The sequence below is a fragment of the Coturnix japonica genome, chromosome 1 (assembly GCF_054131305.1).
Source record: "Coturnix japonica strain WE chromosome 1, WE-NBRP24, whole genome shotgun sequence".
Lineage (NCBI taxonomy): Eukaryota > Metazoa > Chordata > Aves > Galliformes > Phasianidae > Coturnix > Coturnix japonica.
The window spans coordinates 26,328,085-26,466,762 of NC_140663.1; the positions used below are offsets into that span (position 1 = coordinate 26,328,085).

At 39.9% G+C, this 138,678-nt stretch overlaps 2 protein-coding genes and 1 long non-coding RNA gene across 6 annotated transcripts; all 3 read right to left on the bottom strand.

Annotated features, from left to right (window-relative positions):
- Window positions 1-59,291: 59,291 nt before the first annotated feature.
- On the bottom strand, window positions 59,292-85,053 carry GXYLT1 (glucoside xylosyltransferase 1). 2 transcript variants are annotated; one of them, XM_015854593.3, is made up of 8 exons: window positions 84,729-85,053; window positions 78,144-78,236; window positions 71,434-71,608; window positions 70,421-70,546; window positions 69,380-69,631; window positions 63,084-63,207; window positions 62,594-62,766; window positions 59,292-61,145 (listed from the first exon to the last, which is right to left on the bottom strand). In XM_015854593.3, the coding sequence occupies exons 1-8, from the start codon at window positions 84,923-84,925 to the stop codon at window positions 60,984-60,986; spliced, it is 1,302 nt and encodes a 433-aa protein (XP_015710079.2). In that variant the 5' UTR covers window positions 84,926-85,053; the 3' UTR covers window positions 59,292-60,983. The 2 variants fall into 2 exon arrangements, with proteins under 2 accessions (XP_015710079.2, XP_015710084.2); XM_015854598.3 differs by lacking the exon at window positions 78,144-78,236.
- A 1,746-nt stretch (window positions 85,054-86,799) lies between these two features.
- On the bottom strand, window positions 86,800-93,311 carry LOC146762333 (uncharacterized). Its single transcript, XR_014942177.1, has 3 exons — window positions 93,202-93,311; window positions 87,765-87,878; window positions 86,800-86,975 (listed from the first exon to the last, which is right to left on the bottom strand). It is a non-coding gene; the product is annotated as an uncharacterized LOC146762333 (long non-coding RNA).
- Window positions 93,312-94,541: 1,230 nt separating this feature from the next.
- Window positions 94,542-119,897, bottom strand: YAF2 (YY1 associated factor 2). Of its 3 annotated transcripts, XM_015854612.2 has the most exons (4): window positions 119,716-119,897; window positions 119,460-119,585; window positions 99,065-99,217; window positions 94,542-96,409 (listed from the first exon to the last, which is right to left on the bottom strand). In XM_015854612.2, exons 1-4 carry the CDS (start codon window positions 119,739-119,741, stop codon window positions 96,172-96,174), a joined length of 543 nt encoding a protein of 180 aa, XP_015710098.1. In that variant the 5' UTR covers window positions 119,742-119,897; the 3' UTR covers window positions 94,542-96,171. The 3 variants fall into 3 exon arrangements, with proteins under 3 accessions (XP_015710098.1, XP_085392445.1, XP_085392450.1); XM_085536319.1 differs by lacking the exons at window positions 119,460-119,585; window positions 119,716-119,897 and adding an exon at window positions 113,745-114,030; XM_085536324.1 differs by lacking the exons at window positions 119,460-119,585; window positions 119,716-119,897 and adding an exon at window positions 102,578-102,650.
- Between the last annotated feature and the right edge of the window lie 18,781 nt (window positions 119,898-138,678).

Sequence of the window (138,678 nt, forward strand, 5' to 3'; positions counted from 1 at the left end):
CTGTATGTTGAAGTGTGAGGAAGCTAGTGTGAAAGGTGACATATTCCTCTAGGCTGTAGAGAAGCAGCAGCTATTCTGGGAGAAATGCAGTATTTTTCACAGCTGATGTGCACCTCTTGACAGCATGAAGAGCAGCTAGATCAGCATTGCCAAGGATGCCATTGATGTGATACCCAGCCCCTGCCCTGACACTGTCTTTACTTTTAGTTTATAAAAAAACAACATTATTGTGTGAAGACCCTGCATATTCCATGTGTGTATTCCTGGTGTCCAACGTGCTCCTTAGCCTCCAGAGTTGCACTGCCCTCATTCTGAAGACAGATTCCCCCTTGTGGGGCCCTGGGACAGGGATGAGACCTAGATCAATGAATTCAGGTAATAGCAAGGTTACTGCTGATGTGCTAATAAGAATGGTTTATGTTGCTGACACACTGGACTACATGTGGAAAAATTGAAGACACAAGATGGAACAAAAAACTTTATAGGACATTTACACCCAAAGGCAGACACCTTAGGCTTGATTCAGAGGCCATATAAAGGAAACTCAACCCAAGCAAGAAAAAAGGATTAAGGGCTAGGGTTAGGGTTCCTTGTGGTGACCAGGACTCTGAGATGACTCACCTAGTCTCCAGAGGTGTGGACTCCAGCAGGAACAATAATCATCAGTGCTATCCTGTGCAGATGTCCCAAGGATATCTTAAACAGGTATCTGTGGCTAGGCAACTGAACAGAAGCTTAATTTACTATTGATCTTAAACATGCACTGGAAAAGCCCCTTGTACAGCTAATGTTATCTTTGTAGACGAGTAAGCACTGGAAAGAGCACAAGCTCAGCACGTTTACAAAAGCCAACACAATGAAATCCCTTTGGATTACACCTCACTGTTGGATGGAATGGAGAAAAGCTGAAAACCAGACTGCTTCCAGACCAAGGCAACCTCAAGTTCTTGACCTTACCCTGCCATAGGTGCTATCTATCTTCCAGTCAAGCATCTGATAGAGGGCAAAAAGGTTCCCTGACCATTTGCTCCATAGAAAAAAATTAGGACAAGGCTAACATACCATAGGTTCCTTTGGAGGGGTGAGGGATTGTAAAGGCAAAGTTTGAAGTTAATGATCTTTTAAATTATATTCACCTGTCTTTTTTGGTAGGTTTGAGCTCTCTGGAAGATTTGTACAAGTCTGATTACTCTTGTCATCTCTGATTAGTTTCCCCTGTTTCAAATCAACCTGTTGTATCAAGGGCTCAGAAGCTTATAAGAAAACAGTAAAATGAGACTAATTTTTACCTTGATGTAAAGAGTTGTAAGTCTAATAGAACTACGATGACTCATTAGCCTAATTCATTAAGTATTTATTAGTTATTAACATTTGTAACTGCAGGATGTAACATACATACATACACAATCTCCAGTGGTCGATATATGGTATGTGAGTAATTACAATGCAAACTCAAATTATGCAGCAGGCTTCCCAGCTCCCCCTTGATATATTAAGAAAAATATTTTTAAGTATCTATCTACTGCTCTGTAACTTTATTATCCTTGAACATTACGGTTGGACAAAAATCAAAACAGAATTAAAATACATGTTTTTAAAAAATATGTGTATTTCAAAGGTTTTAGTCTTTGTTCTGAAATATTTTCTCTTTTCCATGGTCATTAAAACACCTCCCGGAGCTCATTTCACACAGCTCACAGTTCTGTAGATTATGTTCTGGTTTTGTTAAAATATAAATTCCTAGTCTACAGAGTGAAATCTTATAATCTATCTCAGTAAAATCTCTTGTTTTAGCTTGAGTATTCATGAGTCAATCAAGAAGGATTTGGTAATTCATTATTTTAAGGGAAATCTACTTGTATGAAATTTGTTTCTAACACAATATTATATCTATTTCTGATATGTCTGCTGTTCAATGAAGATTTCTTAGATTACTCTTGTTATTCTCTGTTATAATGTATTTTTATTATACTAATGCTTGAAGACTTCTACAAGGTTTGCAGTCCCATTCCAATAGGTGATGAATACATATGGGGGGGGGGGGGGGTGGAAGAAAAAAGTTCCTAGCAGATTTGCAGTTGTTAAATATTTGTTTAGTTGCTTGGACAAAGAGTTTTCTGCATAGGAGTTGTTCAAAGCTACCCTTCTCAGTTGTCCACAGCAGGAGTTTCTCTGTATCCTGCATCACAAACTACTGTGTTCCCTAATCGTATGACAAACTTCTAAAGCAATAAGAAGACTGATGATGAACTACAAGCAGTACATTTCCTAGAGGAATTTTTTGGTCAAGTGATCACCAGTGCTAAAAATGCTGAAACTCTGAGGACTCATAAATACTCACACAAACATTTGACAGTTTTCCAAATGTTTGTTAGAGTGTATAGGCACAGTGTCCAGCTGAGCATGTTTACAAGTGCTTTCTGTTTACAAGATATCCAACCTTTTGATTTATTTATTTTTATCTTTCTTCTTAAAACAAGGAAATATTGTCACATATACTACTATCATACAGCTTTCTGAAACCAGCAGAAACACACTGGGCTCAAGATAGAGTTTTCCAGTGATACTACACGTTTCAAATGGAATACCAAGCAGGAGAGATATGTCAGGGTAGCATCTTTATGGGGATCTCCCACAAAGATGGTCTGGAATTGAAGTTCTTCTCAGGAGGGATATAATTCCACGAATGTTATCATAAACCTGCTGACAGCCAGTGCCACTAAGGAGAAATGTGCAGTAAAATTCCAGCCCCTTCTAGAGAGATCAATACACAGATACCCACTTTTCCTGAACATGTCCAGAAAACAACTGTAGCCATTGCAGACCCTTGTGTATCCAAGTAATTAAACCCACTGCAATTAGAAATAGGCCATTTAAGATAACAGCAATTTTCAGAGATGAAGAAAAGCCACAGGTGGTAAATTGTGCACTGAAAAGATCTCCTAAATACACCAGAAGACCAAAGATTCCTAATTGCATACTTTGTTGATTGAACAATGGGGCTATAAACACATCTTCTTCAAAACAGCCTGACAACAGAAAAGGTAAAGAACAATTTTAAACGCCAGTGTAACACAATCCCATCTCTGAATAGAATGAATCAGCTGGCTATTAACAGTACAAGTAAAAGAGGAAATAACTTCTGAGCCTTCAACAATGCATTACTAATTATATCAAAATAGAATTGGTTTGGTGAAAAATTATCCCCTGGATTGTTTCTAAAAACAGAGTAAAATTTTGAAAAGCAAAAGACTAGTCCTTCCTAATTTTACTTCCAGCTCTGATGCAGAATGACTGCCTACTATTTATATGGTACCACAAATCTGTATGGCTTCTTTGCTGTGATATACAAGCAATTTCCCACCTTAAAGAGCATACAATCTAAGCGTCAGCTCTGTCAAATACTGCCATCAGTCAGAGTTTACTGAGTACTCCCTTTTTCAAATTCACCCTTAACTCACCAACTGCTGTTGTCCTGACAATGTTGATGAAAAAATGACGCACAGATCATTCTTCAAATGATACTCTGATTTTACAACAGTCATCATTCTGTGTGAGAATTTAAGTAATTAATACTATTTAGAGGGTTGGAAGCTACATTGTCCCACCAGGCTGCTGGAACACACGGTGAACATATTTTTTATTCAGTGAAACTTTCAATAACATTTGTTGTTAAATGCAATAGCAGAGCCTTTTTCTCCTCTTACATATCAGTGTTAAGCAGAGTGACAAAACATCTATTGTATTTCTGAAATAAAATCCTAATCTAACCCTAAAATGCTCTTCTGTGCTTTACACAAAAGGAAAATGGAATTTTCCAAAGCAACACTGAAGACCCAGGTTTGGTCCACTGGCTGCACCACCAGTTGCTGGAATCTTGTAAAGTAGGGAGGATAAATAAACAGAGAAATGAGTAGAAATTCTTAAAAGTGAAAAAAAAATCACAAGAACAAGAACTGAATGTTCCTGTCAATAAGATATTATTTAAATATTGTAGATGAACACAACACTGGAAGCTAATTTACTGCATAGAACAGTGGAGTCACATCCATAGATTTGACTGATTGTTATCACTCTTCTCAAAGCTCTTTGGAGTTATATCCAGTGCTATTCATTCCTTCTTTATCTGCATTTCATTTTTATGCCTTTTTTTTTTTTTGTTGCTGTTGTTCTTTTCAAATGAAGCTTCAGATAATTTTGTCTTTGAAAATGCCTGGTAACTGACATCGTAAAGAGAGACTTCTCATGGACATCTGGATGTAAACCCCAGGGGAGCTAGAGAAAAAGCTACCTGAACCAGGTTTTAAATTCAATTCACTTATGGAGAAATGTTGATATTATCTACTCCTTGAAAAGAGTTTTCTGTGCTGACCAGAAATTGGAGGACGTAGAAAACCTTCTGACTACTAAATGTTTCCCGTTTATAGTGGTTTCTGCGATATGCTGGCAGAGATTGATTTATAAAGCCAGTGGTCCTTAGTAGTTGCTAGGAAACAGTGCTCTGCACTCGATCCACACATGAGGGGATGTGCAGCCAGAAAGTGCAGTTTCTAATGGAGTAATTTTTCTGATTTTAAACACATACAGAGAAATTTCAGTGTATGCCTTCCCCAAAATGGCACAAGTAAGCCTCATTCTTGTGTGCAAACGCTGTTGCTTAAACTAGTACCAGCTATCCTGAGCTAATAACTCTTTTTTTCCAGGTCCAATAACCATGTTCCAAGTGCAGCATTATTTTATTTTAGAAATGTAAAAAGTCACAGATAAGCTGGGAGGAACTTTTGGGGTCATGTATCCTGTCCTTTGATGCTTCTGGCAACCTGCAAAATCTCCTTCACCATTTATCAAGCTGCATCTTAAAAGTAGACATTTTGTCCATGTAGGACAAAAAATAGGATTTTGTACACAGCAAACTGCACAGGTAAATAGTAACCTCCTTATAATTTCTACAGCAAAATTATTCCTGAGCTTCTGTGTGTGTGTTGATTGTGTCCTTTCAGATAAACTGCTTTCTCCTTTGTTTTTGCACCTCAGTACGCACATAGGCAGGAATCCTATCCCCTCTGTTTTTTGTTAGTCCTGTATGATAAGTCCTAAGTCCTATATAATCTCTCCCTGTCTTATTGTTATGTAGCACTTTCCTGCACTTCTTTGTTTGAATTCCTTCTTTCTCAAATGCAGGCAACCAAAAGCATTGTGGTTCCAGGTGACATATTTCAGTGCATCAGTGCTTCCACCTTGGTACTGGAATTACCTCTTTTTCTATTGCCTGGAATCTTTTCTTCTAAGATACATCATATCTCACCAATGGCTCAAAGACATCCTGTGACTGACAAATACAAATCCATCTTCTTTTCCTTTTTACTTCCCATTTTCCGTGGGTAGTAACCATTCTTGTTATTGGTTCTTAAATGTTTCACCTTGGACTTTGTCCTAGTTCAGCCAGTCCCGCCCTTTTGCTGCAAGCCTGAAGCTAATCAGAATTTGCCCTGTTGATATGGGTGGGTGCTTCCCAATTGTGTGCCTTCAACAAACTTAATTAGTGCACGTACAGTTCCTGGTCATTAATGACAGTATCTAAGGCACTTCATTTGGAATCTCACTCTAGAGTGTTGGTGCAGCATAATCCATCACTGTCTGACCTTTGGACACTTCCTTGCACTAATTCTCATCTCACAGAACACCTAGCAATTATGTGAAAAATTTTACTGGAGAACAGGAAGCATACAGATACTGTGCTACTGCGCTGCCCTTGGCAAAACAGATCTGTTATTACAGTAGCCTGAAACTTGGTCCCCTTAGTAAATCAACATTACATTGTAAAACATCCTTTATTACTCCTCGTGTCTTTTATTTTCCCTAAAATCCTGCATTCCAGAATGGCTGATCTTTGGTTTCAAGACTTACCCCTTAGCATACACTTTTAACTGGTATTGTTACACTTACTCATCTCCATTCAGGTGGGCATACCTTCCTGCTGAGTTCTGCTCCAGACTCTGTGGGGACATTTCCACTTTCTGCAATCATATTTCCCATGTCAGTCCTGATACTGCATCTGTGTTCTACCCCTTCACTTTCAGAGGTAGACAAATAGTATTAATTGTTTTGGAGGGCTTCCCTAAAAATAGCTTTGAATGGCATCACTAATTTTTTCCTAATTCTTTATCTACTATAAGCAGAGAATCTTTAACCCTTTCTTCTCATTTCTCAAGGTCTATATTTTCTCTGTGTCGACAGTTCATATTCTGATCTTTCACATTCCGTCCTCCAAATTCTGGCTTCTCTTTTTGAGGAAATCCTTTCTGATTCTTGAAGATTCTTTGGCATATTTCAGCAGCCTATTTAATAGAATTATTTCTTTAGGGAGATTTGATGTCCTCTTGCCTGGGAATATGAATCACAAACCAGCACATCACCTCATTTCAGTGCCTCTGCTCTTCAGACTGCTTCACTATGTTCTAACCTGCCCTTCTAGACAAAATAAAACTTTAGCTACCATCTTGTCTTTGTATATAACTTAAAGTACTATAATGTCTTTTGGGTTTAACTTCTCCTTTCAAAAATTATTGGATTCTACCATGATTGCAGCATCTCTTCATCAGCCTCTGACCGTGAAATTTCAAGTATCCCATAATTATACAATCCCCTAGTAGCTTATCTCTCTCATGATACTAAAGCAATCTCAGGTCTGATGCTCCCTGTAAAGCCTGATGCCTTTTCCTCTACAGCTTCTTTCAGAATTCTTTTCTAACACATTTTGATGCAGATTGATCCTCTTCATATTACGAATTAACATTTCTGTCAGACTTACTTTTTATACATAATGCTACCACATCTTAGCAATTCCTGCTTTCTTTTAACAGTGAGCACCCTGCAGTAGCAGTACACCAGTTGGAATTAGTATTCTATCATGTTTCTGTTATCTCTCAAATATTCTGTTTCATGCCATGCTCCAATGAGCCTGACTCTTCTACCTTCATGTGCAAGTTGCTTTTTAGCATCTGTTTTTGCTACCTCACCTGGTTTCCTAGCTAGGTTAAGTACAGTATTTGCACTGTTTCATTAAGTACCCAGTTATTGGGTTTTGGGTGTGCTTTTCCTCACGTGATCCCTTCTATCCGATATTTCTTCATAGTTTGTATATCCTCACAGACCTTATTTGGCTTTCTTTGTATCAGAAGAAGGTGATGGTAGTAGAGCTATCTCACCAATTTCCTATTTTTTTTTTCCCTATGCATCATATTCCAGTTTAGTATTCCAGCTTAAAGTCCTCCTTTTCGATTGTTGTAGATTTTGTCCTAGGAAAGTCACAGTCTGTGGATTGAGAGGGAACCGCTCCATACAAAAGACTCTTCCTCTCAGGAAGGTCCCCTCCTTTAATATTCAGCTCAGTAAATTACCACTTCTATTGCTATTATTATATTTTTAATTGGGATGTGTTTTTCTTCTTTTGTTAGTTTTCTTTAAAGCTTTATTTGATTGTTCATTACAACTTCTATTTTCCTTTCTCTCGGTCCTATTTAAGTATTTATAATATGCTCATCACCTTGGGATCTGGATCTTTTTAGGCAACCAGAATGACTTATCAGAAAAATTAACATCACAAAACACTTTTTTACATGGCCATTGTCTCAGACAAAAATAGAGTGCATTTTCTGATTGCTCCTTGCTTCCTAGTTGTCATCATACGTCTCTCCTGTATTAAATATCTTTTTCACTGACATTACAGGTATTTTGCTGTAGTCAGGATGATCTAAAGACACAGGTAGGAGAAGAAACATGACCAAATACAGAAAATTCATTAAAGAGCACAAATTTAATACTGGAAAGCACACTGGAGTCCACCTTTCCACTGCAACGTGGTCATCTGTGATTTCAAAACAAGTTTGATAAGAAGAAAAAAAGATAACAAAACAGAACTTGCAGAACAAAAAGAAAAGAATTAAGGAATACAGAAACACCCCCAGATGCAAACACAGTCCATAACCATGGCTATGCAGCACTGTGGAAGCAAAATGGCAAACCAAGAACCCCACAGTCAGCATAGGTATATGCAAGATAACACCAAGGAGCAAGGCACTGCCACAGATAGGCGCCAGTTACAATGTCTTTCCTATGGATTAGGAGATTTTTATCTGTTGGATGGCTGGTTGCTCCTATCCCACCTGTAGCAAGCAGTGCACAGTTTTCATCTAACAACTGAACAACCTTACAGGGCTATGCAAATAGGGAGATGCTGCACAGCATGAAGATCAAGATGGTTCGCATAATGGAAAATAATAATAACTATTGTTATTATATGAACATACAAGCCAGAAACCATGTACAACTCCTAGTTTATTAGGGAATGAGTGAGAGCTGACACTGTCAGGAGAGAATTTGCAATTGCAGATAGGAGAAGACAAGTATGTTAGCAGAGAGAACATACTGTTTCACTGCCCAGAGCACTGGAAATTCCGCTGCAGCCTACTGTATGCCTTTCCATGGCTCTCAGACAAGAACAGGTACAGACCACAATGGAGTCAAGAGATTGTCTGATAAGCCTGGGAAAATAAAAGAAAGAATATCATGTCCTCCTGTAAATACATCCAGTAAGTGCGTGCCAGGGAAAGGAAAAGCTATTCAGTCTAAATGCCAGTGCTGGCACAAGTACAAGTAGGCCAGAAGTGACCATAAATACATTCACACTTTAATAATCCCCAGAGTAGGGAGTTTCAGAAACAGCCACTGAGAACATCATTGGGATGAAGCTCCCACAGAGTCTCCAAGATGAGCCTAGTCAGTTCATTAACATCTAACACTGATGCTAAATCTCTTCTGCTCAAGAGAATAGAAACTTGACTCCATGCCCCACAAGGCCAGTCCTGGTCCTATGTTCCCTCTTAAATACCTAGTAGACAACAAACATTGTCTTTTCAAAAACTGACTGCTTAGATAACCACTGGTCACTGCTATTACGTCTTTGTAGGAAAGGAAAAGAGGAAACATTGACTTCTGTTTAGAAGTATCTACAAAACTAACACATGCCTGTTGTCACTTGCAACTATTCAAAATAAGGATAAACCTGAATATGTGTTTTAAAGGTTTATTCAGTTAGAACTTCAGGCTATACGGTCCTCAGGACACAGGATCTGCCTCCACATTTATTTTTATAAAAAACAACATGCACACCTGTATAACTATAACCAAACCACAATTTTAAATAACTACTCTGTGTAGTATCTTGAACCTCAGATGTGGAAGTGATTACCATCAGGTACTGAAATCTTTCTGAACAGTAAGACATCTGAAACACTGTGCTGCACCCACAGCAGGGGTGTAAATATTCACAGGCATTTGAGCACCACTTAAGCAACAGCAATAAAGATCCTGAGCATTCTGTGTGAATTAATGACTGCTTGTAAGTGTTAACAGCCTGAAGTGGAACTTTGGTCCATTAACCCCCACTGGCCATTAAACTTCAGGAAAGGTCCAAGGCTGAGGTCATAAGGACAGTTATGAATTCTGGAGGGAAGGTGTATTTTTATATGTTGATTTAACTTTTTTTTTTTATTTCTACTGTTGTAGATCACAGCTACAGATGAGACTACAGAGATCTAGATGCTGGTGACAACCTTCAACCATTCTTCATTGTAGTAGACTGCAACTATCAACATACCAGAGAATTCCCAGACAAGATGGAGACGTTTTCAGCATTTGTGAAAAAAAAATCACTAATGCCAGTAGGCAGTTCTAGAAATCAGAATGAAACCAGCCTGCTCCCTATTTATGCAAGGGCTCAGATAGATGCCAGGGGAAGAAAGGTGTTTTGGATATAGGCTCATATAACGGCCATGGAGCACTTCCACAGGAATGCTCAAAGCTGTAAAAAGGACACACAGATTACATGAAAATGCCTTGATCTGTTGGAAGTAAATGAAGGCACTGGTTCATGTGGTAATGGAGCTCTGTAAGAACTTGACGTATCTCAGGGAACCTTCCAGATCCTCCACTTGCTTTTCCTCCGTCTCTTGCATCCACGGCTCTGCCCTCCCTGACAACTTGAGGAACCCTGTCAGAAAACTGGAAGTTTTCTGAGGATGGGGAGTTGTATTTCATCTCTATATTTCTGGTTTGTTTTTGTCTGTTTTGGTTACTTTTGGTTTTGGTTGTACCACATGAAGGTGTCAGTGGGAGAACACAAGTAGGTTTTGGGATGACAGGCTTTTAGACTGGTTCATCCTGACTGGTACTTGATATCCCATAGCCAGAAAGAAGTTCTAAGCTACAGTTATTTGAAAAGCTTACTCATTAGAGTAGAGAATTCCCACAGATAAGTCTGGCCCCATGAAAGACAGTAGCAAGATTCCCTCCAGTTTCAGTGGAGATAGACATTCACTGACATTCTCTGCAACATCTTGCAGAAGACTTTCTGTTGGTTTCTAGAGGAGAACTGAAGAAAATAAAAATGCTTTAGAAAGAAAAAATGAAAGAGAGAGATAAGTAAACGTTGCTCTAAGTTCTTTGGAACAATCAAAATATAAAGAGATATACTGTTTTAGATGCATATACAAGCACTGAAAAGAAAAGCTGCTCACAGTATACCTAATTCCCCAACTGTTTTCTCCATAGCAGAATTAGATACCAGGCATAAAGCAGTGTACTGGCAAGGAGCCAGCGCATTCCTGGATCACACATATGTTAGATGTGCCTGGCATTTATTACAACAGTGCAAAAGCACCTCTATAGTCAGGGGTCAGTGAGCATTTCCATTATAAACAAAGAAATTAAGGCTCTAATAGCTTGTTTGTTTCAGAAGACTCGGTAAAGAATTGCAAAAAATATATATATGTATAGAAAACCTGATGACAAATGCTATCAGACAATTTTGGTTCAGAGATCTTCCAACCTCAATTTTTCCAGAGCTTGGAAGAAAAGTAGCCTGCAATAATGTTTCTCTAAAGATTCAGTTTACAGGCAGTTCTGGAGGTAGCGCGTGGTGTTTTATCTGTGGATTTGACCCACACACAGCTGAGGTATCACTGTGGTCTCTGCCCTTGGGGTTCACTGCTTAGGCAGGAATCACAAAGCACAGCAGCATGTTTAGAGCAGGAGGTTACAGCACACACTTTCTGCAGAGGGACTGCCAAAGGTTAATACACCTGCTAGATACATCCTGCTAGACGAGCATTATTTTGCCTTCACAGGTCAGCAAGCTACCTCCCTATCAACCGCATTTTAAACCACAATTGTACAATGCCATGGCAAGCGTGTCCAGCCATGAATGACTGAATATTAATGTCCTCAGCTGCCTCTAACAAAATCAACATGCCCCATGTGAGCCAGCACTGCCACAGGGCTGCCCCAGAACACTAGACCCTGCACTGGGGTCAGCATGCTGCCTGCACCAAATGTAACAGGTGCCTGAGACTTATACCTGTGCCTCGATTTAAATGGGAGTTATTTGTTATTTTCAGCTAAAACTGGGACAAAGAAGAGCCTCACACTGTAGCTCAGCCACACAGAACTACAATGACTTGAAGATGCTGATGCACAGGCATGCTTAAGGGAACTAATCAGGATTTTACCACTTACCTACCTGCTTTCCCCTACAGTGTTAACGCAAATTGTTATAAGGGATAGAAATGTTACCATAGCTCTAGTGAGAAGGCATTAGTAAAATAAATTCCCTTGCTTCTGAAGTAAAACTAGATAAGCTGTTATTGCAGATCCAGCATCATGCCACTCAGAATCTGTGCTTTCAGAGATGTTTGTCATCAAATCTAAAATACTGGTACATTAAGTTATAGGAATCATATTTTGAAGAGTGAGACAAATACTCAAAAGTACTCATATTTTTCAAGAGAAGGAGAGGATGGGGACAGTTGCTGTGCATCCTCTTCCATTAGCAAGAGCTTTGCACCAGTTTCGCATATGTTAAGGGACCTTTCCTTCTCAGGGGCAGTTTTAAGAACATGTTAGTTGGCTGTTGTTAGCAAGACCAATAGCATACCATAAACCGTAGCTGAGACAGGGCAAGTACATGCTCCCCATGGACTCGTCATGGCCAGAAGAGGAGGAATGGCTTTGAAAATCCCAATCTGCCCAGCAGAGCCTGATCGTGAAGAAAAACTACAGCTAATGGCCTGTGGTTTGTAGCTATCTACTAGTTCTTTACAGTCAGGGAATGCCACATATACCGCAAGCTGAGTGCAAGATGAAGCAATTAAAACAGATCCTTAAAAGCAGCCTGTGAACATTTTGCTTGGAGCCATCCATTACAGCAAACAATCTATCAGACATCCTTCATTATCAGGAATCTGTCCTGCAGGTTCTGGAATTTCTCCTGCTTGCTTTATATTGGGCAGAAAGCTGAATTTTTCCCTGTAGTCCCATACAAAGAATCTTACACTGCTTCCCACTGAGAGTCATAAACATATGCTGAGAGACCAGGATCTGAACTTTGAGTAAGATTTATTAATAGGTTCAGGCACTCCAGCTAAGTGTGACTGTGAGTGACCTCATGGGGATAATTAGCTACAGCTTACAGCAAATCACCCATTTGTATTAGCCAGTACCAACTTCTGGTTTCCTTTTACCTGTGCAGTATTGTCAACAGCATATCTTTGGACTGATAAACCAGTGTAAGAAGCCACCAGAGCGGCTGCAGAGATATTTGATTCTTACAGTGTTTCCTTGTCTTGAGTCTCCCACATTGCACTCACATTCCCTTAGTGGTGAGCCTCTGGTCAATGGTTAGGTAGCAGAGTCCAAGGATGTGGCAATTTCACTGGAGAGGCAGTTTGATTTACTTTCTCTATGACTTCTCTGTGTTGTAATAAATGTAAAGATTCAGAATCCAAATCAGAAGAAATATTTTCCTATTAAGTCTGAAGCAGGGAAGGTTCAAGGCATTGAGTGACTTGCACCATGGGACGACTTGGTAGTTTCTTCAAGAACAGCATCTGTTTGCCTCAAAAACTCCTTACCTCTAGTTTTGTGCATTCTGTGGATAGGACTAAATTCTCTTCTGAAGAGATCTATCTTTGTGTACAAAGAAAGAATTGCTTTCCTTAGCAACTATAAGTACCCTAGTAATCACCCTGATTCAGATTAAAGGCTCAAAGCACTTTCCTCTGAACATGCCTTATTTCCCTTATTTTAGCTGCATGCTGCTAGAAGCACGAGGTGGTCTTACACACTCTGGATGAGCATACCCAGAATGGCTTTGGCCTGAAAGAAATGGAATAATCTTTATTTTCCTCTCTTCCTTGGCTGTCATAGTTACTCTTTCCACATCAATTCCCTCTGTTGGATCAGGACTACTGTGGTTCTATGGACACGCCTCTGGCCCTTCCAACCCGGTGTGTGGGTGGGCCTTATGGAGGACTGCTGCTCAAGAGCACAGTTAGGAGCCAGAGCACTCCACGTCCTTGGATCATCAGCCCCAGCCACATCAAGCAAAAGTTCTGTCGCAGGAATGGAAGTGAGCAGTGGGTATGCAGTCCTCAGGCTGTGCACATCTGATTGTTGCTTAGCAATGAAATGTGAGATTGTTGCTTAGACATGAAATGCGATAGTCTTAAGATATCACAGCCTTTAGTTTTTTAAATAAAAGGAATAAGAAGGTCACATTAATGATCACTAGTGAAAAGGGAACGTTATCAGATGCAGCAGCAGGAGAGGAGGTCATAGCCCACAAGCCTGTCTATGAAATCTTTCCCTCCTTAATTTCAACACTGTGAGAAAGAAGAGCAGGTAAATTTGAAGTTCTTTGTCCCCACTCATGTCTTACTGTTAACATCCCATTCTATTTTAGTACAACTGCTCTTAGGTTAAATGGAAGAAGACAAAGAATCTGCAACATTACATTGAAATAACAGATTTAGAAAGAAATACATGTATTAGAGCAGATGAAAACACAAATGTTATTTTCAGGCTAGAGCAAGGCATCCCATTAATAATGATTTAGCAAGGATCCCAGAGGCAGCTAAATAAAACAAGAAGGCCAGGCCGAGCAAGGCAAACTGCTTCTGATTACAACTACACTGCAGCCTCGGTGGGAAAAAAAAAAAAAAAAAAAATGAAGGGAGAACAAAAATCCTTCACAAAGCAGAGTACAGAAGAAACGTGACTTGTGGCCTTTTGTTAATACAGTATCAACTTTAATTGAACCTCCAGGCTTTGATTCAAGTCAATATATCTGGAGCTTCCTGGAACAATAAATCTTGATGTTAACCACAGTAGAGGTCAATTTCTGTCTAATATATGCTTTGTAATGCATTTAAAGTAGAGATATAGTATGTAGATGGTGAATTATTCATACATACAAACTATTAATGAATAAGTCAATATACAGACAGGATTTGGGACCTGTCAGAGTTAACTCTGTGGGAGTGCAGACTCTCAACAAAGGTCTCGCACTATGACTTACCTGTGCATATGTTGTTACTGTTTCTATCAATGTCATCTGAGCCTGTTTCTAGCTTGAAAATCTGCAGTTCGAGAATGGAGTTCGGGCCTTTCCCATGACCTCCCAGCAATGGATTGAGATCTCTGTACAGCTTAGATCAAGTCTGTGTTAGCAGAGCTGCCCTGCCTGAGGCTGCTGGGGACATGGTAACCCCCAGTTTGGCACCGGCTTGCTCCCACACCTCTCCCCCCACCTTTCTCCTGTCTGTGTGGTATCAGCAGCAAAAGATGGCAGCCCTCACATCCACCATTGCCCCAGGAGAAGGGAATGGAGGACTGGAGTGGAAGCTGCTCTCTTCCTGCCTGCCAGCTGTAGTGGAGCTCAGGCACCAAAGCTGCCAGAGAGAGGCTCATTTCACATCCTACTGAGATTGCACTGGGCCTACTGGACTCACAGATTCAGTAACCACAAACCAAGGTATCTTTGGCCATAGTTGCTTCATCATATCTGAGAGTGGGATGCCAACCACAGACAGTCCCTACCCAAGAGTTGTGACGATGGGCAAGTGTGGGCCTCATGTAAATGAGTGGTAGGTCAGCCATTTCTGTAGATAGTCTAGGTTTCCTTTTATAAAGGAAAGAACATTCTTACATTTCAAGAGCTCTATTGATAGGATTTCCTAGCATGCCTATCGCTCTAGTACCACAACAGCAGCATGTTTCCAGATGACATCTTCCCTCCTAAGTCCTGTGGTAATCTTACCCTTCTGAGGTGTTCTGCTGGACAGCAGTATCTGTGTTGTTATAGAAGAGTCTTCTCTCTTCTGTTTTACTTTACTTCTCCAAGATTAAATTTACTCTGCCATAAATGCCAGAATATCTACTCTCCAACCCTTGAGCCCCAAAATTCTCTCTCTTACTGAGGAAATAGAGCTGAAAAAGAAAAGCTTGCATTGGCAACATGCAATTATTTGTGGTTTTTTTTTTTTAGTCTCCAAGAATACTGCTCCTTACCAGGATATATCACAAAGAATCACTGAATTCTTTTGATATATGAAAAAGAATACCCAATTAAACTGGTGGCATTTAAACAATTGTCATTTTATAATGTAGCCTGCTGCTTCAGCAGTGCAAACCATTAACTGTAAAATCAAAGTAAATGTAAAATTGCACAGTGACAATTAAAAATTTTGAAAATATAAAAAACACCTCTGCAGTTCCCTTCCAGTCTCTCTGTGATACACAGCCAGAACCAGCTCATACATATTGCAAGAGAATATTACACAGAAATCTCTGCCCTCCCTTATGAAAATTGTATCGAAACCATTTTTCCTGGAAATAAAAGTTATAATGCTAAAACCATGGTGCAGAAAAACCAAAGGAAAACATTAAGATACAATTTTAAGCAACACATTACTCAAAAAACTCAGTCACAGATGATGAGTACAGAAGAGCAAGCCTGTGGCACTCAGCTGTGAGAAGAAATGTGCTAGAACACGTGCAGCCAGAATGAGAGATCTGCTTTAAATGAGCTATGTCTTTTTTTTATTCCTCAATGAGCATGTATCTTTTCCAATAACATTCAAGGAAGTTAGTAAGCACATCAATAAGAGAATGTGGCTGTGTTTGCCAAATGTCAGTCAGCCTTGGGAGAGATTTAACCATTTAACACAGCTCCCCTGCCCCATTCAATCACTGGACTTGTTTGTTACAGCTGCCAGGCCTGGAACAAATTACTTGACAGAAGCGTCTCCACTGGCATAGTTCTCCAATCAGTTAGAGTGTCTTATCAAAGCAGAAATAAAATTAGGAATGCAAACTTCATTTCTCAAATGGCAAGAACTTGCTATGGTGACTAGAAGCTGGAAAACTTCATTTCTCAGGCCTTCAATAGATTTAAACAAGCTTTAATGATTTCACCTGAGTACAAATCCCAACTACGGATTTAGTCAGCCCCATTTTTTTGTAATGTATTCGGTTTTTCCTATGGTACAATCTGAACCACTGTAAAAAGTTAACAGAGGAGAACCGCAGAGCTCAAACAAAAGAATCATTCCTCCTTGACTTCTTGGAAAGCACATGCTGCCACACCCTTCCATTCCCTGTTTGATGTGTTGGGCCACAGAACTGCCCACGGAGTTCTGCAAGTATCTTCCAAACAGTAACTTTGCTTCTATTCTCTCTTCTGTAGGTATCAATCAAAAACTCGCACCATTTCCAGCTTGAGAGACAAAGCATTCATCTGCACAGGGTAGTTCATGACAGCCTCTTACCTGTTTCTGTGTAGAAGTTGTCTAATCCCTGCTGTAAGAGCAAAATGCATAGAAATTTCTGGAAAACTTCTGAAAGGAATATATATGTGTCTGCTGCCTGTTCTGCTCGCTGTAGCTGTAGTCAAGACACAGTCCTTAAACTCTGAGCCTGCTTTAATTGTTTTTTCATAGACTGCCAGGGAGCAAAACCACTGCTGTACATCAGCAGCCATGCTTAGCTAAGTGCCAGTATGAGTGTTCTCCAGTAACATGGGCTCTCCTTGCATCAAGCCACAATGAAGAGAAGCATAACCCTCCAAGAAATTCAAAACAGTTAATCTCTACACTTCCAGTCCCAAGCACTTGTCATACTTCTAAAATACAGCAGGAAGAGGAGATACAGACTGTGTTGCTCCTGTTCTGACACTGCACAGGCCTTCTCCCAGCCAGATCACACACCAGCTTCTTTACCCAGAATCCAAATAATAAATGATTCCTGGCATCAACTTCTCATTTCATACAAGTTTTCAGTATCATCTCTGTATAGCTGGAATAACACAAATGTATAGTTGTAATTAGAGAGTGAATAGCCAGAGGATAGCTAAGAAAAGACTCTTCAGTGCTGAGGCTTTCAGTCAAGATGGATGCTCACCAGTGTTGAGGCTCACCACAAAAACTCCACAAAGGAGCAATCTCCAGAAAGAGATGCTGCCTTAGTGGTGGTCAGCCCTCAAATGAGATCTAGGAGAGGTGGAGTCAATCTCCACCCCTTCTGGGAGCACAGCTGAATTACCTTCACCTGTGCTCCCGCAGCTGACTTGTTGCTTGCCTCAGATGGTTAATCAGAGGTTCAGGCTGTGATCAACAGCTTCCCTTACACGTCTCTATGATCCTAAAAGCTCTGATGAGGGGTGAAAAAAAAAACCTTTTCCTTCACTTGAGTGATTTTCTTATTCCTTAAAAATCCTTTTCTCAATAATTCTTGACAGAGTAGTCATTATCAGCAGTTTTATATCTTTTCTCAGGTGTTTATAGCCAACAAGATTTGCTACAGCTATTTAACAATCTCACTAGCCAGCCATTTATTCAGTCCAACTGCCAGCTTCACAGTTAATATTATTACTGAAATATAGAAGTTGGATTTTCAGTCATTTGACTTGTGGAAGTGGTATATTTGATAAGCTCATAATTAATAAGTTAAGATGAGAGAAACAGGAAGCAGTTGCCATGTTAAGCATGTAGCAGATGTTTAAAAGCATTATGTATTACTGGGAATGCAGTTCTGCATTACCAAGTCCCCAGCAATCAAAAGCAATATGGAATAACTCTTTGGACTGCCAAAAACATTCCAGGACTACAAAACATTTCGGTCCTTACAGATCTGCTGATCCTGGAACATCTGGTTTGCCCAGCCCTGCTCACCACTGACAACAAAGTACTTCTCAATACTCTGCAGCAAACTAAAGACTAAAAGACCAAAGGTACGTGAAATGTGCTAAAGGTAAATGAAAGGACAGATCACAGATATAGACAGACCCAAAGCCCTAAACAAAAATCCCTAACCATGCTATGAATTTCACTATGGCTGATTAGCAGAAGAGCATGCAAAATTCAAGCAAGATAAAATGCTGGGTATCTCAGCCTAATTGATCTTTTTTTTCTGAACACCACTAATTTAATGACAACTCCACCTCACAATACTTAAAGACTTTCAGGAGTCAAATATGAGGGGATTTTCCTTTGAAGATTAGTAACACTACTAATCTTGGGGGATTTGGAAAGTCAATTCATATTAAAATTATGTGGAATTAAGCATCCTAACCTCTGGAAGGTTTTAAAGTCTCCCATTAAAAATCTACAGCTCTAATTTTAATCAGTGGAGAAAGGTAGCTGCTACACCCAAGCAGAGTACCTTACCATCACAGTTTGACCCGTGTTCCTCCTCTGGTCGAGGAGGGCCTGGAAGCCCTGGCCAGCAGAGCCTGCTCCCCCTAAGGCTCCATCCCAACTGCCAAGGTCATCCTAGTGTGCCACAGTCAGATGTGTGAGTACAGCTTTGTTTCTAGCTCCTGTTTCTCTTCAGAAATGCTGTGGTTTATCTGCATTTCTGTCTGAGCCCATCTCTCAGAACAAGTAGATAGAATCACTGCAAGAACTTTGTTTCTTTCCTGTCCTATATTATGCCTTCTGATTGAGATTTTTCCGAAGCACCCCAGCATAATCATTCAGGCATGGTGGAAAGTGACACCCTTAGTTTTGTTTTTCCAAAACCACAGTTTTCTCAACGGTAAAAGCAAAAACGTGAGAACTACACTTCATAACTTGCTGAATTTGTTGGACTTTCTGTTTCCATTGATAGAATATTTCTAAACAAAAATATTTTGTGTTGCTGGGATAATCCTTCATTTGAAGTTATGCTTTTCCTTCCTGCAGCAATAGCAGACTGTATTTCAGCTCTGCAGGTACTGGAATCCTATCCCTGGCTTTCTCTGCCAGACTGGTGGGCTAACTTGGGTCATACTGCCTCCTGTGGAGGAAGCAGAATGCTGAACTTTTGTTTTTGTATCCTGATTTATTTGTGTATGCTTACCCGTGTGAGAATATGCTAACATATGCAGTCTCTGCCGCAGTATCAAAACCACAGGTCCTCTTGAGGAGTGCTAAGGCCTTTCACCTGTAGGTCACAAACTGGAATTTAATCCAATCTGGTAGCTACTGAAAACTGTTAGTGTATAATGGCTTCACTATGGCCTGCTGGTATATGAAATTAGCTGATGGCTTCCTGGGCTAGATCCTGCTGGTGAGGCCCGCAGAGCCCTGGGAACGTCTTTGCCGCTGGCAATCTGAGCAGACCTGCTAAAAAGCAAGATGTTTGAAATGACTGATTTTCTCCCTTTCCAGCTCAGTCTGTAAGAAGAGACCTACCGGCTGTCTCTTACTGGAAAATTTAACCATCTTGAAAAATCAGGCTTGTGCATCTTGGAGGTGGGTTTGCAATTTGCAGTAGCAACACTTCAAAATGTAAGTGATGCTTGTAAAAACCTGGCTGCTTGCTAGTGGCCAAACAAAGGGGCCTGGAGCTTTAAAAGGTGGTTGTAAGCTCCCAAGTTGCTTTACTGAGACAGAAGTAGGCTGGCAGGGATCCCACTGGCATCCCATAAGCACACGCCACATCAGAGACACTGGTGCACCCCTGCGTATCCCTTGCCCTTCATTTGGCAGTTTCTGTTATCACTACCTTCCAGCTGAGCTGACAGAGCTTGGGCTGTTTGCTCTCAGCTGGATGCAAGCACTTAGGAAACCAGTGAAGCTTTTTCCAGGCATTGCAGGCAGGCTCTTACCTCTGCTCGTGCATTTTATTTGATTGTGTCACGTAGGCCCTCATAGCATTTCCAGCTCTTCCATTGCAGCAGAGAATTAGCCTCCCGGCTGCCTGTGCCGAGCAGCCTGCTGGCAGACACAGGTCAGTGGGTGAGATAACTAGCTGCCCCTGACTGAGACAGAGGAAAAGGGACAGGTCTGATGGGAGCTATACATATGCATCTCCACACCAACCACATTATGCCACTCAGTAGGTTTCCTGCTCCTGCCTCTGAGCCTCTCTTTTCAGTTTTGCTGGCATACCTCTCTGTCTTTTCCATACATCTTGCCTTTTGCTCTCCCAGAGGCTTACTGCATAAATGCCTCTTTTCAGAGCAGCTGTTTCTACAAATGGGTTGTTAGAAGTGCAATGAGTGCTAGTCCAACACTGCAAAGGTTCAACAGGCACTTTGCTGGAATATTTTCCTCCTCTTGTCCAGAAGGCAGATCCCTGGATTCAACACCACACATTCTCCTTTGGCTCATCTCCACAGGGCTCTGTTTGTAAATCTCTCCCAGTAACTTCCATTGCTACTTTTCAGAATTTGTTATTGTTCTGAACTTTTCTTCCTTGGATTTGTAGTAAATGTTGTGGCACATCTGCCATTAGTAGTCTGAAAAAAGCTTGTGCTTTGTGACACCACATGTCAGTTCAGCTCCACTGGCCTCAGAGGTCCAACTTTTTCATTTCTCTAGAGAAGTATAAATAAACTCTCCCTCTTTCCTACCACAACCCTCTTTCTTTGTATCACAGAAATATTCAGCCCATGATGCAACTGGTATCCATTCACATAAGATCCCTGAGCATAAAATGACCCACTTGAATAAACACAGTTAGCTCAGTAAGTGGTTTGAAGATCCCTAGGTGTTCGTGGACAGCTTCTGAGGACTTTTAAAGAGGTGACAAAGAAACACTGCTTTCTATATACTGTAATAGGAGCTGCATATGTGAAATGTCTACTGAGATCCGCACCTCTACTGAGTCTGCACCTCTGAAGAGCTGAAAACCACTGCAGGACACAAAGGGGAAAACACAACAGGCAAGGGAAGGGTGATTTTCAATGCTTCTAGTCTTGAGGATTAATTTTCAATCATGTCATAGCACATCCAGGATTTAGTAATGAAAATTAATCGCTCAGTGCCATCTCACAAACTCCCATCTAGGGTTTAATACCCTTTTAAATAAGAGCGCAAAGAGATGAGAAAAAAATCTCCAGAGCCATCCTGCAGCCACTATCCTCAGACCTTTCACAATCCATGAAGAAAAGATCTCATATTTTGGGTAGACAAACACCTGCATTTACAATCATGTTCGTCCTGCAGGACAAGTCCTTCATTACAATTCATCCTACTTGCAATGTGAAAGAAAATACTTGAGGGATCATTGACATCTCCTAGGATCCAATAACTGTTAAGGGTCATTATGGATATACATCCTTTAAAACGAGTCAGTCATCTCTGCCACGACTCGCTAATACACAGTTCTTTGTTTGGGCAAAGCCTGCACTAGGTACTACTTTCTTAGTTACTAACAAAACTTTTCTACCAGTGTTAAACTATCTGTGAAGGCCATTATCATCAAACAGTCAACAGTTCTGTGCTTTAGCAATCAGAAAAGAGCTGTTGACCTATTCTGTTTTTCAGAACTCTCTGGATTCTGCAGTTATTGCCATAGAGCAACTTTGGACCTTGGAAATAACCAAGGTGATCTTAATAAAAAGTTATGTATTTCCACCTTTTCTTGTTGATTTTACCATGAAGGTAACAAGTTGATTAGAAACATCTTCAAATCAAAAACTGAGGAGGAAAGGATGTATAATATTTCAAATAAGATCTAAAATGACATTGGCAGGAAAGCAGAATGATGTGAAAAGTTTCTTCACCATCTCCTTCACCCTCAGACAAGGTTAACCACAAAATACATCCAATTTGGGGGGCTTTCAGATTCTTCAAGTTGTCTAGATACACAAAATCTGGATACTCATTTCAGTGATACGATGTCCACTGCTGACTGTGATTAACTGGAAGATTATATGTTTTCCTAACAGATGTCTGAGTAGAACTAGTGATCTGTGCATTGGTCTCATGCTTCCATACAGCACTTCAACTTAGAAATAAAACACTTATACTGAAAATAGTTAAACTTGCTAGTATCACCTGCTTAGCAGGTTACTTAAACTCAGATATTGTATGAGAGACTAAACACAGTACAGATAATACATCTCTACTACATCAACAATCTTTTTCTCCAGAATAGAAAAAGTTAAATGTCAAATTGGAAATTATTTATTAAAGCTGCAAAGGACATTAATATTAGAATTCTGTACTGCATAGGTAAAAAACCAGCTAAAGGGGTGGGGGTGATGCAGTTTTTAATGAAAGATGAACTGCCGGGTTGGAGGGAATCTCATTCATGAACAAGGCAAACAAAAAAAGCAAGGACACTGCTAAGATTTGCTGAGGCATCCTTTGTAGAAGATATTCAGAGTGCAGTGCCACACTGCAGGGATTGTGTAACCTTGAAGACTTACATATTAAAGGGAATTTAATGATAAACAAGAGAGGTTCTGCTGTAGATACTCTGTTACAGAATTTTTTGTTAAAAGATGGGAGCACCCCTATTAGAAGTAAGAGAGAAAAAGTATGACGTGGATACCCTAGGTAAGGGCACGGTTACTGTGAGGTACTGATATATTATAGCTATAAAAAAGACCAAAAAGAAAAAGAAAAAGAAAAAAGAAGAAGAAAAAAAAAAAAAAAAAAAAAGGAACCTGAGAATATAGCAATATTTCCATCAGGGTCAAACTCTAGGAAGGGAAATTCATCCTGGTGAGCTCACCAGTGTGGAAAGAGCTGGAAATATGATTAAGGAACAGAAAGCCCAACTTCATAACATAGGTTATGAAGAAGCCTGGCCATGGCAATCCACCACTGAAAGGCTGAGAGATTGTATGGTTTCTCTGTAAATCCTTCTGAAAGAAATAGGGATTGTTTACATAGGCACAAGATTGACTCAGGAAAAAAATGGGTATTTACTGGCCACAATAACCTTAATACAGAAATTAAAAGGCTTCTAATTATTAGAAAAGTGAATTTCTGGTGAGTTCTGAAGAAAATAACAGCAGTAATAAACATCTCGGCTATTTTTAAGATGCCATAGTAGGATTAGTCAGAGCTTTGGAAGGTCAGTGATGACAGGGTATTATGCTCAACACCAGATGCTCATCTGAATCCTCTGCCCCTTGCTCTATACATCATAGTACATGTTTATGATTGCTGCCTCCTGCTGCTTTCACTCCTGTTGTACTTGAAGCACTATGTAGAACAAATCCTTTCCACAAATTCAGGGTTGAGATAAAATCACAGAATTGCAGGAGCTGGAAGGAACCTCAAGATATTATTGAGTCCAACTACCCTGATAAAGCAGGTACCCTACAATATGTCACACAGGTAGGCATTCATACTGGTCTTGAAAATCTCCATGGAAGGAGACTCAACAACCTCTCCAGCCAGCCCATTCCAGTGATCCACTACCTTTACCATAAAGAAGTTCTGAGTGTTTGTGTGGAACTTCCTATGATTTATCAGCTCTGGTTTCTCATACAAGCTCCACACCACTCAAATTATGAAACTGTTGAGAGAAGAGTCAGAATTGTTAAAAATGACAACAACAAAAAAAAAAAATTTGTGGGACTGGATCAGGAGCATGGAAGTCACTAGGTGGACATCCATCAGTACTTAGCTCATATTAGGAACATATTTTTGAAGTTAGTTTCCTAGTTGTCCCTACTTAAGCATGTTTAACTTTGTGCAGACTTCTCACACGTAAGCATGGACAGGGCTTAATTCAGATGCAACAAAACCAGAGGATGCAGTTCAGAAATGCACCTAGTGTCCTCCAGCTATTTATCAGTGTTCAGACCTCAAGACCAGAAAAGCCTGACCCAAAATATTCTACTGGAAAACCACAAAATGTGAATAGTGTGGATGCTGAGTCTGCAGCACCAACTAATCTGTTTTCTAGATCTATTCCATTTGTGCCTCAACACTTGCTTATGTAGATGAAGCTACTAAATTCTTAGGAGATAAAATTGACCATGTTCTTCAGAAAACATGAAATCAATGTAAAAGTTTTTCTCAGCATTTCTTTGCAATGACTGCTCTGACTTTTCAGCAAAGTACTAATCAAAGTGCTTACTACAAAGCCAACTGAAGATTGATCTTTTTCTTTCCTAGGAGGAATTTAGATAAGGAAGTCTGATGCAGTATGTAAACAGGAACTCCATGGGAACAGCCTTTTCTCAAATGCTTTTCAAAATCCCCCCTCTGGAAACCTCAGTGTTGCATGTGAATTTCAGGTCAGTTTATAGTCCAGCCTGAGTTCATGTTCACAGATCTACTGTTTTGATCTGTAAGGCTCTTATCAGGCAACATCATCTGCATTCTGTTGTTTCCTATTTCTGCTTCTAACTATTCTCCTCTTGGAAGAGGAAAAACAAAGAAAACAATAACAACAAGAGAGATCATTTTGCTTTATACTCCATTGGTTTTGGAAATTCAGATTCTCTCTCTTGGGTCAGACAGTTTCTATCTGCAAACTCTGATCCTCCAACTAATACAGTATAAAATGAAGCTGAATTCTATAAAGCACAAAATGGGCAAATGTATTTACCCTGGGTCATTCGCTGTTTCTGCCCGATGCTGTGGAATCTCCAACAGTTGACTGCACAGTATGTATTGCTGAATTATGCAGATAACAGATGAATTTCAGGGAAGTGGTTGCCTTAAGCAAACAATATCTTGCTACTGTGAGTTTAATATTACAACTATTTTGTCACTTTTCTCTGTTTCATCCTCTTATTTTAAAAACAGCGGTATTTGTTCGCAATGGCATTGTAATGCCCTCATAATCTTAAACCATAATGCCAATAAACCACCACTGACACTGTAATGGCTCCCATTACCATATCATTATGGATGTAAAAGTCAGTCCCATATACTTCCTACAACATCAGTATTGGTGAGGCAGCCATTAAGATGTCAGTGGTAGAGCAGAGAATCACCATTATGAGCTTAGTCAAGATAATAAAACATTGCTAAAGGTAGCTACAGGGCCACGATCAGCAGCTGTTTCCAAATATAAACCTCTCAGCAGTTTAAAAGTAAATTTTAAATTAGCCAAATGCTGAAATTCTCATTACGAACTGATGTTAATGTCAGCAAAAAAAAGTCCTATTTACAACTATCAGAGGATGGGGTTTTCTTTCACGTTTATTGTGAAAAGGCATCTTTTAAAAAGGTGTTTGGGTATAATTTTTTAAACCTCTGGAAAATCAGGGGACAGAAATTTTACTCTTATTTTAGCTGTGGAAGTCTTTGTTCACAGCAATGAAAGAGCTGTGCTTAAGATGAAAGCACACCCAGGCTGTATATATCAAGATTTCATCTGCTATAGCCAAATCCAATTGTGAAATATTCTGCCCATAGGAATTTGTATTCCAGAGCATACACGCTGGTTGCATTCAAGCTTTTCATTGCCATTAGTATAATTCAAAGTAATATCAGATTTATCTTTCGCATTCGATTATTTAAAGCAATACAATATGAAAGAGATTAATGTAAAGCAGTTAACTCAAATTCAAGTAAAGGGAGATTTTACTTTAAATTGGAAAGTACATAAGACTAAGATTGGCAAGCACAAATGTGAGTAAGAGAATATAATGCACACCAACACAAGTACAAAGAAAAAAGCTTTCATGGCAATAGCAGCTTACATTTATTGACATAGCACTATTGAATGTGTTAAGATTATGTTATACAAGCATTGTCATGCTTCTGGGTTTCTTTGTATCTTGTGAATAAAAACTCGAGGTGACTCTTTTAAAGTCAGTTTTAATCATCATGAATTCCAGATAATATGTTAAAAATAAGAACACCCATTACTGGAGACTTTATTAACTAGACTTTGGGAAGAGGCACTGGAGCCCTCACCTATATTCCTAAGTCTGTACTGAAGTAGGAGACACCCTTATTTCATTGATACCTCCTAGTTATTTGACAGGACAATTGGGTTCTTGAAATTGTCCCTTCATCTGATAACACTTGATATGGCATGTATAGAGTACGATTAGTAAAAAACCCTCACGGTTCCACTCAGGTACTTTTACCAAAGAAAACAACCTGAACAGGGTATTTAACAAAGTTAAGTTTCTTACTATCTGTGAATATTCTGAACAAACTATGAAAACACCTCATTGTGAAACGTATGCAACAAATTCTCAGACTTGTTTTTTCAGAAGTTCTTAATGGGATGGTTCAGTTTTTCAGTGACAATGCAGATCTTCTGTAAGAAGAGCAAGAGTTTTACTAGTCTGGCCATTTAAACATATTACTTTGCTTTTATTTCCAAGATAATAAATATAAGACTGTCATTAACATATGTTGCTTAAAGTAGTTTAAACATACACTATACTTTACCATAACACCAAATTTTAATACTATTCAATTAACAAGATTTATTTTTTTTTTCCCCCAAGCAGTTCCACCTTTGGAAACATTTCAGCATTTAACATTTCTCCTTCAGTCAGAGATCTTCTTCTGATGCACCATGCTTTACACACTATAATGTCAAGTGAAGTTAGCAAATGAGGGTCAAACGGATTGAAATACAGCGTCTGACTCTTCCATGTCTTTCCCTCAAAAGGTATAAACGTTTAGAGACTTTTCATCATTATCTGCTTTGCAAAGGGCATAACGTTTAATAACAGCCAGATCAGCTTTCACCAGGCATGAAAAACTACTTACAAATTAGATTCTCTGATGGATAATCTTAAGACAAGTGCTCTTTGAAGAACTCTATTTGAGATGATTCCAAATATATGAGGAGTTTTTTATGTCTCTGTAAGATGAAAGTCATGTAGATTGGAAAGCAGTTGCTTTCCAAAGTATTACGCAATTTCATGTGTGAATACGAGAAACTATCTAGTATCTTTTAGAAAGCTCTAGCATGAATTTTTAAGTTATGTTTCATAGATGGCTGAATACTCAGCAAATATTCACATAAAGCTCTAATGCTTGGATAACTATGGTTATTTCCCAAACTAGATAAAAGCAACAAGGACTTCTCAGGAGATATGCTGCCACTTGGAGAATGCATTTGTTAGCCGATCCAGCTTTCCAGTCACGGGGCAGTATGAGTCTTTCTGTTTGTGATGTCCCAGGATAAAGGCCTCTGGGGTCAGCAATGAGATTATTTCAGAGGAATTAATCGAAATGGATCTGGAAGTAAAAAATTAGTAAGGTATACTTAAAGAGCACCAAACTCACCCATGTTTCTGTAGTTAGTATCCTCTTGATAACAGTTAAGGGTCATTTCCCTTCTCACCTAGAATATCTTTATAGTTCTGTGGTTGTTTTTGTTTTTTTTTTTAGCTACATGGGATTTTATCATCTTTTTCACTCTTTAAACACTGTCAGCTAGTGCTAGCCCGTCTTCACAGTTAATTGTATTCTAATCTACCCAATTAGTCCCCTATTCCCACAAAGACTTACACACGTGGTTAATTTAAAGTTTATCACAAGTGTGAAACTCTTCTGTGCCTGAGCTTCCCTCCTTCTAATGAGTGAAAAAACAAATGCTTTTCTTCCTCAAATCCCTCCTTGAGAGCCATAGCTTTCTCTCAGCCTTTCATCATTAATCTCAGCTCTAGTGTTATGCACTATCTCACCCATGCCCAATTATTAAACATAATAAAACAAAGTGAAAAACAAATCCAAAATAACAGCCAAAGGGAATCAAATTACCTGATCTCTGTGCTTTGTAAATAATGTTTCTTTCATGAAACAAATTTGCTTTCTTTTCCTTTCTGTCATTTCCTTTCCTCTTTCACCTCCTCTCTGACCCTTCTTAGCCTGTGTCATAATTCATTGTGTTATCTGTCTTGTAAGCATCTTAAGGCAGAGGCTTCATCATCTCAGTAGTCTGCACAGCACCACACACCTCCAGAAGAGCATATAAATATTAATAAACACATATTCACATTCAATAAAATCAAAAGCTCTGTTTTTTGGAATCAATAACCTCTTCTCTTTGGGTATGAAACAGCAGTAATCCATGGCCATGGGCTTTAATCCTTCTGAGAAGTACTTTCTAATGGGACTTTCATGAGCGGTATAAAGAACGCAAATGACTGTACAGCACAGCTGGTAAAGCGCTGGTTTCTACATGAGAATTGTTTATTGGCTTCAACCCACAAGGAAAAAATGCAGTCCCCTGCTGCCCCTCAGCCCACTCCCAACAATGTTAAATAAACACTACTTGGAAAAGAGTTTTTTCTAACTGGCCTTCCAAATATTTGGATCCTCTTAGCTGTCATTTCTCCCTTTCTCAGCAATCCCCTCAATTAAAACATTGTTAAAATACTACAGAAATGATAATAAAACTATTGCAAAAAATACAGAATAAAAGATTCTTCTATGCAACCTCAGTTTCTCCTCCCTCCTGCCTTTGCCTCATGTCACAAGATTCAGCTGCTAGGCTGCACGTAGATTTTTACAAAAAAACCCTAACTTCTGGAAGTCAAGAGGATGGGAAATTATGAACCAACCCCCAGTGAGTGCAGATGAGGTGCTGAAGCTGGTGGTGAGGACCACGCCCGCATCACAGGATGCCTTGCATGCCCAGACTAATGAATGAACTACATTATTTTTAGGGAAGCTCTCTATCTGTTCTTGCCTTGATTCACTATTGTTCTTTGCACTGCATGAACCCTGGGTCCTTTGGGGAACAAAAATGCCTCTGACTGTGTGATTGTTACCCCAAACAGGCAGCCATGTTTCAAGGGCCTGGTGTGTTATTTCTGTTAGAAGAAGTAGAAGAAGCTGAAAAGAGAACCAGGTGTTTGTGTGAGCTGAGTTTCTTTAGGAGAAAAAAAAAATAATAATAATAAAAAAAAAAAAAAACAGATTTTTCTATTTCTACAAACACATACAGGTTCAAATACCTATTCCAGTCTTCTTCGCTATGTAAAAAGTCCCCAAAATATCACCTAAATTCCATACTAGGGTCACATAGTGTTCTACCTGCTGGCTCAAAATTGTCTTTTCTTTTTTTGAATACACAGCATTTCTTACATTGGGTGTAGTGTCCTTGCAGAAGCCTTACATCCACTAACAAACTTTCTGTGTAGAAATAGAGTTGAAGTGAGACAAACTCAGTGCCCCGTTTTGCTGAGCAGGGAAAGTCACCATCACAGCACATGGCACTACTACAGATCAGACAGCCTGCAGGCTATTTTCTGGAAATTTCAATAGAAAAGGATTTATGGGAGGAGAGAGAATATTGCATTGACTGGTCTTCCAGACATGTGGCAATTTGTGGGAACACCTACTCATAGCTTAATCTGATTATCCAGAATCCTGGCAGCCCCAGGCTACATGTGTGATACGCAGATGGCTTGTGCACACACAATAAGTGTGATGTGAACTGGAAGTGTCAGAATAGCTGTGCACAAAGACAGTCCATGAAATCCCACAGAAACATCACCTGAGATCACCTGGCTCAGAATCAGTGCCAGGTTTGAAGGTAGAAGTGGGCACTCAGATGTGATATTGCCTCTTTTTTTCATTCTGTAAAGGAACAAGATCCATTTGCTAGTTATTCTGAATAAATAAGGCTTCACTCCCAGCGGCATGCTATTAAACACCATATTATACTGTTGTGGGTTTGGCCAGGATGAAGTTAACTTTCTTTTTGTGATGATTTGGATTTGTGCTTACAACGGTGCTGATATTGTACCACTGTTGTGCCCATTGCTGAGTGCTCACACAGTGCCAAAGCTGGCTCTCTTTCCCACTTTGCCTCCCACTTCCTCTACAGCTAGCAGACTGGGGGTGGGTGAGAATCTGGGAGGGCACACAGCTAGGATAGCTGATCCCAACTGCCCAAAGAGAATCACAGAATCACAGAATTACCCGGGTTGGAAGGGACCTCAAGGATCATGTAGCTCCAACCCCCCTGCCCAGCAGGGCCACCAAACATACACCTTTACTAGATCAGGTTGCCCAGGGCCCCGTCCAACGGGGGCGTTGGTTCAAAGTTAAGAGAGATCCCATAGAACTTCATGCTCAGCAATAAAACCTGAGAAAGATGAAGTAGGATGCTAAGGGGTTTGGTTTCCAAGATGGCTGTTGCTCAGAAGCACAGGCTGGGAGATGCTGAGTGACTACAGCTATATTACTTGTTTTTTCTCTTCCCTTCACTTGTTAATCTGTCCTTATCTTGACCTGTGAGTTTTCTTCTTTTGCTTTTCCTATTCTTTCTCTTGCCTTTCTGGGAGAGGGGTATGAGCGAGCAGTTTTGTCTGTGCTTGGCTGCTGTGCAAGGAGAAGCTACACCACATAACAATGTGTGAACACAGCATGTTGACTGGAGCAATACAGCTAGTGTCAGTAATCTTATTTCTGGCCTTTCAGGTGGGGTGGATTCATATGGGCAGCATCCAGCCCAGACTTGTACTTGCTGCTTATCTCCCTCTTCACCCACCACCTGTACTGGGTTTAACCACTAGGTTTGTCATCAGTGTTTGTTCTCCTGTAACATTCAGAGACGAGTCCTGTACCCCTGGCTGCTTTCAGCCCATGCTTCTCTAGACCTTCACAAGTGTGTCACTGTGCTGCTGTTGTCTACTTGTCCTTGATCATACCTAGTCACTATTTTCCACGCCCTCCCTTCCAGTGATCCCTCAGGTTCCCTCATTCTACCACATAGTTCTCCTCCCCAAATGTCTGCTGACATGAGCACAGGAGGAAATGCTCCAGCCCTCTTCCTGTGCCTGAGAACGTGACTGAAAGCGACTTACCAGTAGGCCCATGACCTGCAAGCCATCATGATTTTGTTAGTAGTTTTAAAATCTTACTTCTTCAAGTAGCTGATCAAAAGTGAATTTCTCATGTCCGCAGTAGGATAAGCCCAGAAATCGTACTCTAGGATGAGGGGGGAATTCTGAGCAGGTAACCAAGTGAATTTGAATAGTTCCTGTACCAGAAGGTGACTTTTTCTAAAGCAGATATTTCTTTTGTTTTATAGGTCCCAGAATTGTTAAGCTCATGTTTGGGATTTTTGGTTGTTGTTGTTTGCTGTGTTGTTGTTTTTGGTGGTTTGTTTGTTTGTTGTGATAAGGATAATTAAATTGATTTTTATTTGAGGTGCGGTCCAGAATCAGTCCAAATGCATTTTACTAGGAGATTCTTACTGAAACCCTTAGTTCAGCAACATTAAACATACCTGCTCATTTTAGAATGAAATTCACCCTCTCTGAGAGCTGCAGGAGTTTTGTCATTGATTTCAGTGATACAGCTTTCTGCCTTTCCATACAAAAGAATTACTTACTCTGGAGAGGAACTGAGGAGCAGAGCATTGAGTTTGGATCCTGATTGATCTCCAAATCCCCTGTGCAATCACCCAAGAAGTTGAGCTCTACTTCAAGTCCAGGAACAAGGATGGATTCCTCTCAGTCCCCAAAAGAGAACACGGATAAAGCAAATGTTTGGAGGACTTAAAGTCTTTATGGAGCAAAATGGCTTTTACCTCTCATTTTCTTTAGCTACTCTTATAAATATTTCCCTCAAGGTGAAGCTGATCCAATTGCCACTGAATGTTGCTAGCAGAACTGCCAGTGACCTGCAAGTTGAAATACATTGGAAGATTATTATTTTTCTAATTATATGTTGTGATTTAACCCAGCAGGTGGCTCGGCACTACGCAGTTGTTCACGTACTGCTCTGCTTCCCAGTGGAATGGGGGAGAGAATTGAAAAAAACAAAGCAGAACTGGTGGGCTGAGATAAAACTGTTTAGTAAGACAGAGAAAAGGAAAAGAAAAATAGTTGTGACTATTTCTGTGCATATAAATGTATTTAACAAGTGATGCATAAGCAATTGCTCACCACCCCCCAACCGATGCCCCATTAGCCCCCCAAGAAGGGGAAGAGAGAGAGATGAACTTCCATTCCCCTTCAAAATTCCTTCCTCTTCATTTCATGTGTTATGGAGTATCCCTTTGGCCAGTTTAAAGTCATCTGTCCCAGTTCAGTTCCCTCCCAGCTCCTTGGGCCCTTTCCTGCGGATGGCCTTGGCTCTGTATAGCACTGCATAGCAGGCAACTTTAAGCACTGGTATACTGTCAGCATTGTTTTTCTCCCAGAACCAAAGCAAAGCATTATAGCAGACATCAAAGAAACCAATTCCTTCCCAGCTGAAACTAAGACATTATACCATACATAAATGAATTATTGAAAAACTTCTGTGGGGGGAAAAAAAAAACCCAAAAAAAAACAACAACAAGTGAGGTGTTCTCACTGTACTCTTAACCAACCCAAAATTGTTTTCACTTTCAAACACAGAGACATGGCTTCAGAAGTGTTTTACCAGCTGCTATTTTAAGAGACATCATCTTCTGCCACCAGTGTGCCTATTAATGCTCTCTGATTTCAAGAGGATTGGAATAGAACTACCAGGGATTGATGCGATCCTGCATCAGTAAAATGCCACAAAGATGGCCTGTAGGAAAGGTTCATCCCTGAAGCTCTCCAGTCAAACCCACATTTCCAAGGTTAGTGACTTGCTGCAACATCAGGTAATTCATAGGAGTGTCCATGGAAGGAAATCACCAAACAAAAGATCTGATTGGCGTTTCCCCTCTCCCCACCCAAAAAAAATATTTTTCATGAAATTGCTTAAAATCAACACATTCTTGAAGGTTTGAAAGGCAGGTATGCTCATGGTATGGCCCATGGTGCCAGCACATCGGCACTTGGTGTTTTAGGACAGCTATGTTATAACATTCTGCACCCCACAGCAATTCAATGTAAATGGCAGAATAGATTTTTGAAAAACATTTTTGAAGTTGCTGCTTCTCAGAGAGTCCAGAATAAGAAACTAGCATTGCCAATAGCAACCTCACTGCTGGAGATCCTTCCGTCACACCTATGTTAAGGTGTTCCCCTATGCTATACTACTATTCTATACTACTATTCTATACTACACTACACTACACTACACTACACTACACTATACTATACTATACTATACTATACTATACTATACTATACTACTATACTTTCCTCTCTTGACATTTTATCTGCCATCATGAGTATCACAAACATTTCAATTACACTTTTGGAGTATTTGCATACTAAGCTTTCTTCAGGGGTTTTTTTGGACAGTGAAGTTCCCATAAGCTAAGTACACCCACAAGCCTTTTTCCTCCGAATAAGTGGCCTCATCTGTGACAAAGAGGTCAGAAATTGTAACACTCAGCCCTCTAACTTTGCATCACATTGACAGAAAAATCAGTAATCTTTCTGACAGCAGATTAAAAGATCAGAAGCTTAACTAGAGGGTCTCAGAACATAACTTTGCTTTGAAAAGAATTATGCTTTGAACTGGATCTCAATGTACATTTCCAATTATATGTTTTTTAAAAATTCAATACACTTGGAGTGGTCTGTTTGCCCTTTTCTTACACGAACTTGTTTACCTTCTGCTAACGGGAGTAACAGAGGCACAAATTACATCTGGGTTGTGGGCAATGGGAACCTTCAAAGTCCCCAGCACTCTCAGCTGTGTTGCTCACAGTTTTAGCACACTGCCAACAGAAACTCACAGAATATCTCCCCTTCATTCTGCTTTAGAGGTGTGACAAAATTTCTTTCAGCTAAAGCCAAATATTTTACTCTGTATGCAAATTTGTGTTAACGAATGAATATCAGACACGCATTTTTCTTTTGATAAAGACATGCACTTAACGTTGTCATTTTAAAAATGTATATTCATATAGCCATTTAAAAATAACTGGTACCATTGTCATAATTATCTTCTCGTATGTTCAGCAGTGCCGGGAGTTAACTATAAATGTAAATGTAATCAAGCACGCTACCACAGTTTTTAATAAACAAGGCAGTTTCCATATCTCTATTGTGCTGGGTAAGATCTGTGTTTTTCTTTTAAAGAAGTTATGAGGAGTCCATTCCCAGCTCACCAGTTAGTTAGTTCATGTAGGTACCACTCTGCACTGAGTCAGCTGAAACTTTCAGGGCAGATTCCCTACAGTTCCAAACATGGGAAGAAAAAACAGTATTTGCATGTCCTGTCTCACTGAGATGTGAAATGGAGGATAGTCTGTAGATGGTCTGCAATAATGGACTTCTTTGTGGAGGTGCTAAGCATGTTCTCAGACTGTTCTGTCAGCATGAACACTCAGTATGCTCTTATCTCACATAATGTAATTAAAGCCTTTCATACATATATCTCCTCCCCTCTTTTCTCAGCTTTGGCCTCCAGCTCTCAGTTGAGGGACAGGCTTTGTTTTCTTTCTTTGTTTGTTTTAATAGTCTTTTTTAAAAAAAGAAAAAATATGAAACTCAAAGTCTTGTGCACAATAGGAGACTGGATATAATATCAGAACACAGACCGCTGTATCCTGATTATTTCACACAGTTCTTGTGTATCTCCATCTCTCCCATGGTGCCTTGTGCATCTCTCAGATTCCCTCCTCCTTGGAAGACCAAGAGGAGTTAGTGAACAAACATGTCCATTTGCAAAACAGAGACTGCTTATCAGATATATACACACGTATATACATATAAAGAGATAAAAGTTGGAATGCATAAAGGTAATAATATATTATTTTCTTAGTATTTGTTGGAAAAATATAAGTACTTTGTTTCAGATATGTTCAGTGTTCTCGCGAAATCCTGGTAGATAATCCTGTTATTCTTCAGTAAAGGTGTTAGACCAATAAATGCTATGAAAGGACTTGCTTTGCGTATAAAACAGGATTTCAATTTCCGAGTGTGTTTAAGTACTCCATATTTCTGCTGTGGGAAAGGTTTCATCAGTTGGTAGCCACGTGAGCTCCTTTCCAGTACAAAAGGACTGATACAACTTACTCATAAGCCCAGGATAGCAGACACCTGTCACTTAGTAACAGCCTTTGGAGCTGAGCAGAACTGGATGCTGTGCCAGATTTGGACAAGTGGCCTGAGGGTGAAAGCACCTGAGCATTCCAGCTTTCAGTATGATTTCTCACTGATTTGACAGGGAGACTGTTCTGGCACACAAAAAAGCAAAAGCCCGCACTATAAGTGGGTTTTGAATACATCCCACAGTAGCCTAAGCAGCCAAGATTTGGGAATGGCTTGTAAGCCAGTCCAAGTAATCCAAATAATACAAATGTTTCCAAGGAGAAAGTTATGCAGACTAGTAAGTCCCTGATTCTGAAAATACTGATCTCTGTCAGAGTTCCAGATCATCATCACTGACTACATTGTTCTGATTTTGACAGCAGGTTTTGCTTCTTTAGGTACACCCACTACACCTCCCACAGCTCACAGGGGCCATTCACAGCATTATCGGCAGGCAATGAGGAGGACTTCTAAGCTAGGAGATAAGTGTCTGGAAACAGACCCCAGAGCACCTTGTAAGTCTCTTGTTCCAAATTTGGGCATTCCATATGGGATTTTTCTTTATACCTGAGGAAAACTAAAGTCAGTATCACCTGTACCAATGACTTCCATTCAGAGCTCTTCTTTGTGACCACAATGGTCTGCTCCTTCCATGTACCCCTGCACCTCCCACTTTCAATCAGCACTGGAAGGAGATGTGAACAGAATGAATGGACACATCTCCTCCACAGCTACTCCTCCATACAGGAAAGAGAGGAAAGGCTTCACGTAATGACAACCAGAATGAACATGGACAAATTTTCTAACCGAATCCCATGCTGTTGAGATTAAAGAGCTGGTTGGAAAGAACATCCTCCACTATTCCTGTCTACATAAATGCTACACAGATGGTATCGTCTCTTCAGAAAAAAAAAGCAAATATTCTCAAAATGCTGACAGTAGAGCCTCTTTTGAAAAAGCTGCCATTGAGAATAGTGAGGAGTACAATATTTTCTTTCCTTTAGACTTAGTGCTTGTGCAGTGACAAGACACAATATCATCATTATTTTCCTTTAATGGTTTTGGATCATTAGTTGTCATCATAGTTGATTATAGTAACTAGCTATGCACTTAAATGTATGTGACTAGAAGCATGATCAGTAAATTTAACTTACTGATTCCCTAATGGGTTCACTTATGCCTTTAGCTTTGTAAGATCAGTAGCAGCAGGTGGAACTCCTCTAAAACCCATCCAAATACACTCAGGACTATTTCCTTGGTCTGCAGAAATTTTCAGACAGATCCATGCAGGATTTCCCAACACTAATGTAAAAACATTTTACTGAAATATAAAAACTCATTTCTCAGAAAGGTCGTGGTGGAAATGTTTCTTTACACGTGTCTTGGTGTCTACACAGGAATCATGTTGCCATAATTTTTCTTTTCTAAAGGTGGTATGGAGGTAAAAAGCAGTTTCAAAAGCTGAGCTGATGCATGTACACAAAACAAATTGGTGGTAGTGTAATAGAAATTATGATAACTTACATAATGGAGTACAGCGTAAACTTTATGCTCTCTGGAATGTAATACAAATTCTCTGAAGGGCTTTGCAGATATCAGTTGATAGTTCTATGTTTGTGTAGCTAGCAGGCTGCTGTAGGTTCAGTGGTAGTACTGTAAAAACAGAAAATTCGACATGAGATGCTTTCCCCTTCAGCTGCTTTGCCTTTTGTAACCAATAGATGGTGGCAACCCAGAGTGTACGTGGAAACATTCTGTGTCTTGCTCTACAGAATGTAAAAAATGCATTGTATTTTATTTTGTTACTTTTTTTTTCAGGGATGACACTCCTAGAACTTTTCCATATCCAGAAATATAACATTAAAAAATGGAGCAGTTCCTTAAATAAAAAGTTTTCCATAGATTATCACGACGGAAGAAATGCAACGCTGCTTGATATTCAGTGTATATTTTCTCCTGACAGTTTTATGGTACAATTAAATTTCATACTTTCTTTTCTACCACTCTGAATATGCATTAGAAAGCCAACCATCATAATTCTAAGCCAATTGGCTTGATTTCGTTGTTTAAATTCAGATATTGCTTCTTTCTGTGCATTTCAAAAAGAGGCGATGGGCTGTAACAATGTGTTTAGAATCAATGCTGTATTTGGTCACCCAATGTCTAGCTTGCAAGAGAATTGTTTCTCTAAACTCAAGTTATGTGCTTCACATGAAAAATGAAATAATGCAATTCTAAAATGTTTTATTGATATAACAAACTGAAGAGAAACAGTAGAGCTAATGGAGGGAAGGGAGAGGGGAAGATTATGGAGCTGGCAGCATATTAGTTGAAAATTATACCGATATTTAGATGGACTTAATAAAACTCATTTGAATGCAAAAGAATAAACATTGAGCTGATATTAACTTTTAACGCTTGTCATTTTATGTTAATTTATATTTCAAAATTACAGTTGATTTTTTTGCTTTGTTTTGTGGGGTTCTTTTTTCGTTGGTTGGTTGGTTGGTTGGTTGGGTTTTTTGCTTCTTCTTCCTTTTTTTTTTTTTTTTTTTTTTTTTTGGTAATCAGACCCCCTAATTATACCTCAAACATGTAAATTTCACATGATGCCAACACCACATTAAAAAATAAAAATCAACTAACTACTTGGTTATAAAGACCTATAATTCACTGAAACTAGATTCTGACTGAGTTCCTCCAACCACACAAAGCATTATACTTTGCACTAGTAAAACCATTAAACTTCTCTGAGACAATTTCTTGAGTTTGCTTTACCACGTGTTAGACAGTGTTAATGCATTCCACTGTGTAACTTTCTCTTGATCATTGATTGGATCATCCTTGGACAAATCCTTCATCTAACCTTCATATCTTCAGAGGCAGTTTTCAAACCTTTCCTCATGATAAAACCATTATCAATAAATATTTTTCTATCACCAAAATGGTCTCAATGGGATCACAAGCTTTGTTCCTAAACAGTACACAATATGCTATTCTTGAAAATCCTAAAGGTCTGCAAATCTTCTAAAAACAAAATGTAAAACTAGTATCTTACATTTTATGTGTTGGATTCCCTTCAGGGCAAGTACTTCCAAACACAAATTAAGCAAAGGTACAAATCCAGAGCATGCCATACTGACAGGAGTATGTATGTTACTAGAAGATTAGCTCTTTCTTCTCTTAATTTACTCTCTGGAGTTAGATTTTATTTCATTTCTTCAACCATGTTTACAGAACTGAAATCATAAATCCCTTCTGCCAACTCTGTACAAATAGTTTTTTAAGTGCTCATAATTCAAACGTCTCTTTAAAATAAATAAATAAATAAATAAATAAACAAATAAAACAGACCAATTTCTTTAGCTTGAATGACTTTGGTCTTTGTCAGACTGGGAGATCATAGAATCATAGAATCACTCAAGTTGGAAAAGACCTCAAAGACCGTCAAGTCCAGGAGATACTGTACTCTTTATATAGCAGAAATGTGCTGGGCTGATAACCTTGTTGCACTAGCACTGTCAGTTTAACGTATTTTTTTGTTTAACACATATTTTTATAATGAAATCCAAATATCTCATTGAATATTTCTGTTGGGTGTGGGTGAGAAGACAAGATTATTAGAACACATAACAATTGAAAGGTCTTTACTCTTTCAATAGGCCATTCTTTCTCTTCTCTCCACCTTCCCTCACGGTCAGTGCTTTATTCTTGTCATCTTTTAGGACCCACACTGTTATGAAATCAGTAAGCTAACTTTCAACACAGCAAATCACTTAAGTGAAATTCCAGTTTATTCGTTAATATCTGTCTGTAGCTAATGGCTGAATGTGGTTCCCCTTTTCATTTGATATGTCCAGGCACATGTTATCAAACTGCTTCTCCTTTACATTGAGGTTTTCCATTCGCATAGTCACCCTTCTTGTTACTTCACATAAATATATATATATATGTATTTATATTAGATCTATTTTCTGTCATATTGTCTATTTTAATGTTGAGGTCACAACAATCTTACTTTGCTTTTTGTGGTGAGGAAGAGGAGAAAAGTTTGGAAGGAGTTTGATTTTCCTGACTGGAAGGAGTTTCATTCAAGAAATACAGTCCTGTATAAATGACTCTGCTCCAGTTTGTTATCTTCTCTCAGTTGTACCCATGAAATGCAGGTTGTGCCAGTTACAGAGCACCAAGAAAAGGGTTTACTTTTGCTTGATGTAGAGCAGTGAATATAGAAGAATTCTGAAATTGCCAACCATCCTTATGATAACGAACACTTCTTATCGGTCGCTCAGAACTTATTTTCCTTTATTAAAACATCTTCCATAATAGCTAGTGCATACTTACAATGCTAGTTACTTTCTTGCAATTATGTTATTCAGAAATAATTGGATTTCTGGGTTTAATTGGGCTCTAAATTAGCCAGAGCTTTCATAAAAGCTATTATGGAGATTTCTAATAGCAGCTTTTCCTGCTATTTAAGCACAGAGTATTTCAATGAGAGTGATTTGCCAGTGTAAAAAGTCTTGGCTGCTGTGAACTCTAGCACAGGTTCAGATTAATTATGACAATTTAGGCACCATCCTTTTGTAATTAAACATTTGCTCAAAACATTACCCAGAGTGCTCAACTGTGTCAGACAACTGGTTGCCCCTTATTTAGAAAGATATGATTTTGTTTTCCAGCTCTCGAAAAGATCAAGAAGCTTTAGGGTGAATGGGCTTCTGATTACTGCGCTCAGAGGCAGAGTCAGCACCTGCTTGTTCCCACTACTTGTTTCACCCACTCAAGCAGGAAGAGACTATGAGAGGTGTCTTCTCAACGTCCCCTCCCACCAGATGGATCCTACGTGCTCTTCATCGCTTGACTCAGTGTATCCAGGCTTGCATACAAACTTCCTTATCTGCTGGCCCAGTGGGTGAGAAGGGTTAAGAACAACAATTAAAATACCGTTGATTTCTGCCTATAGCCATCCATGTTTCATGTAAGCAAAGATTTATCAATATTTGTCAATAATACATAGGTCATTCTGAAAGTAATGCCTCCTGTTTATTTCCGTAGAAACTACAACTCTGCAAGTCTGAGCCTTTAGTTTAGTCAGCATTGTGATAGAGTGGACAGAGTTAATGGTTCGTCTGGACTTCAGGAAATCCAGAAGGATTATTCCTTTCCTATCCCAAAATACAGTGTACATTACTTTACCCGCTGAGGGCTGTGCCTTGAAATTTTTCCTCATCGCTCGATGGATGGCTGTTTTGAATCTGGCTTGTAGTGGTGACACCACATCTTATCATCAGTGTCACCTTCAGCCTCATATTTTTCAGTAGGTCCTGACACTGAAACTAGTAATCATAATCCACTGATTGATACACATGAGCTTATCGTGATACTCTTCATTTCATGGTGTGTCAGAGGTGTGCGGCCATTCAGAACCTGACACGTGTTTCACGCTACTGTCACTGCTGCTGATACTCACCACCCATCACCTCACTATGCTCACATCTACTCTTTGGTCTCCATAAACATTCAGTAACTATCAAAGAACGTCAGTGGGTTCCTTTTTTGTGTGTGTGTGTGGAGAAATTTAATTCCACACCTTTGCTTCATCTACACTTCTGTGTCAGATGCCTTTTAATCTGACTGCCCCTCTGCTGCTGTCTATCACACAGTAAGAAAAAGTAATGGAATATAGATAGGATTGCTCAGCCTCTACTGCCATTCCACCAACATCCACCTCTGATGTCATGGCCAACACAGTAAAATAGGGGGCATTACTGTCAAAGCAGCCCTCGTAAGTTCACCTATGATGACTGTGAATAATGCAATGCTTAATATTCCCTAAATTTTTTAGATAACCTTGGTAGAAAGTCATTAATTATAATATTTATCTGTTACTTGAAAAAGAACATGATATAAAATGACAACTCAATTTTCCACTTTGACATTTCAAATACAACTAGGTCACATTAATCAATCAATATGGTTCTTATCATACACACTGGTCAATTATACCCCAGCTGTCAGTGACAGTTTTCTGGCTTGCAGTCTGGACATATATACTCTCATGACAACTACATTCATTTAACCCTTTTGTATTTTACAACCAGTGTATTGCTTGAGGCACATCATAAATGTAGGAAACGGGCATCAGATACTTTCCATAATCCTAATTCCTTTTCTGTGCTATTAGTTTATTTCTAAAGAACCAACTTTCAGTGCTCTGAAAGTCAAAAAAATAAAAGAAATTGCATAAGCTCTCTTTCTATGAAGAGAAAGTTGCCCATAAAATAAAACCAGCGGTGCTACAAATATTGCATTTGCATTTGCTGATTGTAAGGTTACAATTAGAGTTCACTGTTTTAATGAAGTCATAAACTAGCTGAGCTTTCTTTGGTTTACTGCAGTGTAAGAACCCTTTCTTGGAGTCTTAGCTACATAAACCATAATTATTAATGATATCTCTCTAAAACACATTATTAATACTGTTTGCCAGGACATTATTTGTGTGCTGGGTTATCTCTAAAGATGAGTCAGTATCTCCCAAATGAACTTTGACACAGTTTTAAGTAGAACTTTTCACCTTCAGACAAATCATATAACTCTTAACCTTCTTACTGTTATTAAAATTATTCTGAATGAGTGATGCGGTCATAAATCTTGTGATATAGGATTTCTCCACTGGAAAATGCTGTTTTGCAGTGTTGAAATTGCTCACTCTAATTTCCATTGAAAAATATTTTCCGATAGCAACAACGGAGCATTTCAGATACTTCTTTGGAAGGGGATATTTCATCTTTCTTTTAAAAACAAGCAGGACTTTCAAAATATCCCGAGTGAGTCACTAGCGCAATGTAAAGGAAGATGATGGGAGAAGGGATTCCAAAACACCTTTTTCAGAATTTGGATTATGTTTTCATTTTACGCTAATGAAATCTAAAGGAGCTTTTTGATGTGTTTGCTCAAAATGGGAATTGGATTGGAATTGCAGTGTTTCATGTGAAAAAGAGTAGGTAGTTTTTATGGGTTCAGTCAGGCTAAAGACACGAGCACTGACCGATAACACTTCCTCCCTCAGAGGTGATGGCTTCTGCAGTACCTCCCTCTGTGACTTCCCCAGAACATGAAAGAATATTAAAACATCCTCCTGATCCATGCTAGTTCTTTCATTTTCCTGTGCAAAGTTCTCTTTGCTCCAAATGTTTCTTGGAGGGAGCACTGAGACGGCAATTTGAGAGTTCCCAGCCCTTCCATAGGTATGATGAGACACACTTCACATCTTCCTTCATTAGTGCCAGCAGCAGAATATGGAAGCAAGATGAGACCAAATTTGAATATCAAAAAAGTCATTCTCCAGTTTACCCACACTTAAAACCTGTCACATTACATTCCTAGCACTAATTAGCTACACTGTTCCAATTTAGAAGTAATGGCATCTCAGAAGTGGTTGATTGACCCTATCGGTTACAAACTGTTTATTTATTCAGGACGGAAATAAGGAAAAAAATGTGAAAAAAGGTGTTGCATGCATCTAACAGTTCAATAATTGCTGTTTGCATGGTCTTATTTTTTTTTTCAACATCATATTTTTGTGCTGTTGTGCTCACTGGGACATTTAGAGGGTAATATAGTGATAATTTATGACATAATAGTCTGACGTGTGACAGTATTCCTGGTGGTGCATTTCGTGTCATATTAGCAATACAAAAATCGTAACAAGCTGATGGTGGCAGTGGGCTCCCACTGAGATCTGCCTTATTACACTGGTATCCATGTCACATTTTTCCTCTTTAATCACAGTCTTGACATTCAGTGGCTTCAGTGTTTTTCTTTTAAAAATCATAAAGGTCTTCACTTTGGATCCCAAATCATTTAGGTGACACTCCTTTTCCAACATTAAAGCCAGTTTGAGAACACACTATCCTAAGTTCAACTACATTCCATAGGTGAAGGCTGACATACCAACATAATTTGTGCGTGTGATCTATAAAGGAAAAGTCCATTCTTAATCAACCAGTAGCTTGAGCCCTGGTCCATGCTGGAGTGGGAGATAGGAGAGAACGGCAAACATTCCTAAGGCAATTTAAAGGTACATCTTTCACACTCTCACTAACATTACGTTTCCACTTCTCAAACATGCATGAAAATTGCCAGCTAATAAAATCTGTCTTTTTGGTGTTTATTTGGCTTTCTTGAAACAAAGGCAGGCAAGCTGGAGAAACGTTGAGCTGTTCTCATATAGGTAACATGAAAACAGCGATAAGAGGTATGCTGACATATTGGTCAGCTCAGATAAACAGACGTGGTAGGAAAATGCCTTCTGACCCACCAGAAAAGAAAATAATAAAAAATCTTAACACTTCCATGTTTTCCTCATCATCTACAAAACTCTCCATTTCAGTCTCTGACACTTTGGCACTGCCAGGAGTGCGGTCAGGCTGCCAGTCCTGCTCTTGTTCCGAAGGGCACAAAGCTTCCAGTGTAAAGCCTTGTTTTGATTTTAGCAGTGCTTTGGAAGAAAGCCATTGTAAGCCCACAGGAGCCAAGTGGGACTTTGATAGGGAGGCAGTGCACGGTGATTTTGTTGTCATGGCAGGTCTGTGGGCTCTGCCTCATAATTGCCTTCTTTTTTTTTTTTTTTTCCAAATGACATATTCAAAATGGAATCAACCTGGATCTACAAAGTCATTGATCGTACTGCTGTATCTTCTGTTAATTTATTTATGCCATTCCTAAATTTTCATTACATTATCATCCACCATCAGAGAGATCATCTCTATTAGAGTAAACTGAAAGGCACTGGTTGTGACAAAAAAAAATTCCCATTAACAAGTCATCACCTAATCGTATTAGGATCTTTGTATTCTATTATCAGCTTTCTCATGTGATACTGTTCCATAATGACAGGGATTTGACTAACACTGTGTGAACTCAGCTAGCATAATCTGAAAGTTACTACCAAGTGTGTATTTATACAATAAGGTGTCACTGGTTTCATGCTTACACATAACTCTAGCTCATGATTTGATAAGATGCGAATGCTGAAAGTTAATTTCCATCAGATCAATGAAGGAGGGAGGGATAGAGTTATCAGCACTTTGCGTTGGATTGAAACCAATTCACATTGGATTTGGTGGGGTCTCAAAGGAAGTCAGATTTTTGTTCTCTATATACACAGAAATGTCTTTAGTGGGAGGCAGAGAAGCTGGTCTCTTCATTCTTTGAGCACTGCAATGGCACAGCTCATATATGTGATATGTATACAGTAACATTGTTCTGTATTTCAGTCAGTTGCAGTGAAGACAAGGCAGAGGGTAGGGCCCTTACACTTCCAGTTCAGAGCACCTTTCAGTGATCCTGATGCCCATTTCGTTCCTGCCACCTCCCTCCTTCTGAAATGCCTCATTTATTTCCCCATGTTCCCTCTGCTACTGATCCAGACTGACCGCACCTTAAGCTGAGCTGCCCAAGTTAGCTGTGGAAATTATACACAGATGTAACATTTTAGTTCATTATTAGCAGTCCACATATGAAAAACATGTGAAAATGGGGAAGAAAAGTCTCTCTCCCTTTTTTCTTACTTCTTACAGTTCTGGCTCTAACACAGGAGTAAAATGCATGGCCCAATAGGTGTATCTTTCTCACTTTCAACAATCAGAAGATACATTTCATGGATAACAACCTGGGAAAAAAGCACTTTCCAAGCCAGAAATTCTAATTTGTTTCAGAGTCTTGAAGAGACAAAACTGAACTTCATTCACTCTCCTACTGATGATCTTCATACCAACTTTACTCCTATGTCAAAGGAAAGATAAAAGGATACATTTATTTTTAAAAGTAAAGTCTTCTTTGGGAGATATTAATTGTGGATATATTTAAAACAGTGGCACGCTGAAGGGTACATATCAAGAGTTGTCACAGAACTAAAGTTTTCCTTTGTTTTTTCACTGCTAACCCACTCCATGAGTCTGAATGAATAAAACTATTAATTATCTTAATAAGGGCAAATACACATATATTTTTATTTTTTTTTTCATTTTGAATTCTCCTATCAGAAACACCATAGTGAAGAGCAAACCTCACATCACATCAGAAAAGAATTGATAGCAGCAGACTGCTCATATGACAGCCTCCCACTGGCAAGATGCCGAGCACTAAGGTCAGGGACTGTCCTTTTGGTATTCCTTTGTACAGCATCAGCCATGGGCTCAGATCAATGCCTGGTGTTCTTAGATCTACTATCACATAAAGAGCAACACATTTTTATCAAGCTCAGTACCCCACAGCGAAATAGGTAGTATTATAAATGACAGAAAATGAAGCTAAATTGTCAAAATAAATAAGTTACCTATTGTGCTTCTGTATCCTTGGTATCTTTGTTATGGAAATTCATATAAGGGGATAATGCAAGCACAGTAACATCAACGGAAGTTTTACTTTAATTTCTATGAGCTTTGCATCATGCTTTTACTTCCTAATTTGCGACATCCAGTAATCCACAATACAGCTCACAGAGTTCTTAGTTTGAATTAGTGAAGTTCTGCTCCCTGATTGGTTTTAAGCCAATTTATATAGGCTTGTCTGTTTAAGCTGTTAATACTGTTGAAGATTACTATGGTATTACTACAGTCTGCAATATTTCAAAGCTTACGGCAGTGTTTCTCACCAAATCCTTGAAATGGATTTGACTTCTGCAACACCCCTTCTGGTTGTCTGAGAGCTATCACTTGTGAAACGACCTGCTGAAAGCCTGGCCTAACTGTGTAAGTGTCAGAAAATAGCATTCCATTTGCCAAAAGAGCTAACACAGGAATCCAACAATTCAGCATTAAGCCGGTGAACGTGTTTTTACTTCATCCACCTTGAGGTAGCTGGGTAAACATTTTGGTTAATTAAGCTGTGAAACTCCTCGCTGGTTCTGCTGGTTTCACTGAGTGCATTACTTAAATTCGTCCTACGTTTTCTTTTATCATTCATTCATTCATTTTAGTAAAGAATCACCCATTTGAAACAGATACTGCTTTTGCATACGTGGATAGTACCCCTTAATAAGTCAGCGTTCTGCTCTAACTGCACAGGGAAAATAAATTAGTGCTGTATATTAGCCCACAAAAAGAGTTTCTGCTTTCATGCTCCTTAAAACAAAATCAGTTTACTGCAAAGTAAAGCATCTCTGAAAATATGCAACTCCAATTGCTCAGCCAGTGCAGAGAAGATTATTAATAATCCCCTGTCTGCTTTCGAAAAGTTTAGCTAATGATGGGAGTTTGTGTGAGAAGAAAGGGAAGCAGAGCACCATCTGCTGTACAGCCGTGCAGGCGTTTCAGAACACAGCAGGAATGGAAACTGCAGAGCAAACCCCAAGGTTCCCAAACAGATAGGGCATATGGAAGGCTGCTGTCATACAGCGCTGTGAGCTGGAGATGGACATGGGCTAAAATTAGAGAGAGGTGTGAAGGGCCAAACTTCAGTTAGTCATCAAAAGCTACAGGGAGAAAATAAAGCAAGGCACGTTCTTTGGAGTGGTAAGCATGGCTGTGATTCTCAGAACTATGGAATCTGACTGCCTCAACCTTACAGGCAAAATCAAGCCACTAAGGGAATGCTGATTCCTTATGTTTTATAAGGGACTGGTAGTCATTCAAAGATGAGACTGCTGGGGAGGATTTTGTTTGGGAAAGTTCTTTTTTGTTGGGGGTCTCAAAGGCTTGGGCCTGTCCATCACATTCTGCAGAGGCAGAGAGAACTGGGAAAGGGGCACCAGGGACTCCACAGGGCCCAGTGAGCCTGAGGGTAACCTGCCATCTTACAAGTCCAGTATGAGCTGTTGGTGAGGATGAGAGTGATGGAAAATGATTGGTCCCTGTCCTAGAAGTAAAAAAGTAAAAATCACTTTTCAGATTAGCAGCTGTCAAAATGAAGACCATCACCCCAGCAGATAGATAGGGCAAAGCTACTTCTGATGGCTGTAGAGTTCAAAGCCTCAATCCAAAATGCAAACAAGGATTGGGGGTTGATGTCAGCACTGCTGGCTGATTGAGAAAACCCCTCAAAAACAACCTGCAATAAGGCAAGTTGCTTAATTATTACCATTTCACTGTTGCTATTAGCAAAAATTGAATTGCCTGTGAAAAGCTGGGGAAACCCACTGCAAGCATTCTGCAGAGCCAGAGAACACAGGGGGTTTGATGTGCATATCATATACGAGTTCATATCATCGCTGCTCTGCCTCTGTCACATCCCTGGCGGCCCTCTGCTCACTGTACTGCAACCCATTCAGACTGGTTTCAGCAGTCCTCCCAGAGAGGCTGTTTCAAACTCTTTACTCTTAAGAGCAGTGGATATGCTGGATTGTTTTCACTGAGCACTAAATTGGGTCTTTGATGGGTATGGATAGTTTATGGCACTGGCCAGCCAAAGGGAGTACGTGGCGTTTCTGACTCCGGCTCTCTGAGGAAAAAGCTGTACTTTATCACTGCCTGTGTCCCTCTACAGGTCTCTGACAAGAAATCAGAGTTCCTTGCATATCTCATTTTACATCAACCATCAGCAAAACAGGTAGCACTAATACAAGCCCGAGGAGACCCACAACTCACAGCTCAGTCCAGTTTACAAATCGTCTGGGTAAACCCCAGAATCAAAAGCAGTCCCAGACCGGTTTGGAGAGAAGCGTGCACAAGAGGTACCTGCTAGCACCAGCCTATTTTGGATGCAGTTTCTTTTGCATCACTACCATTTCTTTTGAACTGTGTAGGCTGCTGCTGTCTCGATATTCAAGGCCAGGTTGGATGGGGCCCTGGGCAACCTGATCTAGGAATGAAATGAGGAAGTTTGGTGGCCCTGCCAGGCAGGGGGGTTGGAACTTCATGATCCTTGAGGTCCCTTCCAACCCAGGTCATTCTGTGATTCTGTAATATGCTATTTACATGCTGATTGTTGCCACAAAGGACAGGCAGCAGCAGAAGGCACAAGGAGAGGCTGGACCAACTGAAGAGTGGTAACCAGGGGGAACATGGTGGGGAAGGGCTGGTGGGCAGCACTGGGTGCAGACCTTTGAAAGTCCAGGAGGAATCCACCAGGAGCCCACCCTGAGCGTGGGTGCCAGCAGCACCCCAAGGCTATCAACAGAGACAGGAGAATGGGCAGCTGCATCTGAGACCAAAGGGAAGAGCAGCATACAGAAGCAGAACATTGCAGCACTCCTCTGTCTCTCCATCTTCACAGGGAGATTTCCCTGGCTTGCTTAATTCAGAGGAATGTAATTTCTTTTCCTGGTATTCAGCCTAAATTTGTACTGACACAAAGTGAAAGACACATTATTGTTTTACTTTCTGACGTGTAAACAGAGGAGCTGTTTTCTTGCTGCTAGGTTTTGCGTAGAAACTACTTGCCACCCATTACAGTTACCCAATAATATCCTTTCCAAAAGAAGATATGGGTAAAGTTACCATCTAATTGATTAGGTTGTAGTTGGACTTGATGATCTTTAAGAACTTTTCCAACCTGAGTGATTCTATGATTATATTTCAAAAGACACTGACAAAACATTAATGTCTGCATTGGTATTTGTTCACTACTTTCTCTCAAAGCAAACTTCATTCAGCGGGCTGGAGACCCACTATTTCTCATAGACACTGAATTGTTGTTGTTTTCATTTTTTCTTGGTCTGCATCACTTTACTGCAGTGGCTGATGAGCTGATATTGTACACCATTTTACTAAACGTTTTCAGAAAATCAAAACAGAAACCACCACTGTGAAAACCTTTTTTAATGAAATGAAGGCTTTAGGCAACAAGAGATTTGCTCAGGCTCCTTCTATTTTACTACAAGCCACAGGAATGTGCTAATTTCACGAAATAAAAGAAACTAATGGTATGTAAAATTAATATGTATTTTCTTAGAAAACTCAGTTTCAGGCCAGGAAACATCTCTTAAAAAGTACAGATGAAATGGAGTTCAAAGAACACAGCTCGTAGTAGCACTCTTAATATAACAAATTTAAGAAGCAAAATAAAATCCCTGGGAGAAAAATACATCTGAAGCCATTAAAGTCGCACTGTTGCGCTCTCTCTCCCCAGAGATTCTGTTGAATCTAGGACTCCTAGATTACTGTAAGCAGTAATGGTCTCTTAAAATTAAGGCTGAATGTGAAAGAAATGCAAAGCAGTTTGTGAACTCTTTCTGTCCTCAAAACCAATTACATTATTAAAGACGACCAAAACGTTCCGTATTTTAATTGGTGTTCAAGATTTCACCGCATCCTTGAAAATAAAATGCAGTTTCCTTTTCAATTAGTGCCCAAGAGATATTTAAGAACAAAACTGTATGAAAATGGTAATAGTTACTTGAGGTTTTATTAAGAAGAGTGCCACTTCATTTCCTTCGTGCATTTCCCAAAAGGGCATAACACCTAATCTCTGCCTATGCAATGCTGTGTAAAATACACAAATAAATCCATTGATTTCCAGTCCACAATGTGTAGGGTGAGGAGAAACAATAACTTTATATGGAGAATATTGATTTGAAACCATTGATTCAAAGGCCCAGAGCATCCAAACATTAGTTACTTTTAAGGAAAGTACCAAAGGTGACTTTTGACTACTTTGTCACCGTCAAACACAAAGCAAGCAAATCCTGTTATTAGAAGCAGCAAGACACCAAGCCAGAAGCTGTGACAAAGAGCCAGTCTGACATGTGATAGACCCATAGAAAGAGACCCAAATGGGCATTCCTGAAGAATAAAATGTAAGTGTTGCATATTCCCAGGAAAACAAACTAATTAACACAAGGTATTTTATGCTATTCTCCAAATCAGACTTTGTTTTAGCCTCTATTTGCAATCATACTGTGGCAAAAGTATGGCCATGCTTAAGCACAAAGGCTTTTCAGCACCTCACCCTCCTTGCACAAGGTGTAATTCTCTCATGGTACAAACTGGTGGCAAGAACCACCATCAGGTTGGACATTAGGAAATACTTCTCTGATTGTGGGGTCAGGCACTGGCTGTAGGGTGACCTCACTGCAGCCTTCCAGTACCTGAAAGGAGACTATAAACAGCTGTGGAGCCAATTCTTTGAAAGGGTAGATAATAGCAGGACAAGGGGAAATGGTTTTAAGTTGAAGGATGGAAGATTTAGGTTGGATATCAGGGGAAAGTTCTTTACAGAGAGAGTGGTGAGGTGCTGTAACAGGATGCCCAGAGAGGCTGTGGATGCTCTGTCCCTGGAGGTGTTCAAAGCCAGGTTGGATAGGGTCCTGGGAAGCCTGGTTTAGCATTAAATGTGGAGTTTGGCAGCACTGCCTGCAGAAGAGGTGTTGAAGCTTGATGATCCTTGAGGACCCAAGCCATTCTGTGATTCCATGATACATGAAGCTTATTTACGTGAGCGCTGAAACAGCTTTTGGTGAGACTGATTCTGGCCAATACCACATCCAGATTTGCAGTTCTGAAGACTGAGATAGGACAAGAAGAATATTGCAGAAGACGTCAAAAGCTACCTCAACAACAACAAAAAGATTGCTTTTCCTGACTGGCCATCAAATGCAGAAAGAAAAGAGAACTGACAACAGGCAACAGTGCTAGCATATCCCTGGTGAACGTGCTCCATGATGAACCTGTACAGGTTTTCTGTGAGATGGCAGAAATTTATTGTGGAGTTTTGTCCTGATTTTGACAAGCCCTTGAATGTTCTTATCAGTAGATCCAGCTCTAATTTTAAGGAGCTCTGTTGAACAGAAGCGTGTGATCATTAAATCATAGTATCATCATAGTATCATAGTATCGTGCGGGTTGGAAGGGACCTTAGAGATCATCGAGTCCAACCCCCCGGGATTCGAGCCTCTGTGTAGCAGAGCGGCACTTCTACCACTTGAGCCACAGGGGGGATTCGAACCCAGGCCTCTGGTGTTGGAAAGCGGCATTCCTACCACTGCGCCACCGGGGCACACATGATCGAGTAGGAGCCATCTTGACTGATTTTTGTATCAACAAGAACTTTTCAGGATAAGGATGACTTGAAGTCTTTCATCTCACTGTTACCTTTTTGTTTTTCATTTAAAGTTCTTTGAGCCACTTACTCAATAAATCCCTGCAGTGGTATTGACATTTACTCTCTTTCAATGAGCTGAAAAGAAGATAACGATATTTATTTCTACAGCTTATCTGATACAAGCTTCTCTTCAGCCCCCAATAGCAACATGGTAAGTAGGTGGGAAACAGCAAATGTTGTTAATTCCAACAATGCTGAAAATGAGTGCAGATCTTGAATATGACAACTTGGCTTTTTCTTTATTTTTTTTTTTTCATGCTGCTCTCTGCCAGTATTTATGAGCACACACAGAGCACAAGCAAGAGGAAAGCAACTTAAACAGTGTAGTACAAAATTACTAATCAATTTGAAAGCTGGAAGGTCTATAAACCAAGATTTGAAGTTCAAACTTCTACATTTAATCAAACAAGAGCTACTTAAAGGCCTCCTTTTCTCATAAAAATTACATTTGCAAACAGAAACTGACAGCCAGAATTAGAAATGGTGATGAGCAGCAATAGTCGAGGTAATCATCGCTCACACATCAACAGAAAACTTCAAACTGATAACGTCCTCCTAAGTGCAGAGTGTAGATACTGCAACAGCCACTTGGCTGAAGTGAATTTGTTTTGATTGTTCTCAGGTCAGTTTAGAGCTTGTTAACAAGAATATTCAACAGAACACAGAGTAGACTTGTAAGACACATTAGCTGAGGGGAAAAAGAATGAAATCACGTTTGCACTTATATCAGATACCCTACTATGTTTACTCCTGGTCTGCTAAGGAAACAGAAACATATACTATCTTGGGATTTTTCTTAGGCTAGAAACAGACCAATGTTACTTATTAAATTATTCCAGCAATAATTTCAAAGAAATGTGTTTCATTTCTGGACATATTCAAAACAGTTGGAATAACAAGTTATAAACCTTAAATGGGTCCAACTTTGGCTGGGATTCACTTCTGCTCACATTACAAGTCTGCAGCATGGCACTTGTTTCTAAGTGAGCTTCCCAGCCTCTTGGTATTAATAGGGAAATAGAAGCATTTTTAGAGTACAGTTTATTTGATTTAGCTCAAATGTCCACCTTAGGATGAGATTAATTATGTTGCAGAAATCTGGAAATCCCTATTTTCCACATTTAGATGGCAGATCTTTTCCATTTCAGAGAAGCATGGTGATATGAATCCAATCTACATCTTCAGTAAGGGCCAGTAACATTTGTACGTGCATGGACTCAATTACATGGCACCAAGGAATATTTGAACAGCAGTATCTGACATATTGTAGAAAGAGTAGCCAAAAAAAGGTCCCCTTCCAGTACAAAATGTTGAGTGCAAGATTAATGTAACAGAAAGGAGAAATAAAACAACCAAACAAGAATTGAGTGGTAGCTCAGTTTTACATGATAAAGACAGAGATAGCTATATGTAACTGTAGAACACATCATGCAATGTAACTATACCTGCACCATCAGCAGTATATTATTATATATATATATGTGTATATATATATATATATATATATATATACACAGATACAGTATATCTGAATTAATGCAAGGTGGCAACTTAGGAGATTTGCTCAGTGAGAAACAGTCTTCTACCAGACCATGATGGCAATGCAGACAAAAACAGGAGCATGCCAAAATTAAGACTGTACTACTATCAGGATGGGATGCTTTACAAGTTTTAAAAGCTGTTGTATGAATACTCCGCATTTAGTCTCTGCTGCTTAGGATCTAGGATATATTTCTTCCTATTCAGCTGACCAGCTATCTCACATCTTGCAGCACTTGGTAACAACAGGCATTTGAGCTTCAGAAGTTTCTTTTGTGCTTGAAGTTTGTGCAAGAAGTTTCCTGATGTGCTCCATCAGGATGATGAAAGATACACTGAGATGCAGCGTTCTGCTTCTATTGCATTTTGTACTGACCATCCCACTTGCGTACATGCAACTGTTTCTTTTCCACAAAATTTAACAGGATGGAGGAAGGAGCATTCATTTTTTGTCTCAGTTAATACCGTATCACAGCCTTTCTGCACCTCATAGCATGATCCCAAAGGGAACAAAGGAGGGGTATGTCCTGTTGTTTTCAACAAGACATCATTCCAGTACATTTGCAAGTGGTTAGCTCTATGATGATACTATACCATTTGTGCTTACCAACATAAACTGACCAATATAAACTGACCACTTTTCAAGGCAACACTTCCACCCTCTTTTCACATCTCCCTCTTTTCTGTGCTCTGACTGTAGCAGATGCAAAATCCATTGATTTTCTTACAGGAAATCTTCTATACCAATCTGCTCAGTCTGCTTCTTATTCTCTGTGTGAACACACAAAGATCAGAAGCTAAAGAAGGGCTAATGAGAGTTCCACCAGACCTGGAGGTGAAAAGACTGCAGATGATTCAGCTTTGCCCAGTACTTCATTTAACAGACAAGCCTCTTACAGAGTGGCACAAAGAAGATGCTTCCAAGTGAAGACTCAGCTAAAAAGCAACAAAAGGAAAAAGTAGAACTGACTAAATGATGTAGGAGTTACCTCAACCTATAAATGACCACATTAAGGACAAATTAAGGATACAGTGTTGGGGTTTTTTGGAATGCATAAGAAGAAATAAAAATGGTTTTATTGTCGGTGACAATGTTGCTGATAATGCAAAAGCACTCAATTATATCTTCTGTATTGTGAGATAAAATACACTTGTATCACATGGGAATATTGAAATTACTTTTTAGACCCTTCATAAGCCAAAATAACATTAAACAAACACTGACCAGTTATAAATACTTAGAAGTCAGCAGATCCGGGCCTTTTACAGTAAGAAAATATAAAAGAAAACCCTGAGTAATGCTGTTGTTAATAGTTTCAATAAATCTTTACATTCTCAGAAAACTCTGGAAGATAAACTAAGTAATTTTATTTCTATATAAAATGCATAGTGACTGCATTACTTGAACTCAGATCATGAGACCATTCCAACATAAAAATCATCATAAAAGTCGCAAAATAATTAACAGTAAATTGAATGGAAACTGAAAATAAGAAGTAATCAACGTGGTCCTCAGGAAAATAAATCTGACTTTTATTCCTGAATATTCTTTTACTCCCCAGAGCTGAAGCCAGGCAGAGAAAAGACAGAAGCCATCAAGATCTTTCAAGATGATCAGACCACTCCTCACAAATAGGCTCTGACAGGAAAGCATTATCAGAGAGTTGTGGTCAGTGATGTTACAAAGGGCGTAACGCCATTAAAAGCTTTTGCTGTCCGTTTGGAATTAAATATTAACTCATGGCTGACCAAGTCTGCAGAAGACAACATCTTGCAAGATGATAAACGGTGATAACATCATCAGTCACGCAGACAAATCTGCATTACCGTGGTGAAACGGCACCATTGCATAATTCAACAAAGACAAATGCCATCGTATACAGAGATGGAGATCACAGGAATAAGAAGTTAGCTAACATGAGCACTCAGTACACAAAGTCAGGAAGACTTTACCTCTGTTTACCTTCACTATATTGACATCCCACGTCCCATCCTGTTGCCCATATTTTAAGGAGAAGTCTGGAAAATTGACAAAGGTAGAAAGAAGAAGCACAGAATTGGAATGACACACGCTTTAGCGAGAGTTCATGCTCTCAATTTGTTTGATTCATCCAAAAGGAAACGGGGAAGTGATTTGATTACAATGTCTAAGTATCTCCATGAGGGGGAACTGCAGGATATTAAGGAGCTCTTTAACCCAGGAGAGAGAAACATAAAAAGAATCAATGGCTGAAAGCCACTGTCAGAGAAATTCAAATGAGAAGCGAGCCACATTCGTGACCCTGAGAAGGATGAAACCCCGCAACAAACTGGCAAAGAAAAGCAGTTTGACTCCTCATGCCTTGAAACTAAGACTGGGTGTTTTTCTGAAAGGTGTGATTTAGCTGAACACAAGTTATGTTTCAGTCAAACAAATTACTGGGTTCAGCACAGAGGTAATGGTCAAATTTAATGGCTCGTGATACGAGAGATCAGACTCAATGAATTAATATACACCCCCAAGCTAAGCTCTATTAATCGATGTATCAGTAGTTTATGCTGCCAACCACCACTACGGTATCTGAGCACTTCCATATTAAATCAGTAGCGATAGCAAAATCCGTGGTGGACTTGAGGATGCTTCTGGAACATTAAGGAGAAAAATTAAACAGGTATTTCTGAGGTTTTCTGGAGGAGGTCAGAAGTTCTGTACTTCCCCTTCTCATTACAAGCTGCAAGCCTCTGCATTTCCTTTGTGCTTATATAATTGTTTAAAGCAGCATTCTCAGTATTGCTGTCAGAAATGGTCCACCCCTCCTCACCCTCATTTAAGGGTTAGCAGCCCAGGGAGCTGTGCCTCTCTCTCTGGGTAGAGATTATCCTCCTCTTGAATCCTCATTGGAAGAGGTGAAGCTCATTTTCCTTCTTTGCCACCTCCTATTGCTCCAGAGCACTTGTATCCCAGTAGAAGGCACTGCTATGGCCTTCTTTTGCCCCATGCTCTCAGAGGCTGTCCGTCACCCACAAGAACAGGACAGAATCCATTGCTCCACTGCAGGCTGGTTCCCCAGCACTTCTCTTTTGTTCAGGCAGTGCTCCAAAGCCACACAGAGCGCATCCACCTCAGGCAAGCAGAACAGCTCAGATCAATTCACTTTAATTGGACCAGCAGCACTGACCACGCTTTCCTCCTGAAACATGTCTCTAGTGAAGAGCCTCTATCCATAGAGAAAAATGAAGACAAAACAAATTTGGTAGTAGCTGATGTAGCGTTAAAGAGAAAACTAGGCTTATTCTCATAGATACAGCCAGGGGATATACAGCACTGTTTAAAACCTGAACTGAGTCATTAACACAACCTCATGCCCAGTTCCCAAGATCCAGAAAGATTGTTATGAGAACATACGTGGTGACACCAAGTCACCAAACAGGCAGGCAGCGGAGGCAGGAGACAGGCCAAGAGCAGCAAACAGGAAAGCTGACTATTGCTCATGACAGGCAATAAACCCTGCAAAACATCTGATTTCCTTACTAGAGTAGTAAACTAGAAGACAAATACAAAGCACATCACCCTGACACTAGGTTTTATTTCTTCAGTTTACATTTGCGATCCTGGCTCACCTTGGGCAACATTAACTATGGTGTAAAAATAGAAATAAAAATAAAAAACCGTAAGGGAACACTTATAAATGACCAAATATGAGTACTAGAGACTACTCAGAAACTGCACTGTCTGATGCTTAAGTTTCATGGTATACAACATGAAAGCAGAGCATCCCCTACACACCAGCTGCTCAGGGGGATACCGTAGGTTAGTATTAATAGGTTAAGATATCAGCTTTAAAGTTTAGAGTTTCAAATCAGGAGTTAAAACTGATTATATTGCTTCCATTTACTCAGAAGTCCCCCCCAGAAAAACATGCTCTAAATACTCATTAACTCAACCACAAAGGTTTGCACTTCAGCATAACTTCTACATCTATTTTTGCATTTAAAGCAATTCAAGTGAACATTAGAAATTGATTTAATGTGAACTGCTCTAGTAAAATATGTCCACACATGACTGGCAGAACATTAAGATTCATAAGATATGGACATTAAAAAGAATCGAACCTGTTGTACCCAGATTATAATTCTATGATATTAAAAGACCTGAAATAAAAATGGGGAGAGAAAGTGACCTTCCATCATAGGAAAGGAATAGAAAATGCATTAGACCATTCTAATAAATTGCCCATCTCAGATGGTTTAACACTTTTATTAATACAAAGTAGGTTTTTAGAAATTAGTGCTTGATGACAGAAGAGGTGAGGGAGACATAGGCATGTTCTGTGTTTGTATTCCATGACCTTACAAAAGCCTACAGCACAAAACAGTCACAAGTAATATGACAAACAAGTCAATAAATAATCCGTGGAAGACAGCGCAGAGGGAAGAAGGGGGAATTTGAGATTATTGGTGCAAGAGGCAGTCAACGAGTCACAGGGACTTCCAATGCTCTGGGAAAATACATGCCTGTATCTTACAATGTGGCACCCCTAAAGCAGCACCCAGAAAAACAGAATGATATCCAAAGGGATCAGAAACACACGTAAGGTTCCTTGTGAAAACAAGTTGTGACATAACATCTAAGTTTTTCTGCGCACAAGAAGAAGTGCTGAAGTTGATAGTGACAGGGAGGCCAAACATCTTAGATCTGTTCCAAGATGCATGGTTAAAATATATCTTCCTTCATACCATGCTACAAAAGAATGTACTTCACACTGCTAAAGAAAAAGGTAATTAAAAATACACAAGAGAACACCACCTTGTCAGAAATATTTCATGTAGTTAGACAAATACTGTTAAAACTGCTTGATAGTTGAAAATCTTATAATTTGAAGCAGAAACTAGACAATGAGAAATAATTTAATACTACTACGCTATGGAGGTTTTAGTCATGTCTGTGTATTTGGAGATCTCTTTATAAGCCTAATGTTTTCCTACAAGTAAGATAGAAAATGGAAGATTGATTTTATCCCTTGGTTTCACGCCATGACAAATTCCATGACAAATACCATCAGATCTGTAAATGGCAGCGTATAACCAGCTTTAGCTCTATCCTGTTTTCATTGCAGAGGAGCCCAATCACACACAGGTATTTCGTTACACTATCTTTGCCTCACATACTCTGTTTCTATACAATCCAAGTAGATCCTTCCTTTCTCCTTGCAGTTATTTCTCCTTCCATGCTGTCTAGGTAGGAAGTTTAACTTGCGTGGAGGAAAAGAAAGAAGACTGATTTCTCAGTCATCTGTTATGGAAATATTGCAGACAGAAGTGTGGAAAGTTCACATGGTTAGAACATATTTAGTACAGACAGAAATGTGTTATGAGTTTTAAAATGCTGACGCTCCTGTTTTCCAAACAGCAGTTTGGCAGAAGTTTACATACTGAACAAATTTGGGCCAAAGCCACCAAAAGGTAATTTCATATTGCTTAAAGTCTATTTAAAAACAAAAAATGGAAAAACACAAAGATTCCTGTACACCTCTTTTCTTAACCTTCCAAATCTAAAGCAAAACCTTAACAACAATTTGCACAGGCTGGGTACTGAAGTCGCCTTCTGTCAGAGTTTAGGCAAAGCTACAAGCAACTGGAAAGATTTCTGTAAGGCTCATACGGCCTCATTAACAGGCACAGGTACAAGGCTCCATCTATACAGATGTCTTAGTGCCATCCATCCTACCACACAACTTTCATAATACCTACAAAAAGAGAGAGGGTTTCATACAGATGAGAACATACCATCAAATAAAATTATTCTCCCATGAGTCTGTGATCCCTTTAAAAAGAAATAATGGTACCAGAATAAAAAGAGAAATCAAGTACGATCAAATTATCTCAATTTAACCCAAACACACATACTTACTTTTTTTCTACAGAACGTATCAATTTTAAATACTTTCTCAAGTGAAACAATAAGAGCGGCATTTCTAAAGTTGTATAATTTCTCTGGCTCTATTTTACTGTTTACTTAATATGTCTCTAGAAAAAAAAAAACAATGTTTCTGAAACTAGAGAGCAATAAGGACTTACACAGGCCTGATACAGATTTCTACACTTACGTGTATCTAACACCTTACAAAGCAAGTACCGAAATGCTTCAGAGTATAACTGGTTTCTGCCACAGTAATTCATTTTCCAGTCCCCTTAACTGTCTCCAAACGTTTTCCAATGCAGGTCGTCCACTGGAACTTAAGAAATAGTTGTGATAGAATTGAAATAAAATTCAAAACCAGCAAATACTCTGGAGAGTTGCTTAATGTAAGTTACTCAGCACTTCTGGTCTTTTTTGATGCTTTCTAGAGTGTTCAAGTGTTATTTGGAAACAGAGTTGATGGTGAGAGGCTTGAAAATTTATATTCTAAAAATTTAAAGAAGACTATGGCATAACACAGTATATTCCAGTGTTCATAATATACTAGATAAGCTTCTCGTGAAATAAGCAAATAAGAATTCTTATTCTGCAGTTACTTTCATTATTAACCTTTTTGCTCTAATCCCACAAACTGAAACATAATTGGAAGTGTTGCTGCTAATGTTCATGTTATGTTTATTTTCCAGAATGGTTCATTGGGTTTCAAGTAGTGCCTACACACGCGAACACCATCCTAAAGCCAATTCCAAACAGTATGTTTCTCAAGACAAGCGGAAAAGAAATAAGCCAAGTGAAAGAATTCATAAACACAGAGGGTATAAGTAAAAAAAAAAACAAACACCCTGAAGACAAATTGATATAAAATTTGTATTTATGTAAAAAAATAATGCATCGCATACTGTTAAATCAGTCAATAACAGTATCCACCTTCACAGAGATTTCTAGATTCTCCGACTTCAAAAGGTTACACATAACAAGGAAGACAAACAAATCACATATGAGGCAGACTTTCTATTTAGCATTCCACGGATTTACACCCTGAGCCAGCAGGGAGATCAGGTGCAGAACACAAACTCTGCTTACAATGGAGAGTGCTTCTGTACTGCTAAAGCTTATGTGGGTCGGAGATTCCAAACCAGTCTGCCTTTGTCAAAGGAAGAGCCACAGACATTAAGCTTCTAAAATGGAGTTAGAATGAAGGCGCAAGCCAGCAAGTAGATCCTCCAAAGCTCATCACACAGGAGCTTTTCTGGAATCCAAAAACTCACTTTATAAAGGCTTCATCTCAGGTTATGAGTTCAATTCAAGTACACTTACAACTACATTTAATACCATGCATGTTTAAATAGTATTTTTCCGTAACTAGAAGTCAATCTTCTTTACCTATGCTTTTCTCTTTTACAATCTGCCTTACATAAACATTTTTTTCCTCATCAAGATACCTACAGAAAACTTAATCCTTAACTGTTGTAATTCATTAACACCCTATTCAATATTAATATAATCATGCAGTCAAGGGTCTGGCCCAAAACTATTTTAAACACGTTATTTTTAAAAAAACAAACAAACAAAAAGCCAACCATAGTAACAGGATATCTTCTCTAAAGAAAACATCTAATAAACAGTCTGATGAAAATCAGAACTTTTACCACAGCTCTTCAATTTTAGGTACTAAATACTCCATAATAATCATCATGTAATGATTCTTAGTAAGAAAATACAGAGCCTGCTTTCCACCATCCACCATTTTTTTCCTACTACCTATAAAGCTGCAAAACGTTTTATTTTTTTTATGTATTCTATGAAAAAATACCTTCATATGTTGCAAAAGTACAGAACCTCTCAATTCAGCTGTATCATTTGGGCAAGAGGGCTCAACAACACTGAGACAAATTCTCACCATCTACAGGCAGAAAACTAGTATATCATACTAGCTATTCATTTATAAGAAAACTGTATTTATAGTGTGCAGTTTACGTCAAAGACAAGCACAACAAGATTGTCAAAACAGTAACCCAATATGTATAAGAGATGAATATATAAAGGCACAAACAGATTGTCAATGATTAAATTGTATTTCTTTGAAAACAGAGTATTTTCTGCACTTGTAAACAACTTTGTGATCACACCTTTAAAGTGAGGTTAGTGCTGCTGACTCAGTTATTGCTACATTCACAGTTTAAATGAATTTTAGACGAGGTACACTTCCAAATAGAGCCATCTTCATTTCTTCTTTGTTTGCTTCATCATTTGAGACAACTGAATTATGTAGACTAAAGCCACTGACCATAGAAATCAGTAGCATCTAAATCATCAGATCCAACAGTAGCTGTGATTAACCTTCAAAAGAGGAAAAAAGTCAACCTTGCAGGAAAAAAAAAGTTCCTGTTCTTCATTACGTGAATATTTTCTTCATTTTTATGTACGCTAGTAAACTTTGATCTGGGCACGTTAAAAGCCAATTCAAGCCACGCTGTTGCACTTTTTGACCAGTACATTAAGTCAGACTCTTGATTCAAGAGCTTGAAGTTTTAATCAACTTCCCTTTGATCTTCTGACAGACAAGTCTCTTATGCTTTTTTTTAGCTGCTTCATGAACACTTCATATACTCTCCCACAGTATGTATGCACTGTTTTCTGTAGTTCCAGTTCTAGGGGTTGCAACAGTGAACGAACCAGATCGTCTCCAAACGAATACTGTAAAGGGCATAGGAAAAGGTTTAATGTCAATAATACAGGACTGACATATGTTATTACACAGAGTTACTAAAGAATGCTATAAAAATGGCTTTGAACATCATATTTGGCTTTTATACACTGGTGAATGTTTTCAAGAAAATAATCACTAAACTACACCATATACTCAAACACTTCCAATAGTACACCAAGCGTGAATTTTTGCTTGTTTCTACATAAGCAAATGAATATGCCCAAAGAAGCATGTGGGAAATTTAAGATTACATTTTTAAATTAAAATAAAAAAACACCAATTTTAAATGATTTCTGGTTATTTCTCTTTTGACCAGTAACTTTCCTGAATGACATACAACTTTTAAGGAACACAACTCTTTTTAATCTATACAATAAAACAACAGTATGAGTAGTAAGTGGTACTACCGAAAGCAGAAAGCTTTCATTAAACTGAATGATGGTCAAGCACATACTGTGTTTAACTTGGACATGAAATGAAGTCGTCATTAATACTACACTGCAATATTGTTATAAACAAATGAAAAGCTAAACAGTATTTCAAAGTAACCTAATTTTGTTCGCCATATTACCAGTGGATCAGCAGTGTTTCGTACATTTTCTCTGACATATACATAAAGCAAATGGGATCGTAAATAAAAAGAAGTAATTTTTTCTTCTGTTTTTGACAACACTCAAAGGAAACAAAGAAATTGTACCTCTATGGAAACACATTCGCTTTCCCTGCAATGTATTCTCACACCCCCAAAAGTACTTTTTCTCATTTTTATATCCATATGACAACATGTAATAAAGCGCCATTAAAATATACTATTGATTTTTGAAGGTTATATGCATACAATACCCTGCTACATTAAAGTGTGCATCAATGCTAAATTTTACAGCACTTCAGTGAGTGTACCAATGCAGTGATAAATAGTTTATTAGATGACTTATTTGCAGAATGAAGTCACAGTACTTTGCATTTAAGTGAACAGCAACATATCTATACCCTGAATCTCTAACAAAGTCCAAAACACTGCATAAAAAAGTATTTTCTACCCTCCAAATCTAGCTACCATTGAATGTTAAAATGTTGCATTAAGCACATGAAAAGTTTGGGAGGAAAAATATTTTCTTTCCTCTTTATTATAAAACCTCCAGTAAAGTTCAGCTCCAGTGGTCTCCATATGTCCATACAAATAAAGTTTGAGATGTACTTATTAAGAGGATGGGAACAGCCTTTTAAACAGACACGAAGCAGGTACAGGCAACGTTTTAGAACCATAACCTATATACAGTCTATACACAGACGTTTCAGACAGCATTAATCACAAAATCAACAAACTGGGAATCTATACAAACAGTAAACCAAACAGTAAACCCAAAAAAGGGAAACAGATTACTTTGTTGCAATAAAGACCAATTTTGCACAATTAAACGCTGAATACACTTACATTTTTTATTGCTTCATACACGGCCCTAAAAGTTGGTTGTTTATCATCATGGTAAACACCCCTGTTTCCATGAAGAATAAATATACCCTCTTCTTCAGCTTCCTTACAATTGCTTCCATAAATGCAGTGGTCAGGCCGATAATTCCATTGGCAAGGAAAGATATACAGACTTTCTGTGCAGGAAAAAAAATAAATAATTCTATTAAGTATCAAAATTGTTTCTAGGGATGCATTCATATTTCTCACTTTACATTAATACTCCTTTATGAATTTCTCTACAGTTGTTCTAAAACCTGACAACAAATTGAACTCTAGGACACTTCAATTTTGCCTGTCAATGCAAAAACTGTTTCTTGGAAAAGAAAACAACCATAAAGAAGTCTACTGAATTCTTCCACTGAAAAGTTTTCTAAATAATTTTTCTTAATTTCTGGACAATATACTCAACATCAACCTTGTCACATTAGACTTGAAATCAATGCAGACTTACCTGGATTGTGAAAAAACATTATGTTCAACAGATCCTGATCACCCCACGTTATGTTCAACTTGTACTTCTTCAGCAGAGGCATAAGAAGTTCTCCCCATCGTAACCGGACTGTTGTCATATCATTCTATTAGACAAAACAAAGCAGAAGGTTCACCCATTCACGTCAGCTATGCTTATGAAGAAGGAAATGCCCTACAGAATCTCATCATTTGATTCTGAAAGCCACAAATCTCAGATGGCTTGCATGTATTTATATATTTATTCCTATTAAAAAAGTGACTGCATTGAGGGAAAATACATCCATGGGTGGTTTCAATATGCTTTATTTCTTATTTAATTATCTTACGATAAGCAAAATGATATGCATCTCCTGCCATGTTGAGTTGTTCTCAAGATTTCCATTTAAGACATCTCCTAAGAAATATCAAGTTGTTTTTTGTCTTACTGGGTTTTGTACAGCAGAATTCAGTACAAAACCAGATTTCAGTTGATGTGTGCCAAGTACATTGGCACTGCTTAAACTTCCATACTTGAAGCAATTTCTTGTTCTGTATCAAAAAAACTGAGAGCATGCACAGGTTTTATAGTTAACTTTAAACATTTCAAAATGGATCGATATCAAATTAATTATTTAATATTCCCCCCCCACCCACACACAGACAGAAGGATTAGTTAGGCATTAAAATGAATACATTCTTCAAATGTTTTTCTAAGAATCCTCCTTGAGTTAAATGTATTTTTATTTATTTATTTTTTTACTTCCACAGCAAAGGCACAACTTTTCACTATCAGAATGCAGCATGACTAAACCAACAGCTGTGACTTATTCCCCAAATTGTTGATTAATTACTGTTCAGAGAATGAAGAAAAGTTCTTCTAAGGCTTAGCTGAGGAGATGCTGCTTGGAGTAAGCTGACTGGTGCTGAACTCCACATTACTACAAAGAGGTTATTAAATGCAGCATAATAAGTCTTACACATTCTAAAGCTATTTTCTTAACTTTATATCACATTTAAGCTCAACTAAAACAGAAAAGGAACAAGATTGCTCACTCTATGTCTTCCATTTTAGTTCAGAGAAAGAGAGAGAATGCAATAACAAGACAACCCAAAGAGAACATTCCAGAGCAAGCATGGGACAAGCCTATTCATTCTTATTAATGTTAAAAACATTTTTAAAAATTGAACTTCAGCGTTGTTTGGGATTTGTATACAAAAACACCAAGTTACAAAGCAGAAAAGATAACCTGGGGTACAATATTCAGTTTTAGAACTACAGCATCAAAGGCTTTCCCCTACAAGCTTTCTTCTAACAAACTAGAAAGCACATATAGCAACAGTTCTGTTTTCAGTCTTTCCTCAAATCAAGTCAGCCATCAAATATGGAAAGCTTTTGGAATGGAAGATTAAAAAGAAGACGAAATACAATCAATTTTCAGACAGAAATTAATAAAAAAGGAAGATCTATAGTTTATATTATGTAAGAAGCCAAACTGAATGGTATCACGGTCCCTTCTGGCCTTAAAAATTTATGACTATGGCTGCTTCCAAGTATTTGACAAGATCAGGCATAAGAAATGCACAAGAGAATTCTTCTCTAGCAAGAATTATAATTAGGCTCAGTGCAATGTGATTAAACAGAAGAAGATGCAGGCTAAAAACCTTCCAAAAAGCAAATCAATTAGACCGAAGCACCATGTATAAAGATTACTGCCTCACTTGGATTTTGCCATCCACAAAATATTGATCAAAGGTTTAAACTTGCACTCGATGCTAAGAACTGGGAACGGTGAGCTAATTTAATTCTGTTATTATGTTAATCATAGCAAAAAGTATAGAAAACTAAGAAATGAAAATAATTTTTAAAAGATATAGAGTGACCCATAAATATATTACTTTAAATTGTCAAAACCATTTATTCATATAATTTTCATTTAGTTTGCATAGTTATTTAATAACACTGAAATACAGACTATATCCCAAGGAGATAAAAAGCAGGTAATAGCATACATCACACTGCCAGATGTCCAGAAGCGATACTACTTGACAAATAGTGCTATTAGATTTAGGAATTGGAAATTCTAATGTTTCAATAACCTTTGCATAAATAAAGAAGTTATATATTAATTTATTAGCTCTGATGTACAGTGAAGCCAGCATACAAATCACACTGTGTAAGAAAAACTGCTTGAATTTCTTGAATTCAATTTTATAACGTCATTCTGCAAAACTCTACTTGTAGTGAGGTCAGGCTGAGAAACAAAATGCTCGAGTTCAATCCATACTGATAGAAGAATTACTTTTCAAAAGTTACTCAGGTGAATATTAAACAGTAACTAACATTATCATTAACAGATTCTAAAATCTGGATTACATTACCAATATCCAAAAAATTACCAAAGGGATTAAAGAGATGTACGAAGCAGCAAACAAAACATTCTGTGGTATTTTAAAATGCCATCGAGCTGTTAACTACAGGTTCTTTCAACCCTCCAGATCTCAGCTTTTTTGAATGGAATGAAACAATTATGAATCTTCAGTGGTCCTGTGTTGGGACTCCACAATCCTTCTAAGTCCTTTCCAACTCAGAACGCCTGTGATTCTGTGGTATTTATGAACAAAATATACCTAAGAACACTAAGATGTTCTTTTGAGTATTTTGGAATTAGATGCTTTGCTTTCACCAGCTTGGTCATGGCTGATTTAGAAAGGCTCCCAGTATGCTTCCATCTAGCTAAGGTTGATATCAGTAAAGTTGTCATACACAACCTGCAGCAATCTAGTATTAAACTTCCTCTTAATGCTTCTAAGAGTACATCAATCCCCTCCATCTTTCTTTCATAGGAGAGGTGTTCCAGCCCTCTGATCATCTTCATGGCCCTCCTCTGGACCCACTCCAACTGTTTCATGTTTCTCTTGTGCTGGGGGCCCCTGGCCTGCATGCTGTACTCCAGATGGGGCCTCACAAGGGCAGAACAGAGTGGGACAATCACCTCCCTCTCCATGCTGGCCACTCCTCTTTTGATGCAGCCCAGGATACAGTTTGCTCTATGGGCTGCAAGTACACTCTGCTGACTCATGTTCAGTTTTTCATCCACCAGATCCCACAAGTCCTTCTCTGCAGGGATGCTCTCTCAGAGTTTACCCAGTCAGCACTCATATCTGGGACTGCCTCAATCAAAATGCAACACCAAGTCTGATACCACAGGACACTTCTCCAGTGTGCTCAACAGGCGGTAGCACAAAGTTGGTAGAATAGGTTAGAAATTATGAGGCAGTGTTCCTCCTGAAACAATTCTGAGCCTTCCAATAACAAAAAATATCCAGTCATATGTAAGCAGGCCATCAGCAATTAGGTCTAAAATGAAGTCTTAGCAAGTCAGCCACTTTGGAGAGTGTATCTACCCCTACAGATTCACAGCTTGAACAAATAGGAAATAGTACACTTGTCAGGCATGTACAGTAGAGGTAAAACACCTGGAATGAATATCAACAGATGTTCATTTTTTTATACAAGAATCCGAATGATACAGAGATAACATTCTAAATCAAGGAAGGCATATCGAAATATTCCTGCTGAGCTATAAAACCTGTGTATGTTACATCACGCATCCAAGCGTTAGATCTGTTTCTTGCTCAAGACAATCAGACTCAAAGTGAGAAAAGCAGGGAGAAAAAAAAAAGAGAAAGAAATGGAAGGAAAAAGATTTAATGCAAAACACAAGTTCTCAGCAATCATGTTAAAAGCTGCATACTGGAAAGGCATACAAAACACTTCTTTTTCTTTTTACTTCTGTATCAAGCAAGAGATGCCAGATTGAAGGCATTCCACACCTTCCTGTGCCAGCTGCTTCTACCCCACTTTTAACTAGCAGTAGAATGAGAGGGAATAGCCTCAAGTTGTGCCAGTGGAGGTACAAGTTGGATATGAGGAAAAGTTCCTAAATGTAGACAGGCACAGGAGTGGGCAGCCCAGGGAGGGCATTGAGTCATTATACCTGGAGATGCTCAAGAAACATCTAGATGTGGTACTAAAGAAAATGATTCAGCAGGCAACACTGGTGATAGGTGAATGGTTGGAGTAGAGCAGAACAACCTGCAGCTTGAGGACCACTCTCAGCTGGGCACAACTTGTAGTGTGGCCTGACCCCAGTGGTGGCTCTTCCCCATCAAGCGGACAGGTGCACACCCATCACTCATAACACCCAAACACTGGTGTGATATCAGCACTGTCTGGGCTGAAATCAGGGCACAGGGAAGGCACAGTGCAGTGCTAACTCGGGTTATGGCAAATAATTGTCTACATTTTGATGCATTGGCTAAACATAGTCCTGTGAACAGCAAAAAAAAACCATGCAACTGTGCTTTCAGTTTTGATAAAGGAATTTGAAAATAGGCTTCAAGGTTACAAAACAAACAAACATCAATTTATGCTTGCAACACCATTTTCAGTCAACATAAATCTGCAAATGTTCAGACTGAATGTATAGAGCTGCAATCAATATTCAAGACAAAAATCTGATCATGTCTCTTTACTAGACTCTTACAAGACCTCTCAACAAATAAAATATCTGTCTCTTCACAGACATACCTTACTCATGTCATCATTTTTTGGCAGTATGTACATTTATGAACAAATGTTCTCAAGGATGAAGTACAGGAAAAGTAAAACTTCATATAAGACCTCTGATGAGCGCTTCGAGAACTCAGTAAGAATTGCAACCACTGCCATCAAATCAGAAGCTGATCCATTGGTTTCACAAAAACAAGGTCAACCATCACAGTGGTTTTGTTTTTGGAGCTCTCCTTATATACTTTACGACAGTTGCTCCAGAAGTAATGCCTCCTCTTCTATTCTGTCGGCCCACAACACCACAGGCAGATGGTGGTGGTGCAGTAGTAAAGGTTGAACCTTCCTGCCAATATCCCGCTGCGTTTTGTTACTGTGAGACAGATGGCGATAGAGGAGCAGTCTGACCAAATCGTGTTGACATGGAAGAGCATGTGAAACAAAGGTGTCATTTAATTCTTCCATGAAAAAAAATAAAAGAAATAAAGAAAAAAAAAAAAAAAAAGAAAAAAAAAAAGGTGTCCATTGACATTCATCAACACTTGCTGAACATTTATGGAGACCAAATAGTGGATGTGAGCACAGTGCTGCATTTTAGCAGCAGAAACAGAGCCAGCAGGTCTCTTCCACTGGCACAGGTTTTGATGAGCACAGCATGCAGCCTCTTGCTCATCGCTGGTGAAAATGCATAGCTAATGGTGGTGACTATCTTGAAAAATACTGTTTCGCTGCTGAGAATTTGCTCTATCAAGCAGAGTTATTGTATCTGTTGCAGTTACCATTGAAATAAATGGGAGGTATTACTTTCGGAGTAAAGTATGTATATGCAGCCCAAGGCAGTTTCTCTTCACTCAGTGTGGTTCAGACAAGCCAAACGGTTGGGCAACCACTGACTAGATGATCTTAGAGGTCTTCTCCAACTTTAACAATTCTATGATTCTAAATTAGTTGCCACTCTTAAGGCATACTTTCCCCTAGTTTTTGACTCCATGACCGTTTTCCCTAATCAGACTTCTTCCCATTTTCATGCAGTTTTGTTTTTGTATTTGTTTACAGTTTTCTGTGTGGTTTGTTGTGGGTTGTTTTTTCTTTTAAGTGTAAAGTAAGACAGTAGCATAATTATGCAACTCTGCTTTTGTACTTGCCAAGTACACAGGAAAAAATCTGCAAAGCAATGGCCACTTCTTATACTGGAGATGTTACTTTAGGAAGTATTTACACGACGTAGTTATCTCTGTAGAGAAACTGAGAATGCAACGTAAACCAAAGGTACTTAAGTTGATTATCATCATTGGTTAAACTTTCAAAGATCAAAATTTAGAAACAGTACAGTTTAAGTTACTAAATGTTTTAGCACCACCTCCTGGTCATAATACTACATACACACATTCTTAAAGTTAGTTTATAGTGCACATAAACCGCTTCCTGAATGCTTTGAACTGAAGAAAAATAGTAAACTATCTACTGACAAACATAATTTAAAGCAGCAGATTTTATCCAGTCACATGATATTCGAGAAAAAAAAATTCAAACAATCAAAGCCAACTTACAAATCAGGAATTTCAAATCTTTAGATACAGCTTTAAGCACAGGTTATTTATGGATCACTGTTCCAGTTACAAGAAAAATATTTGTCCCAGATGAACTTGGGATGAAAAATACTGTCCCTGATGAATTTGAAATGGGATATACATAATAAACATATACATACATATTCATATACATACCTTGAAATACTTTCTTCTGATACGTGTCATATTCATCAACATGACTCCAGAGTTGATTCCAGTCGCTCCATAGTAGGGATGCCGAGCAAAGCGATTATACCACCCAATACGAGGCTCTTCATGTTCCGGTGCCATTGCAGCAATTTGTGTGGAGTTGAACTTTCTCAGAAAAGACCAAATATCATCAACGGGTCTCAAAAACAGTATGTCAGTATCAACATACAACAGCGAATCCACGTCTTTGAGGATTAACTGTGAGGGAAAAGAAGTTTAAAACCAAACTGAAGTAAGTGAGCTTCTCTTAATAAAACAAACTGTGGCAATCTGTACTTTTAATATTTTTGACACATACAAATAAATTCACCTTTGCCAGTTCATAAGCAAAATAAAACAATTTATTTCCTCTTCTCTTTTTGAGAATTTCTGCAGACTGAAAAAGAGGTTTGATGTACAACAATAACACAAAAGCAGAACGCCAGCATTTGTACTCTATATCCTAGGTCTTCTTGGAAGAAGGTTGTGGGCCAGGTGAAACACTGCAATAACAGAACATCCTAACTTCTGGCCTTTCCCTTGCTTAGATATGCAACTAATCAAACTATGAGGCAAGTATAAGGAAACCAACAAGTGACAGTATCTGGGAGACGGCTGCCACTGCTACAATTCATCTGGCATGAAGTATGACTAATGAAGTCCTAGCTAAGCAAATAAAAGGCTGCACAAAACACTCTGGTAACAACAGGCTATTTCTTGTTTCATTCCTCTTAGACCCATTCAAGCAGGAAACTTTCCAAATAAATGAGACGCATGATAAATCCATCTTATCTCTGAGAGGGTGACATAAGCAACCTACAGTAAGCACCAGGGATTCCGTTACATTATGCAGCAACTAAGAAAGGGAATTGTATTCCAGGGTGTATTACCAGAAACTTCAAGGATTTTTAGGATGTCATATGTGACCTTAGGAGCAGCAGTTCTTCATTTAACACTAAGCAGAAATAAAATTAGCTTCTGCCTTGTCTTGTAACACAATAAACTTACAGGCAAGAATAGCCTTTGTGAAGCACATGGTTTGAACAACTTCTTCCATTCCTTCGCACCCTCCGACGGAAATGTTATTGGATACAACGTGTAATTAACTTTTCCTTCATATGGGAAGTCATCAAGCTGGATGAAAAGATCAGAAAAAAATTACGTGAGTTCGATGTAAAAGGGAATAATATACCATTTAAATTAATAACACAACTGCAACACCTCTTTTCCAAAGCAGAAATGTTTCCTCAACTACAAAGATCTGTCAGCTACTCAAAATACTTAAGCAGAAAGTGGCACCTGCAGGACACAGTGAAGAAAACACATCATACCCGATCACACACATAAGATCAAGTAAAATCCATCAGTACTTACAGAAAGTAAAGCCATCAGACATTTTTTCCCCTTAGCTAATTTACACAAGAAAACCATCTGTAAAGTCTTTCTCGAATTAAAATAAGCTTGTCTAACTCTGCCACAGTTACCTGAAGTATGACACTCTGAGCACAAAAATAGTAAAACTCTCCAAAGGTATTTACCAGTCAGCTTCTAATACTGTCACTCCAGCCAACGTTATATCCGTATACTGGAAGCTGCTAAAATTAGACATAACCACATCCAACATTTTCACAGAATGAGGTTTTTTTTTACTCAGGCAAAATAAAGCTGACTCAAAATAACCACAGGGATAAAAAAAGGACAGATATTTTCTTGTAAAATCAACTGCATTCAAGCTCACACAAAAAAACTGGTTTGTGGTCAGAACATCAGGTTTCTATTTAACAAATTCAAGGTCACAAATCATGGGTCTGTCCCTATGAACAGCCTCAATATCAGCAACAGGCACTTTTTAAAAGGCAAAAAAAATTAAAAATCCCTGTTTAACACTAGGAAAGGCTTGTATATTACCTCAGGCTTCTTTATTTCTGCCACTATATTCAACCAAACATTTCTCAGCTACATGGGTAAGTATTACTCCAGTTGTACTACAGATTTATTAAATAAATGTTTTGGATACTCACTATGTCTTTGAAGCTCTCATGTAATTGATCCTCAGCAAAAATATGAAACTGGAGAGGTTTGATGCTGAAAATAATGGCTGATCTCAACATAGTAATGGTCTCCTCCAGTCTTTCACCGCAGGCAACCACTGCAAGATGCATTGTCTCAGAAGGCTGTGTTTTCATATAACTGTATCTAATACAAAGAAGATTTTTCATTTGACATTATTCTTTTCACAAGCTTAAACAAAAGCTCTATTTTCTGCAGAATTTAATTTAACAAAATAACTTAACCAATAATGTACAGATAAAACAGAACAAAACAGCTGCATTATACTTCAAACATACTTAAGTTAAACCTGAATTACTCTCTTACCCATTCCCACCACACCAACCTGTGAAAATGGAAGAGCTACACAGAAACTACACCAAAATGAAACAAAAAAGAAAAATCCTTAATAATTTTACTATTCTTTAGTAGCAAAGAATTCTATCAAAACGGCCAGATTAAAAGAAAGATGGCATTAAGTTGCATCAAAATGCAACAGTCTGTCATCAGTTTAGGTCTGAACATGTATTACTATTTTTCTCCCTTTTCCCTGCACTCTCAGTACAGACAAGTAAATACAATATATATGGTAAATAACAAAAATGAACTACCACTGTTTTAAAAAAAGTTTCACTAACTAATGTTTTTGACCTATCCACTTGTATTTTGTCCATTCTCTGCTCCAGCAGATACTTATGTCAAACCCATGCTTCAGAGCTTCTCCCAAGCACTGGCAAAATGTAGAAAGATTTCTCCCATCCTGCAGGTATGCAACATCACAATCACAGAATTGTAGGGGTTGGAAGGGACCTCTAGAGATCATCGAGTCCAACCCCCCTGCCAAAGCAGGTTCCCTACACCACGACACACAGGTAGGCGTCCAGGCGGGTCTTGAATATCTCCAGAGAAGGAGACTGCACCACCTCCCTGGGCAGCCTGTTCCAGTGCTCCGTCACCCTCACTGTAAAGAAGTTCTTCCACACATCCGTGCGGAACTTCCTATGTCGTAGTTTCATCCCATTACCCCTAGTCCTGTCCCCACGCATGACTGGAAGTCCTGTTCCCAAACATGATTTGGAAGGAGGGGAAGCTGAGAGCTCAAGCGACTGTGTGGGATGTCCTGGTGCTCTCAGTGGTGCAAACAAATCCCTCAGACATCCCAATCCTATGCAATGCTCAGATCTCTGGGGCTAAAGCGCAGGACTTGGGAAGTCATTTCTCCCTTGTTCAACAGTTATCATGAGAAGTGCCTGCTGCATATTAGGCAGGGTATATTATTTCATTACTTTAACATGACAGGCTAGAATTTTAATCGAGTAAATACCATTAGCTTGGTAGCAAACACTGCTGGCATACTAGATCTACAACTGTTTTCTTTTGTTTGGATTTCATATAGTTAAACAGTAAGAAAAGCTTTCAAAGGCTTTAAGTGTACGTCAGCTCAAAGCCAACCTTTGTAACAACATTCTACACTTGAGCTATTCACATCAGACTAATAAAACTAAGAGCACCGAAAGCTCTCACAGTTTTCCAAGTTAATAAAACAAAGAATTGTCAAAAGTCAGAAAAGACTTTGCCAAACTAGCAACAGCAGGGAAATGCTCATCCATTCTCAGACACCTGGCAAAGATAGACACTCCAAGATACAAATGAGCAGATCTGATTCTTAGCACAATCTCTACCTAATTTACGCAACTAAAACACATTTAAAGGGATACATATTTTCCTATAAATCACCAAAATATGACATGTAAGTGGTATTTTTTAAGTTTAAGATCAATACACATTATTTTGAGTTCGCTGAAGCAAGATACAAGCAACAGCATTGCTGTAAAAGTGCTCAAGTTTGGTGCCATAAATAACATATTTATAACAAAACAAAACATTCCAAGCTTTGAAATGGTTCAAAAGTCCTGAAACTACTAAAATCCAACAACCCAGGGATGTAAGAGGGTTAAAAATTCAATTAGAACATACAGCCAAAATTAAGTTAAGGTTTGGAACTGCAAACAAAATCACATGGATGAAAGATGGGTAGTATTTAGATCCAAAACTGGACATCTAAATGAAGATGCTGGCATATGAGATTGTGTCTAAGCTCCCATTCAAACTAAGAGAGACCTGATGGGAGGGCAGTGGAGCCCAGACAACAATTCATCATACTTCAAAGTAAATACCTGGGGCTTGATTCAATTGTTTAACACAGCGTCACTTAATATGTTCCAGAATAGCTCACCCTGACCTCCAGATGCCAGTCCTGAAGGATGAGGTATCTCAAAGATCGTGTTGTATCTGTCAGTCCTATGTAGATGTCAAGGATATCCTAGTGCTTCTCTATTAACATCAGCCATTTACCTCTTAGCAACTTACTGGCTAGTCACCTGGGTCACACTGTTCTCTTTCAATTTTAATGACAGTTCAAACCCACTTGGCACAAAAACATTTGGAAGACTCAATCCACAGACTAAATCCTTTCAGATGTCCTGCAGCAAAAACTGAAATATCAGTTCAGTTTAAAAGAGAAAAAAAATAAAGCATAACCTTTACATATAACCGAAGCATGAACATTCAGACCTTTATACCTAAAGCTAATCTAAACATTACACCATGTAGCAGCAGCTGATGCAAAGCAAGCTGAATGCGATGAGGGGAGCTGAAATCCACAAATAAATACACCACTGCAGTCTGAACAAGCTGCAAGCACCAGATTAGCCTCATCACTAATCCACTGAAAAGGGAATTACAATAATTAAGCCCTGAAGTCATGAGAGCCTACACTGATATTGCAAGGTCATGTGATAAATAACAGCGCTACCTATACAAACTGCATAGCTGAAAGCCAAGTTCCTGAACCACATGGAACACAGCTCTCCATGAATAAAGTATGATGAATATTACACCAAAGCAGCCCTAATACACAGCACTGAGATTCAAAGACTAGTTTCCTACATCTAGTCACACTGCAAATAAAAGAACACTTCAAGCCACGCAACAGAAGGTTTGCTGTAATGTTTTCACAGTCACTTCACCCACATCTAATCTGTTTTATGAGCTCATGAGTTCAATTTTCTTAAATCTCTGCTTAAAAATGATTTTTTTTCAACCCTGAAAGAATTGTGTGAAAAAGTGAAAGCCACCTGCACTTAGAAAAAGAACAAAGAAGAGCCTATTGAAAATGTGTTTTCATTTTCAATAAAAAAAGTCAGCAAGCAACAGTATCAGTGCAAAAGTTTTCCCCAGGTTGCCCAGTGATGTGGTTGATGTCCCATCTCTGAAGACTTTCAAGGTGAGGCTGGATCAGGCCTTGAGCAACCTGATCTAGCTGTGGTGTCCCTGTTGAGTGCAGGGAAGTTGGACTAGATGGCCTCCAGAGGACCCTTCCAACTCTAAGGAGTCTATGATTCTATGAGAAAGCAAGTTGTGTTGTTTAGGACCTGCAGGACAAATATTTTCATATAAGCGACCCGTATCATTTCATATCTGCCATCTTAACATGTCTCAGAAGATGAAATGGTAGATATGTACAGAGAATACAGGTGGCTTAGTTATCACACTTTTTCTTCTTTTAAAGCTTTGTGCTTGATCTAAATCAATGGAACGTTAAGGAGGCAGATCCAGCAGCTCACTAGGGAAAATAAAAGCTCAAAGTGAGAAGGCAGCGAAGCCTGCACTGATTAAAATGCAACTGGGAAATCATTCCCACAATTACAAAAAGTAGGATCGAGGTAACTACTAAAATTATCTGCGTTTGGAAGTGATGAAAATTCTAGTTTTTACTCAACTTAATTTTCTACTACAGCACTGAATTAAAAACACACAAAATAAGCTCTGATTACAGCCTAAGTATGCTAATGATACCACTGCATATAATGTCTAAATGTCATCTGTTCAATTACAAACTCAATTGGTAGATTAAGTTTGAAGCTACAATATATTAGTCATTCAAAAATCTACTACAGGAGTTGGAAGCCTCATCCTGCAATGAGCCAAGTAGTTTAAAAAGTCCTGTTTTTCAGGACTGTCACAATTCAGCTTAATTTATCCACACCACCAGGACCTCAATGCAACCAGAAAACAGCAATCTAAGTTTACATAAGCAGTGTAAATTATGCAGAAATAAAATGTGGGCACAGAGTAGCTCCACAGTCCTTCTCACATGCAGCAGAGGTAACAAATCTTAAACAGATTAACTGAAGAAGACATCACCCATATGAAAACATTACTAGAATCATCAACCGATCATGAGTGGTCAGGTGCTAGAATGGGCTGCTCAGTGAGATGGTGGAGTCACCATCCCTAGAGGTGTACATGAAACATTTAGATATCGTACTGAGGGACATGGTTTAGTGGGGAATATTGGTGGTAAGTGGACAGTTACAGAATCACAGAATCACAGAATGACTCGGGTTGGAAGGGACCTCAAGGATCATGTAGTTCCAACCCCCCTGCCTGGCAGGGCCACCAAACATACACCTTTACTAGATCAGGTTGCCCAGGGCCCCGTCCAACCTGGTCTTGAACACCTCCAAGGACGGGGCATCCACAACCTCCCTGGGCAGCCTGTTCCAGGACCTAACCACTCTCCTAGTGAAGAACTTCCCCCTAACATCCAAACTAAATCTTCCCTCTTTTAACTTAAAACCATTTCCCCGTGTCCTGCTACAGTTGGACTGGATGATCTTGGAAGTCTTTTCCAGCCTTGGTGATTCTATGAACTGCTCAGAGCTCTCTGGTAGCAAGGTTGAATGAGCCATGGCATGTGTCAGACTGAGCTCTCTAAGAATACCTCTACTTAGAATTTCCAAGCCTATGAGTCTCCAACACTTCTGTTGTACAAAACCGTAATAGCTTGCTGCCATCCAAAGAGGGAGCACTTTCCTCTCCTCTCTGCTATTTTCCCCACCTATTGTGGCACCCACTGCAGCTCCCTGAAACAGCCTGAACTCACTAAAACACAGTAGTAGTAACAGTCTGGGGAAGTGAGGGGCCCTCTGAAGTCAGGACAGATTCACTGAAGAATTCGACAAGCACCAGCGTCAGCACAACATATGGGGATTCACTTAATGTATTAAATAATCATATTTCATTTATACAAAATGATTAATTTGAACATCATCACAATCTTTCTACGTTTATGCAATACATTTTCTTTCAGCTTCAATAAAAAAAATAAATCAACATGAGACTTTGCATGTATTAGGATTCACTGTGAAAGAAACTGCACTATCTCCATGAGGCCATAATCAATGCATACCTCATCACATGTGCCTTCTCAGCCACGTACAGCATTATCAATCAAATAATATACATTATAGCTTAATGTAGACATAAAGGAACTACATACTGTTTCTCCATTTCTGGTTCCAAGTTCCCACTACTTAACTTGAAACTGGAAGTTTTTTTGCTGTCTTGATGTGTTACGTCTTATAGAGTGTTTGTAGGTATCACAATGGCCAAAGGGGTCAGAAAGCAGTGGGGCACTCTCCTATTTCAGCACTGGATCAATGAGGTTTACAATTGTATCTCATATCTCCAGAAAGCACAAGCTTACCTTAACCCTAGCCCCTACATCCCACCACAATAGCACTGACATCACCTAGTGCTTAGCATTGTGAAGGTTAACTCCCCAGAAGCCAACCTGAGGGGGAAAATACATGAACTGATTTCATGCAGACAACCAAAAGAAACTCAGACAAACCCTTGTGCCAAGTGGAAGATGATACACTGGCAGTCTGGGGCAGAGGGAAAGATTCAGCAATCCCAGATTATGTGGGCACCTCATCAGCAGCCTAAAAATCAATCTAAGCCAAATGTTCGATTAAATTCTTGGCAACTGATGAGCTTAAAAAGCACCAAAAGCACACAAGCAATGGAGAATGGGAACAGATCAAGGAGGGCTGCTCTGAAAGTAATGCCTCCTGATTGCTTCTGGAGTAATGACTCCAGACTGCAGAGGGGCAGCCTGACATGGACATTTGTACAAAACAAAGGTATGTCAACGAATTCCTCCATGCAGGAAAAAACTATGTGGGTTAGAGCAGATACATGTCAAGTAGCTTAAGGCTTCTTCAGTTTATTCACAAGCTACTACTGGAATCTGACAGCTTTAAGGCATGCGAACAACCACAAAAATCAAAACATTTACATGTCTTGGTAAAGATAAAACTTTAAGGATACAGCATATGCTTTCATGTAGTGCATTTTAAATTGCATTCTAAAGTAGCTGTTTCAGTTTTGGATGAAATACCTTCTTCTTATTCTTGATAATATGGGATTTTAATAAGAAAGATCAGACTTTAATAAACATACCTGCCAGTTTTTATTGCAAGCTATGTCACAAGTCCTGCTGTGCACCAAGTTTTGTCAAAAATAAATCCCCAATCATTTCTTAATATTATTTTCAGATAGACTTTTTACCAGTTAACAAGTCTTTATTTAAGAAAGCAACATAACTAGAAAAAAAAATGGAAATTCTTTGTAATTACATTTCTTCAGTATATAGCATGAAAATCTAACAGAACAAGAGGACAAAGTCCAAAGACAACTGTAATGTAAGCATGTGAAATGTGAGGCAATCAAAATATTTTGCTTTGTCCCCTTGCTACATAGTCACAAATACTATTATATTAGCTGCACTTGTCTGCAATCAAAAAATAAAGAACTATTTAACAATGGATCCTACCTAAAAGCAGCTTCCCAAAAGCAGTTCACTCCACAAACATCAGAGGGCAGCATCCAATAGGAATTCCAGAAAGATACAGACAAATTCTTACACCTAACAGGATAAGACAAAAATAACCTATATAAATGTTACTGATTATATGGCAAAGTTAATAGGATTATTTTGTAGCTGAAACATAATTTGATCGGTTAATTACCTGGCAGAAGACTCACTACATAGTGGATAATATAAAAGAGCAGGTGCCAATCAGGAAGGATTCTTTTCAGGATGTATGGTCCCAATCCCACCAGCCTTTCCTCTCTACTTATTTTCAGAGTGAGAGAAATAAAGGGGGTAGGATTTCTGAAGGTCATTGTATGCAAATCTATAGGTGACAGAGTGAAAGGCAACGCTTAAAGCTGAAGATTCCTCACCACTGCAGCATCTCTATCTACCACAAGCAGAGAAGTTGGAACACTTCAATTTCAAGTGTATATTATTCATTTAAACACAAGCCCTATTAACACACATTCAGTGCAAACCTGCAGAACTTATTTAAAAGAAAAATAATAGTCCATCAGCACCAATTACATTGTTTCATTACAAGAGGTTATTGCGATACAGAAACAATCACCCCATCTGGCAAGATTTCCTTCTCTACACCAGTACCAAGAGCAGTCATTGGTTCACATGTGTTACACTAACAGCTATAAAGGTGTGCTAGTCTGCTATGGAAGTTTATGCAAGAACATCATAGGAAGTATTTTAAAAGTGCAATAGAATTGCATGTTCTAAGGTTCTGATGAAGGAATCAATGAGATTTAAAACCTTTAAGGAGCATATGGAATACTGCAAAGCAAGAGGTGCACGCTCCTGAGTGACTTCCTATGCTTCACCATTATGCCCTGTTAACATAATGCCGATGGTGTTGATCTCTGTTAAGTGCTGGCATTCATGAAGACGTGCAAGAAGGAAAACCATAGAAAAAGCTGATGATGGAAAGCTGAAACGCCACAGCTCAAAGTTGCACTGGAAGTTTGTTTTATGAGTTTGAAATGAATCTGCACCACCTTGGCTGAGTTACCTGATACTTACACAGGCCACACATGCTTTGTAAAAACTGCATTTAAAAGATCATCACAATAACAAAAAATGGCAAACTGTATCATCTTGTTTATTGATGCTACAGAAAAATGACCTGATGCACACACAGAAGCGTTACACAAAGCCTCACTAACTGTGGGCTGAGTTCTTTGGTAGAGGAAATCCTCATATCCTGTGGAAACGTGGTGGCAAGACTATTGGAATCATTCCATCTCGCGGCAGTTCCCATTCCACTGGAACAGGCTGCCCAGGGAGGTGGTGGAGTCTCCTTCTCTGGAGATATTCAAGACCTGCCTGGACACCTACCTGTGCGATGTGGTATAGGGAGCCTGGTTTGGCAGGGGGGTTGGACTTGATGATCTCTAGAGGTCCCTTCCAACCCCTACAATTCTGTGATTCTGTGACAGCAGAAATGATTTCCACAAACAAATATCTATGTACAAAAAAAAAGGGTAACATAGACTGCGACTTGTTTCTTTTTGAATATTACTGGGGAAAGTCAGTGGTAGAAAGCTCTAAATTCTCTCTGCCCAGATTCATCCTTGGGGCTTTTGAAGTTTTAAAAGAAAAAGAAGGCAACAATTTCACGGCACATATCTGAAGAAGGATCTTTATGATCTTCAGTGCACACCTTTTTTGTTAGTAACTGCCTCTCATTATTCTGAGGACAACTTAATAGACTCAAAAACACTGTTCTGGTTTGGAGGATTGCTGTATTATTGTTACTACAAGGATTCTTCCAGCTGTCACAAGCACTGTGTTTTTCTTGCCCTGAGCTCCTTTCTTACCCAGATTACCATACCAACAGCAAGAATTAATGCCAAAGTGCTTTCTCTGCCACATTAGGCCTTTCCAATATCCCATTTTGTATTATGACAAGGTTGTCAGGCTCAGATTTCATTCAAATTGTGTTTGTTCGAAACGGAAGCGTTACTGAGATGCATGATTTACCAAACATTAAGACTTGTTTCCTACAAACAGAAGCCTCTCTCTCAACTGATCACGTACTGCCGTGTTCCTACAACTTCCGCACACAGTGGATTAGGAGGCTGAAATTGACAGAGTACATTTTTTGTTACTCAGAAGATCAGTCAGAAATTATATTCATCAAGTTTTGTTCCTAATTTATATTTTTTTTTAATTAAGAGCTAGAGTAAATGAACAAGATAAGCTTGGATGGCAAATAAGGTGTTCCAGGTGGTTTCCAAAGTTAAGGAGGTGCATTCTGCCTGTTAATCAAACAAGTTATCAACAGAGTGCAGGTCAGGCAGGAGTACTTACCTTCAGCACTAGGGGATAGCTTGCTCCCATCTATTACAGGTTATATGGCTAAAGGCTAATTAAAGGAGAAAAGACAGACAGCTCAAGGAACGCTGCCACTTAGGCAGCACAAAGGCAGTGCTCCAGGCTCCATGAGGAAGCTACTCTGGGGCTGTGTCAAACAGACTGCAGTAAGGAGCTGGGGAGCTTCAGGGAAATGACCAAAGACAAGGAAAGCAAAGCATCAAGGTGAACCAGAGAGAAGTGAGAATGCACACACAGAAAGAAGAGGGTTCATTGACACATGAACAGGCTGTCAGCTAGTAGAACTGGCTGTGTTGTGAGTCTCCTTAATAAACACTGCTCCTGCATTCCTGGGTGAACAGGTGCTCTATTTTGCATGCATGGAAGTCCAAGAGGCAGCCTGAAATCAAAGGGGCCCACTTGTCTGCAGTGCCAGAAACTGGAGAGCCTTAACCTGAGTGCCCACAGTGTGTGGGTGTGCACACTGGGGCATTGTCACTAGCAAGTTCCAAGCCAGATTCACCAACAAAGAGGGTCATAGGCGTGTCAGCCAGGTAATAGAGAGGCTGTAGGGCTGAAATCTCTAAGTGTGAGACAGCTGCTGAAAGAAACAGGAGGTCCCAGCCAGCTCCAAAAGTCTCCGTGTCTGGAGGTTTAGAGGTTGACAAATGACATGGTCACACACCTAGAATCAGCCAAGCGAAACACCCATCTTCATGAAGCAACTGGGAGACCAGGCAACCCAGCTGCCAGACAGCCTAAGGATCCATAGCCCCATGTGTTCATGCATATGTATACTGTGGAGCTCTGAGTAGCAGCAGCCAAAGCAGTGCTGCAAGCCTTATGGGTACCCACATCCAGGCCAGCAGCAGGGAGGAGACCAGAGGGTCAGGACCAGCTCCTGCACAGACTGAGCATCTAAGGCCAGTTACTGGAAGGACCTACACTGAGATCATTATATACTTTTTACTAAGCGGCTTTCACGCTCATCAACCAGAGAAGGGAATAGGATCAGGGCACCTGTGCTGTTTGTGCTTCCACAAGTGCTCTTTTCTCCATGTTGATGCCTGTGGCCAGCTACATGTGTACACATGTAGTGTGGGCTAGTATCCCTGCTAGGAGTAAGTGCTGAGTTCTGCTACTGGCTGCCCCCAGGGCTGGGAGGTGCAGCAGCAACCCCTCCATCAGACGGCCAGGTTGGACAAGTTCTAACATCAACCACTGTCAAAAATACCAAAACAAAGAAAAAGACAGTTATAAAAAACATTGAATACATGCTTTCCAATTCAGCCACTGCCTTTTATACTACTGTAACTTCACAGAGTTTAGCAGCACGTCCACTCAGAGCTGCAATCATCTACCATGGGTCATGACTGCTGCACTGCTGTCAGCACTGCACTAACAAGCTAAATCTAATCAACAGCAAGCATCGACTAACACAGAGAGACTGCTGCAGCAAAACAGGAAGGCCGCGTTTTTATTTCCTTCCTGCTCATACATACAGGAGCAAAAGTTAGGAAATAACGAGTTTCCCAATTCAACACTGAAACACACTGAGATGATTCTTCTGAATAACTTTTCCTGAACTGGATCTTTGTTTTAACGTATTTTAAAAGAAAAGCAATAGCTTGATTAAACAGGAGATGGTAGATCCTAAATTTAACATTAAATGCGCCTACCTATCGCCACCATCCCACTCTGCTGCCAAAGCTTGTGGGGATAACCATTGCACTTCTGCATGCACTAAAATCCACTCACCTTTCCCTTCACCAGTCTAGTCAGACAGCGAGAAACAAATGCAGCCCAGCATCAGTTACATATCACAGAACACTGACAGCTACACACACAGATATAACACTGCTACCTGTGTGAAAATGCTCAACTAGAATTCAAGGGAGTACAGTGGAAAAATGTTTGTTTGTAATGGCTAGTAGGGCCAAGTTCATTGACCTTGCAGGATTCACGGAGCTAATTATTGACGCTCTCCTGCTTTTATTTCCCCACTAACTTGCCTTCAGAACAGCACTTCTTTTGGACCTTCATGGAAAGACGAAGATTATGTGCTTCACCGAAGTGGCAATATTGAGAAAATTAACCAAAGATTCGCTTCTCATAAGCACAGTCGCAGTCTAATTAGACGATCCAAAAGCACACGCAGGAGAGCTGACTTGAAAGAACATTCCACAGACAGCAAATATTAATAATGATATATGTTGCAAATGTGCACTGGGCCACTGCTGTTTCCATTTTGTTTTTACCATTTTTTTTTCCACAGCCTTGCCCATAAATCGTAACAGCAAATTAAAAAAGGCTGACTACATGTACCAACTTTGTATCTTCTGAATGAGATCACTTCATTACTCCTTTTCTTCAGGTTCAGAACTGTTGTTCACTTAGCTGTTACATATGACAGTGTTAGAGAATCAGGAGGACAATTTACCATCAGTATTATCCTTCTTCACAGCTAAGACCTAATTTCAGGCTTTACCTCTCAAAACACTTTAGAATCATAGAATGGTTTGGGTTAGAAGGGACCTTTAAGACCACTTAGTTCCAACCCCTCTGCTGTAGGCAGGGACACCTCCCACTAGACCAGGTTGCTCAAAGCCCCATCCAGCCTGGCCTTGAGAGCTCCCAGGAAGGGGCATCCACAAACTTAATGGGTTATTTTTCCCTCACAAAAAGCTTTGCAGCTCTTTATACCCAGTTTCAAGACACTGCTTTTAGTCTGTAGTCATTTGGTTCCTAGGGCTAATGCAGCCTTTGAAACAAACACCTCATTACCAAAGTGATTACCCAGCGATCTCCCTCGAATTATTATGCTTATTGAAGGATCTTGCCTCAGCTTGCCATTCAAGTTTCAACACAGTACTTCCTTTCTAATTAAAGATTCTCTACCGAGAAGCATCAGCACTATTGCGAAATTCCGGCAGGCGCGGTACTCTGAAGCTTTAATTCAAAGCTTGCACTTCTCATGTTCGCATGCTTCTGAAAACCACCAGAAATCTTTAATTCCTTCCTTCCACCACAAAATATGACCAAATTCCTTCTGCTTTTATGTCATATACTAAATCAAATTACTCGGGAAAAGAAAACTCTATTTAGCTTAAGAGAAGAAGAAAGAACCGCTGAGTCCATGACCGCCTTTGGATGACAGGAATATCTGTTTCACTCAACTGCATTTTACAGCTAACAGTAAAAACAGCTGAAGCACCTCACTGCTGAGAGTTCCCACAAATGCGTAAGAAACATTAAACTTCAGGAAGGATTAGAAGGTTCTCAGAACATAATTCGTTCCACAAGGCTATTGCAATCCATAGTACGGGGCATGACTGCAAGACAGAAGTAAGAGGCATCAAGCCGCTTTGTGGCTACCAAGCTCCATCTCCACTACAGAAACAGCTGAGGTACGAAACCTGACCACCACCAAGACATTCATCAATTACACACGAGAACACGACATGATTCAATATGTGAGAATAACCGAAACAAGCATCTAAAGGAAGATTCAGTGGGGCGTTCCTTCACTGCCACAGGATGGAATTCTTCCTTGGAGAGTCTCTTAGCCCACTAAAGGCCTGTAATAAGATAGTTTAAGTGCTATGGCACGGACCTGCCCCCGAGTTCTGCACACACAGCACTGAAACTTCCAACAATTCACAATGGGAAGATGCTCACCCACAGCCTTTACTTTGACATCAGCTTCTGGGCAAAGAATTCCCACAGATGGCAAGATAGTACATCCTCATGAAAGTATATGGCTGTGAATTACCTGTGGCACTTAAACCTTTGGAAGGTAACTACTTCAGTTTGGGAGGTTTTTCTGCATTGCAACACAGAACAGATTTCTATCTCATTCCACCCTAACGCAGCAAGTAAGAAGTTTCACCTCACTGGAGTTCCCCTCCATCGGTATCTTTGAATTAGTACAAACATCAACAAAGAAATAAGTACTACTTTCAAACAGATTTATCAGGGACCTCCGTGCGGCCAGGCGGGCTGGGAGAGCACGGAAAGGGCAAACAGGAGTTTTCGTACACTTTCACGATCCTGTTCACACTAACACCGAGCACAGCGTTGCGACACGAGTGCTCGTAGTGAAGCTTGAAGCCGGCCACAACTCCTCACAGAGTTACCCGCTGCGGCTCCAGAGTGCCAATAACCCCTCGCAACACCCGAGCTCGGAGCACCAACAGCCCACCCCTCCCCGGCCCGTACCTGCCGGCCCCCTCCTCGCCTCGGCCCGCGCTCCCCGCCTGCCGCCCGCCGTCGGGTGCGGCCGAGTCTCGGGCCTGCCGCTGCCGGGCGCCGCCGGCCTCCTGCTCCAGGGAGAGAGCGAGCTGCCTGACGCCGTAGAGCAGCGAGCAGACGCCGCAGCCCAGGAACAGCAGCGCCACTCGCGCGAACCGCCGCATCCTCCGACGCCTCGGCCCCGGCGGCAGCACCGGGCGGCGGCCGGGGCCCAACCGGCAGCGAGAGCCACGACCGACGCGGCGGCGGAGCGAGCCCCGACATGAAGGGGGCGGGGATCGAGGGGCGGGGCGAGACACGAGGCGGGAGGAGGAAGCGCCTCCCTCACAGGAGAGCTGCTCCAGGCCCTTCCTCATCCTCATGGCCCAAACTGGTTTCTCTCCAGTATGGCTTGGTCTCCCTTGTATTGGTGTGAGGGCTCAGAACTGGATCCAGCTCCTCAGATGTGGCTTGAGCAGTGCAGAGATCAATCCCTCAGCGTGCTGGGGATAATACACCCAGGGTGCCATTGGGCTTCTGTGCAGCAAGGGCACAAAGGCAAAATCCAGGGCCAAAGTGGCAGAATGGTGGTGTGGACCTCGAGAAGGATGGACTCATTGAGAAAGTCATCGGCAAAAGATGAGAAAGAAGCTGTAAAAAGGACTCTCTAAAAAGAGTTTGCTTAACAAACTAAGGGAAATTTATGCTACTGAGGTTCATGTGCATGACAGAAAAATATCCAATTCTGAATCGATGATCTCTAAGGTCCCTTCCAACCCGCACGAGACTATGATACTATGATGATACTATGATGATACTATGATGAATGTGCCACCCGAAGTTGCAGCTGAGCTTTCCCATTTTCTGTCCCTCCAGGCTTAACATCATGGGGGATGAACTCTGCCATTCTGCTAGTTTCTCTCTGTGTGTGCTTGTGATCTTAACCTGGCTTGGTGTTCTCACTGCATGTCTGCATGCTGACTGGTGTCATGAATTCAGCCACTGTCCCGCTTCACAACCCCCTGCACATACGAACAAGTCCCTATGGCAGGTCATAAATAACATTTTTCATGGATAAACAAAGCCCTGACTTCTTGCCCTTAATGCTGAGGAGAGCTTTGCTGTTTAAAACAAGAGATCAAAGTATGCATAAGAAAGAAAAAGAAAAGGGGGGGGGGGGGGGGGGAAGATGCTATATTTCACAGATAGTTGAAGAAAATAATCAGAAATCCCAGATACATGGTGGGCGGTGGGCAATTTTAAAGGCAAATTCATAGCAATGTGTGAGTCAGAGAGGGAGATACAAAGGAGCCTTTGCTGGCAGCGAGCACAAAAGAGAAGACGGGTCAGTCCCCACTGCAGTGTGACACTCTCCTTCTGAATTGAGGAGTGTTCAAGTCAGGAAAAATGAGGTCTGTGGAGTGTTACAAAGGGACTGAGAATGAACACAGCAGCTGGGCAGCAGCACTGCTTTCATGTGTCGGAAGAAGAAAGTGTATTTCAGACAAGAAAAGAGAAAATAAGGAGTGCTGAGGAGAGAGATGAGATAGGGAGAAAAAAAAGTGCTTTTGGATTATCAATCATACCATTTCACAAATAAGAATTGATAGGACTCTCTTCATTTCATGCTGTCCAGAAATACCTGAATAATAAATGAGTGAGAATGTATCTCCGTGGTCTAAAAATATAGTTGAGGCAAGGTCAGGGAGAAAGTTGGGATTTTTTGTTAAGGTACCTGATGCAACTGGGGAGAAAAAAAAAAACCCAAGAAGACAGATAAACTTCCACACACAAAAGCCCTTTTCAGGCTGCAGAATCTCTCCATTTAATCTAACTATCAGTTGGTCTGGTAAAAGGTAAAATGCTTCTTGCTACAGACTCAGCCTCGTGAATACCAAAGATAAGCCAGAGAGACTGAAATGTCATACCTGGGCCCTGTCACTAAGAAAAAGCAGTGCTGTTAGTTATCCAATTAGCTAATGTAGCCTCCAAAATTCTTTAAGTACAAACATTTATGTACCTTTATTACTCATCATAATTAACAAACAATATAAAACACTTTGCTGTAGCATTTGCTAGTCTTTAATAGTTAAAACAAGGTAAAGCACAATTAAATACAAGGTTCTCTCCATTTATTACCGATTCTAAATCTTTAAATCCTTTTTCTGAATGGAATTGAAACTCAGCCATGGGAACTTTTCTTTCTTCGGGTTTCCATTTATGTCCAGAAAATAACTGAAATCCAGAAAACAGAAAGCTTAGCAAACTACAGATGTTAAGTACATAGGATAATCCGTTTTTAAAAGAATTAATACCTTATGCTTCTCTTTAGTGTGTTAAGAGGCCAAAAGGGCCATAAAATTAAACCAGAATCCATCCTAGCTACACATCAGGTCAAGAGATAAATTAGATCAACTGAAATATAGTTATAACTCAGAATTACGGAAGGGGATTATCTGATGCAACTGAGAGAACAAAGACAGCAGTTTCCACACAAACTTTCTGCTAATTCAAAAGCTCAGTCCTCATCAGATGCACTTGTAGCATTCCTTCTGGTTTTGTACTTTCAGGAAGTTAAAACGTTAGTTAAGTTGGCAAAGCAGTAAGATTTTGTGCTGACAGATTCATGTCAGTGCTGCCAGGAGTGCAGACCAGTCGAGGGTTTTTCAAAGGCAAAGACATTTTCTTTGATGTTCACATGCCCTTTCGTACAACCTGCAGTGTCAACACTTTGCTATGATGAATTGTAAGGCTGGTGAGCAAGGAGGAACTGCTTTGTGCCACGTGTTGTGCATATGGCATCAGCAGACTCCTTGGTGCAGCATTCCTTGTCTGTTGCTGCCAGACATTGTTTTTCTTTCCTTCAAATTCATTTCTAAGGCAAGGATTTAGTTTGGTGCAGCTGCCTTCCGATCCTACTGTTTCTACTGCTCAAATTTCCCTACAGCAACCCTAATTAATATATATATTATCCTGCTGTGTTTGCTTGTTTATATCAAAATATTCCATTTTAGAAGTCCTTACCTTGTCTTGCTATGGTTTGATACCACATCAAGAGCTCTGAGTCACTTCCCTCCATCAGCATCTTCTAAGACCCACCATCTTTTTTTCTCTTGCAATGGAGTAAATATTTCCTAACTAATCACACAAAACAGCAACTTTGTATTATGGCTTTATGGCTCAATTTTGAAGATGAAGTACATCAACTAATATGAGATTAGTCTTGAAAGGTATTTTCCACATCTTCCACCTTACAGTAACAGTGCAGACTCTACACAGTGAATTCAATGTTATTATAATTTATAATGAGTGCTCATCCTATTGTTTTTGTTTTGAAGGCTCCTTCATAGAAGGAACACATTAACTTGTGAGACCCTTGGACTACTGACTGGAAACCATTGCTTCTTTACTTAGCTTATTTTTTCTTACTTGGTATATTTTATACATTTTAATGACATAGTAATTTCCAAGTACAAAAAGCCTGCACGGCCATTGCTAGGAGAATAAAACTGCATCTAGCAACAGCTAACATGAAAAGAAAGGTTAGATGGCAACCACCAGCTGCTCTAACAAGAGGAAAGAGGCTTAGGATTGTTGCTAGGGGCTCTGAAAGTCAGTCAGCTCTGCAAGCCAGATACATGTGCAGTGAGGCAGGTAGTGAAGCCATTTACCCCTGTTCAAAAATAAGTCAATTTCTGTCCAAGCCAACTTCTTATGTTATCTTTTTATTTTGCTCTGCATCCCATTCCTCTGCAAGCAGAGTTTAACACTGATACTAATGGAGGGACACGCCAATAAATTCCTAATGTTCCTCTCCCTTTACATCCTGTTCACCAGGGGTTGCTTTATTGCTAAAATTAGTAATTCAAAGCCAGATGAGATCAGCTAGAAGTACTATGTGTTTAAAATACTGAGCGCTTGAACTACTAGGAAGAAGTAAAAGTACTTCCTTTTGTACTGGCTGCCCATTCTAAAACTGCATAGTACAACTATATGGCAGACCAATGCCTACATAGCAGGCTTAGGTACCAAATATCCTCATGTTTTGCAAGTAGACTTACTAAACAGTCAACAGAGGGCTCTAAAACTTGGTCTCCTCTTTTGAATGTCTCCTGTTCTCCTCTTCCTTCCAAGTGCAGATCACTTGTAATGGTTAAATTTGGCATAGAGTACCCTTAGAGTTTTTATGGTAAAATTCTGTATTTAAAAAAATTACAACCACGCACAATCTTTTTGTTCACAGAGATGTTTATTTTTGTCTTCAATGTTCGTAGGGAATACGATTTCACTACAAAAGTGTCTCAGAGAAACTCCATTCAAAATCTAGGCTTAAGAATGAAGGGAAAATATACTTTCAGCTGTACCAGTCCTGAGCAAAGATTAAAAAAAAAAAAAAAAAAAAAAAGAAGGATCCTCTAGAGATAGGAAGCAGCACCAATAATACCAGAGGGCCTCTTACTGACATCTGCTCGCGCCTTCTTTCCTGCTTGAGAATTGGCTAAAACTTAGGTGGGAAGAATTGCTTTGTTAGAATGCAGACCTAAGATTCGCAGTCCCAATATCTCACCAAATGCATTCTTTCACAGTCGGAGTTCAGGGCCTCAGTTTACTTTCCATTAAGTAGTCAGGACTTCTCACAGCAAGACTGTCGCCCCCATGGTGTAAAATTTTCTCTTACTTAAATTGGTAAATAAATATTTATTTAATATACTTACTTTAATAAATATTTATTTCCTAAGCAATATCAAGTTCCTGAAATGTAACATTGTTCTTAGAAGTATACTATTCATATGCCGTTATAAAACTTCTGATAACATCAGGTCTCAAAATAATTCAAGTGGCTTACATTCTGTCTCTTGTTCTTTCAGCAAAAAGATTTCAAACTATTGGTAACACTTGGTACTTAGTTCTTGGTTTATCCAGGACATTCAGATTCAATCTGACAACGTAAATACTTCTAAGAGTCAGAACAGAAAAGGCACTTACTCATTTTGGGGAAGACACCTGGCAGGTAAGATTTTTATTTTCAAAATAACAAGCCCTTTTTCTGACAATAAAACCCTTAAAGACTATATTAGATAAACATAAATCCTACAAATAAAACCAACTTATGTACCCCTTCCCAAGAAAGGTAGTACTACTCTTGATTGGGAAATTGAGAAGTGTGAAAGCATCCAGAAATACTCAAGTTTTATTCACTTCTGTGATACTCCAAGCAAGCTATCACAGCTGACTACAAGGAAAAAACAAAATCTCCTCCAAAGAACATGTTTTACCAATCAAAAGCCTCTGAAATTTCTGGACTGTTTCTTATTAGATATTTGTATGAGCAATAAAACAAAAGATTCTAGGTTTATAACCAGGAACATCACCGTCGTTACAACCAACAACTTGTAACTCCACTCCATCCAGAGGAGTAAATCTCTTAACAAACTTTGTTCCAATTGAATCATAGTCTCTTTGATGCTCTGCATAAGGCACTTAATAAATTTCAAGAGCATCTGACAGTGTTGTTGGTAGTTCTGGTCTGTCTGTGAGGGTGCCCTATTAACACGTCAAGATTAACTGGCTAAAGTGTAGATTAATCACCGAAAACAGCCATATGAACTACCAGCCACAAAACTATTTTCAGGAGCCACATCCATTCTAGCCTGGATCCTTACTACCCTTCCAACACAGTTATCCTTTTTTTAGTAGCCCAGGAATCAAACCCTCTAAAACTGTGCAGTATCTAAATGTAGAAGCGGAAGCTATTTTGTACTCTTTAACCACAACAGCTGCCCTTTCAATATGTGATCTGCACCCAAGAGAGAAATGATCATGAAATTCACAAAGACCTGTTCTGTCTTTTGGCTGAAAGTCACTGAACCAACAGGTATTAAGAGCTATACAGAAAACACACAAAGTGTAAGATACCCCCTACCTCCAATCCTGTACATAGAAGAAAACAGTGTACTCAAGAAGTCATTATGTAGTAGCTTTTCTAGGTATTGTTCTGAACTCTTTTCATTTTTCCTATTACTCTCAGTCTTTCTGTTAGAAGTTGTTTACATTTTAGAAACTGATGCTGCCTGCTCCATTTCTGTAGTAAATGTAGTCCTCGGTGTCTGCGGGTGCTCCTCCACAGATCTCTATTTCCAGTCAGCACCAAGAGTATTTTCTTGAACCTTGCAAAAAAGCCTTCAGATCTAGTTACCTAGCAGCATTACACCTCCACCAGTGGGAAAGCATTTAGCTTATTCTTCTGCATTTGGAAGCCCTGCAATAGAATCAGACCCTTTGCAGAAGTATAGGTGTGAAGACCAGTAATTGGCATCCCAAAAAGCCACCTACCTCCACCAGAATGCTTGAATGGTACAGGATTAGTCTAAGGTTGTTCAGCAAGAATATCTCCAGTAAGTTAATTATGTAGAAACTTGGATGACTGACAATACCGACTAATGATCTCCAAGCTCCGCATAGCACTGCCAGTCTTACAGAAACCAAGATACAGCTGAAGAACTTGAATAGCAGTCATATTTCCTATTTAGAAAAGTCAGCACATTAAATTATTTCAAGATCACTGCACCCAGTTACCCCGTAGATGTACCTCAATGAAAATAAGGACGGAAGGAATCAGAATTCTGCATTCCCTTCAGAGGTGAGACTAATGAGACTCAACAAACACGTGAAATCTTAAAGAGACTTTCCTTAGTTAGATTAATTCACAGCTGAAGGCTGTAACAGTAAGAAATCATCAGTCAGATGGCAATATAATTTCTTTTTTTTTCTTAAGAAATCTGTGCCATCAAGAACTGAGCTTCATGTTGAAGCATTCTGATTTATTCTCTGCAAAGAAGCATCAGCTTGACATAGATTATTCCATGCTCAGTATCATGTATTGTGTAGTTGTGTACTGAATGCATATCAATTACAAATTAGATCCCTGTAGTCCCAAAGTTCAGAGTTCCTAGGCTTTGTACACAGACACGACACAATCTTCCTGCACAAAGTCTAAGACAAGTCATCACTTTCTGCTGGATAGTACCAGCTACTAGCAAGGGTACAGCCATTCTTTGCTGCTGCACCATTTACTCCGTTCATATTGATCTAGACAGGAAGTAAGAATAATTTCTGTGAAGTATTGATATGTGATTAACTTGTGAAGTACATTTTTATTTTAATAGTTAAATCCTGTAAATTCTTATTAAAGGATGTGGGTTTTTTTCCTTTTACACCAAACTAAACTCGGTATCTGTCTCAGGAAAACCTGTTAAATCTCCATCTCCTGGTTAGAATTTTGACAGTAGAAAAGAAAACCTACAAAGTTCTCCTCAGTTTGACTGATGTTATGGTACAGCTTTTGTCCATTTATGTGGTTATACTCCTTCAAGCTAACACTGCTCTGTCATAAGCTGGGGGCATAATTCAGTTAAGAAAAACCTTCAAAAGCTCAAATGGTATTTCCAGCACATGCAAACCTTAACATTAAAATAGAAGAATGTGTTTGCAAAATATGCTTGAGTGGTCCACCACCAAAAACAGCATTCATTTTCTGTCTTATCTGTCTTACTCCTGAGTTAGTACAGGACAAACTTACAAGTATAGTGCTTGCTGCTGCTGGAAAAGAAACTCTAAGTCACGCTTCCTTTTCCACATGGTTTCTGTTATTTGAAGGGAAGAACACCCAGGCTCCCTAATGGCAGCAGAGTCAACTAAAGGCATGTAACAGAAAGATGCGGATATGCTTAAAGAATGCTGGATGTGCAAAGAAATACACAGTAGACAATTCCATGCCAAATTCCTCCTGTATAACAAAGCAATAGTCAGTCAGCATGTGGAAAACCACTGCACTTCTGAGACAGGAGAGAGAAAACCTGAAGAACCTAAGATGCAGAGCCATGTAGATATCTACTCTAGAAGACTTGCATGACCACTGTAAAGACCTCGTGGAAACAAATTACAAAAAGTATTGTCTTATATGGCTACCGAAAAACATCCTGTCCATCATATTTTTAACAGTGCACAGATCATAAAGCCCAAACATTTTTGGAGATTTTACGATCTGCCACAAAACAGGAAATATCTAGAGAAGCTTCAATAGTTTAAAACGTCACTTTAAAACTTCAGCCTTAATTTAGAGACTTAATACTGAGAATCTTTGAGAGGTGAAGGGTTCTCTTTGTTTGGTTTTAACTGCTGTTAGAATCAAGACTTTATATAGCATACCTGAACCTGCTACTAAGCAGAACAAGTTTTGTTTCTTTCCAAGATGCAAACATAATTTCAGAAGAAATTATAAGATCTATTAACAGTGTATCTTTTCCTTACACTACCTACAGTTAGGGGTAAAGCTAGGAAGATAAAGGACCAAACTTATAAACACTTTATCAGTGAGTTAATTATAGGCCATTTTCCCCCATTCTCCTTCCCCTTTTCCTTTCTGAAGCCAGATAATCAGCACATAAAGGAACTCACTTACATGGAATATTATCAGGCTTGCCTCGTTGCATCATCACCTCGCAAGCAACCCAGAATGTATGGCTGTTGAAGACTGGTGCATATACAAAATTTTACAAACAACAATTCTTATGGAGAGAACAGTCACAGAGTAAAACAGCTAATCAAAATACATTACAACATTAAATTCTCACTTTTTATAAATGGAGGAAAGATGCTTTTAAATATATTTACACTTCGAAAAACATCTTAGGATTACTAGAAGTCAAAATTACTTAGAAATTATGAAAGTGAAGTTCAGTTAAATTAAAACATTATGAACAAATTGCCATATTGTACTTAGAATTTTGTCTACTCTGCTGTCAGTATTTTCACATCCCTTTAATCACAAACAGACAAAAATTATCTTAACTTTGTTTAATGCCAAAACAGGCATCATTGCAACGTAAACACTGGCTATGCAGTATTTCAGTTAGAACCACCACAGCTCAACTTTTTGATCCTAGCTGTCCTGCCTTTCATCTGTTATACCTGTAGTCAGAAATTGTATTTCTACCTCTTATTCCATAAGGAACAGTGATTTCCATAAGACTTTTCTGCATTCTTTTTGACTATACCTACACTTGCACCATATTCATGAGGTTATTCTCCAGAGACAGTTGAAACGTAGTGAAATCCCCTTCATCCTCCCTTCCTTCCAAACCAAACGGCTACTTATTTCTGAAGATACAAAGAGACCTCTTGTTGGTAGTGCTGGGTGGTTTATTCACATAATGTTAAAAGAAAATAAATATCCCATTTAGTGAACTCCTGGTGATAGATTATTATTTGTTTGCAAGGAATACTGAAATGTGTTAGCATTCATTACACCTTAAACTAGAAACACATTTCACGAGACATCCTGCTATGCGATTCTGCCATTAAACTGCTTACTTTAAACAGTTTCTGCTCTCTTGTAATCCATTACACCAGTATATTCTGCAAATAGTCCCACCTAAAAATAAAACATAAAAAAATAAATTTGAGAAGCATGTATTTTTTTTTCTAAAAACTAGTATATGTTATTCAGAACAACAGCCCAGCCCCAAAAACATTTAAGAACCTTGAAATGTTTTTTTTTTCTTTTTTTTTTTTCCTTTTTTTCTTTTTTCTTTTTTTTTTTTTAAACAGATACTAAGATTTGGCCAAGTAATTGCAATGAACAGACATCCTATTTAGTAAGATAAAGCAGAATACATAATAAACAGTTCAGTAGTTATCTACCTGAAATAGCCTATAATTAACATTTGATGTCTAAAAAGTTTAAACAGCAACACCAAGGAATGAGGTATGTATGTTCTCAGATATCACATCAGACTTTCATTTTATGCAACTAACTGTATTTCACAACTAGCATCTTACAAAATAGAACAGTACTATTGTGCCTGTAGAAGTACTGCATTAAAAACAGAAAAATACATTACTACAAGAAACCACCAAACATCACAACTGTCAGGGGCTACAAAAATCCATTCTTTTAGCTGTTATGAAGATGTAAGACATGTTGGGAATAATTTAGGATTCACTACCAAGAAGGTCCATTCAACTTTTACATGGGCTTAAACTTATGTATTTTGAATGTTAAAAAAGAAGAAAAATCACAGGAGTGTAAGTGGACTGTCTCACTGAAAGGAGCTAAATGGACTTTTGTACTCAACCTGAATCTATAATTTAAATCTATACATGGATTGGATGTGTGTATATCAAAACACTTATTGGCTGTAAACAAAAATGCAAAAATCTGTATTCACAAAAATATTTTATTGGTAATTTTACATAATACCAGATGGGACTGTAAATAGTTCTGCTCTGTATCAGTCTATTGCTAAGTGCATAAAATATTGACAGTTTATGCCATAAAGTAGGATACTGTGGGGTTTTTATACATCATTTATGACATAGTATTTTCTAGTAGGCCAAATCAAAATAAAAAGAAGTTGATCCAAAATTAAAAGAAAAAAAAAATAGTAATAGTATTGTTATTTCTTTATTCTTGTGCAACATCTGGTATTTCTGTAATGAGATGGTACCTGATTATATAACGTTAGGTCAGTCTGGGGTAAGGGAAGAGCACTAAGCAGAAACAAAACCTGTACTTCAGTTACTTTTAAAGCTTTACCAAACTTTTGTATTTCCAAATGTTAGTTTTGCCAAATGCTGTCATCTGAGGTTCAACGTAGAATACCAGTGTATAATGACAGTGACTTCTCCTGAATTGTAGCGTCAACCAATCGATGTTCAGAATGTATTTACTATGTTTTTTTTTTTTGTATTTGTATTTGCTTGTAAACATTTCAATAAGTGTTTTAAGTGTGAAAAAATATTGGTAAAACCATTAACATAATTCATTAACAGTAATCTAGTAAAATGTGTCAAACATTGGCAAAAATTCATACAAATGTTTTATTTAATAACATTTTCCTATTTAACCACACCAAGTACCAGCAGGTGTTTTTAAGATAATTATTATGAAAATTCTGTTGCAGCAATAGTTGATTAAGTTGATCTTTGACTTGCATACATATAACTATGTTTCACAATTCTCAGATAATACATATTTAGGCAGCTTGAACTATGTTATAAAAATTTAAATTCAGTACATGCCAATAGTAGAGACTCCAAGAGTTGTTAGAATTCACTAAACTAAAAGTGAAAATGGACTTACCAGTAACACTGTGTATGAACATTCAAACCACATTTTCATGGCACCTTTACACACAAAGATTAAACAGTTGGTCTGAAAATGCTTCGTAAGCATTTTTAGATTGCATTTAAATTATTTCTACCACTGCACTTTTTTTTTTTCTTCTTTCTAAACTGCATAAATTATGTTTCAGTAAACATACCAATTGTGCATGGATAATCTGTCATGAAAATGTGGTAATGGGTGGCAGAAGTTATGTATTTGCATGTTTTAAAGAGAAGAGACTAAAGAAACTGGAGGAAATAAACTTTAATGAGATTCCCCATTCAGTGACGACGCTTCTCCTCTGGGTGAAGATGACCTGGACATTCCCCTCTCTGTGTTATCAGAGCTAGAGCCGCTCTGACTGTGTTGATCTGCAGAAGCAGCACTGGAAGCAGGTGGTGACTTAGTTTTCTCCTTAAAGTCTGTAATTATGACTGTCAGATCTCCAACGGTAACTTCCAAGTGCTGAGCACTACTTCGATCCACATTTTTCAATCGTGGCCTAAATAAAGCATAATGAATCATATTACAAACACACACACCATCTCATTATCTTGTCTTTCTCCCTCTTACTAGGAGCTCTGGAGAACATAAAAGTAACATCTGCGTAATGCTGCTTTGTGGAACGTGTAATACAATGTAGCACAAGTGATTGCGGTGGAGTATTTCCCATAAGTTTAAAATAGGTGACAATAGCAACTTTTCCACCTTCAATTAAGATCATATGAAAATTTAACATGTGAATATTTTAACTGTGTTACAATACAAACCTTCACATATGCAATTCATTTATTTTTATTTAAACTATTATTTAATTATGGTTTTCCTTACTGTGGCTAGAAGTTGTTAAAAATCTGACCCAGGGAAGGATGTGTCCCTGCAGCAGCCTTAAGCAACAATTCTAGGTAGGAAACGGTGTTCAATAATGAGGATGTTGGTGTCCAAAAAGCTCACCTGTGCCTCCTGAATTCAACAATGCAGTTCTAGCTACAAGTTCCATGTTCCAAAACGGAAGCAGCTGTATTTCATTTAAAAATCTCACTAAGATTGCTAGTGCAGTATTTATGCTGCCCTTCACAGAGTAATTCTGACATCCCTAACACATGCTGTGATTTAAGATATGCAAAGAGCTCAGTAATCATATAGCACAGATAAATTAAGTCTCTTCATCTATTCTTTCATTTGTTTGATTTTCACAACATGAAGAATCATAAAAGAACTCTGACTGATATTCTGCCATCACATTTTTGCTAGCAGTGAGCATAAAGGACTTTAAATTCACAATATTCCTTTGACTACTATGGCAAACTGTCGTGAGACAGGTGAATTTATACAAGCAATTTTGAATAGCACGGCTTTATGCACTTAACTGACTCCACAGCTTTCACCAGCTCAAGCTGCAATAAAATAAATTCATATGACATCATACGTTAGCAGGTGTGCTAACAGCAAAGTCCTAACCTTTACCCTATCACATGATTCTGTTTGAAGTAGAATTGGTTCCCAGCAACTTCAGATGAAACACCTCCTGCTTTTCCTCCGCTAGAATAGAGCAAGGATTTGACATCTTGTTCCCCTGGGGCCAAAGTAGTGTGCCTGAAGAATCTAAAAGAACTGAAAAGCTGCTGCTCTGTAGCATGGGAACAGAGAGAAAAGTTCAGCATTATCAACCTGCGTAAGTGCTATGCCTGAAGCTTATTAATCATATTCAGTGTGCATTCAGATTTTATGATTGTTTCCAGCAACAATATACAAGTTTTCAGGCAATGAGAAAAGGATATTTTCTTCCCAAAAGGATATTGAAGGAATCTATTTAAACTAACTAAGCATTTGTATCCAGTGAATCAAATCTGTGAAAAATTGTTTGAAGTGCTTAAGTATTTTTTCCAATAGCCATTCTTAATGCAATTCTCAATACCAGTATTTCATCCAAGATTTTTTACTTATTTAAGTGTTTTCTCTTTTTCCCTGCCTCCCTTTTGCATTTTTAATGTACTACTGCAATCCAATAATGATTATTTCCATTTATAATATTTAATTAGCTTAATAAATACTATTTTAACGTTAGGTATTTCTTAACTGAAGTGCTTCAATTGCATGTGGTAAGACAGACAATACATCTGAGTATTAGAGAAAAATGTAAATGCATTCTTCCTGCTGGAAAATCTCAGCCTCCTTAATCCTAACAGTAACTATTTTAAAGACTGACTCAAAATCTCTCCCTGCTTCTGATCCCGATGATCCTATTTCAGGCACAAGAGAAGCATCTGCTACTTCTCTGCATAACTAATCCCGAAGGATCTTCCTTGGCTGGACTATTCTGGAATGCTTCCAAAAGCAATCAATAGTTCCTCCTACTTTTGATTAGACTACACGTCTTGTATACTGCTGAGCTTTCTGGCACCACATTTCTGCTGTGATAATGTAATGCTTAGGCTGTGATGGTTTAGGGGCTGGATTTGCTGCCTTTGTTTCCCTGTTTGGAGCTTTCTTCTGGTCAAGAACAAGGCTTTTACAGTGGCTTCCTTGTACTGTAATGTGTAATAATTTCTATTCCAAAAGTCCAAGACTTTCATTCAGCACCCCAAATGTAGCAGTGGGATTTTTATCACTAGGTAATACACCCATTTTACACTGCCACATTAATTTCTACCCCAGTTCAGAGTTCAGACGTTCAAAATCTCTTTGAAACTATGTCTGCTTCCCATTCTCTTGCAATGTGGTCCCTCCATTTCTCTTCCCCATCTGCTTTTACCCCCAATTCTTCTCTGCTCTTTCTGCCTCTCCCAGCAATATTCTGCATGATAATTAGTCCCTCCAGATCCCTCTCTTTTCCTGAGCCTAGCAATCATGTTTTGTGTATCCACAATTTTATGTGGTGTGACAAACACAGTTGAATCCCTTAATGAAGATATCCAACTCTTCCTAAATTATTAAGCCAGTCTCCATCTCCTGGTTAAAAAAACAAACTGCAACTTTTCCGTGTGCAGAATAGGCATCCTACAACAACGGAACTTCAAATATTTAGCATTATTGTTGGAAGACTATGCCACAGGACTCACAAAGCAGTAAAACCACACTACATTATTTTATTCTTATTTTCTTTCCCAATTACGTTTTCCCAATACAGCAAAAGTTGTATTTAAAAAGTTTTTACCTGGTTTTCTTATGACTGTTCTTTTTGCTCGTTGTTTCCTTTTCACTTTTTTCCTTTTCTACTTTGTCTTTTTTCTCTTTCTTTGACTGTGTAGGGGGCACAAATTGCTGAGGAACCTGCTGTGCAACCAGCTGAGAGACGGGTCGAGGTTTCCTGTGTGCACACATATATACAATGTATGTACATAAACATTAAGCTTAAGCTTTACAACAGTAGTCTACAGCTTTCTATATGACAGTAACATTAACACTCAATTAAAAAACAAAACACCACCAACAAAAAAATAATACATATATAGCTGGGAGTACTTCATTAAAATAGCGTATCAAAATTAAACCCATTGTGACCTTTTGATTTGTTATCATTACCAATGAAAACAGGTGGTGGAGTCTCCTACTCTGGAGATATTCAAGACCCACCTGGACGCCGACCTGTGCGACGTGGTGTAGGGAGCCTGCTTTGGCAGGGGGGTTGGACTCGATGATCTCTAGAGGTCCCTTCTAACCCCTACAATTCTGTGATTCTGTGAATACGGCAGTTGAGGTTTGCTTTGTTTTGGTTTTGTTTCTTAAGGTTTTGGAGACCAGAATTTACAATGTGTTCTTTTCTCCTAAGTGCTATATACAGATTTGCATGGAATGAGCTCCAAACCACAAAGCTTTCTGGAAGAATACTTCATCACCTGCTGCCAGTCTCCTCAAATAAAGAGAGAGTACATTTTAAGCATACTGCAGCACTGAAGCACACGATCCATATCTCAAAAAGGAAAAAGATGACCTTTCAGGTATCACAGCTGAACTCACTGTTGGCCTTGCAGAGTAGAACTCTGGTGTTTTAACTCGAACAAACTCCCTGAAGGCAATGACAAATCTTGCTGTGTATTTTTTTATCAAGTTCTTCACAGAAATCAAAGAAAAATGTACCGCAGTACTAACAGAATATAGCTGTTAGAACACATATACTCTAAAAGCTGGCACCAGAAGCATCTGACCACATTCCAACAGGACACACAACACTGGTTTCTTGAACATGAAAATTCTAACCCAAAGAGAAACACTCCAGTTCTTAGAATTCAAGTAAATACACACTCATAAACTAAGTCCACACTAACTCACAGAAAGAAAAAGATGAGCAATGGATTACTTACTAACAAAAACCCAGCTTATATCAGCTGGCAAACATAAGAGTGTATGCTTTTAAGGTGAGTACAGGTGAGTACTGTAAGGGGTACCTTGAAAAACGCCCACTGTATTGAGGCCAAAATCTGAGAATTAGCTGAGAAGTAGCTGAGAATTTGCTCTACCACATAGTGTTATTGTGCACTTTGCGTCTGTTGCACTTTCCATGGAGATAAATAGAAGGCATTACTTTGAGAGCAACCTACATACAATATTTCTGTTAGGGTACAGTTGGGAAATTCAGTATAGAAATTCATTTATCTGGTGCTTAATACCATAAAATGACACAGCGAGAAAAAAAAAATAAAAAGAAGATCTTTGCCACAAAGAACAGAAGTCAACTAAGACAAGAAACCGTAATAAAAAAAATTAAACGACTAAGAAAAGGAAGAAATTCACATCTCCCAGCAGTGATTTAGTCTTTTAAGGTTCCTACCCTCCCTTCCCCCTACTTAGGTACTCAACGAGGGGCCACTGAACTGCAGCTGAGCACCACAAGGCACGCAGGCTTCAGAAAGTAACTTCACCGCTCATGGAATTTCTAACCAACAGAACTGTTTGTGATTTAGCTGTAGCTCAACCGTGTCATTCAAACATGAAAGAACTTACACTGAGAAAGAGTTTCTTGCAGAGAAGTCAAATATATGAAAATCTATTCCTGTAACAGGAAATTGATTTTGATAATTTGCCAAAATACAACTATTTCAATTACTGGATTTCAAAAACAGTTAAGACTCCTTGTAATAGGCTGCTGCAGCTAAGTGCTAAGTCTGCCTTTTAAACTATCAATATATTTATGGTAATTTGCTTTTTGAGCATGTTCAAGAGCACCTGAGCAAACTGGCTTTTATAAAGAAGCTCTATAAACTTCTGTATTAAGATTATCACGTTTTTTGCCTCTCCCACGGGGAACAACTTCGCAAGTGAACAACCAAAACCGCAGGCAAAAGCCTTCATAACTACAATCCACCTTGTTTGTTTAGATATACGGTCAGCCCCTCAAAACAGTGCATTTTTACCTAATAATTCACTTTGGCTGTTGTATGTGGAACACTCATCAACAGAGGCATACACAGACCTGAGGTACTTCTCAGTCAATGTAGCTCTAGAGTGGGCAAACTGTGACTGTTTTTCCATGAACCAACCCCATATCTACCTGCATCTCCAGCAGTTCCCACACAGCCCTGAGTACAGGGCCAGGTGAAGACTGCTCCATTTGGTGCTGCACAACCTGAACAAATAGAGCCCATCAAATTAAACAGAACAGCACAGACATCAACAGTCCTACAGAGCAGCTTTAATTCAGTGTGAGTCACGCTGGACTTGAACTAGTTCACACAGAACTAGTACATCTGTTCTCCCAGTGCTCAGAACATAGAAAATTCCATGTGGAAAGTTAGATGGTATAATTATATCTCATTGTTGAACTCATATATATACACCTTTCCACCCTGTTGTGGAAAAAGTGCACTAACATCTATAATCTTTAGAGAGTTTGGGTATTCTAAAGAATATATCATATAGGACCTATGCAAATACACACTCTTTCTTCAAGCTGTATCTCCTACGCTTTGCATATTTTACGACTACAAACGTATTAGAAGTTTTAATTTTCACCATTAACAGAATGGAATTTTGGAAATGCTGCCAACCTCAGCTTTCAATCAAGCTGAAAGACGGCCTTCAACAGATGACCTGGATCCATACTAATACGGTCCTTTCATTCTCTTTCCTTTTCTCAGATCCATCCATCTCCTGATTCCAAATCAGACAAAAAGCCCTTGCTGGAAGCTTATTCTGTCCCGAGAGGCAAATTATCTATTGTGTAAAGCAAAAGTGCTATGTGCACAATGTACCTACAGGTTTTTATAATACCACACATTAAACCAGACATTTGTCTGCTGTTGAGCTTTGGTCAGTTTACTCTCCACATTTTTCCTCTAACAACTACAGCAATATTCTAGCCCAGTTTATTTGCCTGACAATACAGTTCAGCTTTCAAATTCATCTTACTCCCTGCTTTCCTATAAAGCTATTCATATCTTAGCCCATCCTCTATAGCAAGAAAGAACTGCCTGTGAAGTGCTATTGCTACAGCATGTTGTTATGTTGTAGCTGCCCAGTTCAGTAGTGGTTGGTATTTGGTTCATGGACAGATGAGATGTTCATGCCACCACACACAGCAGGTAACTGGTACATACCAAGAATCATTTATTCAACAGAAGACTTTGAGTGTTCAGATTTATCAGTAATATCTACTATCGTATTTTTATTCCCAGGATATGTTTCACTCCTGAGCAGAACAAAGCCTGTGGTTTTTCTTCAAAGCTCTCACCTGTTCTTATGTAGAATCTCTACATGGCATTCCACACTTCCCATAACTTTCGCTCTTTGTTCCTCCACTAGAAAAGATCTTCTTAAAATAAATAAACAAGTTTTTAAAAAAGACGCGTTTCAGAGACTTAAAGAGGTTGTATTTGAAGGTACCTCTAATCCTTAAGCAGTACCATTTATATGAACTTCTCTTTCCTGCAGGGAGGCTCTGACCTTTTGTTCAAGACAGCAGATTCATCCCTCAAGAAAGAGAGCTTAGAAATATCTGGAGCAAGAACCCTCACTCATTTTGCATAACCCCTGATTACAGAATCCTGTCCTAAAAAAAAAAAAAAAAAAGAAAAGAAAAAAAAAAAAAAAAAGAAAAATCCACATTATTCTTAAAGTATTCTTCACTTTCAGGTGATTTGGGAGGACTGGACAAGGGCTTCCAAGTTGAAGAGAATTTCCAAATCATCTGCCTCTTGGTCACAGCCTGCCTGAAGGCTCTTAGCACAGACTCAAGCCACGAATCCAGTATGTTTCCGGACATCAGCTTCACGCACAGTTCTGCAATCTGCTCTGCCTCACCAGTAAGGCACAGCAGAACTGGCTTGGAAACCAGTAACCTTAGTCAATTAATGCCCCAAATTTCATTCTCCAGAGTTTTTCAAGAATGAATTATTGCCAAAAGGCCTTACAAGCAGTAACTAATCTACTTAGACAAATTATCTTCAGTCAAACTCTTGCAGTGTTGATTGGTAACAGAATGGGACCATCACAGGAAATAAATACTTTGGCCGTTACACACGCTACACACACATTCTCCTTGTGATGTCTTCTTGGAAAAGTTTTGTTCTAAAAGATGTAGTATAAACACATGTATGTTGATGTGCTATGGATTAAGCCCAGAAAGCTTGTCATAGGTCTGACAAAGGTAGCAGGAACTCTAGAAGTCAATTCAGAATTTCCCAATGAAATATCTTCAGGTAGAGCATAATGGAAAAAGCCCTGCCAGCTTCTAGGAAAAAAATACCTGACCTAGAAATACCCATTCCTAGCTAGAAATAGAGGTTGAACAGTTCCTCTTATCAGCACCAGTTTTCCTGTATCCTACATTCTTCTTTGCTTACTACTTGTGAAGGAAGCCCATTTGAAAAACAGCCTTCCTCCAGCTATACATTTCTGGCAATTACAAAGAAATATGGCTATAACAGCATCATCATGACAATACCTCCACTTTCTATTTGATTAATAATCCTTTTATTTTTCCTTCCTTCTTATGCTGCATTTAGAAGCTTATTCAGATTCTCCTTTGTCATACCTTAATTCAGATGACACGGATAGCCAGAAATATTTGTTCAAGCACTCATCTTTGCTTTTGTCACAGAAGCTTGTCTTTCATTTGTGTATAATTACACCGCTTGTTTCTTCCTTTGACAGATCTGCTGTCCTGTGAATTCCATATAAAATGTGTCCTATGGATCATCCTTGAGCATGAACTTCCTACCATCACAGCCATCCATCTCAGCTGACATTCTGTGCAATCAGAGGGTCTCAATCTTTAATATATTAGCCCTCACAATATTCCATCATGGGAGAGTGGTATTGCTAGCCCTACAGCTATTCATTAGCAGAAGCACAGAGAAACTACTCCCACTTTAATTGTATCTCACTGTCCTCCCTTCCACAACTTACCTCCTTCCATGGGTCTGTCTCCCTTTTTGAAGCACAAGCTTTTAGAGGTTGCTCTCAAACTCTACTAGGTTCACTCTGCACCAAATTAAAAATTCCTCACTTCCTATCAAAAGTACGGGACTTCTGTGTACTTGTTCACCTAGAAGTTAATCTAGATTGTCATCACTATGAAAACAACTCCATTCATCTCTCCCTAGTGCCCTGCAGACCTGATAATCTCCTTTCCATCTGCTACTGTGGGACTTCTGTGTGATTCTGACTAAGCTAAGTTAAGATACTCAACTTTTTTTTTTTTTTCCAAGTGGAATTCTAATTTCAATCATTCTATGGGTGCTCCTCCTCCACTAGGCTTTGCTATTCCCTCATCTAGTGAGGATTTCAGAAGCGCCTTGTTAACATGTCTGGGGTTTTCCAGTCTTCAAATCTCTTAGAATTTAATAACGAGTTTAAATCTTATGACAGGATGTAGGCTGAAAATCTTTACTTGTCTGCATTTTGTAGCACATTGCCACTGGAATAAAACAGAATAATCCCTGTTAAAGGAGAACAGGTCTTAGAATAGACTAAGTTCAGCCATTTCTTCCTCAACGCTTCAGCCTTTATGAAGACATTGACAGGGGGTAAAGAAATAGCCAGGTTCTGTGCTTTACACGCATGTGCAAATGGTATGTGAGGCCATTTCCAACAACCATATTTTTCAGCGTGCAACCCATTTGCTAACAGCAAACATATTTTACATCACATAAGTCAGTACATTCTTGGAAAAGGTACAATTTCATATACTAAAAGCACATGACATACTGCTTCTGGTACAGCATCCTGAATACATTTCACATATTTGTACAGAGAACTGCACATAGCTGTTGTATTCAGTATTCTTTATCACTCAGCATCTTCAGTTTTATATCCTGTACTACATTTTCCTCATCCCTGGGCAACACAAAGAAAACCAGACAAGTGATGATTATTTCAGTCTCCTCTGTCTCTTTTCAATTTGGGGTATCAAATCTTACTGTTAAGACACCTAACCAAACATTTCACAAACATCCCTTCCCAAATGCCACTTGTACAAATGATTTCACAAAGATGATGCAAGATTCACATCCCAGCTAGTTCAAAACTACGATTCTGCAAAAAATACCTTAAAAAAAACAACAACAAAGGCCAGATAATTTAGAGCATTTCCAAAAGAGTTTCTAGACTGCATCTGCAAGACAATACCAGATCTGTTGGCTCAGCTCACCAAGAACCGCACGTAATTTCATTCCACAGAGCCGCGCACTTCAGAAGGCTTCAGATCGCCCTCTCAGCACTTCCCAGAACTGTCATCAAACATAAAAGACAAGCTCCAGAAGAGCTAATATTAGACAGCTTGTTTGTTGGGTTTTTTTTTCATAAATAACTCATCTTCTTGAACAAGAAAAAAAAACCATTATGGCGTCTATTCAATTTTAAGAAACTCAGTTCATAAGATGCTGTTGTAAACTAAACAAAACTGCTGTTGGCAACAAGGTTGTGTTTAGCCAGAGCCCAGTAAGAATCTTGTTCCGCTGATGTTTGTATCATGCGTGTCTTTCAAAAGTCTAAGTAGAATACATTCAAGTGTATTAAAATCTTGTTGAGAACTAAGTCAAACAATTCAAATCCTACCCCATTCTTTCATTACTAGAATGAATAATTCCTCAATACAAACGTACAGGCTTTAAATATCTTATAATTTATTTGAAGATCATTTTCCACTCACATCTATCCTGAATATTAATGTCTCAAGAAGCTAATAGAAATCTGATATCCACTGTAATACTCTAATCTCCATTTTTCTAGTTCACAGTCATTACTGAAATCTCAAGAAAAGCTTATCTTTGCATACTCCCTACTTAATCACCATATTCTTGCTAGTCCCTAGTCAAATCTCCTTCCCTGCATGTCCTCATTTCTCTCACTACTCAGGTCCAAATTCTCAAATATATCTTAACATAGTAATTAGAGTAATTAATTTAAAAATTAGAAGTTATTCCTAACCTCTGGGGTAAGCAGATGCACTGCCGGTGTCAGCTGGAAGATGCCTGAAGAGTTATTTTACAGTAAACAACTTTTCGAACACTCAGACAAAAGTGAGGATATGAGAAAGTGGTTTCAAGTAAATTTCCTAGGTGAAAAAGTGCTCACGTAATGTATATTATTAGGAGAATACCTTCACTTAGGTATAAATGTCTTGAGCAATTCTTACGGCAAAAGTTTAAGCAACATCTAGAGTGCACACCCTTAGTTAAATACTGCAGCAGTACTACAGTATGACAAACTTACTTCCCCTTTTCAAAATCACAGAATCATAGAATTACCCAGGTTGGAAAAGACCTTGAAGATCATCAAGTCCAACCGCAGCCTAACCATAGTACCCTAACTCTAAAAACCCTCCACTAAATCATATCCCTGAGTACCACATCCAAACGGCTCTTAAACACAACCAGGGATGGCGATTCAACCACCTCCCTGGGGAGCTATTCCAGTACCTAACTACCCTTTCTGTAAAGAAGTTCTTCCTAATATCCAACCTGAACTTGACCTGGCGCAACTTGTGGCCATTTCCCCTCATCCTGTCACTTGTCACTAGTGAGAAGAGACCTGCCCTACTCTCACTGTAAGAACTTTTCAGGTACTGGAAGTGGGCGATAAGGTCTCCCCTCAGCCTCCTTTTCCCCAGACTAAACAGCCCCAGCTTCCTCAGCCTCTCCTCGTAGGGTTGATTCTCCAAGCCCTTCACGATCCTTGTTGCCCTTCTCTGGACCTGCTCCAGTACCTCCATGTCTTTCCTGTGCTGAGGTGAATGACATTAATTATGCAACATTCTAACTGTAACTTTGTAATACAGCTCAGAAAGCTTCCCTTAACTCTGAAGATCAGAGGACAGGTTACAACCGGCAGCTTTAGAACGTGACTTTTCCACCACAGACCAACACTGCAGGTTCAGGCGCCAGAAAGTCTAAATGTCTCCAAAACGAGATATGTACATGTTTTAGAATCCGGTTTTCTGTAGCAAGTAATACAGCACCTTTCTGAAGCAGAAGGTACTAAGAAATAAACTACCTTTCCTCCCACCAGCTGCTGAATTCTCCGTAATTCAGTTACACTCCTCCATCCACCCTCGTACACTGATAATCAGCTACACCGCAAATATCAGGCAATGAACTTTGGCACTTCCTCAGGTATGTTTTTACTCTTCTTCACAACAGTTTCTGCAAAACATGTTACAATATGGCCAGAGATTCTTGCATCTACACCTCTTGAGTTTCCAACAGCTTTGACAGAATAAATGGATCTAAATTAAATTTAGTCATAACTTGCTGTTACTTAGGTTCCCTGTAATATACAGAGAATCAGTCGAACCAAAACATACAAACATGCATTACATCATTGCAGTAATTGTCCTTACGTAATAATGCAGACAATGAACAACAACTGAACTGCATTTAACACATACCAAATGGTAGAATCTTCAAAAACTTCACGTGAGAAGGTGGAAGTTCTCAGCCTTATATTTTAAGCCATTTTCTCCAGCTTATGCACAAACCACATCAGTGAGGTGTAAGGACACACAGTCTGGCAGTGCAGATGAGATGAATAAAGGTCATTAACTTTATGTTCTTTATTGATTTCTCCTGCCTCTATAAGATGATTAATTTTTCAAGTACTAGTTTGACAATAAACACTTAAAGCAGCAGAGCCAGAAATGTTTTTCAGAAGGGGAGAACTGACTTGTTTCTGTCAAATGCAAAACACTCATTCCCAACCAACTAAACAGAACTGCTGCAGGTTTCCATATACAAAACACAGGCCGGCTTTTAATACATTCTTCCACATCCTCACAAATTAGTAGCTACAAAGGTCTGAGACTTTATTTTCTTCCACAAGGCAATTTTCTAAGTAATATTTTATTTTTTCTAGGTTGAATACACAAAAAAAAAAATTAAAATAAATAAATAAATTACTTTATACATCACATTTATCTTTTAACTGACCGCCATGTCTACTCTGCAAGCTCTCTGAGTAGAACCTTGGGCCACAAGGGCTTCCAAGTCCCCCCAAAATACTGACTACACAATATTCCAGAAGTAAGGAAACTACTTTTTCTACTTCACTAAATACCCAGAACAAATTTGTGTCCCGCTGCCATGGCAGTTTTTTTTGGCATAGTCAATCATGTGCAGATGACAACTTACCACCTACTACCAAGAAGGGGATAGGAGAGGGTTCATTGCTGCATAAATGAATTGGTGGTATTACTCAAAACAAAAGGCAAAGATTCAGAAATGCTGTGTATGCTGAGCAGCACTGCAAACACTACAGCCAATTAGATAACGCTACCTGTGGTCTATGCAGAAGCTAGCAGTGCATGTAATGATGCCACTTTACATTTTCAGCAGTTAAAATCGCATTACGAAAAGCAAAAAGTATTTCCTATAACTGTATCCTGTACTGCAGATACAATAGTCGCTAGCAATTAAACTACATTACTAGCAGGAGAAGCAGCCCTTGGATTGATACAGATCAGCTCACCCTCCAGTCATCAGCACTCTATGAAGCTATTTGCAGAATAAAAAGCATGAGATTAAAAGATGTTTAGCTCGCTGTGCCACAGGAATATGCTCATGCTAATCACCACACCAAGTCATCTTGTGAGAAGCTGGTGTTTATTTCAACACTGAAGTAGCTCGTGATTAAATGCATCTTCAATGTCGATAACTCACTTTGTCACCCAAAATTATTTTTTCTCATTACCATGGCTTCTGACATGTCCTACAGTGTTCGCAGTACAGAACACTGCCTCTGCAAATAAGACAAATGAATAATTATGACCGTGTAAACAATGGAACTAGTGGTCTGCATGGGAAAACATAATACAGATCCATCTGCGAATTACAGAGTACAATGTAATTTCTACACATACTATATATATTTGAATTGTAACTTCCAGACAGCTGAGATTTCCAGCACTTTCAAATTCCTAGCTGTTTTACCATGTGAATCATTTACTTGGAATTCATCCATTCAGTGCATTTCTAGCAATTCTATCTTTCAATAAAAGCTGATTCAATTAGAATAGACTTACAAGACCCATATGGTTTTATCAGTCACTGTATAAATGTGCAGAAAACTACCCCTTGAGGCAATGTCCCTATTTAATCATTCCCTTAAAGGGAATGCCCTATTTTCCAGCTGACATTTAACAGATGAGGCCAGCAAGTCTCCTGAAGACAACCAGTACACTGCACAACCGTCTGCCCTCGGAAGAAATATTCATATCAAGACCTTTAGAAAGCCCATATTTGTCTTCATGGATACTTTCTAAGTCAGCCATCAAATGTGTGTGGTTTTGGTTTTTTTTTCCCAAAAAGCAGTTTTTAGGCTTCAACCTCTCACATGCATTAGAAATTCTTCCCCATATGCTACAAACCGTGGTTTACTGACGTTCGGCACAAGTGATAGCTACACTGAAAATATCCCATTTGAGAAACATATGGGTATCAACCAATTTGTGTTTCCTAGATGACAACGTGTGATGTAGAAGCTCAATTTCCTTAACAACATCCCCTGGGGAAGCAGTATCTATGAGTCTGCAAAGAAAGTGGCAGGTAAGGTCTTTTAGGCCCCTAGATCCTTGGGACATGTAGGGAACGGACCTCTCACTCACATTTTCCAACCCCACAAAGCACTGGATTCACCAGGCTGCTCCTCCATTCCCTTTCTGTAGAAACTGTGATGCTTCTTGTACTCATGCAAAAAAACCACACTCAAAACATGGGACATGCTGATGTTGCACAAGGGTCAGTACTTGGCACAACGATCTCTGTGACCAAGCAGGAAGGAGCTTATTTCTGATCCATCTTATTTGTTCTACATCATGGGCATGTCTGATCTTTTCAGCGGGCTGGAGCATTCTACGCACTTCCTCCACTCAGAGCCAGCCCCACAGAGATATCCATCTTATGGAGGGGAAGCAACTATGCTATGCACTTCCCCTAAAACCAAGCCACGTTCTTCAAGAAAGATGCATATTAACAGAAAATAAGGCCATAATCATCAGTCCTTGCCTTTTTCCTTTCTTACCTAATGACAGAAATTCCAGCTCATGATACTAACCACAGAATTCAATGACATTTGTACAAAACAACTTTCAGTGTATGCATTAAACCAACTGTTTCCTGCTTTTGGACTCGGGAACTTTATTCATAAAATGAATTTTAAAACCTTTGCTCATTCACTCATTTCAGTGGAAACTTTGTTTCTACTGAGCATAGAATCATAGAATTACCCAGGTTGGAAAAGCCCTTGAAGATCAAGTCCAACCGCAGCCTAACCATAGTACCCAAACTCTAACATCCCTCTGCTACATCATATCCCTGAGCACCACATCCAAATGGCTCTTAAACACATCCAGGGATGGCAACTCAACCACCTCCCTGGAGAGCCTATTCCTGTACTTATTGTCTGCATTATCATTTGAATTACGCCATTCAGATATCACGTATTCAAGCATTATAGAAAAGCTTAAAGATGAGTCCCAATCCAGTTTCAGCACGTAAGGATGGGAAAAGTTTCCACTGTTCATTTTTATTTTTTTCCCTGACTTCCAAAAAAAATAAAAAATGAAGAAAAAACTCGTAGCAGGCTTCAAGGTTATATCTTGTAGTCTTCAGTCTGACTTCTGATGGAAGGTTTGCCAGACAAAAGCCTTCCAACAACATTCTGCAGCTGAACTCTGAGTTCAAGCCTGCTCTACATCAACACAGCCCGTATCAGTGGAATGCACATCAGAGAGAACAGATCATTTTCAGGATCTCCCTGTCCCACTTAAATCACTATAAGCTACTGTATGAAAACACGTACAATGAACACTTAATATTTTATCCCACTAGCCTAAATTCAAAGTATTTTCTTTTTTTTTTTTTTTTTTTGCTTGGCTGTACCAGCCCAGAAGAGAAGACATTTGATGCTACAAGAAATTCTTCTGTGAAGCATACTATCCTAACATGACTTTCAAGATGAGAGGTACAGGGATGTGAATTGAGTTTTATTGGACAGGAATAAGCACAGAGACAGTCTCAGCAGTAAAGGATAAATGGTTACAAGAAGCTATGGGTCAGAAAATGCAACTTCTGACCACTTTGCAAGTGATTCATGAGTTTTCTTTTTACCAGCAAGACTTCTTTTTTCATGTACTTGGTCTTATTGAAGGTATTTATTCAGATGCCAGTATCTTTCAGACCAGGACAGTTTTTTTACTAGACCATTTTTACTAGAAGACACACTAAGCAAGAATACCAATGATGGCCCTAAAACCAAAAATGACATTTCAACTAGTAATTAAAAAACAAACAAATAAACAACCCACAACCAACCAACCAAACATAGCAGAGCACACATCCCTCACACTCAAAAGGAAAGTATTTCCTCATGAAAATGGAAAGGAAATAGTATATCCATTATCAAACATGGAAAGAAAGAAAGAAAACAGCAGAAAGCTGAAAGGCTTCTTCACTTCAGTCTCCACAGGGAAGATTAATTTCACGTAACCAGATTAAATAAGGGGATAGGAGTACAAATTAGAATAAGAAACAGATCAGGCTACTAAACGTTATATGTGGCAGTCAACAACATCTAATGAAATGCACTCTTGAAATCAAATTGAGCCAAAAAAAGGGAAAGAGAAGTCACAAGACTGGTAAATAAAAATGCAGGAAATAACAAATGACTCAGCCTAACTCAAATTTCAAAACGGTACTAGAAGAAAAATTTTTAACAGCTAGGAGCAAAGGAAGGATAAAGCCAAATGGCTTGAAACACTAGTTTCTCTAACAGACTAATTGTCTGTGTGACTAGAAGAGAAGCACCATACAACCTTGAGTCTTGATTTGCAGTGCCACCAAAAATACATTCTGTCACTCCAGCCAGACTATGACTGTCCAGAAGGAACTTCAAAATCAGTTTTGTTTTTAATAGTTCTCAACCACCAATTGCAGACATAGGACAGCATTTGTACTAAGGTTCCATAGGTAAACTATTTAATATACTTAACCAGGATTTGGGCAAGGGAATAAGGAACAGAGGAAGCAAACAGCATCAGACTGAAAGGTGCCGGGAATCATTTGCCAAACCCATTCTGAGTTAAGACAAATCAAAAATCAAAATGATGAAATCACAAGCAAGACCACATAAAGCACCACAAGACCCACAACTGCATATGAAGCAAACTACTCTATAAAGAATGCGATAGGACAGGACAGGAAAACAGCAGATCAAACACATCACAAAGCACAGTTAAGCCAAGATCATGATAATGAATAACAGAAAATACGGAAGAACCAATACCAAGCTTCATAACTTAGTGGATATTTGGAAAGAAATAATCCAACTAAGCCTTAAACTAGAAGGTCTGTCATCGATCTGTGCTGCCACAGTAAGAGACAGGCATCATAACTGAAGAATGAAGAAAGACAATCATGATATAAACAGAAGAAAACTGTTACTTATCTGAAAGGTTTGCCACAATCTTGTTTGTCTGAGAAAGACTTGGCAAGGGCAAATGAGCGAACAGGGAAACCATAACTTAATAAGCAAAGAACTAGAAATACATTGGGAAATTCATTGGGAACAGGAGAAGTACAAATCAACTTATGTTACTGTACAGAAAGGTCAGGAATCCAGAGAAACATGAGAGGTAAAAAAGCACAAGAAATAAGCTGTTGGGTTAATCTCCTTTACTGGAGACCTATCAGGACAAAAATATAACAAAAAACAGGTTGCCCAGGTTTACTGATCCTCTTCCAGTTCAGTGAAAGGGTCTAGCTCACAGATCATTTCCATCCTGTACTCCGAGAGCAACATGGATAAGCCAAATGATTACTAAGAGACATATTAGCCTTCTTAGAACTATCCTTAAAATGAACCTAAACTTTTCCAGAGTTTTTACTACTTTAGTAACTGTGGAAGACAAACACTAGTCTATTCTTCTTGGCTTTCATGCAATTGAGCTGAACAAACCATTCTTAATTGTGATCCTGAGCCCATGAACCAAGGTGGCCTTCTGGAATTCATGTCTGCTAACTCCATTCTGAGAGCTGAGATCTGGAAAATATTTAGTAAGTTTTTCCTCCTGTCCAAGAGCTCTGAAATTAACTGTCATAGGAGAGAAAGATAGTTTACATAAAGGCATAGATCTTCTTCTGTTAAACATTAAATTATATCAAGTATATAAGCATAAAAGACACACAATAATAGTAACCTACATTTCTGACCAAAGATGACCTGTCATATAACTATCATTTTCAGTATCATGAAAGAAAAAAACAACTAAATTAGGTTTAAATTAACTGTCAAAGTTACATGAAACAGGCTCTACTCGGTCTTAGCCTAATACAGAATCACAGAATGGCTTGGGTTGGAAGAGACCTCAAAGATCACCCAGCTCCCAGGGGCTGGTTGCCACCTACCAGATCAAGCTGTCCAGGGCCCCATCCAACCTGGCCTTGAACATCTTCAGGGATGGGGCACCCACAGCCTCTCAGGGGCAGACTATGACAGTGCCTCACCACCTCTCTGTGAAAAAATTTCCCCTGACATCTAATCTAACTCTCCCTTCTTTTAGTTTGAAATTGTTTACCCGCGTCCTGTCACCATCTACCCATGTAAAAAGCTCACTTCCCTCCTGCTTATAAGCTCCTTTCAAGTACTGGAAGGCAACTATCAGGTCTCCCCGGAGCCTTCTCCAGTTAGAACAAGCCCAGCCCCCTCAGCTTGTTTTCATAGGAGAGGGGCTCCGGCCCTCTGATCATCATGATTACACACCACATGAAACACTGTTTGTTTCGTTCTGAGAAGACTCCTTTAGAAATGGGAAGGAAGAAATAAAAAAGCCCTAAGTATAACAGAAGTGACAGCTCATGTACTCTGTCAAAAACATATTATTTTTTCAGCTGTCCATTACACTGTCTATTCCTCATGCAAGCGATGCCCATGAAGTGCATTTAAAAGAGCCACTCCAATCAATAAAAATTACTTCATTGCTTTATATGAAGAAACAAAACATATTTTTCAAGGAAAATCATTTCTAAATAAATTCCTAAAGAATTCCAAAGGTTCCTTTCAAAGACTCTTCTTAAAAATAAGAACTGAAACCCAGAACGACCAGATAATTTCATTGCTATCTACAAAATAAAAGAGAAATATTTACTCATGCTTGTCCTTGTATTCAAGCTAAAATACAGGACTTGTAATACAGAGCTCAGTAAAGCATGGATTATACAGGACCACTTGCTTTACTCCTGCAACTATTCTTCTCACACCACACCACCAGTAACGAAATGCTCTCCAGTTTAAGCCCGATTCAGTTGTGTATCTGTAAAATCAGCACGACAGGCAGTTCTTCCTCTTTTTCTCCTTCACAACCTTCCCCTGACACGCGCATGCGCGTACACACAGAGGCTGCATGCTGGAAGGCAGAGGAGAGAGTCCTTAACAAGCTGTTGTAAAACAGACATGTTAAACCAGATCCACCAGATAAGTACCAATTCCCTGTCCTCAGCAGCACGGCATTTCAACAGAAATACAAATAGCAGATTTGGTTAAATGTAACTGATTTGTGCTTATAAACATCCAGATGGTACATGACTAAACAAATTGCACATATTTTCCGAAGAAAAACGACCTTGATATCCAAGTTGAAAAATTAAGCACTTTATTTATGCTTCTCAAGGCGTAAAACAAACTCGTGACAGCTTCAAGTAAAGACCTGTATCTCATAGTTAGGAGGCTGTCAGACACGGAAAATGCACGTACTGAATGGTCACACTCTAAGGCACAATGAAGGAGCACGAACAAATATCAAGAAAGCATACAAAGATGGCATTCGAGTTCCTTCTATCTCAGATTAACTCTTTTGTCTGCCGTGATTTAAAGCTGGCTTTTTGTACGTTAGGCTGAGAAAACGATTCAGTAAGGGAGATCAATAGAGCTCAGGACATGGAAGCCATGCCCTGTTCAGCTGTTATATATGTCCCCGCTTCAGTAGCACAAGGCGTTAAATGCAGGCATCCTGATTCCACAGAAATTCACCTTGACCTGAGATGACTTCATTCTGGCTGCAAATTTCAGAGGTTATTTTACGTACATGATGTATATAGCGGCTGGACCAACGTGTGTATCACAGGAGAATATCTAGGAAAAAAATTCACTCCACAGAAGTCACTTGTGCCTCTTTTATCTCCTTATTCTCTCTCCTTCTCCTCATCAAAAGAAGAATACTTCAGAATGGTGTGCTAGACTCACCGATTCATAGCTAAGGCTGTGAAGTTTTACTGAACCCAAAGCTTTAAAAACAAAACGGAATAAAAGTATAACAAGCAATAAGTAGCTACATCTTTGTACAGCGATCCTTCTCCTTTTAGTAGCATGGGGAATGCAATTAGTAAAAATATCCCCTGGTAGTCTGCTCTTTTTCCTAATTAAAAAGAAAAAAAATCACACAATTCTATCTAGTTCAGAAAGGGAAAACTGATCGTGTTCCCTACTCCTCTTGTTTTCCTTCATGTACGCAGCAAAGTATCACATTGAGCATTTCAAAGGTTAAAAAGGCAGATTTGCAGTTCCTCCCGTGGCTCTCCTCACATTCCCCTGGATGTTTGTCCTTTACACTGGACAAGCAGTTTGTCACGGCACAGAAGAATGGGATCATGTAAGTAGAGACCAGACCACAGTACACATGCATAGGAATCAAACTAAGGAAAGCAGTATGACAGGTAATTTTAGATCTGCGTGCTGCCACTGAGTAACAAATGCATTAAGAGGATACGAGAAAGAAGGAGCAGAGATGTGACGGAGAGGTATTTCAGCCTCCTAGAAGGCACGAGATGTACATCCCCTTACAGAGAATGCCAATCCTCTCAAGTGCTCCATCACAGCAAGACTGGGAATTCTGTACCATTGGTTGCTTGCAACATGCCTAAATAACAAGGACTAACCATGTAACTGGCAAGAAAAACAAACACAAAGACCACCTCACCAGAGAACAGACAAACCGGGAGCTAACACTTGCTGCAATAAGGTTTGTACGAGGACCCGGCCCAGTTCTTGAAGCTTAACCAGTACTGGAGTGCACCTGTTTCAGATGGTGCCATCAAGCACAGAAGAAAACGGGATGGTAGCATGCCCACTAAAGCAGCTTTCTTTTGAGAAAGCAGCAGTTTTAAGGGCTGGACCAAACTCAGCAACCCCAACCTCCTCCTTGGGAGCCAAATAATTCATTTCTGGCTTTTCAGCACACTATCATCGCTGCTGGTGCTTTTGCAGAGGGTCTGGGCTTTCTCAGTGCTCCAGCAATTACTTTACTTTTCTGTACAACACAAGTGACAGAAGGGAAATGATGATTTTCAAGTGTTTATGTCTCAGGAAAACTTAATTTCATGGGGCAGAGAAATCAAACCACTTATTTAGCCTGAGGACTCTTCCTCCTGCCAAACTTCAATGGCTTCTGCAAACAATAGGGCTTCACAAAGAGATCATACAAATTCTTTTTCATGGAAACTATTAAGCAACCTAAATATAGAGACGGTTACCAGTTCCCTCTGCAACACAGCGTGTTCGGGTTCTATTCAGCTCTCCTTACTCATACCTCTAATGAACTTCAGCAGGAGATTTGTCCAAGAAATGAAGGATTATTACATCTCCAGGTTCCTTACATTTGTACAACATCTTTCACCTAGAAAGACTTCAAAATGTTTTAAAGGTCATATATAGAAAATTACTATACTCAGCACAGCCTCCTATCAAGAGGAACACAGTAATTTATCAGTACCCAAGCAACGATACAGAACAATTTAGTCTAGAAAGTAAATAAGAAAGCCATGTCTACAGGAAAATTTAGGTCTTCAGTCGAGCAAACAGCAAAACATACAGGGATTTCCAACCAGCAGATGGGATGTCAGCTTCCCACCTGACTCACAGCACATCTAACTGGCTCCATGCTGGGCACTGGTTCATTATAAACCCAAAGAAAACAGTGCCACCTTGGGAGTCTGTTATGTCCCTTCTTGCTGCATCCAGGATTTCTCTTGGATGTCTCCTGTCCAAGAACAACCTGGTTTAATCATCCACGGTGACACTACCATGGAACAAGTTAATTCAAGTCCATGACTGAGAGCTCCCTCCAGAAGTATAATAAAATATGACTGAGGAGTCGTAAGAATTATTCCCACTACCCTTAACAACGCCACCAGTTTTAAAGATCATAATCCATATGTTGCCCTTAGCATCAAAGGTTATTCTTCTGGAGAAAGGAAAACGATTCAACAGTGAAAACACACATAAATCTGACTCTAAATTTGCACCTGAGTAAGATTCTGTGAAATTAATTGTACACAATTAGCATAAAAACACGCGAGTTACAATCAACTTAACCTAATTTGCAGTGGCCTTCAAAAGCATTTCACTTGACTGTGATTGCCTGGTTCTCCATCTGCAAATCTGTTCACATTTAGAGAATTTTAACACTCAGAAGCAGACATCAAACAGTTCATCACAAAGAAACAGATTTCTCTGAACTAAAAAAAGGTGCTTTACATCACTGCTTACATCACATAGGGGCTACTATGTCTAGTAGACATAGATTTCATTGATTTAAAGAAGAAAAAAAGCAGGAATTTGGAAGCAAGAACCAATGCACACTAAAGAACTGTGCTGAGGCATCGGCTTCATCCATACAAACATTAAGATTCAAAATGGAAGACAAAAAAATCCCCCAACATTCCCAGTGCCATCAGAACTGCACGGTATTGTGACTGTGAACAACGCCGACAAAAATGTCTAATTCTAAGGGTGGTACGACTAAATGATTTAATAGGGCCCCAATTTGGTGCCTTGGACTTCACTTCCTTTAAATCAATCAATCAATCAATCCACCCAAACAGCCTTTTGTGTCTCCTTGGCACCCTAAGGATTCTTCTCTCCATAGATACAAAGGTCTACTCACCAGCTCACATCTCAGCTCAGAGCTGGACCTAAAACTGCCCATTTGAGCCCACCCAGCCCCCCAACATCTATCTGATAACCCCAGACTTTGCACCTACATGAAAACATGACCCATTTAAACCGAATGGGAAAATGACATCCACAAACCCCATCACTTCAGAGTTTAAGCAGAGAAATAAAAATGACGGTATCAGCTAAAACTCTGCATATCACAATGCTGTGATGGAGAAAGAGGAAAGAAAATATAATCGTTCCTAAAATACGTTCAATATATGTCACAGTCCAAAACCTATAAAGTATTCAAGAAGGAGGGGGAAAAAAGCAATGGTGACACAGGTATCTCAGGACCTGCTTAATTGTTTCGTCTTAGTGCTTTCATCCAACTGAGTTTCAGGATCAGTGGAATCTGAAGTCACTTTGTCTATCAGACTGGCCGGAGGCTGAGGATGGCTGCAGCCTCCAGCCGTGCTGCCTTCCCAAACTTACAATCATCCCCTTATTTTGCTGAACGTGACCAGCTGGAGCACATCTACCTGCGATACAACAGAACGCCACACTTATCGCTGGAAAGCACGCTGTATGTGACAGATGCAATTCCTCTCGGCACATTTACCTCACTGATTGCCTTATTTATGATATACACATATACATATTCGAAGCTGAAGTTATGAGCACTTCCGACATGCGCTCCAGTTCACAGAACTCCAGGAAATCAACTTCAGAAATAGAGACGCATCATTCTCACCACGCATCTGCACTTACAAATGTGTAACGTTTGCTGCGAGTCACATTCAGCGCTGTTATGAATGCTATCTAAAACGCAATTGCTGCTCATCATAGGATCGCAACTTTTATTGCCACTCAAACTTCTCCGGCTGACAGCATTAAGCCATAAGCTCCATACGCTAACAAAGGATCCTTTAATAATGCTCTCCCCGGCCAGCACTCCCGCTGGCCGTGTGAAGCCCCCGCTGGCCCGGTGTCAGGAGGGGCAGGGAGCAGGTAGGTCACCGTGCACCTTCTGACGGCTGGCATAGAGCAGCTCCTCGTGGGACGCCGCTGGTGCACGGATCGCTGTGGGGAGGGAGCCCCCCGGCCCGGCCCGGTTCCCCCCCCGCCGAACGCGGCCCCGCTACCGTCAGAGCCGCCGCCTCGCGAACCGGGGGCCGCCGGCGGGGACTCACCGTGTGGAGGTGCCCTTTCTCACGTCGCACATCATGCACTTGAAGGCCTCGGCGCTGTTGCGGAAGGTGCAGACGCTGCAGTCCCAGTAACCCTCGTCCGAGGAGGGTTTCGGCTGCCGCTTCGGCCTGCGGAGACACAGCACACGCGGGGCACGGTCGGGGCGCGCCGCCCGACACCGGCCCCCCCCCCCGGGCGCCATCGCCGCCGGCCCCGCGCACCCGAGCGGGCCCCGGGAAGGCGGCGGCGCTGCCCTACCTGGTCGGGCTCTTCTTGTCTCCCATGCCGCCTCCACACGCGTCCCCGGCCCGGCCCCGGCGCGGCCCTTTGTGTATTTGTCAATAAGGAGGAGCGCGGGGGTCTCTCGCCTCTAACGGGGACCCGCGGAGGAGGAGCCACCGCCGCAACCTCCAGCTGTCGGGGAAACTCCTGCCGCCGCCGCTGCCCCCTCCTCCCTCACGTGTCCCCCCGCCGCCAACCAGCGGCCGCCCGCAGGCCGCGGAGCCCGGCGGGCCGCGCAGGGCGGCAGGTTCGCGGCTGGAGAGCGCCGGGGATCGGGCGCTGCGGACCGGGAGGCGGCGGGACCGGGGCAACGCGGGGGCTGCTGGGGGCGGCCGAGGGGAGGGGAAAGGAGACGACAGGAGACGACAGGGGAGAGGAGGCGGCGCGGCCGTGCCCGGGGCCGGCAGCGGCGGGGCGTCCTGCGGCCATTGTCCGGCTGACGGGAACGGGGCCGCGGCGTTCGGCTCGCAGAGGCCCAGCGCGGGGCGGAGGCCGCTGCCGGGCAGAGCGCGGCTGTGCGGGGCCGGGCCGCCGTCAGTCGGTGTGGAGAGCAGCCCTCGGCCGCCTGCAGAAGGGCTGAGCCCGGGGTACGGCCTCCGAGAGAGAGGTGAGGTGGTAACCCTGCTTCGCTCTGCTCCCAAAGATACCGTGCAGGCCGAGCTGTGCGGAACCAACCGAGCGCTAAGTGGGGTTCTGCTTAGAAACCTCCGGTGCGACCCGGCCTGTCCGCCCCACGATGCTGCCTGTATCCATGTGCAGTACTGCGCTTCAAACACTGCTGTGTGCTGTGTGCTGTGTCGCACAGCGGTCGTGTACCTGCGCTATCTCCGCACGCAGCAGCCCCGGGCACAGGGCAGGGTGCCATTTTGCAGGATGCTGCGCAAACAGAACAAAGAGCACATGTCCGGAGTGTGTAACAAAGGCGGTTCGGTACAGGTAGATGGCAGAGTGCGAGCAGACAATGAGGTGGTCAGCATCGCAGTGACCACAGCTGGTTTTGCTGCATCGCCTTTGCGTAGGAACGGCGGGGTTTTGAGAACAAAACGTGCCCCAAGGGGTGATTCACCCGAGTGTGTGAACAAGCACAGCTGGAGTTGTTGGGGCATCTTTAGAAATTTAGCGAGTGGATAATAGAGAAACTTCTCATTTCCGAAGGCAAAGTTTGTAAAGAATTTCAGCTAGAAATATTGGGAAGTGATGAAGGAGTGGAAAACGTGGGTAAAGGGCTTGACATCTTCCTGTAAAAGCAATGAAAGATTCATTATGTGGAACATCTACATGTATGTAAAAGTACTAATGCTTAAGTACTAACACTTGTACAGGCTGCATTTTTCTGCATCGCTCCTGTGATCCTGGATGCAAGCAATTTGAAGGCTGCATAGTATTTCCTACTTGTGTTCGGTTGTTAATCCTCATTTCCTCCTGCATTTGCATCCTGTTACCAGTGTTGTCATTTTCCACTCCCTAGCTGTTTGTTTTCCCTTTATCTGCCTTGCCTGCTCCTTTCTTCCTCTATTGCAATTTCTTTCATCTATTTGTATGCTACTCACAGAGGCTATAATAAATTATGAATAAAGTGTATGGATTGCACATCTGGGGATAGGTCAGGCCCTACACAGGCAGCTGGCCTGGATTCGTTTGTATGTAGTTAGATTTCTTTGTGAACCCAAACCCAGACACCATGGGGAGACGTGAGCTTTTCCAGGTGATCCATTTGATGCTAAGACAAGAGATTTGTCCCTATAAGGACCATTTCCTTCTGCTGACTATAAAGAGAGCTTTGCATTAATAGTTCAGAACTGAACATCTATATCATTACAGAAGCAGATAACTGTTATTCTTTCTTGAATCTCCCTCAAAATAGAATTTTCTAGTCAGGAAGCAGTGGAGAAACCTGTCTGCTCGTGCCCTCTCACACAGTGCATTCTTCTTACTGTACAAGTAAACATTATTTCCCCACTTTCAGAAGGCAGTGATTTTGAAATAAGCTCTTTCTCTTGACCTTTCCTCTGTCCTCTATTTCCATACCAATTATAAGAAACAAAACAACACTGCCATTGATGGTTACAAAAGACTGGGATATGTTGTAATCCCACAGGAGCTATTATTGGAGAGAAACATTCCCAGTCTCAGCAGGGATAGTCACAACTGCAGCCACAAATGTTATTCCTAACAGCCAAGTCATCTTTCCAGTTGTCACGTTCCAGACCTTCTGCTGCATGGAAATCACCCAAACCACTGTGCTTAAATATCGTGATGTTTTCCCAGCAGCACTGGGCCTGTTTCTCACCGAGCTCCCAACTAATCTTCAGGAGCTTCACAGTGGTTCAGGTTGGGGCATTCAAGAGTTCACTGGATGGGTCATGGTGTCCTCTCTGTGGGAGGGGGGGGAGTCCTCTTCTTGGAAAGTGCTAAAGAGGAAAGAGACAAGTTTCCTCACACCCTGTTCTGTCTACGAGTAGGAGCATGAGAATCCCAAGTCATACCTACAACCAGAGCAGCAGTGGTCCCTATAGGACCAACTCAGGGAGGGGGGGGAGGGCAGCTGCTATACGCAGTGTACCACGTTACTGACAAGTCTGGGTGGGAGTACCTGGGTTCTTTGGAGAACTACATTTCTTCTCTGTATGGACTTTTTGTCCATTTGTGGAATCACGTTTCATTTCCAAGAGACTTATTTGAACCAACAAGTCTATTTTCTAGCTAGAATCATAGAAAAAAATCATAGAATTACCCAGGTTGGGTAATTTCCAGGTTGGAAAAGACCTTAAAGATCATCAAGTCCAACCGCAGCCTAACCAGAACCCTAACTCTAAAAACCCTACACTAAGTCATATCCCTGAGTACCACATCCAGATGGCTCTTAAACACAACCAGGGATGGCAATTCAACCTCCTCCCTGGGGTGCCTGTTCCAATACCTATGCAGGAATGCAGGAGAACACAGCAAAGGTGTGTGTAATATGCAAATGCTTAACCAGGAGAATATTTCATAGAGGCTGTAATGCTAATAGGACTTTGCTGTGAGCTGACAAAGTTGACAATTCCTTAACCAGACATGATGTCATCTAATTATACCCACATGAACCAGAAAACTTATCTGTCCTCTGCTAAATATTTGTGCAGAACATCGCTGCATAAATAAGTTGTTTGGATGACAGTCAGTACTAGCGGTCTTCAGAAACGTTCCAGGGAATGAAGGAATGAGTGAATCTCCATGTTAAGTTCCCCAAATTTTAGGTTTATATTGTCTAAAAGTAACCTTACTCCAGATTGAATAGTCATTTGCACTCTATTTTAGTTCAGCTGACTTGAAGTGAATTCATCTGTCAGACAGAAGGTTTGGGCAGTGTGTTTGTTTCCTTTGTACATCAGTCTCTCTCCAGCTAGAGTTAGATCTCTTAAAACTGAGTTATTTATAGCATTGCATTAGGGGAATGCTTATGGTACGATTATGATATTGAATATGATATTATACTGATAGCTTTGTGGAAGTTAAAGATCTAATAGTATTTTCAGTGTCTTATGGTATAAATGTTCTGGTGTACGTGACATCTTGGTTAAAAATGAATTCATACGAAGAGGGCACGAAAGGGGAGAGCAGTTATGTCTAAATATGTCTCTGCATGAAAAGCCTTGCTGCAGAGAATTACAGTCGTTCCTGAGAGAAGTGTTCACATGTGAGGTTATTTAACAATGGGCTTTTGCTCTGTAAATCTCCATGAAGACTTGCCAGAGCTGGGCTGTATAATATGGTTGTGAGAACTTGGCTCTAAGCAAACACACCAAAGCGTGCTGGACACAGAACACTTGCAGGCTATGCTGTGTCAGCATGTAGTTGTCTGTGTAGGTGATCATTTGAAGATCAATAAAAGTTCAACTGTAGCAGTAATTTTTTATATCTGTCCTCTACAACTGGAATGAAGCTATCAAACCACTTAATTTTAGATACAGGATAATTATTAAATAACGATTTAAATTGCTGCCTCATTTACACTACTGGTTTGGTCTCAGCTTTTATCTTCGCAGATTTTGTAGTGAATTTAAAGGATGACAAGTTTTCAGCTCCGTAGTCTCTGTTAGCACTCTGCTTCATCACAGACACCGCTTACATTAGAAGTAATCCTGTTTTTTTTTCCATTCAGCCTTTCTCAGAGGTAATCCGTGATGTAAGGGATCACCTCTAGGAATAAAACAACATTCTCAGTGCTCATTAAATATTTCTGGTCTTTTAGCTGAGGTTTCCAGGCATGTTGGTTCAAGGGACAGTCTCTTGCACTGAAGATCATAATGCATTTCAGGTAGATAAATAAAGATGACTGAAATTTGAGGCTAAATCCTTCAGTGGTGGCTCCTACCTGGATGAACTGAGGAAGTGTCCAACATGACCTCCACTAAGGGGGATTCATCCAGGGGAAGACAGAGCCTGCAGAGGAAGAATGGGAATGCATTACATAGACTCCTTTAAGCTAAAGCAGTTTCCATCTTTAGCTGCCAGTTCTTGCTGACATCCGAATAAGATCTAGCTGGTGATGAGGTGAATGCACACTCAGTTAGGGAGCCAACCTGCCCTGGAGCTATGGGAGAGAGGAAAATAGCCCACACTCAGTACTGTCAGATCTGGTCTGCTCCCTGATCTCACCATTTGCCTTAACTCCTCCTACTTCGCTCCCTGTGTCTTTCCATAATATTTGCTGTCTTCCTATTTTTCTCTTTTTTCCTCCCACTCTTTATTTGTTCCATCATTTCGCTTCCTGTTTTCCTTTCCTTCTTCCTTCGTTATATCTTGCTGGTCTTGTGCTGCTCATTCTGCCTGCTCTATCCTCCAATTCCCTTTTCTGTCATCTGCTCCACTCTTCTTTTGCTGGCTTTTCACCTTCACTGATATCTTCTACAAGATATTTTAAAGCATTAAAATCTGCCCAGAGGTTGAGCTTCCTATTTGTGTGTCGCGCGGGTGGCAGCCTTCCAGTGGAAATAGTGCCAAAGGAAGAACAGCAGCCCAAAGGAGATTTCACACTTTACAGCAATATTTAAAGCGTTCTGAATCTGATTAGGAGATCTGGATGAAAGTCACGGAGCCTCCTGATCCTACACAACAGTTTTCAAAAGCTGTCAGAGCAAAAAGGAAATGCTGGACCTGAAGCCCCTAAGCAAGTTCTTTCTTCAGTTCAGTACTCAACACACTATCGATCAGCACACAGACACCTTCCTGGCTGCCCTCAGACGTGCCATTGAGACACCTCTGGATCAAAAGTGCCCTTCAATTCTCCTCCCTGTAAATCTCCCTTATAAATTGCTCCCAATTTACTTTGAGATCAAAATTTGACTTACAGGCATTTGTCTGACAAACGAAGGGAAAAGGGTGAATGCGTAACGCTGGGGCACCAGGAGGGAAAAGAAAGGGATGTTGCAAATGTACTGCTAGGAACTGCTTTTTTATCTGTAGCTGAATGTGGTGAATGAGCAAACCAACCTTCTGTCAGAAACAACCAAACCAGAAAGGTGATGACTTCTTAAAACGAGTGCCTTCTCTGTGTAATAAAAAGTACATTTCAGTGCTCATAGCTGTGTGTACAGACGAATACGTAGGTACATAACAAATATTCAAACCAACTGAAAATTTGTCATAAAATACATTAGAAGTCAGGCCATTGTTTTTTCATTACAGCATACTCTGTAGAAAGAGATGTCCATCATCTCCCCCCATCTCCCAAATCCCACACTGTTCTGGATAAGGAAGAGATAAATGAGTTCAATAAAGTGCTGCACAGGAGTGATGGCAAGAGATCCAGTTGGTTGGTTTTGGTTGTGTTTTCTTTCTTTGTTTGCTCATTCTGCTTTTTTTCTTTGTTTTAATTGCTTGGAATCACTGACTTGGTCTCATTTTGGCAAAAGATTTTATCCTTCTTGACATGATCCGTGTCAGCATCCTCTACCTCCAGCCCCAGTGTTACACTTTCTGTTATTCCTTTCCACTCTTTTAATTGAGTATAAAATGCAACATCTAAACAAGAAAAAGGAACAAAAAAGAGCAGAGGGATTGGATGCAATTACTGGAACACATCACCACGTGGGTTCATAACCAAGGTCAGGCGAGGATATCTCTCCCCTGAGGAGAAGATGAGATTCCTTGTTGCCGTGCTAAAGTTATTGCAACGCCAGCATCCCTAAATGATCACACGCTGCCTCTTACCACCCCTTCCTTCATCTCTCCATATTTTTGGCTGGATTTGTGCTGCTGCCAAGTGTGGAGCTGTGTTGTATAGGAACTCAGTGTTTGGTGAAAGCTCTTTATGGTGGTTCTTTTTCAAAACGACTAAGTATATAACTGAGAAGGAGTAATGAAGTTTTTCAATTAACATGGAGCATACCCTCAGGCTTTGCCTGTAGGTGTGAGCACTGCAGTGAGCCCATTGCGTTGACAGGTGGTCCGGGGCTGACAGAGGAGATGTGTCCCAGAGGAACCTGTCAGTCAGCATGAAGCGGTGCCGATTCCTGCTGTTAGGTAAATGCACAAGCAGAAGACTTCAAATGCTTTGCAATTCAAGAGTAATTCTTCAATAAAAAAGCATACAACCCTGCAGTGCTGCTATTTTTAAGCTGATTCAAACCTTGAAAAAAAAAGAATTTGCAATTATGAAGACAGTTATCACAGATCACCACCGCTGGAAGTGGAACATTGAGGTCAAGCTTCTATAGAAAGCAGTGGCACTGCCCGGTCTCTGACATGTTGTAGAGCTGCCTGGCTGGCACTGCAGAGGTACACCACTGTTGCAAGAGCTCTCCAGCTAAATTTCTGCTCTCTGACTGCTAGAAAGGAAGAGGAAATGGAGTTACACAAAAGGAAGTTTTAAAAATGACAAATCTCTGCCACAGTTTGTTAGTTACCACTTGCAAAGTACATAAGCACATGTAGTGCCTTAATATACCTCTCCCAGAAGTACAAAGTCCTTCTACATTCTCTATTAAATTACATGTTTTGGTGAAGAATTATGTTTTCCTGAAGAGTGGATTTATGAAAGGACTATCTAGAAGCTTCTGTTTTTAATTAATTACAACATCTGTAGTATTCTAGGCGGCTTTAATGTCCAAATTTGTTATCAGTGAGTCTGTTTAACTACTACAATTTTCGTATAAACATTGATAAATATTGCGAAGAATGAAGTGTTAGACATCTTTTTTATGATACTGGTAGAACGTAAAGGCTTCTGACAATTTCCCTTATCCTTGGGGAAGTACTTAAGCAGATGAAGTAATTAATAACGTGAGTTCCTAGTTTACCTAGCAACAACAGAATATTTGTAAGCTGCACATGTAAGGAGATTTCACATAAATTCAGGAGTTCTATTAGTAGTTCAGTTCTTCGAAAGAAAGAACAGATCTTATCACTGGATTTATTGGTTGAAAAAAAAGCTATTTCATACGGAGGGAAAGGAGAAATGTGGCAGAAACTCCTTAGCCATGTGTGCCATGAAGCGCACCAAAACAAGCTAGATGCTCTGCTTGGGTTTGCATAGCTTTATGCAAGCTGTTTGAACTTACAATTAATTCCAGATGAGATTCCGTCCCTGTGTGACTAGAAGGAGAAGATAACAAACGGTTTGGTAGACTCAAGAAAAAAGCACCTCAACAAGACAGTGACAGGAAGTTATTGATTGACTGTGGGTTCAGTTAGTAACCTGCGGAGGTCAAATACAAGAGAGGTCATAGAGCTTAGAAGTCTAAGAAATGTACATGTTCGAAGAGCCATCTTCTGTCTTCTTAAGAACTTGCCTGGGATGCTAGCCAGAATAGCTTTGCAATATCACCTGGCAGATAAAATTAAAGCATGAATCATCATCTCCCCAGTCTGAGGTTTATTCAAGTTGTAGCTTTAAGATAGATTGCAGTTTATAATTCGATGCCATGTCCAAAAGCTAACTATCCCTTGATTTCAAATAGTGCTGAGGGAAGGTCAGGTTTGAGCTGTGTTACAAACCTGGGTTTGTGCAATGAGAACTGAGAGAAGGACGCTCAAAATCATGAAAGTTTCTGTCATTTAAATTTAAATGCAATATCAGATGGACATTTGCCTGTATAACGTATCATTCTGACAGACCACAATGCCCGAGGATAAAGAGCTCTTTGGATTACCCTGGAAGAATCAGGGACACGGTAACATTCTTACAAGGCAGAGAAAATGAGGAATGTTCAAAAAACAAGCATTCAAACTAGTTCCTTAAAGTATTTCAATGGAACTTGGCATACAGAATTCTTGATGTTTGGGAACTTTTCTCTGAGATAAGAGGAAAAAGACTAGTCGTGGAAGAAAGCGAGAAGGATGTTACTTTCAATGATATGGGCATCATTCATAGGCTAATTTTGCAAAGAAAATTGACTTAATCTTTAATCTTTGAAGCTATAGATTGGTTGGGTATCACAGTAAGTATCATTCTGCCAGTTTTCATTTTAGATACTGTAGCAGTCAAAGGAAGATAGGCCTTCAAAGAGCAACAGAGCATAGTTTGAAATTCAGCACGGTTGGTAATGGACCAACCACTGGGAGTTTTTAGTTGGCTTGTCTGGGACAAGGGATGGACATACAGAAGTCTTCAATTATCAGATTACCTTGGTATGTGTGACTAATTGGTAGTCTGAATATGAGGTTTTGTAAACGGCAGCAAACTGCCCACTTTCATCAACAGTATTAAAAAAGAGTTATGCCTTCTAAGAGTTTTTCTCTCTGTGCCTATGTATGCAGCAGATCTGTACTTCTTAAGAAGTGCTGTAATCCATAGATCAGAGCATATGATAGCATAGAAATGAAACAGGCTATCCCATCTATAATGCAAAGCAACCTGGCTTTGAGTTATCAGCTTATGATAATAGAGCAGCTAGCAGACTTCAATGTGAGAATACAAATTTACATCTAGTCTCTTTGGTAGTGTCCACTCCAGACCTGACATTCAATTAATTAACCAGTGGCAGATAAGACCAAAAGCTCTGACAAGGAGAACCTAGGTTTGGGTGCTGGTAGCCATTGCTTAGGTGCAGTTAATATCTGCTCTGGGGGTACTTTCAGTGAAATCAGTGCTGCACGTTCTCCATATCAACTCCTATTTAACATTGGTCTTTGTCTGAGATCTTCATAAAAATGCCTTTACATACTAACATCTAACAATAAAACCAGAGATGAACCTCAATAAAGATAAACAGAAGGCAGTATGTCTGTCATAAATATCTACCACAAGCTAAAGATACATATGAGGAATCTTGACTCAATTCAAGTAAAATTTGACCTTTTAAGACAGATGTATCAATATACACTGGTTTCTTTATGCTGTTACATTGCAGTGCAAAGCAAATATTACATAGTCATAAGCTAGATCAGGCCTACAGCTGCTTTGCATTACTGGGAGAGCAGGCACTGGTCAAAGAGATCTGGTAAGCTTGATTGTTAACTGACCAGCAGTCAGGCTCTGAGGTCCATCAGAGGGGTAACACTGGCCAGCTGGTAATTGTGTGCAATGCCAGGTAGAGCTATTAATTACCAGACAGGGCCAGTGTGCCCAGCTGACTTTTACCAGTTAAGCTGAATCATGGAAATCAGCGTGTGAGGAAGGATGGCACTCGGCTTTGCTATTCTGATGCTGTATATCCAGGTATAGATCTGCACCCACTTTCGCCCATGGAAAAGTCTATACCAGTCGTTAATAACATACTGTCAGTGTATGTCCTTCAGGCTAAATGTGACATTTTGGGGGCTTTGACTCTATGGAAAATTCAAACATTCCTCTGTTTCTGCATTATTGCATGGAGATGTGGGGTATGAGAATGGCAAAAGGCAGATTTCAGAAGTGACTGTTTCTTAAATTGTTTTACATTTCTTATAAAAACTCATTTAATCCTTGTATCTGCGGGTCGTCACAAAGATTGCTGTACCTTAAGCACAGGTGATGCAATACAACCCATAGGGATGGATCCTGAGCCTTTGATGTGTACGAAGCGAGGAAACTGTAAGTACAGAACCATTCACACAGATCTCTGTAAGAAGGCACACACCACAAACGCACCGCTGCTCTGTGTTCCTCACAGCGCAGACAAGGTCTGCAAATGTGACAGAAAAGTCCCCCATGGTGATGATGGTACAGATTATGTGAGCTTTCTCTGATGTTCAGAAGGTGTAGGAAGGGTTGGCGTAGCAGGCATAGGCAGGATGATCCCTCACAGCGTGTTACCACTGCGGTTTGAAGTCCTCAGCGAAGAGCCCGGAGGAATTATTTCTGGTCGGTCCAATGGCTGTCCTACATGCACTGATGGATGGTGCTGCTACACAAAACCTCTGAGTTCAGAAGTAACCTTGAAATGCCTGGTTCCTGGGCTGTCAAAGACAGGACATACTGCAGAGCCGATGTTACCATGTAAAGATGAACAGCGGGAACATCGGCAGCAATGTGAATGTGCTACAGCTGCACCGGGCAGAAGGGAAGCCAGGGGAGTTAAAAGAAAGAGACAAGTCAGTTCCAGTAGATGGTCTGCGTGAAATCTTCGTTTTGTGGTCTGCTGGTTTATTTCATTTTTAATTGGTGAGGAAGAGGGGTCGTATTCTGATTCCAGGAGCGTTCCAGAAGTCAAGAAACGTCACACATACGAATCTGAACAACTCTCCAATACTAAGTTTCTTTATTTGCTTTACTAGATGCACATCTCTTTTCCTTTTCTTCCCTTTATTCTCCCTCTCTTTCTTATCTTTTTGAAAGCAACCGAACATTACAGGTGGGGCAGCCAACCACGTAACAGCTGTTGGCTGTTTTTCATATTGCACAGGCGCATGTGAGCGCTCATTCACTCATTTGTTTTCTGTGTTTGAAATGAGAGTTGGAGCATTCAGAAAAGCCAGTTACACATTGAGTTTTTCAACAGCGATAGGGTAACTGTTCATTGCTGTGTTGAGATGCCCAGGTATGTCACTCCAGAACACCACTTTCATTAAAGTCTCTGCAGAAAGATTAAATGTGTTTTCAGAAGAGCTCATTATTGCTAGGCATTACATGTCCAGTAACTTGCAGTTATCTCCCCTTGGTGCTGTCAGCCATTAGAAAGGTTCTCCAGGCATTTTTTCGAGGTCTCCCTTACAAGACTCAAATCCCCAGAACTGCGGCAACGTTCCCTTTTTCTCCAACCTGCCTTCCCACCTAACTGAGCGCTGGGGCTTACGAGTCAATACTCCTCCAGTGTTCCAGCTGAAGAACCAACTCGGTAGCTAACGGGGTCAGATTTACTGCCTGAATTGACTGACAGAATTAATTTCAAGATAGTATTGTATGTTTGCACTGAAATAAGTGTTGTGCTCAAGCTCCTTCTTGCTGAGCCCTGCTTCCAGGCTGTTTGCATGTGATCCCAACTCAGCCTTTGACTACCAGTTTGAGTTCTTGACTGTCTGTCACTGTAAATCTTCAGTGCCTCTGTTTGAATCAAAGCATTCCCTCTGGGTCTTGAAGAGGTTTAAATGGTTGAATTTTCAGTTTTATCTTGTTTGTGGGTTGTTGTGGGGTTTTTTTCCCCTTTCTTTTCCGCCTGGGAAATAAAATAAGCAGATGGAATCTCAAGTCTTCTGAGATCAACTGCAGGGAAGAAGTTTTCTGTGGGTGTGCAATAACAAGATAGAGGACAATTTGTCATTTATTGCTGCACTGCTGAGTCTGAAGTAATTGTGTCACCGCTGAACAGCCTGAGAAAGATGGGTGAAAGCACATTCTGACATGGGGGTACTGCTAGAAATAAAAGCGTAATGTCAAATGGGTGAGTTCCTCCCACAAAAATAAAGAGGGGGAAAAAATCAGTGCAAGTAATACAGAAAATGTTATTTTTCTTGATGATGTTAAACCATTTATTGCTTAAGTTGCATTATAAATAAAAAAAGTTTACAGTTTTGTTTTTTTTTTTTCTGGTTAGAAACCTCCGTTAATGGATGCGAATACAACATTAAAATGATTTGTTTATTGCCAGCCAAAGTATTCTGACACAATTATAGCACTCCATGGTCTTCCTTAATGGATAGTGTTAATTTTGGAGCCTATCTGGGTTTGCAGAAATTACTCACTGTATTAATAGGTGCCAGCTGTGAGATAAGCCACTGACAGTTCCGTAAAATACTGTTGTTCTTTCACACTGATTTCATGTACAGCTAATCACCACGTAGTCCTGCGTGTGCTGCTGGAAGCTAAAAGGGAAAGCCACCGCTTCGCTTCACTATTGTCAATATTTAACTGGTGAAGTATAAAATATTCCTGTTCTATGCCAGGAGAAATAAAGCATTTTAAATAATCACTCTTTTCTCTTACTTTTGTTTGAGGAAAGGGAATGCGACAAGGCAGGCTGAGAAGGCACTGAAAATCACCGAAGAAATTTGTCCTAACATCATCACAGAGGACGTGAATCTGAGCCGCAACAGGAGGTGGAGAAGCCTGCAGATAGTCACCATACTGGGCAGCAAAGCAGCTCTTTGTAGATTTGTCATGTGTTTAATGGTGTAAGAGGTACCTCCAACTGCAGGATGCCATCCCTGCCATGAGCAGGCTGAGTCCTTGCCCTGTGCGTGGCAAGATGGAGGTGCAGAGACCAGTCTGTGCCATGGGATTGCCATATGGAAGGATCACACCCTATATTAAATCATTAGATGTAATAGTGGGAGATCTGTCACAGTGACACGACACATCTGCATTAACTGACAAGAATAAAGCTCTGCTGCTCCCACAGCTGGCTGACCTGAGGAGCTAAGGGGCTGCTTTCCCAAGGTTAACTACCTGGCCAAGTGTCCCATGTCACTGCCTCCAGCACCGTGCCCACTGCTGAGCCCGCTGGGCCCAATGATCTGACTCAGTGTCCTGATGGATCTGACAGGCTGTGGTAATTTGTGAGCAGTGATGTGGGGCAGAAAGGCAGAGCAGAAGGTGTCTATCACTGCAGCCAGGACCCTGGGTGTCTCAATGAGAACCAGAACCCTCCCAACAGCACCCTGAGGTGCAAATGGTTTGCACTGGCCTTACAGCTGTAGGGACAGCAAACCTCTACCTGGTCATTTTTGACTTTAAAAAATCACAGTATCATAGGATTGCTGAGTCTGGACCTCAGGAGGGCTGTAGTCAGGGGCAGCTTTGAAGCCAGATAGAGATACACCATAAATGCTTGTTTTCTTCCTCAAAATAAACTTGATTTTTTATTCTTTATTTTTTTAAAGGAAACAAGGAAGTAAGGAAGTTTCATTAGAAGAGTATTACACAGGCAGCAAAGTCAGCTACTCAAAAGTTAGTCAATGCCAGAGCTACAGCTGCCTACATGACCTTGACTTGGTCCCCTATGCAGGTGCATTATGCAGTACCAGCACGCGTTGCTCCTCCACAGGATCTCTCTCTTGCTCAGCACAGAATACAGATGAAAAGAGAGCAATAAGGGGATCTTAAACTTGCCACTTTCCAACGTTAAAAGCTTCACCTTGGATCCTATATCCCAATTAATATTCCAGAAACATAGAGGGTGATGTGCAGGAGGTATGATGTGCATAGACCACACCTGTATACACACTGCACCAGGTTCTGACCTGAAAGAAAAGTTAAAATGCCTCTTGAAGGACTGAAAAATGAAGTTATCAAGGATGAGTTTTGATTTTATCCCCTTTTACAATTCAGGTTTGTTTTGGACATGAGAGGTCAGGTTTAGAAGTTCTTATAGGAAATAATAAATCAGCTTATCATAGCAAATGTAAACCAAATACAACTGAGTTTGGATGTCTGTGTGAACAGTCACGTGGGGAGAAAATCCAGGCAGCTGGCTCCAAATAACTATTAATCCTCCCTAAGGCAGCAGCCAAGAGAATGGCCTCGGGCCTCTCAGAGCTGGAGCCAGCACGTTTCAGGAGCAGCAGCACTGGGGGAGCTGGGATGAGGCAGAATGTGGAGAGCAGAACTCACATAGAATGACATCATTTGGTACAACAAACGCTGACTTTTTTCAGTCTTATTTGCTTATGCTTTTCTTTTTTCCTTTCAGAGTCTGAAGTAAATTCCAGAATACAATACCTGCATAGCATCACACATTAAAATTTCAGGGTGCTTAGAATATAGAACTATTTCCAGGTATAACCTCTAACACTCGTGTAATGCTTATGGAGCGGCAGGGAATCTACAGACTGGGTTCAAAGGTGGGAAATCTCTGCTGTTTTCTCCCTGCAGAGTGCAGCATCCCTCTCACCCTTTGCTGCTCTGTGATGCCTTTCTGGATAAGATGCAGGGCACGGACATGCTGCCTTTTGTTTGCTCCCCTAATTCCTGTTAAGAAAATGGAGGAATTCTGACATGTTGGTGGCAAGACACACTGTACAAAAAAGCGCAGCAGGAAGTTGAGCAGGAGCTTTCTCATTGATTTAGTGTGATCAAGATTTACACCATTGTTTATGAAAAATACATCCATTTCTCGATGTTCATAGAACAGAAGCGCTTAGGGTTGCCTGCATTTAATCAGAAAGACACACAAAAAAGAAAAACTGTAAAATACGGAAACCTTTCTGACATAAATGTCTTTAAACATACAATTGTAATTCAGATCAAGTGTTTGTCAATTAAGAGCATTAACTGGGGACACAGTCATCCTAACTGGCATATGCATTCATCCATGGACATAGCCTGGAGCGCTGGCGATCAATTATTCAGCAAGGCATTTCATACTGCCTCCACCTTTCATAGCACATCATCTGCCAGATTGTGATCAGCAGCAAATATATGAACAGCAGCAGAGGAGAAAACAATTAATATTTCTTGGCTAAGTGAGATTTTAATTTCCTTGGTTAAACTCTCCTCGGTCATTAGATTATGGAAGATGCATGAGCCCATGTCCTCCTGCTTTCCACAAAGAGCCAAGACAGTGGTTTACCGTTCCCCACATATTCCATATGCTTTAGCATTCAAATCTCTCAGAATTCTGCCTTTCCTGTTTCATTTTGTCATCACCTCCTCCTCCTCCCCCAGTTCTTTGCTGTTGGTCTGGTAGAATATTGATGGAGAATGGCTCTCCTTGTGTGCTTTTCCAGTTTTGAAACTAAGGCTATGGACAGAAGTGTTGCTCTCGCTAACACTCACAGAGCAAAGAGGTCATTGCCCCTCATGCTCATCAGCTTCTTCCCCTTCCTCCCCATCTACCTCCAGCTCATTTCCCTTGAGTCAGCCCAAAGAAAACTGTCGCACCAAAACCATGCTCATGTTCTGTAGGATCAGTGGAGCTGATTCACCCTGGAGTTGCACAAGATGCAAGGAGAAAAGGAGAACAAGAAGAGACGTAGGAAGGGAAGAGAGGAAGGCTGTCATCTTCAGTGGCAGCCCACAGCACTATCAGATTAGGTGCAGCATGAGCAGCTCCTGGAGAAGAATATGTTGACCACAATCTACACATAGAGGAAAGCACCATATTACACAACACATTTTTCCAACTCTTTTTGGCCTTTTTAAGTTTTGTTTTTTTTGTTAGCTTTCACTGGCTTTCCCCTCTTTGGAGCTGGAATCTCACTTCTCTTAAATATTTAAAGGCATTTATGTGCTTCAGAAATGATAGACATTTAAAAATTCCTTTGAACTCAGGCTTTTATTTTTGGTTTTGTTTTTTTTTCAATCTATTGCTAACACATGCCTGGGTAAACCTATGCAGGGCTCCTTCTCTACTCACCTTCTCAATTCTGACTTATACTCCATTCTTTGCCTGTTAGCAGCAGGTAAGCTCATAACAGGAGAAACATACCAGAGGTCATTATAAAACAATCAAGGTTGTTAATCCTGCTCTTCTCTTGTGGGAGCTGCTTTGTGTTTCTTTAGCTGCAGGGCATCCATCTCTTAGAAGTGCATCTTCAGCCTTTTTTCCCCTTGCAGTTTTTGTTGTCATGGGTAATACCAGGTGTGGAGCAGGATGTGTGGATGAAACTGTAGTGTCCCTCTTCACCTCTCTCTCCTAGGAGGTTGGGGATGAGGACAATGTGATTTGGGAGATGGCATTTCAGTTCATCTTGCTGTGGGCAATTACTCTGTCTATGCTGTCTAAATACATTGGCTTAGTATCTTGAAAAGGCCTGGCTGATTCTAAGCTGAGGTCAATATTAGGAAAAGAAAGTGATGTTACAAGGAACTGAGGATGTCTGAGCAGCTTTTGGAAAAATCAGCTGTGCAGCTGTTAATTTTGAGTAAATAATCAGACATTAGGTACCTAGACTATGTTTCAGGTGGCATTAAACACGTAATTAGAAGAAGTGAATCACAAGAAAGCACCCTGGTCACAAAAAAGTGCCTCAGTAGGCCTAGTTTGCATCACATGGGAAGAAAATAAGTGATCTTTTCTAAGTCCTGTTAGCAAAAACCTAACTCCCGTTTGGGACACTTAACCTTTTGGGGTGACTTTATGCTGGATCAGAACTTTGCTTTTGGTCACAACAACCCCATGCAACCCTGCAGGCTTTGGGAGAAGTGGCTGGAAAGCTGCCTTATGGAAAGGGACCTTGGTGTGCTGATGGACAGTCAGCTGAATATGAGCCAGCAGTGTGCCCAGGCGGCCAAGAAGGCCAATGGCATCCTGGCTTGTATCAGGGATGGTGTGGTGAGCAGAAGTAAGGGAAGTCATCCTGCCCCTGTACTCAGCATTGGTGAGGCCTCACCTCGAGTACTGTGTTCAGTTTTGGGCACCTTGGTACAGAAAGGACATTGAGGTGCTGGAGTGGGTCCTAAGAAGGGCAATGAGGCTTGTGAAGGGCTTGGAAAATCAACCCTATGAGGAGTGACTGAAAGAACTGGGGCTGTTTAGTCTGGGGAAAAGGAGGCTGAGTAGAGATTTATTGCTCTCTTCCAGTATCTGAAAGGTGCTTACAGTGAGAGCATGGTTGGTCTCTTCTCACTGGTGACAGGACGAGGGGAAATGGCCTCAAGTTGTGCTGGGGTAAGTTTAGGTTGGATATTAGAAAAACTTCTTTACAGAAAGGGCTGTTAAGCACTGGAATAGGCTCCACACGGAGGTGGTTGAGTCACCATCTCTGGATGTGTTTGAAAACCCTTTGGATGTGGTGCTCAGGGACATGATTTAGCAGAGGGTTGTTAGTTAGGGTAGCATGGTTGGGTTGTGGTGGGACTCGATGATCTTGGAGGTCTTTTCCAACCTGAGTGATTCTATGATCCTATGATTACATGGCTGTAATATTTTGACCTGGTGCAAGGGGTTCAAAAGGTGTTGTACAGTGCTTTGTTGGACTCTGGCCACAGCCCTTTAGCCCACTCTGGTAGTTCAGAGTGGGACTCAGAGTGGCAGGTGGACACATGGCTCTTCCTCATCCCCCCAGAAACCACAGATTGATTCTCATTCCTGTATTTTTCAGGATAAACTGTAAATCTCCACCTTAAATGTGGGATATTAAATAAATACATGCTGGCATTGAACCACCTCCTCGTCAGCAGGAAACTGTGTGTCATCAAGCTTCTTGTCTATGTTGGGAGGAATGAGGGAGAGGTGATAATGACAGGGGCTGCCTCCAGGGAGGGAAGTGAGGATGGCATAGGAGTGGGCACAGAGCTCTGGTAGGTGAGGGAAGGAGCACAGAACAGTCAGATGAATATAGGGAAAATAGATAAGGGTCAAACGAATGAGAAATTTATTAGAAGTGAAACAAAGCAGAACAACTGAAACCTTCAGAGCTATAAAAGTGAGGGAAGAAGAAAAAGGTATGACAACATTCTCATCAGAATTCCTAAAATAGGCATTTTAGCTCACTCAGGAGTGGAAAAAAAATTACAGGGAGGCTTCGATCTTGTCTGTCTCATTCTCTAATCCAGCCAGCAGTGTGTCCACGTTCTCATGCAACGTGACTATAATTATAAGCTGTGATCCATCAAAGCAGGACCTGGAAATTTTCATCTTACTGCCCTGCAAATATAAGGGGAAGGCTGCAAAACTGTTAAAATGTTGACTCTTCTAATCTAACCATGTTATTATTTAGCACCACGATTCTAAACATAATGAGAGTAGCTGGTTTTCCAGCGACTAGGGCTTGATAGCCTCACAAAATTAGACACTGAATGTAATGAACATGACCCAACATCTCACCCAGGTTTATGTTTCTTTGTGTCTAATGGAAACTGCTTGCCATATCCTCCTCTTGAAATGATGGTCCTCTATAAGGCTCTCTTTTTCCAATGAACAAGAAATCTTAAAGTGTAAGAATACACATAAAGAGCCCTTTTTTACTATTTTGTTACTTGTGCTTAAGAGCCCGTTTCTCATTCCTCTCTCCACATGCTGCCAGGCTGGAGGGGCTGGACTCAGCCAAGCCCTTAGAATTTTTATTTCAGCTTTAGCATTTACTACGTGGGCAATGGATGATTCCCCCACCACTTGGCCAGAGCAGTGGGCTGCTCTTGGAAAGGACTATAAACCCAGATAAAGACAGGATTGCCCTCAACCTGAGAACACTGAAGTATTTAATAAATGCGGTATTTGACCTTGGAAGTGATGGGAGTTTATTGGTACTGTGAGGAACACAACAGTTAGAGGCGTAATGGAGCTTGTTGAGAGCTGTGGGAAATACCAGCAGGAAAAAGTCTGTGGCCCCAGGCTGAAACATAACCTTGAAAGACAGAGGACGATTATTAGCTTTGAAGATCTTGTAACTTGCCTCCAAGGAAATGAGTCTTGTTTTGCCAGACAGGGACTCTAGAGATCCGGAAAAACCCAAACAAGCAACAAGAAAAACAACACCCTCAAACAAACAAACAGAAAACCCAACCACAACAAAAAGAAACTCATCCAGCTTTAAAGGATCTCTTCCTAATACATCCAAGTAACACACTGGGCCAAACAGCATATCTACCAATCTCTGGGAAACATACAGAATCTACTAAAAATTTAGATCAACCAGGAAAAAATGCTCAGGTATGTG

Excerpts from the sequence above, each read along its gene's own strand:
- GXYLT1 (XM_015854593.3), bottom strand. The coding sequence starts at position 84,925 with ATGCGGCGGTTCGCGCGAGTGGCGCTGCTGTTCCTGGGCTGCGGCGTC. Across the intron at positions 71,609-78,143 it reads TTTTGGGAAGCTGCTTTTAG|ATACAGTTATATGAAAACAC; the intron begins GTAGGATCCATT and ends TCTTTGTATTAG. Across the intron at positions 61,146-62,593 it reads TGTATGAAGCAATAAAAAAT|TATTCGTTTGGAGACGATCT; the intron begins GTAAGTGTATTC and ends TGCCCTTTACAG.
- YAF2 (XM_015854612.2), bottom strand. The coding sequence starts at position 119,741 with ATGGGAGACAAGAAGAGCCCGACCAG. Across the intron at positions 99,218-119,459 it reads AGAAAGGGCACCTCCACACG|GAAACCTCGACCCGTCTCTC; the intron begins GTGAGTCCCCGC and ends GTGTGCACACAG. Across the intron at positions 96,410-99,064 it reads AACAGTCATAAGAAAACCAG|GCCACGATTGAAAAATGTGG; the intron begins GTAAAAACTTTT and ends TGCTTTATTTAG.